Source organism: Adiantum capillus-veneris, chromosome 13, assembly GCF_014529385.1.
Source record: "Adiantum capillus-veneris isolate H3 chromosome 13, ASM1452938v2, whole genome shotgun sequence".
NCBI lineage: Eukaryota > Viridiplantae > Streptophyta > Polypodiopsida > Polypodiales > Pteridaceae > Adiantum > Adiantum capillus-veneris.
The window spans coordinates 91438657-91582835 of record NC_140943.1 but is presented as its reverse complement, the minus strand read 5'-3'; positions in this window follow the sequence as shown (position 1 = coordinate 91582835).

The following is a 144179-nucleotide window of genomic DNA, read 5'->3' as shown; positions in this document are numbered from 1 at the left end:
AACCAGAGTTAAATAGTTTTGAACTCTCTTAATGAAGCAGGCTATACTGATCACCCTAAGAAGAGGGGAGTTGTAAATTTATCAAGCTCGGCTCTAGTACCGAGAATCGCAATGACAATTAAAACACCTAGAGTCTCTAGCCAGCAGACCCCTTCAAAGCAGAAACCATTGAAAGATCGTATGGTTGTTGGAAGTTTTAAATTGACCCAGATTCCATCAGAGTCTACAGATAAATGCCTCTATGAAGATCATTAGAGACAAAAGATCTCATAGTGTTCAAATACTTACATGTGGCCAAGCTCACATATGCATATCTATATGAAAATGGTAATGAATACCAGGAAGTTCATGACCTTGTACAAACCCCTATTAATGATAGGATTGAAGTCAAAGACTATCCAAAGATGATGCAAAGCCTCAAGCTACCAGAACACGTGACAAAAAAGTCAAAATCAATGAAATCTAAAGTCCAAAAGGACACACAAAGGTCACCACCAAAGTCTCCTCCAATGAGATAGATTCTGCCAAAAAGTACAATGGATCTTCTAAGATCAAAGGTTACTCAGATGTGGGCAGATAATACTCATCAGTTGCAAACAAAAAATGCAATATTATAGCAAAACAAACCAACATCAATGAAAGTAGGTGATCAACACAAAGCCAATATAGAAAAAACTCAACCCAAGGACACTGCCACAACAGAATCAATCAATACAAAAAGAAATCCGAAGACGATCAAGTGCAACATTAGTAGTGAACATGAAGAAAAGTTGTCAAGTGAGGTAAAGCTAGATTTTCAGCTAGACAAGAACCTCATGTCTTTTCGCACTTGGAAAAAATGTGGCCAACCACAACTAGAAGATGCTCCTAAATTCATTGTCATATTTGGAAACAAATGAGACGAATGTTGGGGAATCATCTCCACCACCATTTAAGTAAGTTTACAGAACATTACAACCCAATTCCATGTGATCACAATAAAAGATGTACCTGATGGCCTCATATTGGGAAAGCCACTATCTCAGAAGTTTTTAGAGATACAGAATGCAACAAGATGCAGTCTTCAGAGACAACCAAGAATGAAGACCAACAATGGTCACCTGTAGGAGACTGCACAAAGTCCTCAAGCATAGTTAGAATGGAGATTGATACCAAAGTAAATCTTATTGGAGATGATTCATCTCCATCAAATGGAACTTCAAAAGAGCTTAAATAAAATCAAGAAATTTCAACTACAGATCAAACAATACAAAGAGCAACCACGAGAGCTATTGAGCAGAGAATGCCACCAAAGCCAGATGTTAAGAAGAACAAGATTTGAAAACAGAGTCTCAAGCCACCTTCCATAGAGACATTTAGATCAAGGTGAGACCGTGACAAAAGCAAGACATAAATCTTCAATAGAATCTCCAATGAGAATAGTTGTAGTTCTCAGCAGTACAAAAGAAGGAAGTGTCAGATGCAATGCTCTATTGGATAAACAATTAAAGTGCAATATTGTTGTAGATAGCATCCAAAGAATACTCAAGATCACTCCATGCAAACATGACACGATAACAATGCTATGCGTACAAGTCAAAAAGAAATGGTTGCTACCCTTAGCATCCAAGATCAAAGATTAGGTAAAGTTTTGAGTAAAGCCTTCAAAATACATGCATGCAGATGTCATCCTTGGACATCATTGGTTAGACAAACACAAGGCCTACAAAGAAGATACAATGCTAATACTCTCTTTTTCAAGTGGTAGCCAACAACATTTACACGTACTGTTAATGCTAGATTTAGAGTTGCAAAAGTCACAAGAACCAAAGAAAAATCTTACAGAAAAAGGTAAAGCTAAAGTGGAACTTCCACAACTAGCAAAAAGGTGTGACAGCATATGCCTCTACATCAAAGAACCCCCATGGATTAGCTTCTCAAGCAAGTCATGCTTTTAAAACTTCAAGTCAATTGCTAACCCAATTGAAACATTTAAGGATACACCCAACAAATGAAAGATATTTCAGTCAAAGTACTCAAGAAATCAAAAGATAGTCAAGCAAGTGTTTGTTTCGAGCAGCTTACTCGAGCAGTTTAGTCAAATTCAATGATTCAGTTTGGATTAAGGACGAGAAATCAACACAGAAAGACAAGCACATGGGATGGATAGCATCGTAGTGGAGCTTTAAAGAACAAGAGTACTATGAAGATAACATACATATATGGGAACCAAAACCTCAGGTAAGGGCATATGAAGTAACATCAAGTCCCTCTCAAGAAAGAAGGCCCACAAGGTATCAACCTCAACAATATCCTAGCATATCTAAGCAGTAGGTATACAACAAAACAACATCAAAAGATGCTAAAGTCTACCACAACACACAAGAGGATATAGAACAAAGATGGATCTTAAAAAATCTTTCTCTTGGACAAGGATTCTACACAGGCTATACAAAAATTTTGCTACTAGTCAACCACAAGCCAACTGCAACTACACCAGATCTGCATGAAGATATCAAGAACTCAATAAGAACTAGAGCTAAGCAATGTCCACAAAGGTACAAAAGTCGATTTTGATTCCTAAGTCTTCTAATGCTCCTAGTCAAAAGCCAAATGCCGACAGTCAACAAAGTCCTACAACAACATCAAAGACTTATTACAACACGCCCAATTGAAGAATCAAACAGATAATGGAGTCGTCACAGTCAAGAAAGGACAACCCAACCAACGCAAATGCAGATTCAAATATAATAAAACATATATGGAAGTAGAAACCTTCAATGCCAACTTGCTCCTTCACTAATCCTCTTTTTGAGGATTCAAGCTTGCTTTTATCTAAAGAAATGTTTGTAGTAAGCACAAGAATGTGAAAAGTCAAGTCGCCAGGGTGCCAAAAACACTCTTTGTCATAGTCAGAGTCGGGGGCTGCTGAGCCATAAATGAGCAAAGCATTAGGCCCAAAGCTTCAAGTTGTAATAGACTTTGTTCTAAGAGTCATAGTTATTAGGCTTACGCTCAAGTTGGAAGAGTTGAGCATATCTAAGTTGTGTCGCTCATGCTAGATGAAATGAACATAAGAGTCGAAGTATATTTAATTTATAATTGGTGGAGTGTCGTAGAGTCCAACACTCACACATAGTGCAAAGTAAGATGAGAGCACATATCCTCGACAACGCAAACCATTCTTAAAGGGGTGCCAGCTTGCAAAGCCATGTCATATGATTTATAGCTACACCATCGTTTTGAAGAACCCCTCAAAATCTTTCTTGCACATCATATTGTTTTCCATGTATTTTTGTGTATGCATATATAGGAAGTCCCACCATTGGACAATATGCATTAGACACTCTTTTTTGCTTCCACCTATGCACCTTGAGTGGACTAGAACAGGAAAACCAATGTTCCAATCGTGCTATCCTCTCATATTTGCTACCTTTCTTTTTCCATATCTATCACCAAATAATCCCTTGAGTACTTTTTTAATATTTCCCATGCTAATAAGTACTCCAATAATGCGCATATTCCAAAGGTACTTTTTTCCCACTGGGTTTTTTCCCTTTGGTCATCCAAGTATTAGACCCTAATTTAGAACCTCATCATTCTACGTCCCTTGTACATGCTTTTCATAAATAAACAACAGCTCATCATTATGCTATTACAACGGTTAAAATGCAACATCACCTCTCACATTAGATATATTCGAACCAATCACGACGCTGCAGTAAACTAAACCTCATCAAAAAATTCAACAGCAAATGAAGACGATCAGCCCATCAACAACCAATCAAAAACCTTTCATAGCCTCCACGGACACTTTTCAACAGTGCCCGAGGATGGGCACTAAAATCAGAAGGGGGCAATGTTAAATGAGACGAAGTCAATGGAGTTACACATTTTTCAAAATTTCCTAGAATAGCCATATATTGTAAATTCAAGCCGTTGTAATATTTTTCATGTGTTACGGGATCAATGGGAGTTCGAGCCTATAAAGAACAAGTCAGTTAGTGTGCCGACGCAAATTCAGTAAGTGGTGAATCCCTAAAGGCCTTGGGTGCTCGGACATTGCATATTTTACCCTAGGTATATAAGGCAGTGTGCAAAATAAATTAGGGTTCTCAAGCTCATTTTTTGGGACCACTCTTTATGAGAGATCATGAGGTGTGTGGCTATGGAGTTCTTGAGATTTTCCTTGCTCATGTGACTTGATTAACACTAATCAATGCTTTTCACTATGCCTCTCTCATACTTTTTGTGATTGCTAATGATTCTTTGATCAACTAGATCGTGACTAATTAGTAGTTAATATTTATCTAACCTTGTGTGATTGCCCTCTTTTGCTTGTATGTGCATGTAGGTTTGATTGGAGTGTGGTGATAGATCTATGTGTGTGTGCTTGTGATTAGTGTGTTGTATGATAGGATTAGTGATGTGTGTGTTCAATCATTAGTGTGTGTGGTTGGGTTGATTGAAGGTGAAGGGAAGTGGATGTGGATATTGACAATCGTTATGGTTTAGCTCCTCCATAGGCCAAGAAACTCACCTCACAGAGTCATCATCCGTGTTATCATGATTAGCTCACTAATTTTGTGTGAGTGTTTCCATGCCCTATCCAGTAGCTCATCTCTCTGGATTGATAATTTTGTTGGTCATTGGAGCTATGCTATGATGGTACCCCCAACATAATGGTGGTTCTATCTACATGGTTGATTTAAAAGACGATGATGATGGTGAACAAATCTCAGGACAACCAAGAAAAATTAAACACAAGGAAGAGATGAATGGGGAGTTATTCTACAATTCTCTAGAGAATCTTAAACAAGACCATGATGCAGATAATGAATGCTCTGACAACCCCAATGAGCAAGAGGAAATGATACCGGACGTGAGGTTTTACGATATCCCAAATCAGAAACCTAGACATCAAGCACATTGCAAGAAAAAGAAGGTGGCACACAAAGCAAGAGATAACCCAATGCCTAAAATGAGGAACACAATAGAATTTTTATCCCTAGTAAAGGTTGAAGACTCCATAAAAAAAAAAATTTCAGGCCAATTCTCTCAAGATCGAGACTCTAGGACATGAGACAGAGCTATAGACATGAGAAAACAAACTCAAAAGTTGAAAACAAAAACTAAACCAAAAAAAAAAAACAAGACTGAACCAAATAGGAGAACCAAAATGGACCAAAGTTAAGCTAAAAAAGAAGTACCAAGAGCTCAAAAAAACTCTAAGGGAAGTACGGACAATTGAATAAAAAAGCGAAAGAGATGAAAAAGACAAAAGTGACAATTATATGAGTGTACCCTTCCACTACAAAAAATTCACTATTCAAGATTGGAAGATAGTATTGACACAGCCTAGATGAGAATGATGGAAGAAGGAGTCATATGACAGACTAGAGGATGCAAGAAAGATAGACCTAGCAGGACTTGGGAAGGAAGCACAACTAGTCTATATAGCAATCGATCTGAGTCAAGAAGATGAAGAGGAGCTCATAATCCTTCTTTGATAATATAAGGACATGTTTGCATGGTCTTATAAGGACTTCAAGGGAGTGGATCCTACAATATGCCAGCATACTATCCCTTTAAAACCTGATGTGAAGCCTAGTAGACAAAGGCCATAGACATACAATGACACCTTTGCTAAGCGTATCAAGTAAGAAATCGATAAGCTAAAGGAAGCAGATTTCATCTATGAGATAGAACACACCGACTCGGTATCTGCAATCATTGTGGTACCCAAAAAGAATGGTATACTACGAGTGTGTGTCAATCTCAATAAAGTTTATGCTACCATGATAAGGGATAATTATCCCCTAGCAATCACACATCATGTCCTTGAATGAGTGGCGGGAAAGCGTGTACATTCCTTCTTGGATGGATTCTCTAGCTACAATCAACTTCCAATTGCAGCTGAGGACCAATATAAAAAAAACATTTTCCACAAAATGGGATATATTTTTATATCAAGTCATGTCATTTGGTTTGACAAATGCACCTGCAAAATTCCAAAGATTGATGGCACATGCTTTCAAAGAATACTTGAGGAACTTGTTGGAAATCTATATGGATGACCTATAAGTACACTCTCTCCTAAGAGAGGCATACAAAACACCTCAAAAAAGTATTCGAGAAGTGCAAGACGTATAAAATCTATCTTAATCCAAAAAGTGTGCTTTTATGGTCAGATAAGGACGAATCTTGGAACATATTATCTCAGAAAAATGGCATATCCATGGATTTGGATAAGAGATAAGTGATTATTGAAATTCCTACACCAATCAACGCAAATCAAGTACAACGTTTTATTAGACACTGTGGTTATTATAGGAGGTTCATACACGTGTATGTAATCATTGCCCAACCTCTGTATAGACTTATAATGATCTTTGAATGGGTAGATGAGTGTGAGGAATCATTTAAGAGATTAAAAGATGCTCTTGTATCTGCTCCAATGTTCATATTGATGCGTTTGCATTTGTTATAGGATGTATTTTGGCTCAACCAGGAGACGGAACTATGGATTTCCTAGTCTTCTATACTAGCCGACCACTCAATAGTGCTGAAAAGAACTACACCACCACCGAAAGAGAGGGGCTTGGAATGATTTATGTTGTTAAGAAATTTTGGCATTATCTTCTCGCAAATAATTTTGTGTTTTTCACATATCATCAAACCCTCTTATGCCTTGTCAACAAACCATGCAATACATGGTGAATCGTAAGATGGTTCATCGTATTGCTTGAGTTTGACTTTATTGTAGTGGTTAAAAAGGGGAAGATGCATCTTTGAGCATATCACCTTTCTAAATTGCCAAATGGAGAAGCTCTAGAGGGAGTGGATGATGATTTCCTAGGATCATATCTCTTCACTGTAGAAATGGTACCTAAGTGGTCCCAAGAGATAGTAAGCCTACTATCAGAAGGTGGAGAATTCAACAAGACTGACCAAGACCATAAACTGCAAAAAATTTAGCAAGCTAAGAACTTTTAGTTGATTGGCGGATGTTTGTATCATCTAGGCTCTGACGGTATCCTACGAGTGTGCATAAATCCAGAGGAATATGATTCCTACTTGCTGGAAGCACATAATGAGGGCTGAACATTTCATTGCTCATCCACAAAACTTTCCAATGCTTGAGACAATTGGGAGTGCATTGGCCAACTATGTGTGTTGGTGTTCATGATTATATAACTAGTTGTGTTAAAAGCAGATCAAATCCACCATTAGAACATGCGACACTGTTTCAATAACAGCTACACCAGAATGGAGTCAATACATTGTTGACTTCTTGGAAATGCAAACATTTCCTAAAAATACCACCAGAGCACAGCAGAGGGAAATAGAAATAGAAGCTCGTGCTTCTATTTGATTGAAAACTAGCTTTATAAACGAGGAAAGGATAACCATCTTAGGATGGAAAGCATGTACATTCCAATCCTTGAGCAAGCACATGAAAAAATAATTAGAGACCATTTCTCACGGGAAAAGACAACAAAAATTATCCTCACCATTAAAATATAATGGCCAACATTACATATGGATGCGAACGAATATACAAGATGATGTGACTTTTGTCAACACACCAAAGTGCCAATAAAACGGGATGAGATGCCCTTACAGCCAATGATGGGAGCTAGAGATTTTTCTAAGTGGAGAATAGACTTTGTGGGATTTCACCCCCCACTCACAAAACACATGCCTAGTACATCATTGTAGCCACCAATTATCTCACTAAATGGGTCAAAGATAAAGATACACAAAAAGTTGATGCCAGGACTACGAAACAATTTCTATATGAAAATGTCTTTGTTAGATATGGTCTGCCTATAGAAATTGTCAATGATCGGGGAACACATTTTATAAATGAAACAATTGAGAATCTTCTTGATGAGTTCATGGTAGTTCATAAAAAGTCTGCTCTGTATCACCCACATGCTAATGGACAGGTAGAGGCTACAAATAAGACTCTATGTACATCCTTAACCAAATTAGTTTCAAAATCAAGAACCGATTGGGATCAAAAGTTACATTTGACACTATGGGCTTATAGAATTGCTTATAAAACATCGATTGGAATGACATTGTATGACATGGTGTTTGTCCTTAATGCTGTATTGCCTATGGAATTCCTAATCCCAACACTAAGAGTAGCCAAACAATTAGAGTGGATAGGCCATGAAATGTCTTCACAAATAGATAACCTTTAAAGGCTAGATGAGCTTTGCTTAAAAGCAATTGCTTCCATCTATGCACAAAAACAAAGGCAAAAAGAGTTTTTTGATAGGTATGTATGATCAAAAGAATTCAAAACAGGTGATTATGTCCTGATTTACACTTTAAAAAAACATGCTAAGAAACTTAAAAAGCGAGGGATGGGACCCTTTGTGATCAAATATTTATCACCAAGCGGGGCCGTCAGGCTTGCTACATTGGATGGTGAAGAAATGCCCAACTGGATTAGTGGATGTCGGTTAAAAAAATTTCATCTACCACTAACCTCGAGTATGCTTAAAGAAACAGACCCAAAGAAACAGACCCAAGAAAAACAAAAAATTGTTGCAGAAGCACAAGTAGAGGACGAATAGCAAAACGAATGCTTCTTTGACAACAACTACATCATGGGCTTCCCCTGAAGATCACTGCCATTAAAGTAATAGACTTTGATACCAAAAACATGTAGGATCCTGCAATTGCTATCAAACTAGGATGCAATCTAGAGGAGATGAAGGCAATGCTTGATTCAGGTGCTCAAGGTAGCCTCGTATCCTACAGCCTTTACAAGCAACTCCAACTCCTTGACAATCAATTACAGCCGACACAACAAAATCTTCGTGAAGTTATTCAGAGCACTCAATGAAGGTAATGGGTTAGACAGTGCTCCTGGTATACAGGTAAAACAATATATCTATCCGCCTAAATTTTATATGGTAGAAGGTAAGCACACACAACATGCTTTATTGCTCGGGAAACCTTGGCAGAGAAGATATAATGTACAACTTGATTGGAGCTCCAATATAGTCAACATCCAATCTGCTTCAGGAAAACAACAAGTTCCTTTTTCTATTGTAGCTACGGACAAACCATCAGTGATGAATCGACGGATAAAGGTAAGCAACCCTTAAAATGACCATTGTCCAACAATGGATTCCAAAGAGACCAAAAACGCAAGAAAAGCAAGTCATTATAGAGGAGGTACTCTTTCCCAGGATGTGAGTTCTACAGGTAAGAAAAAAATCAGTGGGAATTCACGAAAGCGTACCACGACAAACCCCACCTACTCTGAACACCAAAGCTATCAAGTAGATATGGATAAGAAAGGATCAGGTCGCAAGGTTTGAACAAAGTGGATTCCAAGAAATCTCTCCACCAACCTCATAGCAACCCAAGGAACTCCTTGAAGTACACGCTTTGAAAAGGCAACCACAAGCATGTTCTAGTCCAACCATATGCAAAGTCTTAAAAAAGATGGTTTCTTAAGAATATCTGCCCAACTCCGATTTGGATACCTAAACGATGAACAACCACAACTACTCAGGTGACTCATAGCCAACTGGTTTCACCAGCTCCGTTGTCTATCAAAGACAAAGAAAACAAATTGGAGAAATTATTGTTTCACTACTCTCACCATAGTCATACTTTCACAAGAAACTTCAACATTGAATGCCAATAAGCATCGTGCTTATACCTTCCTCATGCACAACATTAATTTTTCCATGCATTGCTTGAGTATGCATATAGGGTGGCATTACATAGCCAACATTAGCATATTGTTGATTCCTATGCAGAGCACATACCCTTGGACGAAACAACATCATCGAGGAGGACTTCAACTAGAAAGGAGGGAGGCATTCTCAATGCGGGCCCGACACACTACGAGTGTAAAAAGGGACACTGTTTTCTATGACTTTGGGGTTTTCTGTGTTTGATTGTGAGAATTTGGTAATACGAGTATATTTGCCCTTATTTAATGTGTTACAACAAGAAACAGAGACAAACACCAAAGATCAACCTCTAAGTGTGTGTACATATGTAAAAATCTCAATTTTCATACTTGAAAAGTGAGAAAATGCCGCAATCCAACCAAAAATACTACAAATAGATGTATATAGTGGTTTATTATGCTATTATCAATTATCTTGATTTATGGATATTTTTCGGGTCAAGTTAGCTATTTTCCTTTAATTTTTGTTAATTTACTAGAGAAAACAAAGAAAAATAGAAAAAGCAGGTGAAATAGTGACATATTGACAAAAGAAAAATACGAGAGTGATCAGTAAATGAATGATGGGTTATGGTGAAGACGGGATGCAAGTATGAGAAAAGTTGCGAAAGCCCGATTTGGCCAGTTCTTGGACGAAATGACAAATTTTCCAAAAACAGAGAAAAATCAGTCCAAATGAAGAAATTTTTGAGCCTAAAGTGCATTTTGTGACAAGATAGGGGCACATGTCAAGTTTGGTCACAAGTGGTCTAGGAAATCCCCATATAAGTTAAGTGGGACCCACTTATTAGCTCATTTTCACTATTCACAAGTGAGAGAGAGCTTGAGAGACCTAGAGCGTGCGGACCTTCTACAACTTTGCACGACGCATATGACACACTGATTGGCACCAGTAGACATGAGAGATAATCTCATCACCATATGCTCTTCTTGTTCTATACTCGCTTTTTTGCAAAAAACTCAAAAAATGGCAATGTTGCATCGCGGAAAAGAAACCAAAACAGGGCCATAACGCTCCAACCCCACTGACCCGATAGCTACAAGACTTGATGATATGGGGTTAACCCTAGCCTAAAAGAACACCACTATGACCTCCAATGTGAGATTAGGTCAACTAGAAAAAACTAACCTCTTCGGGCACTACAAAATTTGATAGGAAATCGATTGTTGAAATGGCACAAAACTTCATGAGAAGTTATTCCTCAAGTGTGTCTACAAGCCCATGTAACCTCCTCCCCAATCTATCATCAAAAAGTGGACCAAAACTTTGAGTTAGGCTTCAGACACGCAAAGTGCCATTTGGCTCTCACGACCAAGCGAGGCGTCCGTTTGCCACCTAACTTCACAGGCATCATCGACAACCAAAATGTAGGGTCAAACATTAAAAAGAACCATCGCCGACCATCTCCTCATAAAAAGAGGTTGTTTACAAATTTCCAAAAAGGGTATCCGTGAGACCAAATGATACATCAAATCCATGGGAAGGTGCCCTTATGCATCCACAAGCTTGGGAGATGGACCTCACGAAGAATCATTGGGGGAAGTCGTCTTCAAATGAAGAAATCCCTTTTAGAGACTAAAATTTCAAACAGGGCCTTTCTAAGCTAAACATCTGACTTTTTAAGGTGAGAACTAGCTAGTAGGGCTTAGGGCACAAGCACAAAACACCCCAAGGCATCAAACTCACTTTTTATTAGGAAGACATCATATGCGTATGATGTCTCACAGTCAGATTTTGCACAAAAATCACTCACTTGACTTCACAAACACATTGTGCATACCCTAAACATGAAGCACCTAAAATTTCATAAGATTTGGAGCTAATTGGGGTACTCATCAAGGCCCAAAAAACTGCAAAGTCTCAACCTAATCCCACAATTTGGCTTTGGACTTACGAAAAGTGTTTCAAATCAAGTGAAAATTGACACAAAGCAAGCACATAACCTATACATCATGTCCCAATGCTCAAATATCAACTTTGCAAAAGTAGACATCATACACGTATGATGTCTACACCTATCAGATAGGAGTTATATCAACATTCTGAACATCTAGCATTGTCAAGCATGGTACATATAGCCTCTACACCAAATTTGGTCACCTTTGGGCATGTTTGAAGTAGCACCCTCATCATTTCCAAATTAAAGTGTCATAAACTACTTCTATGGCGTTGGGCTCATAAGCACTAGTCCAAATTCGTATTTTCACACATCAGAGCCATACACACATCATGAGCTACCTCTACAACAAGTCTGAGACAAAAATGCCAACCTAAACATTATACGTGTATGATGTCTAGACCCCTTGAATTGACATGTTATTGTGATTTTGGAAACTCTAACACTTCATACACATCATTATGAGCTCCCCATCACATTTTCATCACATTTGGATATCTTTTGATCTTCAATTACCCAAAAAAGTGGAAATCTAGATGCAAAAACCTCTTCAAGATCTTTGACACCCATTCACAAGCTCAAACTCAATTCTGATACCATGGACACCATGCACAAGCTATACACAACTTACACAAGGAGTTTCAAGTTGTTTTGAATCAATAGACATCATACATGTATAATGTCTCTTCTCTTATACAGATGAAAAACTCCACAGCTTTCACCAAGAGCATGTTCACCACATAGTATAAAGGCAATGCATTCAATTTGGACAAGTTTGAGCAAGGTTGTGACCATTTGGAGCCTGAAATTGAAAAATCCTGGCAAAAGACATATCCTATGGCCCTAAACACATGAGGCACCTCCAACTCAAAATCTGAGATGATCAAAGGATTTCTATCACCTGAGGATACTACATGTGAAATCTAGGGAAAAAATCTCAACAGAGACATCATATGCGTATGACATCTCATAAGGTCCAAATGACCAATGGGGGGATTTCTCACTTCCAATGCCTTTATCCCTTTAATCTTAGCCCACAACCCATGTCTCATAAAGTTTTGATTCTGTCTACCCATCTAAACCCAAGTTTTGGAATCCCAAGCTCTATACCTAATTTTTGGTTTCAAACACATGAGAAGAAACCCAAATCAAATTCTGACATCAGAGGAGTCTATACCATGCTAAGGCCTAGCTATATAACAAAGTTGACATCATACGCGGATGATGTCTCACTAGCATGAAAATGAACCCATAAGCTAACTTGACTCCTTCTAAGCCTTTAGCACATGATTATGAGACCATCTACCAAGTTTCACCCCATTTGAACCTCATTTGCTCAAAACTAAGCCAGAATCCAACATCAGATCTTGAAAGGAGTTCTAATGGTCACAGCTTATCCAAATGACATCAAAATTGAAATCCATGCATATATCCATGATGTACATGCTATGAGCTATGCACATATGAAACATCACTTAGTTTTGAGCACTTAGACATCATATGCGTACGATGTCTCACACCATGAATCTGCACCCAAAATGCATTTTTGACCACATGCATAGCACCCTTAGACCCTAATTAGCTTGTGTTTCAAATTTGAAATCATTTGGATAGCTAGAAACTAAGAAATGCCAAATTTTGTAAAGAATGCTAACTTTTGCACTTGGAGTGCCTGCAGGATCAATGGAAGCCAACAAATCACCAGCTAAGAAGAAGAGGATGTCCTTGAAGGGAATTATTGCAACCAATGAGCCTTACACACTAACGAAAAAGACACTGAAGCCAGCCAAGGCTTGGATACATGAAGCCACATTGGAAAGGAAAGGATTGGTAGTGCACCTAGGTACATTCGGAGACCCGCAAGGAAATACAGTGGATATACCAATGAATCCATGAGAAATATTGGAATATGAAAACAAAGAAGAAACACTCACCCAACTGGAAAGAGAAGATTTGTACAACTTCTTCACAGCACCACTAGTGGGTATAGATATGCAAAGAGTCTACGAGCTAGTCAATGCAATCCAAAAAGATAGCAAGGTAGTGATTACTGATTTGGATGGATAGAAGAGAGAGATGGTGATTACACATCAAACCATATCAGATGTAGTGGGGCTCCACAATAAGGGTAGCTCTATTAGAGAAAGAAGAGATGAAGTAAAGGTCTACTCTCAAAAGAAACCCAATCATACATTCAAAGACCTGGTAGACCCGAGAGCTGCAAACATTTGCAAACTTTACAACCAATAATTCCATGTTTGTAGCAAGTGGCCACAAAATTACACAACACCTCCCCATGCAGTGGCTACTACAATAACTTGGGCATTGAAAAGTAGCATGCCCAAAGAAGTGAACTACGCCCAATATCTGCATGAGAAAGTGGTCGACATGGGTATAGAAAAATCCAAGTACATTGGAGCTGGAGAAACACTGACAAAGATTGCATATGAAGCTATTGGTACAAGAGGACAGCGGCCCGATCCACCAACCCAGAATGAGCGGTTAAGGTTAAAGCAAGATACAAAAATGAACTAGTAATAGAAGTAGCACCACCAGTCACCACACGGCTTTGAAGAAGACAAATGACCGTAGCAGAGGAAGAGTCTGAGAAGCCCCCAAATAAGAAGGGTAAGATGACGTCGACAAAAGAATCAAGGCCCAGAGAGAGACACAACCAAAAAGCTACTGGATCGAGAGGTTGATTGAGTAGTTCAGGGTAGAACGAGCACTCAATGGAGACTTTGAGGAGTATTGGGTACCAGACCTAGAAAAAATCGGAGGAAGCTCCTCAAGATCACTGGAGAATTAATTCAATCATTACATCCGAGCCTATGAAGAAACTAAAATGGTGATTGAACAGTAGAATTAGAGCCCTTCATAATGGATGAGGTACAAGATATCAAGAGGAAGCTAAAAGAAACACAAGGGGCTCCAGCCAAGAAGGTGACCATACAAAAAATGAAAACCCACCACCTTCACCAGCAGGATCCTCTACTCCTCCTCCAATTCCAAAGCCCTCTACATCCCAACCACAACCCTCACCAAAAAAGATAGAAGAGGTAGCACCTCCACCAAAAGACAAGGAAAAAGAAGAAAGGGACACTTATGAAGACCTCCTTCAAGCATGATACACATTAGTAGAGGCTTCTACGGTGGTCTATGACACTCCAATCCCACCCTGGGCTGCCAGAAAATAGCAAGAGAGAAAGGATATCCCTAAGGAACACATGAGAGCTAATAGATTTAAAGGACCACAATTAGACCAAGAAACGTAGAGAAATGCACACAAAAGGTAATCTGTGCAGCCTCGAGCACCAGGGTTGGTCCAAATCCTACATGCACCACAATGGAGACCATTTGTCAGCCCGTGGAGAGCACCACCAGTAGGAGTCATGTTGAGTATGAGACACCAGGTCCCCTTTTTTGGCCCGATCCCCAGACCATCAACAAGAAGCCTAGTTGAAGCATATGAAGAGAATGTGAGAGCTGCATATCAAGTACTTGACAGAATCAAAATGTGGTCTCTAACATTGGGTGAAGAAAACAATATGTTGCATACCATGGAAGACAATATGCAATGGAACATGATCACCTCTGAAGCATGATCCACATTACGAACTAAAAAGATGAGGAAGCATAAAAGGAGCTTAAGACTCTGAGGTACAAAAGTAAGAGAGGCCATAAGTGAACGAGACAATTTGACACTGCAAATGGTGGAGGTTTTGTGGGAAGTAAAGAGTATCCAAGAAGAAAAGGAAAGAGGGGAGGATGAGCTGGAAGCAGCAAAAGATGAAGTGTTGGAGCTGAAAGCCAAATTAGAGCTCCAAGACTGGACAATCAAGAGACTGAGAGAAACCTCGAGGGTTTCACATGTAGTTACAGGAGCAGCTATCCAAGCTATCCAAGCTTTGGAAGCACAAATCACTGCCCTACAAAAGGAATTACGGCTAAAACAAAGACAAAGAATTCATATGGAAGAAGGGTCCCTAGCCGCAGAGGAAAGAGTGAAGGCTCAACACCAAGAACTCCACAAAGAGCACAAAGAGCTCCAACTATAGTTAGCTACTCTGCAAGAGGTGTGGTAGATCAAGAAGAAGAAGCTACAAAGAAAGACATACTTGCTCAATAACAAATAAAATAACTACAAAAAGAAATAGCCAAATCAAGGACACAAGAAACAAAGTCAGGGCCCAGTGACCTTGGTATTAAGTCCAGAGATGAGCCCTTGGAGGTTCCTAAAGATGCAAAGGATTTACAGCACCTAGAGGAACATCTAGAGACACAGGAGAAAGGAGAGAAACTGTTAACTGCAGCGGAAGAGACACGTCTCCAAAATTTGATTGAAAAATCCACAGTTGAAGACCACAAGGCAACCTTGGAGTGGGAGACATGAATGATACACTCAGTAGGAGTCCAAGGGCTTTCCAAATATGTTCTTAGGGAGGAATGGATGCAGCCTTCACTCCCATACCCTCTCCTTAAGTATGAAGTGTTGGTGATCAAGAAAAGAGTTAAAGCGGAAGCAACACAACCATTGTATGAGGGAGATGTCAAAGATTTAGACACTGCAAAGAAGATAGTGGACTCCCAACCAAAGTGGAGAAAGGCGTGGCTCCTCAAGTACCCCGGACTTCTAAAGTACTTGGTGGAAGCCCCAAAAACATCAGGGATGATACTCTATTTTGCCTAGTCCTTCTTGTGGGCACATGGGAAAACAACACCATAATCTTGAAGAAACATCCCACTTGGCTCATTTACCAATCTATGCCACAACACAAGGAGAGAGAATAAGTGTACCTTATATGGTGAAAACCCTAAAGGGTACCATTAAGATTTTCACTGGCTCCCTCGACTTGATGTGTGTGATGATCAGCAAGATATACAAAACCCTCTTGGCGTGCATTGAAGTGTTTGCACCGTCCAAAGATATGGATTCAACCCATTGGTCAACGGGCAACATTGTCACCACAATGACATTTGATTTGTCAAAGCAACCATCCTCGGAGGTGTTATATCTACTATATAAAGTTCTTACCAAGCTACCACATGCAAGTTTTTGAGGAATCCTTTTACACCGGCTTCTTTACTTATGACAACAAAATATTCAGCCCCACAATCACGTTGGGCAACATAAGGTACGAGTCATACTTGAAGTTGCTAAAGCCCCAAGGGTTCCACTGACTCAAAGGCTAAGAATTATTACCAAATAAGAAGATCAAGGCCCTTCATGTTAGGGATGACATGGACGTAGAAGGGGGGACTGTTGATGGATGAACACAGAAGAAGATTTTTCAAAATTTTTGTATCACTATTTTTCTAAAATGAAATGACATTTGTAATGGTTTAAGCAGCCAATATTCTTTTTGGGAACAAGCTTCTAAGGAGAAATTGTATATAAGCCAATTTTTGTAACCCTAAGCCAATTTTTGAATTAATCTAATCTCACATTTACAGTGCACCTTCTCTTCCCTACGCACTCTATGGAGCCTCCATTGTGAAAGTGACACCACCAATGCGTTAGCAATATCTAGGAATTCAATCCAACACTGAGCTTGCAAAATTCTGGTGTTGTTGTTGCAAAGCAAGCTCCTACAAGCTTGCTTTTGAGTTTTCTTACAAACCATGTGTCCGATTGGTGATTTCTTTATACTTGTGGGTTCATAGCAAGTAGAGCTACAGATTAGGATCATACAAATCAAAAAGTGGTGACCTGCATTTTCCTGCCTATTTTCATATGTGATTGTTTCACGGGGTGGTTCTAGGTAGGATATCAAGTCAGAGTCCATAGCGTAATCACCTCTTTATGAGGAGAGTATTCCTATCAGTTTCGTGTCTTTTTTAATGTGTTTGGTCTAGTTTTGGATATCATGAGAGCATTGTAGGTTAGTTGTATTCACATGTGCATAGGACATCTAGATTTGGTTTCCTTGAGTAGAGATTATCTTAGAAGGTCAAGTAGGTAATTGAAATCCATCTCCTTGTTTTCATGCACCTACGGGTTAAGCTTCTTCCTTGGCTGACATAGATTTGTTGGTTTTGTTCTCGCTATGCTAGTGTCCGCTCTCTCACGGCGTATCCGCCAACACTTAAGCATAGCCCTAGCTTGCCTAAGGTCAAAGGAGTTTTAACACTAAACATTGGGGTCTTTAACAAATCTAACCCTAAGGTCTTAAAGCTCCATTAGCTAGACTTGCTCTTTAACATACCATCTCTCATTTGTAACCCTTTTACCTTGGCCCCGTGTTGAGATAGATCCATAAGCACATGTCTATATTTTAACACTTATTCCCATTTATTCTCTCATATTAAATGATCATTTTAATATAGATTTGTTTTTTGGTTTGGTCAAATATTAGATTTTATGATATTACCTCTCTCTTGAAATCATAGTCGTCCTCGACTATGAGGTAAAAGAGATAAAGACTTAGTCATTACTCGATGTTTATTAGCGGGTAGAGGATCTCTTTTTACCTATAATATTATTCCAAGATGGATGACTAGTCCATTTGGGGCTTGGGAAACTTGCTTCCACAATCATGTCTGCTCTTTAGTCCATACCCAAAGTAGAGTGACAATTTCTACTTGGTGTTTGAGAGACGTAGTCAACACAAACATGATTGTAAGCATGCATACTACTTAAATTTGTGCACAAGACAAAGATAAGTAGTCTTATAAGACAAAAACATTGATCATTTAAAGGAAACATTTACATTTTCTTACTCTAGTGTAGCATTGTAAACATTGACAAGGTTCATACTGTCCTTAAGTTGTATTCCTTGCATCCATCTAGCATCTTCAAAAGAATAATTTTTGAACTTAACAAGATACTATTGGATAATCTTACCATGTCGTAGTACCTTGTCCTCATGCCAAAGGATAGCTTCAGGTTGTAGCACCTCTTCTTGGTCTTTCATTTCTGGGGGGGGGTCTTTAATAATTGGTTCACTTGGTGGCTCTCCTTTGTAGGGCTTAAGTAGGCTCACATGAAAATCATTGTGTATGAGCCAATGGTTGGGAAACTTGAGTTGATAAGCCATTTCATTGATTGGATTCAATATTTGCAAAGGACCATAGTATATTTTTGCTAGTTTAACATAATACTTTTGATGCCCCGTAGGATTTTTGACTTTCATTTTCCTTAATTGAGCCTTGAGAAACTTGAGTAAGACCCAATCATTTTCTTTGAATGTTAAGGCCCTTCTGTGCTTATCAGCAATAGCCTTTTGCCTTTGTTGAGAGATGAATATAGCCTCCTTAATCTTTTGGAAAGATTCTTGTAGGACATGGTTATACTCATCAATAGAGAAGATCTTCCCATTTACTTTAAGTATCAAGGAACTTTTAGGTCTTTCCTCTATGATCTCAAAAGGTGCTTTTTTCATAGTAGTTTGGATGGTATTATTGTACGCATAGTCTACACAAGGTAAGTACATCTCCTATTGTAAGAGTTGATCTACTTCTATAACATAAGTCTTTAGTAGATTGAGAATTGTAAGATTGGCTATCTCACTTTGGCCATCTGTTTATGGGTGATAGGCCGAAGAGAAATTCAATCTTGTACCTAGATTTTCAAGAGACCTTTCTAGAAATTACTGGTCATTCTAGGATCTCTATCTGACACATTGGATGTTGGTAACCACATTGTATCAAAATATGAGATATGAAGAGGGTTTCCATTTGGTTTTTATTGATACTCTTTTTGACAGGAATAAAGTGTGATTGCTTGCTAAACCTGTCGACTATTGTCCATATTCCCATATTCCCATGGATAGATTTTGATAATCCATGGATATACTCTCCCATGGTGAATTAGGGATTGGCAATGGCTGAAGTAACCTAGGTTGCTTCCTCATACTTGGTCTTGTTTCATGGTAGGCCAATAGAAGTACATCTCTACTCTTTGAAGAGTAGGTTGAATGCCTCTATGCTCCGGATAGGGAGGAGCATGGGATTCATACATGACTTTCTCACAAAGGGAGTGGATAACACATAGCCTATTGCCATGGGGAAGATAACCATAATTCAAGGTGCATGGTTCTTCTTTATTACCCAAGGCAAGAGCTGACATTACTTCTTTAAAGTTAGGGTTAGTAGCATACTCATCTATCATACAAGATAGATCATTGTGAGTTGCTATAGACACCGCATTGACTCTTGGTCAGTGTGAAAGTGCACCAGCCACTTGATTGTGATTACCAGCAATGTAAGCAATATGAAAATAAAATCACAAAATTAAAATTTTCCACCTTATTTGTTTGTTGGAGAGCTTGGTCTGCGTCATGAAGTACTTGAGACTTTGGTGGTTCATTTGCAAAATACATGGAGTTCCCAATAGATAGTGCTTCCATGTGTCTAGGGCATGTAAAATAGCTAAAAGCTCTTTTTTGTATATGCTCAAGACCTGCTCATTGACATTGAACCTTTGGCTCTCATATGCTATGGCATGCCCATCTTGAAGCAAGACTACTCCAAAGCAATCACCACAAGCATCACATTGGACCTCAAATGGCTTTGCGAGATCCAGAAGCATAAGAACTAATTGGAAGGTAAGATTCTCTTTGAGCTTGTCAAAAGCATTTTTCTCTTTAGCAATCCGTGAGTACTTAACATTCTTCTTTGTTAAGTCATGTAATAGTCTTGCTATTTGGGATAAATTTTCTATGAAGCATCTATAGTATGCACGCATACCAAGAAAGCTTCTTAGCTCATGTAGATTCCTTGGAATAGGCCATTCTTTTTATTACCTCCAACTTTGATGGATCCATACAGATACCATCTTGAGAGATAATATGACCTAAGTATTGAATCTCTTGACAAAAAAATCACATTTTTTTAAATTGATAAAAATCTTTTTCTCTCTCAAAGCTTGAAAAATTATCTGGAGATGTTGCTTGTGATCCTCCAAGGACTTGGAGTAGATGATGATATCTCAACAAACCTTCTAGTAAATTTGCGGTAGGGTCTAAATATTTTCTCCATTAAACGATTTAACATGGCTGGTGCATTAGTCAAGCCAAAAGGCATGACTAGATATTCATAGAGACCAAACATTGTACAAAATGTGTTCTTTAGGATATCTTCATTCACTATCCTTATGATGATAGCCAATTTTAATGTCAATCCTGCTGAAGTAGGTTGAACTTTGTAGCTTATCAAAAAGACCTTCTACCCACGATACATGAAATCTGTTTTTGATAGTGATATGGTTGATAGTCCACACACATGCGGTACGTACCATTTTTCTTTTGCACTAAAAGGACCGGAGAACAAAAGGGAGAGGAGCTAGGCCTCACCATCCCTTTGTCTACCAATCCTTGTACTTGCCTCATGATCTCCTCTTGTTGAGCTTGGAAACTTGATAAGGAGGTTTGTTAGGTGGTGAGCTTCCTAGTAGGACCTCAATTCGATGGTCATCATCTCCTCATTTTGGAGGTAAGTCCAAAGGGATATCATCAATGAAAACATATTGGAAAACATTTAGAAAATTGGACAAGTCTAACCCTTCTTGATTCCTACCAGCTTCATTTTATAGAACATTAGGACCTTTTATTGATTGTTTGACAAAAATCATGTATGCAAGAACTGAGCTTTTCATTGATTTTTCAAAGGAAGGAGAATTTAAAAGGGGTATGGCACGACCATGCTCATCAACATCTATGTACATGTTCTTTTTTCTATACTTCAAATACAACCTTCTTTCAGGGAACTTTACATTGACAGCCATACACTCAAACCATGGTGCCCCTAGGATGACTTCTTCATGCTTGAGAGGAGAGATGAATAAAAGTTCTTTGTCAACATAGCCTTGGCCATGAAGCCTCCATTTCCCAATCAAGGGAGTAACTACAACTTCTTTCCCCTTGAAGGCTCCATCGGCTACAACTACATCTCCCATCTCATGAGCTTGAACTCCTAACTTTGTGGCCAACTCTATGAATATGAAACTGTGAGTAGAGCCAAGGTCAAACATGATGTATGCATAATGCTCCCTTGCCTTTTCCCAAACATAGGAGAGAGGTGATTCTTTTCAATGAGCATCCTCTTTTGGAGCTTCAATTGTGGAAGCTCTAGGAGTCTCATTGCAGGAATTTCTTTTGGGTCCAGAACTGTCCTTCCTCCTAACACTTAAAACATTTGTGGTCCTTACAAAAATCCTCTAGCTCTTCAGCAGAGAATTTATTTTTACCGTTGTAAACTCCCTTCTCCTTGGAACGATTGTTCTTGTTGTTGTTGTAATTTCCTTGGGAAGAATTTTGGGAATTGTTCTTCCCCTTTTCATCATTTCAATCTTTGTTTTCCATGGGCTTGGCATTTTGTTTAGCCCCTTGTTGTAAATTGATGTGCGAAGCAACCATAGTGTGGTGGATTACTTTGGTGATAGAACTAGACCGTTTTTAGTTGACATACTCGGCCATTTCTTTAGGTAATCCCGCACAAAATTGTTGCTTTTCCTCAGCAAAGTCTATCTTTTGAAAGACGATAGCCTTGAGATGTAAATCCCAAAACTTGTCCACATATTTGTGGATAGACTTGTTGGAGAGTAGCTTCAAACTCTGCCATTTGGTAAGCACTTTGTTCTTTGCATCGCTTGCAATGAATTCCTTCATGATGGAAACTCGTAGAGTTTTCCATGTATTTGGGGCTTCACCATTGCCACAAAGGCTAGCCCACCATTGACAAGTATATTTTTGGAAGTGTATAGCTACATGACGTACCTTGGAGGAATCTGTGAAGCCCTCGTCTCCAAAGGCCGCATCAAATTGTTGGATGAAGGAAAATACTTTGTCGGTAGCATCAAAGGTCACATCATAGGTAAGAAAAGAGATAATATTTCCTCCCTCTTTGAATTTCTTAAGCTTTTGGGGCCTTTGCCATGTAGGGTAGGATTTTTGATGACCTCTCCTCTTGTATTCTCTAGGAGAATAGCTGTTGCTTTCATCAAAAGAGGAGGAAGGTGAAGAAGAAGGAGATGTTAACTGAGTCAATGTCAGTTAACAAGAGCTCCTAAAGACCGAAGATGTACGGATGCACATCGAGGATGAATGCAAAGAAGCAGTAAAGATTGGAGTTACACATTCTCCACGTTTTTCCCAAAATGGTCACGTATTGTAAATTCCCGATTTATTTCAAGCCATTGTAATATTTCTAATGTGTTAGGGCTCAATGGGAGTTCCAAATTGTAAGAAATAGGTCACTTACTGTGCCTAGGTTGCTGATTCAGTAAGTGGTGAGCCCTAAAGGACTTGGGCGCCCGGACATTGCATATTTTTACCCTAGGTATATAAGGCAGCGTGTAAAAGAAATTAGGTTTCTCAAGTCATTTGTGGAGAGCACTCTTTGGGGAGAGCTCTTGAGGTGTGTGGCTATGGAGTCCTTGAGCTTCTCCTTGCTCATGAGACTTGATTAACACTAATCAATGATTCATTCTCTCTCACTATGCTTCTCTCTCACCTCTTATGATTGCCTATGATGCTTAGATTAACTAGATCTTAACTAATTAGTGGTTAATCCCTCTCTAGTCTTGTGTGATTGCCCTCTTTTTCTTGTGTGTGCATGTAGGTTTGATTGGAGTGTGGTGCTCGATAGATATATGTGTGTGTGCTTGAGATTAGTGTGTTGCATGATAGGATTAGTGTTGTGTGCGTCTTGCAACACTATGATTGGGTTGATTGGAGGTGAAGAGAAGTGGATATGGATATTGCCCTTCATTGCGGCTTAGCTCCTCCATAGGCTGAGAAGCTCACCTCGTAGAGTTAACCATTTGTGTTGCTTTGATTAGCTCACTAACCATGTGAGTGTTTCCATGCCCTAGCCAGGTAGCTCATTCCTCCGGATTGATAATTTTGTTGGTCATTGGAGCTATTGCAACGATGGGACCCCCAACATTTGGCGCCATTGCCGGGAACGATGGCCTACACTAGTGTAATTGTGGCATAAACGAATGCATTCCCTCACTACTTTCACTACTAATTTCACTTGTGTGTTTATGTTTTTGAGGATTTTGAATGTGTGTGCATGAAGCATAATTCCCTAATGTGTGATCATATCTTGCCACTCTAATTTCTCACTAACCCCTTGCTAATTTGACTTATTTTTGCTAATTTGCTATGAAGGATTGGAGCATTCGACCGTCCAATTGATCTTCAACGGAAAGGTAATTAAGGTGGTATTCTCAACCTCCCTAGAATCTAAAGATGTGTAGAATTGTATAGAAATCCCACCATGATGCAATGTAATGTGATGCAATGTAATGCTATGCTATGTTGATGCAATGCAATGTTGATGTTATGGATTAAAAATTTTGCAATTTTTCGTTTTCAGGCCGTCGTAATGCCGAAATTTTTAAGAATTGGTGGCGTATGATTTGACAAGTTTCAATTGCTAATTGGTGATTTTAGGTTGTTAATTGGGTGCCTAATTGAGTTAATTGTATGCTTGGACGATCAATTTCAAGTGTGTATGCACTAAAATCAAGTGTGTATGCTAATTTTAGGTGTGTGTGCACTATTTTGCCCATGTTTGAGCACTAGAAATCAATGTGTGTGTTATGATTTTTCAATTGTGATGATTGATTTGTGTTGTGCTCATGCCTATCTATTGATTTGTGAAGTCACATTGCAAATCCGACAAATTTAACCCTTTTGTGTGCGCACCTAAAGATTGGTAAAAACTGCCAATTTTTTAGTATGTGTGTGTGTGTCTAAAAAAATGTTTAATTTGCATGGTTAATTTAATGTTTTGATTGCATGATTGATGTGTGTAATGATGAAATGCTGTGTTTTATGCGCTCAAAATAGGGATTTACACACTCTAATTGCGTCAATTTTTGACCTAATTTTGCCGGTTTAATTGCCTAGTCTTGATTTTATTGATAAAATTGTTGGCGATTGAATTGATGTGATTTCTGCGATTTTATTTGCCTGCACCATTCCCCAATTTGTGGAGAATTTGTAGAAAATTTTTGGGTATTTTTCGAATAGCTTTTGCAATGTTTTGGTAATTTTTTGCTAAGTTTTGCATTAATTTTTGGATAATTCCATAAAAATTTGATTTTACGATCTTTACGAGCCATTTTGTGTGTGCGAATTTACGGCATCATTTTGTTCGCATTTGTGCCCTCTTGGTCAAGTTTTGAGTGTTTTACTATTTTCGAAGGTCAGGTGGACAATTTTGTCAAAATTGATGTTTTCGATAAAATCTGCTATTTTCGGTGTGCTTCTACGTGTCGTAAATGCTTGATTGTGCATTACGATGATTTTCTAAAATTCCTAGAAGTTTTTGGGAAATTTTTGGACTTTTCTGACAAATTTTGGGATTTTCTGCCGATTTTTGGAGTTTTCAGCTAATTTTCGGCCCATTTTTGGCATTTCTTGGAAATTTGAAAATAAAAGATAAAAAAAAAACGGGTTTCGGGCTTCGGTACCGTGCCTCGAGGTGCATAAACTACTTCTTTTCTTCTTCTTCCTTCTAGGCGTGAACCCACCTCTCCCTCTCACTCTCTCTCTCTCTCTCTCTTCCCCTCACTCACACACACACACACACACACACACACACACACACACACACACACACACACACACACACACACACACTCGCATGCGTCCGTACTGTCGCTGATAGGCCCTGTCGGTAGTGCTCGAAAATCACAAACTTGGCAAACCTACTTATGTGAAACAACAGAGGTAAATTGACAAAATTTGAAGGTTTAGGGTAAAATTTTTCCAAAAATTTTGTAGGTTTTTTCACCTTCAAATATAAAATTTAGAGGTAAAATTCAAAATTTGTAGGTGGGATTACACTAAACCTAGGTTTTTATAGAGCCGGGCTATCAATTCTCTCTCTCTCTCTCTCTCTCTCTCTCCTCCCTCTAATTTTTTCACACTCTCTCTCTCGCCCTGCCTCTCTCCGTGAGAACACCCCCCCCTACTCCTTCTCTAACTCACACTCTCTCTCCTCCCTCCCTCTCTCTCTCTCTCTCTCTCTCTCTCTCTCTCTCTCTCTCACTAACTCACACTCTCTCTCTGTCTCTCTTGCTACACGCCAAGGCTGCCTCCAGCCTGCCGACTGCCACGTGGCCTCCCCGTACTGTTCCGTCCTCTACACTGCCAAAATCCCCACTCCCCGAGTCCCCCGCTACTGCCTGCTTCTGTGCGTGCGCGCGAGGTGCCTGCTGGCTGGCTGCCAATCCCAAATCAAGGCGCTATCTTCTTCGCGTGCACAGTCAACGCCAACGGCTCCCGCCAGGTAAAGTCTGCAAGACAAGTGCAGGTATTATTTAATTTAATTTCATTAAAAAATTTCAATTAAAAAAATCAAAAAACATAAAAAGTCTTTTAAAAATCTAAAAATAAAAACAATTAAATATTTCAAAATCCAATAAAAAGGAATAAATGATCAATTCTAAAAATAAAAAAACTCATAAAAAATTAAAAACTTCTTAGAAAATTATAAAAAACTAAAAAAAATTGACCAAAAAATTCACAAAATTATAAAAAAATTCAGAAATGGATAAAAAAAAGATTCCAATAATTCTAGAAAATTTGTAAAAATTTCAAAAATTCCACAGAAAACTCACAAACACTGTAAAAAATTCATTAAAAACAAATAAAACTCTAAAAAAAATTTTACATAGATATTCACCAAAAATGATAGAAAATTAGAAAAAGTCTTGAAAAATCATAAAAATTTCATAAGATGAATGGAAAAAATCCCAATAAATCACAAAATTCACAAAACCTTCAAAAGACTCCAAATAAATTATAAAAATTTACAAAAAATAGAAAAAGACTCAAAAAATCATTAAAATTTTAAAATTTTCACAAAAATTCATAAAAAAATTAAAACTTTTCCAAAAAATATTAAAAAAATCATAAAATTACCACAAAAATTTAGAAAATTTAAAATTTCACGAATAATTAGAAAAATAAAAAGAAAGTTGCTGAAAGTACCATAAATATTTGGAAAAAGCCAAAATGAGGCCGAAACACAAAAAACATACGCACCGCTGAAAAAAGTCACACGCCGGGCAAACCGCACAAAAGCCAACAAGTTGAAAAGGAAAGCCGAGAAGAGTACCGCACATCGAGCAGACCGTGCAAAAGAGAATTAGATCAGTCGAAAAAAGCGAAAAGGCCAACTGGAAGCCGTGGGCGGTAGACAAAATTTTAAATTTGTCAAAATCTCGCTGAAAATTGCAAATCACGAGGGATTGCAGATTAATCTGTTAAAGGCCTAGTTTTTCATCGTTTCAAAAGGTTGGAATTAATTTTGACACTGTCGAGTTAGGGTTAATCAACTCTTGCAAATCTGAAGAGCAGTCAACTGCAGAAGTGCTTTGCCACAAGCAGTTTTATCAAAACTGAGCAAGATAAATTCTGATAATCAATACCAGAATCTGCCAATTGACAGTTTTTGTGGATTAAGCCAACATGGACTTAAATCAAACCGAGAATTCAAGTACAGCAGAGCATGCTAGTAGTAGTGGCAACACATGCACAACTGCAACCAAGAAAATTTTATAGCTATATGGCTACAATGGGGATAAATTTTTGTACACAGATACAGAAGGTCATAGGTATTGTATGAGCAGTAAAAGTAGCACAGGAACCAAGATCCTATTGATCAAAGTAAAGCCAGATTCAGAGAACTCCCAGATATTCACAGACTTCAGTGGAGCCAGGTATTGCAAGCTTAAAGATGAGGTGCAGATAGAAGTTCAAAAAGTCAATCCAAGTGTTTATCCAGAGACCTGCACAAGTTCGCAAAACATACATTTAGTGCATATGCAATCAGGATCATTTTACATGGACTACAATGGTCAGATCTATAGTCGAGAGCCAAAATTGCAAGATCCAACATATCAGCCAATAGAATCCAGTCTGATTGGAGAACCAAGCCAAAGACGGTACAAAGGCCAAGATGGAGCAATCTATAGCTTGATGCTTAGTGTTCTAAAAGAAGATGCCAACAACTTGGCAAGTATAGAAGCTGAAACTTCTCAGCTAGAGCTTGACATGACAGAACCAAATGAAATACCACCAGTAATGGTGTATTGCTCAGATTGTGGGCGAAAAGGTGGACATTTTCCTGAAGATTGTCCAATAAATCTCGACAACAGGGACATATCAACCGCCAAGCAAGGCACATAGCAAATTGGAAATGGGAATCTCGATGTAAGTGCAACCGACTTGTCACTTTTATGGCAATCGGATGATTCTGCATTACCATTAGAAGCACCACTAAAAGCACTACAAGTTCAAAATCAGCATAAAGATGCACAAACACCCGAAAAGCTTAAAATTGATTCTTTGAACAAAAAATTCTTGCATGAATTTAGTCAAGGTGTCGAGATATCATCGAAGGTTGAAAAGACTGTTAAATTTGCAAATAATTTTGCATCCACTGACACAAGTGTGAAATTATTCACGAGTCTAAGGGACACATCAAGCAGAATGATGTTAGCTTTGTATGGTACACATAATACATGTGCACACTATGTAGACCAAAAAGGAAAACTATACAAAAAGGATCAACCAGTGTTTGAACAGCCCACATACTAGCTCATAGAAGTGAGTCCAGTGATAGATTAGGAAGGATGGTTCATTTCTGAGGAAAGAATCTATTATAGCCCATCCTATCTAGAGCTAAAGGATATTACCCGAGTGAATCTAGAAATCTGTTCAGAGCCAAACTCTCCTCCATTGAAAATCAAACTTCGATGTTGTGACCAAATGAACATATACTTTGATCAAAATAGTCGTAGATATAGACGAGAGTCTAGCATCTATGATGCCTTGGGTCCTGAAACCACAGAAGCTCATATCATAGGAGACCCATGGGATAGACAATATCAAGGTAAAGATGCTATCTACAGCTTGACTTGGGGAATAATTTGTCATGTTTCAAGAAGATACATAGGGAACTATGAAGAAGGCTCACAGATGCTAACCATCAACAGTGCTACCCAAAGTGTATCTTCACAATTCCAAAAGGTGAGACTAAACCAGAGCCAAAAAAAATTGAACTCTTACAATGAAGCAGGCTATAGTGATTACCCTAGGAAGGGGGGAGCTATAAATCCATCAAGCTCAGCTTATGTGCCAGGAAATGATCACCAGTTAGAAGCCCTAGAGCCTTTAACCAACAGACCCCTTCAAGGTAGAAACCATTATCATATGGTTGCTGGAAGTTTCCAATTGACCCAAGTTCCATCAGAGTCTGCAGACAAATGCTTATATGAAGATCATCAGGGACAAAAGTTTCAACTGATCTCCACAAGTCAGAGTCAAAATCCGACAAAGCCCATAGTGTTCAAACAGTTACATGTGATCAAGCTCACATATGTATATCAAGATGCACATGGTAACGAATATCAGCAAGTTCATGACCTTGTTCAAACCCCTACAGATGGCCCAACTTAAGTCAAAGACTATTTGAAGATGATGCAAAGCCTCAAGCTGCCAAAACCGGTGACACAAAAGTCAAAGTCAATAGAAGCTAAAGTCAAGAAAGCTATAGAAAGGTCACCACCAAAATCTCCTCCGAAGAGATAGATTTTGCCAGAGAGTACAATGGATCTTTTAAGATCAAAATTTACTCAGATGCAAGTAGACAATGCTCATCAGTTGCAGACAAAAAGTGCATTATCACAATCATACGAGTCAACATCAATTGAAGCAAGTGATCAAAGCAAGGAAAATATAGACAAAGCTGAACCAAAGGACACTACCACAACAAAAGCAGTCATTAGTGAACACAAAGAAAAATTGTCAAGAGAAGTAAAGCTCGATTTTTAGTTAGACAAGAACCTCATGTTTGTTCGCACTTGGAAAGGCTGTGGCCAACCACAGTTGGGAGAGGCTCATGCATTTGTGAGCATATCTGGAGACAAACGAGCAGAATGCTGGGGAATCATCTCCATCACCCTTGAAGTAAGTTCACAGATCATCATAGCTCAATTCCACATGATCACAGCAAAAGATATGCCAAAAGACATCATGATGGGAATGCCAATGGCCCAGAAGATGTTAGAGATACAGAATGTAAACAAAATGCAGTCTTTAGAGACAATCAAGAATGGAGATCAACACTGGTCACCTGCAGATGACAACACAAAGTCCTCAAGCACAGTTAAAATGGAGACCGATGCCAAAGCAAATCTTATTGAAGATGATTCATCTCCATCGATTAGAACTTCAGAAGAGATTAAAGCAAATCAAGCAATAGCAAGTGCAGATCAAACAGAGCAAAGAACAACCACGAAAGCTATTGAACAGAGAATGCCACCAAAGACAGAAGTAAAGAAGAATGAAGTTGTAGACAACCAAGAAGCTATAGGAAGTCCACAAATCCAGACATTGCCAGTCGAATCAACCGATACAAGTCAGATTGGAAAGCAGAGTCTCAAGTCCCCCTCCATAGGGACATAGTTAGATCAAGACGAGACCATGGAAAAAGCTGGACAAAGATCTTCAATAGAACAAAAACTTCCAGATTCACAGTTGTAGAAGTCACAAGGATCAAAGATAAATCTTGCAGACAAAGGTAAAGCTAAAGTGGAACCTTCACCGACTAGCAAAGAAGGTGTGACAGCATATGCCTCTACATCAAAGAACCCTCATGGATCAGCTTCTTCAAGCAAGCCAATCTTTCAAAACTTCGAGTCAACTACTGACCCAACTGAACCCTCTAAGGAGACACCCAGAAAAGCAAAGGTATATCAGCCAAAGTACTCAAGAAAGCAAAGGAAATTCAAGCAAGTGTTTGTTCTGACCAGTTTAGTTAAAGTCAATAATCTAGTTTGGATTCAGGACAGGAGATCAACACATGAAGACAAACACATGGGATGGATAGCATCACAATGGATCTTAAAAGAACAAGAGTACTATAGAGGTAACAGGCAGATATGGGTATCAAAACCGCAGGTTAGAGCATATGAAGCAATGTCAAGTCCCTCCCAAGAAAGAAGGCCCACGAGGTATCAACCTCGACAATATCCTAGGATACCTAAGAAGCAGGTATACAAAAAAACAACATCAAAAGATGCTGAAGTCTACCACAACTCACAAGAGGATACAGAACAGAGACGAATCTCAAATGATCTCCTCTTGGACAAGGATTCTACACGGGCTATACAAAGATTTGGCTACCAGTCAACCACAATCCAGGCAGCTACACCAGACCTGCATGAACACCTCAAGAAATCAACAATACCTAGAGCTAAAAAAAGTCAACAATAGAGTTACAAAGGTACTCAAGAGATTTGGATTCCTAAGTCTTCCAATGCTCCTAGTCAAAAGCCAGATGCCGATAGTAAAAAGAGGCCTACAACAACATCAAAGACTCCTTACAAGATGCCCAATTGGAGAATCAAAATCATAATGGAGTCTTCACAGTCAAAGAAGGACAACCCAACCAATGTGAATGCATATTCAAAGGTGATAAAACAGGTATGGCAAAAGAAACCTTCAATGCCAACTTGGTCCTTCACTAATCCTCTTTTTGAGGATTCAAGCTTACTTTTACCAGAAGAAATGTTTGTAGTAAGCACAAGAATGTAAACACTCAAGCCTCCAGGGTGCAAAAAACACTCTTTGGCATAGTCAGAGTCAGGCTGTTGAGCCATGAAATGAGAAAAGCATTAGTCCCAAAGCTTCAAGTCATATCAAACTCTATGCTAAGAGTCGTAGTTATTAGGCTTACGCTCAAGATGAAAAAGTTGAGAATATCTAAACTCATGTCACTCATGCTGGATGAGATAAGCATAAGAGTCGAAGTCTATTAACTTACAAATGGTGGAGTGTCGTAGAGTCCAACACTCACGCACAATGCACAATAATATGAGAGCACATATCCTCGTCAACGCAAACCATTTTTAAAGGGGTGCCAGCTTGCAAAGCCATGTCATATGCTTTTATAGCTACACCATCTTTCTGAAGATCCCTTCAAAATATTTCTTGGACAGCATATTGTTTTCCATTCATTTCTGTGTATGCATAAATAGGATGTCCCATCATTGGACATATGCATTAGACACTCTTTTTGCTTCCACCTATGCACCTTGAATGGACTACAACAGGCAAACCAATGTTCCATCATGCTACCCTCTCATATTTGCTGCGCTTTTAATTCCATGTCTATCAGCAAATAATCCCTTGAGTACTTTATTAATATATCCCATGCTAATAAGTACTCCAATAATGTGCGTATCCCAAAGGCAGTTTTTTCCCACTGGGTTTTTTTCCTTTGATCATCCAGGTTATAGACCTAATTTAGAACCTCATCATTCTATTTCCCTTGTAAATATTTTTCATAAATAAACAGAAGCCTCCTCATTATGCTATTACAACGGACAAATGCAACATCATCTCTCACATCATACATATTCATACCAATGAAGATGCTGTAACAAATTGAACCTCATCAACAAATTCAATGACAAATGAAGAAAATCAGCCCATCAACAATTAATCAAAACCTTTCCTTGCCTCCACGGACACCTTTCAACAGTGCCCGAGGACGGGCACTAAAATAGGAAGGGGAGAATGTTAACTGAGTCAATGTCAGTTAACAGAAGCAACTAAAGTTTGAAGACGTACGGATGCACATGAGGATAAATGCAAAGAAGCAGTAAAGATTGGAGTTACACATTTTCCCAAAATGGTCACGTATTGTAAATTCCCGATTTATTTCAAGCCATTGTAATATTTCTAATGTGTTACGGGCTCAATGGGAGTTCCAAATTGTAAACAATAGGTCACTTACTGTTCCTAGGTTGCAGATTCAGTAAGTGGTGAGCCCTAAAGGCCTTGGGCGCCCGGACATTGCATATTTTTACCCTAGGTATATAAGGTAGTGTGTAAAAGAAATTAGGGTTCTCAAGTCATTTGTGGAGAGCACTCTTTGGGGAGAGCTCTTGAGGTGTGTGGCTATGGAGTCCTTGAGATTGTCCTTGCTCATGAGACTTGATTAACACTAATCAATGATTCATTCTCTCTCACTATGCTTCTCTCTTACCTCTTATGATTGCCTATGATGCTTAGATTAACTAGATCTTAACTAATTAGTGGTTAATCCCTCTCTAATCTTGTGTGATTGCCCTCTTTTGCTTGTGTGTGCATGTAAGTTTGATTGGAGTGTGGTGCTCGATAGATCTATGTGTGTGTGTTTACGATTAGTGCGTTGCATGATAGGATTAGTGTTGTGTGTGTCTTGCAATTGTAGTGTGTGATTTGGTTGATTGGAGATGAAGAGAATGTTGGGGTGTAGGCCAGGTGGCCATGGGAAGCCACCCTTCTACAATTGATTTCTCTTAATCAATATAGGGAGAAAAAGAGGAAGTGTTGACTCTTCTCTTTCTTCTCCACTAACCCAAACATTGGCTGTCTGTGTATAATCCCCTTCCCCATTCTCTTCTTCTCCTCTCTTGCACACACTCCGTACACACGCACTCTACAATTGGTATCAGAGCTGCGGCGACGAACCACGCACGCGATCGCCCTCGGACGATCGACTCAGAAGCGACAGAGCTCGCGAGCTATGGTGGAGCTCGGAGCTTGTGCTTGAGCTTGGCGGTGGCAGCGGATCCGACACGGATCAGAGCACTCGAAGGAGATCAGACTATTTCTCAGATTCTTGACGCATGTTCTTGCTCAAAGATCTTCCAAGTGAGGAAGCGCCATCAGACACATTCTGATCAGCTGCCGATGCCATGGAGCAAAAATCAAAGCCCAGATTTCCCACAGAAGAAGCAAGAATCAAAGCCTGACAGCTCAAATTCAACCGAAATTTTAGATTACAAGGCCAAATTCAACCTGCATTTCAGCTTCGGTGCCTGGATTGAGCAATCTGCATCGCAATTTCACCAAATTCAGCTCCTAAGCTGCTTAGCAAATCCCAATTGAGGCTACTTGAGAACAAAATTGAGTCCGCTGCTTCATTGTTCTAGCTACAGAAGCTGAATTAGGAGGTCCACCACCTGAATTCAGAGCAAGAGAAATCACATTCCATTTAGCAGACATCTCGTTTCTTGAAAGGAAAGCTCAGTCCAACGATGGTGGTGGGACTGCCGCAATGCGGAGGTAGTACCAGGTAAAGAGGAAGGGGGAAGCAGGCGCAGACACTTCGATGTGTAGCAAGGCAAGATCATGTGCTGCGAAGAGCGGACCATGATGCAAGCTCAACAAGGAAAGCCTCGGACATAGAGGGCGCAATCGGGCAGAAGGCAAAGCCTTGGAGGTTTTGGGGCACATTCGAGTTGGGAAGGAATTGAAGCCATTGAGAGCAGCAGGCAGCAGAGCGGAGCCGAGTAGAGAGATTGCAATCGAATGCATAAGCAAATGCATGCAAGTCCGAGAGCTGCAGGAAATTGAGCAAGCCGAGATGCAGCAGAGCCCACACACACACACATAGTCATTGCAGATTCAAGCAGCGCTACACACACACTCACTGTGTGTGCTTGCTCGTCAGCGCTGGCACAGACTCAGTAATAAGCAATAAAAATCGATTTTTTTTTCCTTTGAGCCATAAACTTTTTGTGTGCAAGGGTTCATTCCCACAGAGAGCCCTCGACAAAGCCCATTTTGATGCTCCGACCCCCGACTCCTCTCCTCGAGCTCGTAAAAAGGAAGCTTCTCAAAAATTTGCAGCTTGTGGGATAGAGAGAGAGAGAGAGAGAGAGAGAGAGAGAGAGAGAGAGAGAGAGCTTGACACCGTGCTTGCGAGAGAGCACAAGCAACCGAGTCCGAAAAATTTGAAAGCAATCTTCTCAGATCGAGCAAAATCTGCGATCGATACCGATCCGACTCGGTATTGGCCGCTCGAGCATTGGCGTTTTACGGCTACTCCGCTAGCCACTTCCGCCCGACGGCGGAAGGCAACATCGACATCGACACCGCTCATGCACACTGGCTCGACACTCCTCATTGCGGCGGATTTGCGACATCCGACCCAGACACCGGGCGCTTCCCCACACGAGCGCGTTCCCGCGATCGACGACCGTGCTTGTGACATGCGCGGGTGAGGTACCTCTATCATAGAGGAGTGACACCTGGCATCGGCACCGAGAGCACCGATTGTGCAATATGACCCAGTTTACGGATACGACGCCTTTGGCGGCTATTCGACTTTCATATTTCTGCCCGACGTCAGAAATCGGCACATAGCGACACCGACACGCAGGTTACAGGCTACAGGGGGGTTTTTCAGCCCATTCACTCATAGATTCTCCAAGTTACCAGACACAGCGCTTTCACAGGTGATTTGGCAGTCATTTCGACAGCAGATTCTCTACGAACACATGCATTGACAGATGCAGTTTGTTGCAAGCACACCTAGTGCTACTGAGCTCTTTTGAGAGCAGATATTCCCGCAGGGATCACTTTCACTGCATGCAGCAGTTCTTGGCGCCTGTTTGAGCGCAATTTTACTCATGTACGCTGAGTTGCGGACACTGCCCACTGTACTACGTGTGGAGCCATTTTTGGCTATTTTGGCAGTTTTTCCCGGCCGCTTCTGAGACTCGGATCGGAAGAGCCCTTTCTGAGACCGTGGCTAGTCCATTTGTGTCTGCATTAGCCTTTGGAGGGTCGATAGCGTGAGGTTTTCTTTGAGTTGGGGTGTGCTCGAATGTTGAGACACCTTTGGTGATACAGGTAGCTGGAGTTCCCCTTTTTCGGTACCCTCGCCATAGGATATGTATCTGGACGGTTATTTATTCTTTTGACGCCGAGTTGGCACTCACATAGCAGTTGCTTTGTGCAGCAGATGCCCAGTTAGTGCAGTTGGCACATTTATATACATTTTGAGTTGAGTTTTGACTCCTCATACAAAGGAGACTCTGTCGGATTTACTTCGCGCGAGTCGTGACTTCCATAGTTGGAACTTTTAAGTCTATTTTGGTTGAAATTTTACTCCCGATACAAAGGTTACTCTACCCAAATTTCTACATCTTCTCGCCATAGTTTGGCACCTCTCAAACCCTCTTGTCAGCGATGGCTTCTTCTTCAGAAAAGGAGGAGTATTTCATTCGGAAGTTCGATGGCAGCAACTTCACCATGTGGAAAGAGCGCATGAAAGATTTGTTGATAAACAAAGGCCTCTCTGAACCGTTGAAAGAGCGCGCAGAGGATGATGATTATACACAAGCTCAATGGGAGATTTTGGATGCAAAAGCCATCGCTACGATACGTCTACATCTAGCCGAATCAGTCTTCTTCACTATCATAGGGAAGAAAACAACCAAGGAACTTTGGGATAGCTTATGTTTAGCATGGGAGAGCAAAAGTGCATCCAACAAGGTTTTTCTCATGAAAAAGCTTATGAAGCTCAACATGAAAGAAGGTAGCATAGTTTCCAGTCACTTAAATGAGTTCAATTCCTTGTTTAGTTAGCTGACATCTCAGGGCTTTAAGGAGTTTGACGATGAACTCAAGTCTATCTTCCTGTTATGCTCTCTACCCAGTTCATGGGATATCTTTTGCACAGCCATTAGCAATTCAGCTCTGAATGGAAAGTTAGTGTTCAATGCTCTCACAGATGCGTTGCTTACTGAAGAGATTCATCGTAAATCTCTCGATAATGCTAGTCATGGAGATGCATACATGGCTGGCAGTTCAACAAAGCTAAGAGGCCGTGACAGGAACAAATACAAAAGCAAAAGTAGAGAACGAAATCCTCGTAGTCCTAGCAGACACAGAAACCAAAGTAGAGACCGCAATGTCAAAAATGTCGAGTGTTACTATTGCCACAAGAAGGGTCATTACAAAAAGGATTGTCGCAGTTTCCTAAGAGAGCAGAAAAACATGCAAAAGGATAATTCTGGCAAAGGCAAAAGTACAGTAAAGATTGAGGAGATCAATATTGTTGAGTCTCCCATGAAAACCACTGCAGTAGAGGATGCTCCTCCTGCAGTGATGCTCATTATGCCCACAGAGATTCATGCCAAGGTGACAGCAGATGCCTCAGATGTTCTCATTTTCACTTCAGATCTCACTCCAGATGCTTTGGTTGCACAGGATGAATATTATGCACAGAATTGGATCCTTGATTTTGGTGCAAGTTTTCATGTCACACCGCATAGAGAGTGGTTTTCCTCTTATGCATCCATGCATGGAATAGTCAAGCTTGGTGATTCCTATGAGCTTGACATTATTGGCATTGGTGATGTGAAACTTCAAATGCATAATGGCACTAATTTTGTGCTGCAAAATGTCAGACATGTGCCCAAGCTTACGAAAAGCTTGCTTTCTATAGGGCAATTGGATGAACTTGGCTACACTACAGTTTTTGGTAATCGTTCTTGGATGATCCGTAAGAAAAACCTTATCATGATGAAAGGAAATAAAAACGGATCCCTATACTCTTTGTTTGTTTTGAGTGTCGACGAACACTCTATCTATGTTGCCGGGCTGCCGTCTCCTGAGTTGTGGCATAGCCGGCTAGGGCATATTAGCCAAAAGGGAATGAAAACACTTCAGCATTTTGGCTACTTACCTGTGTTAGATTACACGGAATTTCCATTGTGTGAGCATTGTCTGTATGGCAAACAGACTAGATTGACATCTTCGCCATTGAATAAGAAACTAGGCGAACCTCTAGACTTGGTGCACAGTGATTTGTGTGGTCCAATGCCACATAAAACTGTAGGGGGGGCAAACTACTTTCTCACATTCATAGATGATTCTTCCAGAAAGGTGTGGGTGTATCTCCTTAAGCGTAAGGAAGAAGTCTTTTCGACATTCCAAAAATTCCTCGCCATGGTTGAGAACCAATCAGGAACAAAGCTCAAAGGTTTTTGCACAGACAATGGTGGAGAATACGTCTCCACAGAATTCAAGGATTTTTGCACCAGAAGAGGCATTCGGCAGCAGTTTCCTGCTCCATGCACACCTGCACAAAACGGGATAGCTGAAAGAATGAATCGTACGATTCAAGAGCGAGTTGTCTCTATGATGTCTATGGCGAAGCTTACTCCAGAGTTTTGGGGGGAAGCTGTTCTGACAGCAGTGCACATCATCAACAGGTCACCTAGTTCTCCTTTGAATTTCAAAATTCCATAGGAATTATGGACTGGCAAAAGGCCAAGCTATGAGCATCTACGTGTATTTGGATGCGAGGCATATGCACATGTGCCCAAAGAACTTCGTCGGAAGTTAGATCCCAGATCACACAAATGCATCTTTATTGGCTATGGTGCAAACGGAGAGATGGGATATCGTCTCTGGCACCCAGAATCAAACAAAGTCATTCGTAGCTCACATGTGATTTTCAATGAATAAAAAATGCACAAGAAGCCCATCAAAGATGTTGAGTACAGACGTGTTCGTTTTGAGGATGTAGCCTCCGAACCAAATCAGTTCAGTAGTGTTGCACCCACTCCTCAAGTGCAAGATACTACTATTGCTCCAGAGAGAGCAGAGTCCAGCAGCCAGGCACTAAGACGCTCTGAGAGAGTATCACGTGCGCCTGAGCAGTTTGAGCCGGGTATACACCACATTTTGGTCACTGACAGTGGAGAGCCAACCTGCTACAAAGAAGCTATACAAATGGAGGATATCGTTAAGTGGGAGCACGCTATGCAATCAGAATACAATTCGATTGTGGCTAATGAGACATGGGATTTGGTTGAATTACCAAAAGGCAAAAATGCTTTACCTTGCAAGTGGGTATACAAGAAGAAGTATACAGCGGAAGATCCCGAGCCTAGATACAAGGCTCGTCTAGTTGCCAAGGGTTTCAAGTAGCAAAAAGGTGTGGATGTTGATGAGATTTTCTCTCCAGTAGTCAAGATGACTACACTTCGCACCATGCTTGGCTTGGTTGCTATCCAGGACATGGAACTTGTCCAAATGGATGTGAATACATCATTTCTTCATGGGGATCTAGATGAAGATGTCTACATGAAACAACCAGAGGGATTCTTATGTGAAACCCAAAAACCAACGAGGACAGAATTGGTTTGTAGACTTAAAAAGGCACTCTATGGCCTCAAGCAAGGTTCAAGGCAATGGTATGAAAAGTTCGACAAATTCATGCAGTCTCAGGGTTACATAAGAAGTCAAGAGGATCACTGCTTATACACAAAAAAGATTGAACGATGGTTCTTTAATCATCTTGATCTTGTATATAGATGATATGCTTATCGCAGGAAAATCAATTGATGAAATCAATCAGTTGAAAAAGATGCTAAGCACTCAGATTTTCATGAAAGATTTGGGAGATGCCAATCACTTTCTTGGTATGCACATCAAGAGAGACAGGCAACGTGGAATTCTTGAATTATCTCAAGAAAATTACATTCACAAAGTATTGCAACGTTTTAGTATGCAGGGGGGGAAGTCATTGAGTACCCCAATGCAAGCATACTCCAAACTTAGCAAGGAAGACTCTCCCAAGACAGTGGTGGCTGAGAAAGAGGAAATGGCAAAAGTACCATATTCTTCAGCAGTTGGCACTTTGATGTACGCTATGGTAGCCACAAGACCAGACATTGCACATGTAGTGGGAGTGGTTAGTAGGTACATGTCAAACCCTGGCAAGAAGCATTGGGAAGCAATGAAGAAAATCCTCAGATATTTGAAAGGTACAGCTAGCAAGTGTTTACGCTTCGGAAACAATGATGCAGCTGTTGTAGGTTACACGGATGCAGATTATGCGGGTTGTGTGGATCGTAGAAGATCCACATCTGGCTATGTGTTCATGTTTGCTGGAGCAGCTATCTCTTGGAGATCGTGTCTCCAAGATTGCACGTCTTCATCTACCACTGAGGCAGAATATGTTGCTGCGTCTGACGCCAGCAAGGAAGCCATATGGTTGGCTCGTCTAGTGGGAGATTTGGGCATTCACAAGGTTCCAGTACTACATTGTGATAGTCAGAGTGCCATTGCTTTGGCAAAGAATCCAGTGTTTCACTCAAAGTCGAAACACATAGAGGTCAGATACCATGTCATACGAGATGCATTGGCTGGCAAGCGTATCGAGCTTGTCAAGGTTCACACTAACGACAACCCCGCATATGCTCTCACAAAGAGCCTAGCCTCGGAGCAATTTACACATTTTATAGAACTTATGGGTGTAGGATGAAGCATCAACAATGCTTCATCAATTTTGTATAGACTAACTATACTAATGCCACTATTGGCCACCATGACCTTCAAGTGGGAGGTTGTTGGGGTGTAGGCCAGGTGGCCGTGGGAAACCACCCTTGTACAATTGATTTCTCTTAATCAATATAGGGCGAAAAAGAGGAAGTGTTGACTCTTCTCTTTCTTCTCCACTAACCCACACAGTGGCTGTCTGTGTACAATCCCCTTCCCCATTCTCTTCTTCTCCTCTCTTGCACACACTCCGTACACGCGCACTCTACAGAGAAGTGGATATGGAGATTGCCCTTCATTGCGGCTTAGCTCCTCCATAGGACGATAATCTCACCTCGTAGAGTTAACCATTTGTGTTGCTACAATTAGCTCACTAACCGTGTGAGTTTTTCCATGCCCTAGCCGGGTAGCTCATCCCTCCGGATTGATAATTTTGTTGGTCATTGGAGCTATTGCAATGATGGGACCCCCAACAGGAGAAGAGGGTGACCTCTTCCTTGCCTTTTTCTGCCTTTGTTTCCTCTCTTCCCTTTCAAAGTGATGAGGAGAAGGACTATGGGTTGGTGTTGTACTCTTGGGAGGAGTTGACGATTGTCTAGACTGCCATCTTTGTGGAGCCACATCTTTAAAGGAACTTAGTGATTCACTTCTTTCTTGTTCTTTGGATTCCTCCTCTCTTATGAGAGAGAGTCTTCTTTTGGGAGGCTCATCAAGAGGCCTCCTAAGCTCTCTCTCCTCTTGGAGAGAAAGGGAAATCCCATAAGCACAAAGCTGTTGAGTAGCTTTGTCTTGCAAATCAGGGTTGCCCATAGCTTGTTGCAACCTAGTAACAAGATAATAAAAAAACATGGGGGCATCATCATTAGCATCTTCATGTGAAAAATCAAAATTTTCAATATTCATGCTAATTAAACTTATGTATAAATTACTTTGTGCTTTGATACCCTCAAAAACCTTAGTCTCTACTCTTCTTTACCTTTGAAAATTAGTTCTCAAATAGCCACACCCGTGGTTTAGACACTGTTGATTGCAAAGACTAGTGAAAAGGGTCTAAAATTGCTCGATTGATTATGGATCCTATTGAGCATTCTAGTAGCTAAATTAATGGTTAAGCCAAAGGAAAGTCCCAAGAGGCTAGTTTGCTGATTGCAAAGACTAGTGGAGAGGGTCTAGCATTGCTCGGTTGAGCTTGCTTGTAGCTCAAGAATGGTTAAGCGAAATGCAAGCCCCGAGAGACTCCATTATGAAGAATATAGTTCCCAATGGTATACCTCAAACTAAGTCCTTCCCAACCAAGATAATAGATCCTTGTCCCAATTACCCTATTGTAATGAATAGGTCCAACCTTTCATGGAAAACTTAAGGACCTCTCTTCTTAAGTAAGAAAACAAAAACCAATAGCTCTGATACCAATGTAATGGAAATGGCCTATGAACATAGGGAATAGCTGAATTAATAGAAGTATAGTGAGTATTTTTATGAGGCTACTTTGAGAACATAGAGGGTGAACTTGAATAGTGGTAGCAACACAACCATTATACTTAATTAACTTGGAATAAACACCAATAGGATTTTGTATATAGATTCTCCCATTAAGAGAGACTTGGTAAAATACAATCTTTGTATTCCTTGTGACCTAGGTGATGCAATAAAGATGAAAAGATTCATGCATCATGAGCATAACATAAACTTTGTAAAAGAATTAACCATCCACGGCCTCAGTCCCAAGGCCTGAAACACCTTTAAAGGTGGAGAGAGCTACTGGGGAATGAGAGTAGGGAAGAGGAAGAAGAAGTAACATACGAAGAAAGACATAGTTTCTCACTTATCATTTTAGCATAGCATAGCATAATAGTATAATAATGATGATAAAGAAGATGGAAAGCTTAAGCATTGAAGCATGGATCTTGGTTGGATTTGCATTCCATAGCCAAGAGTGTTGGTTTAGGCTCTCAACTTCTCAACAAGATTAAAGAAGTAGATGTAGTTCTTGCACACCCCCCTTATAGCTCATACTAGAAGTTGATTGTACCCCTACAAGCCTAGCCAATCACATGCATAGCGTATATCAAGCAACCATGCTAGCCCTGAGACAAGTGTCCCCCTTTCCCCTTTGAGAGAGAGGACTCTATAAATGCATAAATAATAAATTTAAATAGCTCAATTATCATTAGACCCCTTTAGAGGCCAACCAATCGGCTTTAGATACCTTATGAGGGCAACATAAAGAGGAACTTGACATGTGTCCTTGTTGCTTCTCTAGACAAGGCTTGCCTTGTGTGAGGGTGTGTGTATTATCTCTCATGCCCCTACAATAAGGGTTGCCCCCCCATGAGTAGCAATCTAGTTTGATTTTTGGAATCCCTTAAGCCCCTCAAGCACTGTAGTCATAGAGCACCTTAGCACCTTAGTCATTAAGCATCTCAAGTCCCTCAAGCACCTTAGTCAACAAGCATGACAAGCACCTAAGCTTGGGCCGGGTTCGCACCTCAAGCACAGCCCTAGCTTGCCTGAGGTCAAAGGACTTTTAACACTAACCATTGGAGGTCTTTAATGAAGATAACCCTAAGGTCTTTAAGCTCCATTATCTAACCTTGATCTTTGACATACCATCTCTCATTTGGACCTTTTTAATTCCTGGCCCCTTGTTGAGGTAGATCCATAAGCACATGTTTATATTCTAACCCTTGTTCTTGTTTATTCTCCCAGATTAAATGATCAATTTAATATGAGAAAATCCTTTGGTTTGGTTAGATATTAGATTTTATGACATTTGATGTGGCCTTTGGAGACAAGGGCTTCATGGAGTCCTCCAAGCTATGCCATGTAGCTATGCACTTTCAAAAATTTGCTCGTCAGTGGTGGGCTAGCCTTCATGGCAATAGTGAAGCACTAAAGACATGGAAAACTCTATGAGTTTTCATCATGAAGCAATTCCTTGCAAGACATGCAAAGGACAAAGTGCTTAACAAATGGCGGAGTTTGAAGCTGCTCTCCAAGGAGTCTATCCATAAATACATGGACAAGTTTTGAGATTTACATCTCAAGGCTACCGTCTTTCAAAAGACATACTTTGCCAAGCAAAAGAAACAACTCTGTGTGGGATTACCTAAATAAATGGATGAGTATGTCAACTCTCAACGGCCTAGTTCTATCACCAAAGTAATCCACCACACTATGGTTGCTTCACGCATCAATTTCCAACAAGGGGCTAAAAGGAATGCCAATCCCATGGAAAGCAAAGACAAAAATGATGCAAAGGAAAAAAACAATGCCCAAAACTCTTCCCAAGGAAACTCCAACAACAACAATCGGTCCAAGGAGAAGGGAGTTTACAAATGAAAAAATACAATCTCTACTACTGAAGATCTAGAATCTTTTCGTAAGGACCACAAATGCTTCAAGTGTCGGGAGAAAGGACATAGCTATCGTTCTTGCCCCAAGATAAATGACTGCAATGAGACTCCTAGAGCTTCCACAATCAAAGGTCCAAAAGAGGACGCTCATTGCAAAGGATCACCTCTCTCCTATGCTTGGTAGAAAGTAAGGGAGCATGATGCATTCATCCTGTTTGACCCTGGTGCTACTCACAATTTCATATTCACGGAGTTGGCCACCAAGTTAGGCATTCAAGCTCATGAGATGGGAGATGTAGTTGTAGTCGATGGAGCCTTCAAGGGGCAAGAAGCCGCAGTCACTCCCTTGATTGGGAAATTGAGGCTATATGTCCAAGGCTATATTAACAAAGACTATTTATTCATCTTTCCTCTCAAGCATGAAGATGTCATCCTAGGTGCACCATGCTTTGAGTGTATGGCTGTTAATGTAAAGTTCCCTGAAAAAAGGTTGTATTTCAAGTATAGGGAAAATAACATGTACATAGATGCTAATGAGCCTGGTCGTACCATACCCCTTGTAAATTTTCTTCCTTTTGACAAATCAATGAAAAGCTCAGTTTTTGCGTACATGATTTTTGTTAAACAATCTATGAAAATCCTAATGTTTTATCAAATGAATGGTAGGAATCAATAAGAGCTAGACTTGTCTAATCTTATTAATGGATTCCAAGATGTTTTTATTGATGATATCCCTTTGGACTTACCTCCAAAAGGAGGGGATGATGACCATCGAATTGAGCTCCTACTAGGAAGCTCACCGCCTAACAAGCCTCCTTATTGAGTTTCCCAAGCTCAACAAAGGAGATCATGAGGCACGATGGCAGAGTGCGCGGTTTCTAGGGTCAATCAAAAAAGCAGCGGTGCCTCTGGCTGTAGAAAGGAGCTTAGCATACTTCAAACTCGGATAAACGAGTGAAGATAACTTAAATAGGGTTTAATACATGTAATAATGACAATGAAAGAGATTTTGAGACAGAAGAATGCAAGTAAGAACATTATCAAAAGGATACAATGATAAGATACATAGATTCGAGACTCAAGAGATCTATTCAACTAACTGGTGATACAGCTTTAATTTTTTTGATTGCCTTTTTACAATCAAATTGCATACGCTGCATCTGTATGCCTTTTAAATTGCAACCCTTCAACCAAAAAACTTCCAAAAATTAAACCACTGTCGAGTCTTTTCGTGCTCTTGATGCTCTTCTCGACATTCCCTTGTCTTCTCCAACTGCTCTCAAGAACAAGAATTGCCTTCTGTTGCAGTTGGCTCCAAAAACCCTCCCAGTAATCCCAAAAAAATGCCAAAAGAAAGAACTAAGAACCCTTTACAAGTTAAAAATACCCCTCTTATAGGAGGTGCCAACCCCAAAAAATAAAAATTGGACTCCTCTTGGCCGTCCAAGTCACCATGAGCTCAATTTCCTATGCATTTGATACACTTGGTGCATCTAATTTGGTTTTACCGTGCATGGTGGACACTTGACCGTTTTCACTCTCTCTCTCTCACACACACTTGAACTACATGTAGAGCACCCCTTAGTCTTTGTCCGGCTTTGTCCGCCTTTACTAACCCTTTAGCTCACCTTTGACCGGCTCTTAAAAACTCACTTTGATGGGCCCCTTGAATCCACTTTTGTCGGGCTTTGATTGTCCGATTGACCCTTCTCTCTCTCTCTCTCTCTCTCTCCTTTGCTCGCACCCTTCACATGAGCCCTCCCTCTGCCCCTACCACTAGTGATATCGCTTGTTGGGCGGGGGGGGGGGGGGGGGGGGGGGGGGGGGGGGAGGGGCTCAATGGCCTTCGTGGGACCAAGCCCTTGCAGGGTCCCTACCACGTAAGCACACGCGTGACATTCAACACTGGCTAGAGCCACTAGCTTCTCTAGCCAGGGATTTTAATGACGTGATCACGATCATGTGGTCACGTTAATAATGCAAGTAATTACACATAAAAAAGACATGATCACATTAATTATTATCGTGATCTTGCAAAAACCAATAGAGCCGGTAGGCCCGTCGGGCTTTTTCATTTTCTGGACGGACCCGTTGAGCTATAGGGTTTTCCTAGCGGGCCCGCCGAGAAAATGAAAAAGCCATGCGGGCCCGACAATATATAGTAAACCTCTTCTTACTTTGTCATTTTAACTAGGAAAATCCTTGGGCAGTGTATCTGAGCGCTGGGTATTGTCATCTCCTTGTGAATTGACCTAAGGTTGTAGAGTCACAAGTCCTTTTTCTGGGCCAAACGTGATTCTTAATTCTTTAACCACTCCTAAAAATATTTAAATCCTTCACCAAACATAAAGGTTTGAAACCAAAACAATTAAAAATTTGGAGAGTCAGGTCAAAATGAGGGTTGTAATTGGTTTTAGAAGATGAGTATATGCAAATGACGAGTCGATCAAGGGTTGGATGTCCTGTACTAGTGTATTGGGCATATAAAGATCCTTGAAGTCTTGCATTTTTCACCATCATAGATTTGAAGTGATTGGGTGAAATTAGCTTTTAAATATTGAATTGGATGCATAAGGGGGTTACAATCCTTGATTGGGTACAAGTAGTCCTCCATTGTGTAATTGTATTGAAGATTTCATCGCCCTATTTTATGCATTGGTTTATATAGGGAGTGCATTATGTATTATGAAAGATTGTTAGTGCATGAGATGGTCAATCATCGGCATTATTGCTTTTGTGTGTGTTTTGCAAATAATTATCATGATTTCAACGTAAATGTTGATGATTCTTTGTAGCATGTGAAAATCGTTGTGCCTTATTTTCTTTCGAATCGCAGAGGATGTATAAATAATCATTATATTTATAATTGCATTGACAATGTGTATGTTTACTCGAACATATGTGGTTGATATGTGGAATTGACTAGAGTGCATTGCAAATCTCATATTATGTAGATTTGATTGCTTTCTTAGTGATTTTTTTCTAATATATATTGAAAAGAAAAAAATTATTTTTAAAATTGAACATCTAGTTTGTATTTCTTTAGTATTAAATTGAAAGCAATGGAGCAAAATGTGGGCACAAGTGATATGAAGAAGGCAAAGAATAAAAAAGCCCCTATCTCCCAGATTTGGCCTGACAGACAGACTTAGTATTGAAGGTTTAGCCAGACAATTTTTACAAAATCCTTACAAAGTTGTCGTTGTTTCATAAGATCTAAAAGCCAATCATTTAATTCTACATATTGTAGAAGTTGTTTTTTAGAATGAGAAATACTCAAAATTGGTAGATTTATTGGAGCGAATGATGGATGGAAGTAAAGTGATCATATTTGTGGAAACAAAAAGAAATTGTGATCAAGTTACTAGAAAAATTTGAATGGATGGATGTGCAGCTTTAACTATCCATGATGATAACAGTCAAGCTAAACAAGATTGGCTTCTTTCTTAATTTAGATCTGGCAATAGCCCTATAATGACAACAATAGATGTTGTAGCTCGAGGTTTGGATGTGAAAGATATAAAGCACAAGAAAGAAAAATGACAACAAAGACCGCACTGACATTGACAATGAGGTCATGTCAGGGACGAAATGAATTCAGAGGGGGAAGTGTTGACCCATGGGTCAATAACACGACATAACTCAATTTCCATACCAAAGTCTTAATTTTTGTATAGTTATGAAATGATGCGGATTATGGTTAAAAACATCATTTATAATGAGTATTTATTCTAGTTGGAGAAGCCGGGGTGCAATGGCACTTCCACATTGTAAATACAAAGCCAATTGATTATGGTAGCCTTAGTATATAAGGTACCTAGATCATTTTGTAACGAGAACGTAATCATAGTCAAATATTTAAGCTGTCATTGACCATGTGTGAGAGAGAAAGAGAGAGAGTGTGAGCTTCATCGTGACGCTACTTGTTGCTCGCTCATCGCATTGGAGATTCAACTGCACCATCACGATTGGCTTGAAGAGAGCTACACAACAATGCCAAGCATTCCTCTCAAACCAAATCACGTGTGGTAACACATCTATGAGCTATTTGTGGTTGTAATAATATCAAATGATGTCTCTTTTTGGCATGCAAGTTGTCCTTATAATTGTGGCGACACTAGGTAGCTCCCGCAACAAAGGTAGTTGTTGCATCTATGTGTGTGTGTGTGTGTGTGTGTGTGTGTGTGTGTGTGTGTGTGTGTGTGTGTGTGTGTGGATCAACAAAAAACACCCAATGGGACTAATTAGGGCCCTCTATATATTAAGCTACATCCCACCGAGCTTTAGGGTTTCCCCAATGGGCCCACAAGGAAAATGCAAAAGCCCGGCAGACCCGTAGGGAAAACGCAAAATCTCGGTGGGCTTTTTGTGGGTTTCTCTAGGTTGCTCTAAACCGGCTTGTTTGTGATCATGTTAATTGTGAGTTATGTAAATTTATATGTCAACAAGACCTTGTGATCACACAAATTTTTTGGTAATTACGTAAATGTTAAATCGCTGCCTCCATCACGCATCCAAAACAACGCCGATCAGTGTGCATGCACTACCCAAAGGCCCACCAACAAGGCTATGCACAGAGCCGCCATGACTGACCTTGAGAGAGCATTCTCTCACTCAACTCACATCTCAAAGCAAGGTCACGCCACAGCCTAAATATCCCCAAATGGGAGCTCATTACACAAGATGTGGGATTTCCTCATGCCAAGTGGCGTCTCCAGGGTCTCCAAGCCTCCAAAGGCTCTGAAAATTTGCAAAAAACAAACGCTTTTGAGAAGCAACTTCCCCCCTCCATCTTTCAAAGCTTGCCTATTTGCGCTCAAGACTCCCCTTCCCAAGACGTAAAGCGCCGACTGACAAACAGGATTCCCACTGTTCTCGTTTCTTTTGAACCCCATCGGGGCCACCAATCGAGACCACCAAAAAAAACAAAAAATGTCGAGCACTACACTACCGCCCTCTGGCATCAACTTTAGCCTACAACAACTCTACGTCCGGGTATCTGATTGACTACCAACAACTCCAACTCCATATGAAGTGCTCTACCTCTCAAAACCTGGTCAAACCCAAAATGATGCCCGATGGCCCAATTTTTAAAGCAAGCGAATGCGCGCATAACCGGTCCCCTAGAAACCTTCTTCTGCTAATATCTTTTGCATCCTAGCTCCGATTGCCAATCTCAAAAGACCAACAAGCTCCATAAATCAAGCTTTATGCATCTATCACTTCAAATCACCTATGATCACTTGTTCCCATCTACCCTGCCCGTCTCAGATCTACAAGCACTTCCAGCTTTAAACTGCAACAACTTTCTCACCAGGGCTTCGTTTGATGAGCCGTCTAGACTAGTTTACTCAACACTTCAAGCACTACAATATTGGCCTATGAGACCGTTTTTTGGCAATCATCACTGCATCTCGATTTGCAAGAAGAAACCTCATTTGATGGCCTCAAACCACAATTAGTATACATTATAATATTCTCCCTATGTCAAGCAGAATTTGGCCTAAATCATAAGTTTGGCAAAACCTTGGAAATGCAGGCAGATCCTCGTCTTTCACCCCATGTCCACAAAGCGGCACGACAATGCACAAGAATTGATAGACAAAGTGATGGTGAGGCCTAGATCCTCTCCCTTTTGCTCTTTAGTCCTTTTAGTGCAAAAGAAAGATGGTACATATTGCCTGTGTGTGGACTATCGGCGCTAACCATATCACTCTATCAAAAAAAAAAACCTATATCATGGGTAGAAGATCTTTTTGATAAGTGGTTTCTATAGCAAGTCACAATGATCTATCTTCTATGATAGATGACTATTTTATATACCTTGACTTTAAAGATATAATGTCAACCCTTGCATTGGGGAAGAAATAAGAACCACTCCCCTTGTAGGATGGTTATCTTCTCCATGGAAATAGGCTATGTGTTACCCACTCCCTTCGTGAGAACGTCATGTATGAATCCTATGCTCCTCCCTATGCGGGTCAAAGAGGCATTCAGGATAATCTTTGAGGAGTAGAGACGTACTTCTATTGGCCTACCATGAAACTAGACATAAAAGAGTATGTTTCAAAATGTGTGGTAAGCCAAAAGACCAAGTATGATAGACGGAAGCAACCTAAGTTACTCCAGCCATTGCCAATCCCTAATTCACCATGGGAGAGTATAGCCATAAATTTTATCTTTGGATTACCCAAGTCTATCCATGGGAATACGGGAATCTGGACAATAGTCGATAGGTTTAGCAAGCAAGCACCATTTATTCCTATCAAAAATACTATTAAGGCACACCAAATGGCAACTCTCTTCATATCTCAAATTTTCAAACACCATGGATTGCCAATATCCATTGTGTCAGAAGATAGAGATCCTAAAATGACCAATTGTTTTTGAAAAGGTCTGTTTGAGAATCTAGGTACAAAATTGAATTTCTCTTCAACCTATCACCCACAAACGGATGGCCAAAATGAGGTAGCCAATCTTACAATTCTCAATCTGCTAAAGACATGTTATAGAAGCAGATCAACGCTTTCAATGGAAAAAGTACTTACCCCTTGTAGAGTATGTTACAATAATACTATCCATACTACTATGGGAAAGGCACCTTTTGCGATCATAGAGGGAAGACCTACAAGTCCCTTGCTACTTAAGGTACATTAGAAGACCTTTGTTGTTGATGAGTATAGTCGTGACCTAAAAGAATATTTCCAAAAGATTAAGGAGGCTATATCCATCTCTCAAAAAAGCCAAAATGCTACTGCTGATAAGCACAGAAGGCCCTTAATGTTCAAAGAAAACGATTAGGTCCTACTCAATTTTCCCAAGGCTCAATTAAGAAAAACGACGGGAAACAAGCCTACGGGCCATCAAAAGTATTATGATGAACAAGCAAAAGATACTATGATCCTTTTCAAATCTTGAAGCCAATAAAAGACATTTTTGATCAACTCAAGTTGCCCAACCATTGGATTACACAATGCTTTTCACTTGAGTCTGCTTAAGCCCCACAAAGGAGAGCCACCAAGTGAATTAATTATTGAAGACCCCCCAAAAATCAAAGACCAAGAAGAGGTGCTACAACCCAAAGCTATCCTTCAACATAAAGGCAAGGTACTACGACATGGTAAGATCATCCGACGGTATCTTATTAAGTTCAAAAATTAACCTTTTAAAGATGCTAGATGGATGCAAGGAATACAGATTAAGGAAGATCTCTGTTGTCGACAAGTATAGCCGTGACCTACAAGAATCTTTTCAAAAGATTAAGGAGGCTATATCCATCTCTCAACAAAGGCAAAAAGCTAATGCTGATAAGGATAGAAGGGACTTTACTGTTAAAGAATATGATGTTAAAGAATATGTCCATTGTGCTATGGGCGGCCGGACACTGACTATACTATGTTGTAAATATACTTTGGATAATAGTTAAAAGAGAAGAAGAGAGAAGAGAAGCACGTTGAATGGCTGCTGCTGCAGGGTAACGATTGTGTGTGTGTGTCTCAATGTGTGTTGGTGTGTGTGCGTAGTCTTCTTTCCTACCTTCTCCATCACCTGCGCACTCTACAAAGTGGTATCAGAGCTCAGTTTAAAGAGCTACAGTCAATACACAGATTTCCGCAGCTCTGGAAAACAACCAAAAAGAGAGGTTTTTGGCTCACACAACCAGCTCACACAAGCATAGGAGATTTCCAGTTTTGCACTCGGCAGTAGATTTACAGGTTACAGGTGAAGAATTTAGCATTTACACAGGTTTTGGAGAGCAACATAGAGCTTTTGCATCATGATATTGTGTTATCGAAGATTATTTTTGGTTGTTATGGGTCCGTTATGGATAGCTGTCTATGTAAGAAAGGTTGTGGGAAGAAGTTGAGGCGGTTATATTGCTAGATTGAGTACTTTGTGGTTATGTATGGATATGCGGTTAATGTATTTTGGAAAACTGCAGCCTTTGTGAGGGTCGAGTGAGGTTTTTTGAAGCCTTGCCTTGGGAGCTTTGGTACCTTGGCAAGGTGGATTAGGTACTAGAGCGAACCCCCGACTGGCCCCACGAAAGCTCTCATATGTCGTTTACGACTATGGGAAGAAGGTGGATGTATGGATATGTGGTACATGATAGCGTATGGATTGCATTTGCATACAGGTCCATGTGGACATTGTTTTAGAGTATTTATGCATAGTATTGAGTCAGTCTATGGCAAAGTGAGTCAGTGGATTTTCCCTTGGCAGTGAGAGATTTTTTGTCAGTGTTTATGAACACTTTGGTTAAGATTGTCACTTGAGATATTGTCCAAATACAAACGAAACTCCGCCAACATTTTGTCAAAATCCTTTGGAAGCAATTGAGAGAGTGAAGATGGTAGAAAGTTCAACTCAAGTCACACAGATTGTTGGAGAGAAGATGACCAGAGAGAACTACAACATATGGTCTTACAGGATGGAGAACTTTATCATGGACAAAGGTTTATGGGATTACATTACAGGTGAACAAGAGTGTCCCAAGGTTGGTTTGGAACCAAATAGAGAGAATGTTGAAGCACATAAAACATGGCAAGCAAGAGTAGAAGCTTACAAGAAGTGGATCCAAAATTCAAGGAAAGTGATGCATTGGATTTCACTATGCATTAGTGACTTCTTTATACCACATGTGAAGAAGGCTCAATCTCCAAAGGAAGCATGGGAGATACTAGCAAGAATGAACAACTCCAATACAGAACCACGAAAATTTCACTTGAAGCAAAGGTTACATTGTGTATGGCGAGGAAATAGATCCATATCAGATTATGTGACAGAGATAAAGCAAATACAGGAAGATCTTGCGAGCATTAATGTTGAAGTTCCAGATGATGACTTAGTTTCAATGACATTGAATGGTTTGGGACCGGAATACAAGTCATTGGATACATCTATATCTGTTCGAGGACACATGCCTGATTTTGAAGAGTTAGTAAACCTTTGTTTGCAAGAAGAGGTGAAGCCAAAGATCAAATAACAATTCCAGAGATCAGGTTTTTTACTCTAGAGGTCGTGGAAACAATAGAGGTGGAAGAGGAAACTATGGTCGTGGAAACAATGCTGGAAGAGGTCAATGGCAAAACCAACAAAGTCAAAGTTACAAGATTATAGCCAAGAGGCAAGGGGAGAGCCCGAACTCATGGACGTGGAGGTGGACGATTTGTACATCCTCAAAGAGATGGATATTGTAACAGATGTGGCATTTATGGTCACTTTGAAAGAGAATGTTACACAAGGCTAAATCAAAATCGTGATCGTGGTGGAAGAGGCCGAGGTTATGGCAGACATGGAGGAAACTTTGCTGGATACAATCCTCATTATCAAAGTATATATGACAATAGATAGAGTGGAAATGTATTTCCTATGGAGCATGTTGTTGGAAGCATGGTGGAGCCACATCATACAGATGATTGGTATTTAGATAGTGGTGCCACAAATCATATGACATATCATGGTGAATGGTTTGACAGAAAAGAGAAATTAGAAGAGGATGAGTTTGTCGCTATAGGTGATGATACTATGCATCGGATTACACATGTTGGTTCACTTCCATTGCTAGAAAAAGACGGGACATACAACACATTGGGAGATGTTCTATATGTGCCTTCAATCACAAAGAATTTAGCATCAGTTGGACAGATGACAGGTCAAGGGTTGCAAGTCCGTTTTAATCATTATAGCTGCTTCATAGAGGATTTTCACAAAGGCAGACCAGGCAAGATATTGGCACGTGGAAGAAAGAAAGTTCGTTTGTTCTCATTGGAAGCTGGAGATCCATGTTTACATAGCGGTATGTATGCAAACAAATCAGCCCCTCAAGATAATTGGGCAGAGTTATGGCATAAGAGGATTGGTCATGTCAATTGTAGAAGACTAAAGCATATGCAATCAAATCAAATTGTACGTGGATTACCAAAGTTTGGCAGATTGAATTTTGATCATGTTTGTGAAGCTTGTCGATTTGGAAAGCAATCTCGTTTACCATTTCCAAAGAGGGGGAGAATTAGCCAACGTCCTTTGGAAATTGTTCATTCAGATATTTGGGGACCTTGTGATCATGCTACGCCGAATGGTTTTGTCGATATTTTATCACATTCACGAGAAAGAATAGAGTCATAGCAGAGATTGCAAGAGCCATGATGAATGAGATGAATATGCCATTAACATATTGGACTGAAGCAGTTCATACAGCAGTACACATTATGAATCGAACACCAATAGTTACCATTCATGAAATTTCACCTTATGAGAGACTTTATGGGATCAAACCAACAGTTTCCTACATGAAAGTTTTTGGATGTGTTTGCTATGTTCATGTGCCAAATGAAGCATGAAAGAAGATGGATCCAAAGGCAGTGAAGTGTATATTCTTGGGCTACCCAGTTGAAAAGAAAGGTTACAAGTGCTATGATCCTACGACAAGACAAGTTTATGTCAGTAGAGATGTCAGATTTTGTGAGCATGAACCATGGTATAAACCAAAGCCAATGATGATAGAAGATGAGTATGAAGAGCAAGAGAATGTGCGTCATGTTGTTGATAAGCCAGGACCATCAACAAGAACTATTTCAGAACCACATATGGCAGAGGAGAGTACAGGAAGTGTCAACCTATGGAGTGGTCATTTGCGAGATAAGAAGCAAGACAAGAAAGGCAAGAAGAAAGTGGTTGAAGAGAGTTCTGGAGATGAAAGCCTCAATGAAGAGCATGGTTTACCACATTTGAGGACACCTGGCAGTAAGCATATTGAGAAATATGTACCCCCATATGCAAGAGTTGAAGAGAAGAGTACACCACAGTTGAGAAGATCAGAGAGGGTGCATTATCCGGTTGATAGATTGACATACAACAGTTACATGCGTACACATTATGCATACATGGTTTCACGTGTGCAACATAAAGAGCCTACATGTTTTCAAGAGGCAATTGGAAAATTAGAATGGGAGTCAGCTATGGATGATGAGATGGATGCTCTTGTGAAGAATGACACTTGGGATTTGGTTCTCTTGCCAAGTGGAAAGAAAGAAATTGGTTCAAAATGGGTATACAAAGTCAAGTGCAAGTCAGATGGTAGTGTGGAAAGATACAAAGCGAGGCTTGTTGCTAAAGGTTATGCACAAACAAAAGTTGTTGATTATGATGAGACATATAGTCCAGTTGCAAAGATGACAACAGTCAGATTGGTGATAGCAATGGCAAGTATGTTCGGTTGGAAGTTACGGCAAATGGATGTCGATAATGCATTCTTGAATGGTGACTTGGAAGAAGAAGTTTATATGATACATCCAGAGGGTTATCAACATCCAGAGTTTTCATATTATGTGTGTAAGTTGAAGAAAGCATTGTATGGTTTGAAGCAAGCATCTAGAGCTTGGTGTGAAAAGATAACCAGATTCTTGAAGAAGATTGGATTTAAACAATCTACTGCTGATCACTCATTGTTTTTGAAGCATGTTGATGGAGAGATCATCATTATTGTTATCTATGTTGATGACTTGATTCTCACTGGAAGTCATGATGAGAAAATTTTGCATGTCAAGAAGAGTTTGTTGAGAGAATTCAACATGAAGGACCTTGGTGAGTTGAGATATTTTTTGGGAATTAAAATTGTCGACACTTTATCAGGAATTTGGATGATACAAAGACAATACGCGTTGGATATGCTTGAGAAGTATGGAATGACAGCGTGCAAACCGGTTGATACACCTCTTGATCAAAATGTGAAGTTGTTTGATGATGGACATTACATTGAGGATGTCACTATGTACCACAAGATGGTTGGAAGCCTTATTTACTTGACAATAACAAGGCCAGATTTGAGTTATGCAGTGGGTGTTGTGAGTCAATTCATGCAAAAGCCATGTAAAAGTCATCTTGATGTAGTGAGATGGATTATGAGATATGTGAAAGCCATTGTCAGTTATGGAATGTTTTATGAAAAGAATGGGAATCTTTGTCTTTATGGTTACACACATGCAGATTGGGCAGGAGATTTTATGGATAGAAGATCTACAAGTGGTTATGAATTTTCCATTGGCAATGGTATGATTAGTTGGAGTAGTAAGAAGTAGTTAACTGTAGCATTATCAAGTACAGAAGCTGAATATCGCGGAGCAGCTTTGGCAGCATATGTGAAGAGTCATGGTTGAGAGTACTTATGGTAGACTTTGGTTTTGACTATTTTGACAGTGTCATTATATATTATGACAATATTAGCAGCATCATGTTAGCAAAGAATCCAGTTTACCATGATCGCACTAAACACATTGAGGTACATTATCACTTCATTAGAGAAAAAGTTTTGGCAAATGAGATTGATTTGGTGTATGTGAAGACAAATGATCAAGTTGCGGATATATTCACAAAAGCTCTCAGAAAGGAGAAGTTTTGCTACTTTCGTGAAGCATTGGGAATCCATCATATGCAAGATCACTCTGAGCTTGAGGGGGAGTATTAAAGAATACGTCCATTCTGCTATGGGCGGTCGGACACTGACTATACTATGTTGTAAATATACTTTGGATAATAGTTAAAAGAGAAGAAGAGAGAAGAGCAGCACATTGAATGGCTGCTGCAAGGTAACGATTGTGTGTGTGTGTGTGTGTGTGTGTGTGTGTCTCGATGTGTGTTGGTGTGTGTGCGTAGTCTTCTTTCCTACCTTCTCCATCACCTGCGCACTCTACATCTACATTCAAAGAAAATGATTGGGTATTACTTAAGTTTTCCAAGGATTGATTGAGGCAAAAGAAGGGCAAAAATCCTACGGGCCATCAAAAGTATTATGCTAAACTAGCAAAAAGATACTATGGTTCTTTTCAAATATTGAAACCAACCAATGACATGGCTTATCAACTCAAGTTGCCCATCCATTGGATCATACACAATTATTTTCATGTGAGCCTACTTAAGCCCTACAAATGAGAGCACCAAGAGAACCAATTATTGAAGATCCCCCAGAAATCAAAGAGGTGCTACAACCCGCAACTATCCTTTGGCGTGAAGATAAGGTACTATGACATGGTAAGATTATCCGACAGTATCTTAATAATTTCAAAAATTATCCAATTGAAGATGCTAGATGGATGCAAGGAATACAACTTAAGGATAGTATGAGCCTTGTCAATGCTACATAAGAGTAAGAAAATGTACATGTTGCTTTTAAAATGATCATTTTTTTTGTTTTATAAGACTAATTCTCTGTTTAGTGTGCACAAATTTAAATAGTATGCATGCTTCAAATCATGTTTGTGATGATGACGTCTCTTAAACATCGAGTATAATTTTTCATTCTACTTCGGGAGCATGAAATGGAATCAAGAGTAAACATGCTTGTGCCAGCTAAGTCTCCCAAGCCCCAAATGAATTAGTCATCCATCTTGGAATGATGTCGTAGGGTAAAAATGGATCCTCTACCCGCTAAGAAACATCGACTAATGACTAGGGATTTATCTCTTCTACCTCATAGTCAAGGACGACTATGATTTCAAGAGAGAGATAATGTCATAAAATCTAGTATCTAACAAATCCAAATGATTTTATCGTACTAAACCGATCATTTAATGTGGGAAAATAAACGAGAACAAGGGTTAGGATATAGACATGTGCTTATGGATCTATCTCAACATGGGGTCAAGGTGAAAGGGTCCAAATGAGAGATGGTGTATCAAAGAGCAATGCTAGATAATGGAGCTTAAAGACCTTAGGGTTATCTTCATTAAAGACCTCCAAAGGTTAGTGTTAAAAGTCCTTAGATGGTAGGCAAGCTATGGTTGTGCTTGAGGTGGGAACCCGGCCCAAGCTTGAGGTGCTTGTCGTGCTTGCTGACTAAGGTTCTTGAAGTGCTTGTCGTGCTTGCTAACTAAGGTGGTTGAGAGGATTAATGACTAAGGTGATAAGGTGCTCCATGACTAAGGTGCTTGAGGGGTTTAAGGTGTTCCCAAAGTCAACCACAATCCCTACTCATGGGGGGGGTGAGTCCTTATTGTAGGATCAATAGAGAGCACACACACACCCTCACACAAGGTAAGCCTAGTTTAAAGAAGCAACAAGGAGACATGCTTGAGGTGCTTAATGACTAAGGTGCTAAGGTGCTCCATGACTAAGGTGCTTTAGGGGCTAAAGGTGTTCCCAAAGTCAACCACAATCCCGACTCATGGGGGGGGGCGAGCCTTTATTGTAGGGGCAAGAGAGAGAACACAGACACCCTCACACAAGGCAAGCCTAGTATAAAGAAGAAACAGGGACACATGTCAAGTTCCTCTACATGTTGCCCTCATAAGGTTCCTAAAGCCTATTTTTTGGCCTCTCAAGGGGTCCAATGATAATTTAGCTAATTTAATTAACTGTTTATGCATTTATCAAATCATATCTCTCTAAAGGAAAATGGGGACACTTGTCCCAAGCCTAGCATAGTTTCTTGATATACACTATGCATGTGATTGTCTAGTCTTGTAGGGGTCCAATCTACTTCCAGCATGAGCTACATGGGGGGGTCAATCAAACCAAGCTGGTGGTGTGCATTGGGGGTACACTCTCTCTCACTCACACTCACAAGGTCAATCTTACTTGGAAACGTGCAAGAGCTTGATCTCCTTCTCCAAGCTTGTTGAGAAGTTGAGAGCCTAGACCAACACTCTTGGATATGGAATGAAAATCCAACCAAGAGCCATGCTTCAATGCTTAAGCTTGCCATCTTCTTCTTCATTATTATTATGCTATTATGATATGCTACACGGGGATTTTTTTTTGCGAGCTTTCAATTTCGAGCTTTTATAATTGGAACTGTTTTTTCGAGCTTTTGAACCTTGATTTTACATAAATTATATCCTTAAGTATCATTGTGTAGCAAAACAACTCAGAACTTCACAATAAATCATTCAACTACCAAACAATTTTTAGAAATATGGAAGCACAACAATGCTTATGCAAAATGAAATTTTACAAAAAGCACCATTTGTATGTGTTTTTGAGCCTGCACATAAAACTTGATTCAAAGTTTTTTTGCCAGAGTCTCCTTTGTATGGAGACCTCTTCTTTAAAAAAAATGTACACCCTTTCTTGGGCTCCCACATGGGATTTCCTTCACATAAACTCTTATTTCCACTACTTAAATGATTTTGTTATCTCACACAAATCAACACACAAGCCAATGGGGTCAGCATAATACGACTACATAAGAAAGCACAATCAAAGTCATCTTCACATCATGTGGCCATCATGTACCAAACAAACTCAAAAGAAACATCCAAATGAAAAGTATGGAGCACACCAAAATTCCATGTCAATGTCACATGGCTACCATGTACATCAAAATATAAATCAAAAAATCAATGTGTACTATTAGAATAGTGTTTCTCCAATCAAGTGTGCATCTGTAATCAACATTTCACAGGTCCACATGCAATGTCGGTAAACCATCTTTGGTAGAGCACATCATCTAGCTCTAGACACATGCAATGCCTCATATCTTTCGTAGAAGCTCGGCTTAAAACACCACACCCGGCAAACAAGTCCAAACATAGTCTTGAGGCTTGGTTAACGTTGCCAGCAACCATCTAGCCATATAAAAAGTAAATTAGAAACAGAATGTAAACACATATATACCATAACATTCATAAGTATCATAATTTAGACTAATTTTACCAAAAGAACAAAGAAGACCGCTCTGCCCCGCCTCTAAGAATGACACCATCAATCTCAATGGGGAAAACTACATCATCTATCATGTAGCTACAATCTACTGGAAACAATCTTTTGGCAATTTTCTCCCCTGCCTCTCTATCATAGTGTGGCACAGGATGACCAATATGATACCAAAGACACATGGTAAGATCGAGTACCTACATTAAAAAAAGTTCAAATAATGTCATAGCTATAAAGTTTTTAGTTAGGACAAAACTATGAAACTAAGTTTGTTATCTCACCGCCTCTCTAATGAGTGGATGCCGATATGCCTTCTTGTTACACATGAGGGTCCATGTACGTAACAACACAAGTCCTACCCTAGTAGCATCTACAATAAAGTCTCCAATATGCTCGGCCATGCACATGGTGACTAAAAACCCCTCATCTGCCAAAAAATCACGAGTCACATCCATGAACCCTGTCACTAGACCCCATGGAAAATGTGTTCCACTTGGGAACACTCATGTCCTCTACAAAAGTGAATGATGTTATGTAAGCATACAACCATAGTTAGCTGTAGGTATTACCCCAAAGAAAAGTTACTTACCCAATGGAATAGGTCCTAGACCATCCACAAGTAAACTTGTAGGAAAATCAGCAAAGAGAAGCGTAGCCACCTCACGACAAGGCACACTATCTCTGCTATATAAATTGATATTTTGTGTCTCAAAAAATTTGTTGATGCTACAAGAAAACCAAACATGAATCGTGTTCAAAATCATAGAACAATGCAAGAAGAAAATGCAAAGAAGTAAGAATCATGGAAATCCACCTATCAAGGGCAAACTTGTCAATTTGTGATATATCTACAAGCAAAACATCTACAATGGTTTGGTAATGGAACCCTACAAGCATTATCCAAATTAGATTTGAGTTAGGAAATATGAAAGACAGATTTGATAACAATTTTATTAAAATTACCAACAGATCGTGTGAGCGGCCTTATCTCTCAGGCCTCTCACCCAAGTGAGGACTCTGCAACAAACAAAGTTGTGTGTGCTAATGAGGATGTGGTGGGCACATTAGAAGAGGGTGTCATATGGGGTATAGTGGTTGCCAAAGAGGACATGCTGAGCTCAGTAGATGGCACAATAGGAGGCATCGAAGAGGGAGTAGGTAATCTTGATGTACTTGGAGGCTCAATGGTCTCTTTACCCTTCTTGAGTACATTGCTTGCTAGTGGAGTACCTTGAGAGCCACTCTCAAGGGTTTTTTGAGTAACTCCATGTGAAACGGGAAGGAGAGAATCTTCTTGTGTCTCCTCTAAGTACTCGTCACTCTCTTTTTGAAACCCTTTATTCAACAAGCATACAACAAAATATCACATAGGTTAGCACTAAAATAAGACATACAATCTCAAAAGAAAAGAGCAACAAGTGTATAGGTACTTACTCGCCCTTAATCCAAACTCTTGCTTTGTAATAACTCCCATTGGATAATCCAACCACCAAGGACAAACATTGGCTTCCCATGTTGTCAAATTCCTTTCGATCAGAAAGGGAGAGAACGTTGTATTCTCATCATGCACATTAATCCACTCTCTAGTGAATAATGAGGCTTCATTCAATTCATGCATCCCAATGCATTGTATACCCATCTACAAAATTTTAGGGAATCATCCACTTTGAAAAGCACATACACACAATACTATGACAACTGACACATAACCCCAAAAAAAAACGCCAGAGTTTCCTTTGTATGGAGTACACCTTTTCAAAATAAACCATAAACCCTGTCTTGGGCTCCCACAAGGGATTTAAGTGTTTTCAACATTGGCATTATACACGCCCGTATTGTACCATCCACCCCATATTGGGCTTCCACAGAGAATTTAAGGACTTTTTGTAAACAGAAAATGATATGTCACCAATCTCAATATGACCCACTATCACCTAACTATGGCAAACAAATGAAATGCTCTTATTTTGTAAAGAGTGCAAGTAAAAGATGCAAACCCGTAAATCACTCTCTTAGCCGCTCTCTTAGCTGACAACACAAGCTCCGGTATCTTCTCACTAGAGTCAAAAGATTTCATCACATCCATTAGAAAAATAAAAGCCAGCACACATAGTAACAATCAAAAAACACACTCATCTTGATCTTGTGTAAATTAAAACATGTCTATGTTCTATTAAAAATAATGGTGAAATATCAACCTGCAAAATATGATTTTTCATGCTAATCTTATAGAATACATCAAAAGAATTTGGAAGTGGTGGACCTTTTACTTGCAGCCTTTCAATCATAAGTGTAGCTTCCCCATGCAAGTAAGCCCAATAATTCTCCTTTTTCATGTAACTTCTAAAAAGCTTGTAACCACCAAAATGAAGATATTGTGGATCCTTAGACTTAGTGAGGTTCATTAGGTGCAAAATTATCTTCTTTCTACGAGCAAAAAAGACAACATATCACTCAATCATATAGCAAATCAAAATGGATCAAACACAATTACAAATGAGAAACTAATAGGTATAATACCTCTCAGAAGTGATTTTAGAACTTGTCAAACAATAGAGCTTATCCTTAGTGATCTTTAGCATTCCACGTTCATCCCACTTAATGCCAAAAAGCAACTTGAAGAACTCATCACCTTTAAGAAGATTAGCGATTGATAGGTACTTGTAGCCCCGATCTTTCAACCGTTCCTCTTCTACCTTTGTGGCCTTGTCAAGTATTTTTCTTCTCAACATCATTTAGTCCAAGAGCATCCAGCTTTGCTCTTTCTTTGGATATAAATGCAGTGAATTCATCCTAATACAAAACACTGTATTGAAACCACAATAAAATTTAGCAAGAATTACCCAACATGTAGAGTAGGTATCACCTTCCACACAAGTTGTGATATCAATCCACATGGAGTATTGTAACATGGTGCAGCACCATGGTAATACTGTGCCTCAACAGTCATCTCCACTCTAGCCCATTATCTCATATCAGGTGTCAATTTTTGAAGGATAGACTCTTTATTTGCCATGCCAAATCTTTGAAACATACGCTTCATGAGTGATGTTTGGCATGACATGTGCCCTAGAAATGCTGCAGCAAAATATAAAACAAATAGTTAAACACAAACATTGTTAGCAAAAATAAGAGAGCAAACATGCAACTAACAAACTTACGCATTCGAAGTGTCAAGTGCAAGAAGCAACTCTGCTTCTTTTTCTCTACACAACTCAAGGAATTGGCAATGAACACTAACATGGTATTGACCATTGTTCGAATACTCTACCACAAAAACAATAATCACAATTTATAAAAAACGAAGCTTTATAACAAAAGAGTGAAAAAGGTAAAAGGTCTCACTTTCTTTGATTCTTTTCCACCATGTTTTAAGCTTGTGGTTGCCATCCCATACCAAAAATTCCTTTCCTTTGAGCTCCTGCCACTCTCTACCAAGTGGTCTCTCAAACTCAACATTTATTTCCTGCCAAAGTGGTCTCCATTCCTCCATATCTGCCGTGGTCAGGGCAATGGTATCTCCTCTAGAATCCTGACGGAAAAAAGAAAATTCCCCATAGTTTCTAAATACCTAGACGAATCAAAAGAGGAAATCAGCCAATCTACTTCATCTCTAGCAAACCTAACAGCCTCATGCACCATGAGACGACAAAGTGGAAAAGGCGGAGGCGATGTCTTCTTCTTGACATAAAACTGACTTAGAACATCTTTCATCAAGCCAAGCCAAATTGCTTGCCCAGGTGTTTGGAATGCTTATTCTCATCATCCCCTTCATGATCACTATCTTCTTCATTGTCATGAGGTTCTTCAATGTGAACATTGGTCTCTGCATAGATAAAACACACAAACATTTAATTGTTCAAAAACATATACAAATAGGATTAGATAGTCCAAGGTATTTAATTTACAAAAAAATTGCCACAGTCTCCTTTGCAAAGAGACAACTTTACTATATACTCTATATATTATGTACTTTTTATTCTATATATTTACAATATACTATGTATTCTACATACTTTATATTATATGTATACTAATTATATTATAAACCCTATAATATATATATATATATATATATATATAATATCTAGTATATACACTATATATTATATATATTACATAATATATAATCTATTAATAATACATTATATTATGTACTTTATTTCATATACACAATATTTGCCTTAAACCGATTTGGTGTACATACATTATGGGATATACCACAACTCAAAACGTTCAAAAAATGGGGGGAGACAGAGCTCTATGGCATATCCCATAATGTATGTAAACCTACTTGATTTCAAGTCAAAATATTGATTATGTTGATTATTGCACTGATTATTGCTCATTATGTTGATGAGCATTTGCTCTCAATCCAAAAAATGCAAAAAAGGGGGCGGGGGGGGGGGGATAGAGCCCCCCCATCATCCACGTGCGCGCGGATGATGGGGGGGCTCTATCCCCTCCTTTTTTGCATTTTTTGGATTGAGAGCAGTGCTTATTAACATAATGAGTATTAATCAATATAAAATCTCAAGATTAGCAATCTTATCCGCAACAAGGGATTAGCAATCTTATCCGGAGCTTTCCGCTTGCAGCTTCTGGACAGACCACCATAGCCCGTTTTTGCGAAAAAAATAGGGGTGGATAGAGCCCCCCCATCATCCGCGTGCATGCGGATGATGAGGGGGCTCTATCCCCCCGCCCCTTTTTTTGCATTTTTTGGATTGAGAGCAAATGCTTATCAACATAATGAGCAATAATTAGCGTAAAATCTCAAGATTAGCAATCTTATCCGCAGAAAGTGAATGATAATCCATTAGGAGCTTTCCGCTTCAGCCTCTGGACAGTCCGCCACACGCCATTTTTGCGAAAAAGGGGGGGGGGGGGGGGGGGCATCATCTACGCGCGTAATCCATTAGGAGCTTGCCCCCCCCCCCCTTTTTTTCGCAAAAACGAGTTGTGGCGGACTGTCCAGAGGCTGCAAGCGGTGGCACTTGTGAGACTAGATTTGTGCTAGAGAGCATGGGAAGGTACGTGTTAAGCGCGTGTAGAAGGCCCAAGGACGTCGCAGGGAGGATGAAGAGCTCCCAACTCGAGCAGATGGACGAGAAGCTGCAATAAGAAAAAGTGGTAACCCTAAGTTAGAGCCAATTCATATTATGCTCGGACAAAAACTAAACTAACTAAACTACATATATATTAATATACTATATCTTAATATAGTAATAATACGGGTTATATATAGTATATAATATAATATATATTTATTAGTTAATATATAGTATACATACGTTAATATAAAGTAATTAATATATAAATCTTTTATACTATATAGTATAAAATATAGTATACGTATATTAGGTAAGTATATCATTATATGTCTAAGTTATAAAATTTTGGTATCTGATAATAATGTTAAATAGTATATACAATATATGATAGTATTATATAATTACATAATACATTATACGCTAGGTATAATATGATATAATAACTTATAATGTTATACGTAAGTATATACTACGAACATAGTAATATTTTATTAGTATATTGTATGTTATATTATAGATACATATAATAAGCATACAATGTACATTTATAATATATAATTATATAAAACGTATTGGTTATATCGTAATAATATAGTATATAATATTTAGAAATTAGTATATTATATATATAATAAGCATACAATATATGTTTATAATATATAATTATATAGTACGTATAGTTAAAATGTTAATAATATAATTCTGATATGCATAGTCTAATTAAGATACTATATTAAATAATTATATAATATAACTATAGCTATAGGTAATAGTGTTATAACTATAACTATATATTTATACTTATAAAGGTATCCTTATCGTTATAATATTCATACTATTACATTAAGCAATCATATCTAAAACTATAAGTATATTTTATAGGAATAAGTATATTATGTAATAGCTAATAAGGATATCATAAGATAATAATTAGTTAAAGCTAGTAAGTATATTATAACTATAACTATAGCTCTATATATAATATGTACTATTATTATATATCAAGTATGTACTATTATATATGTAATTATAACTTTATTACCTAATTGTAATATTAAGTATACTTTATATCATTATAGTTTAAATATAAACTAAACGTATAGTATGTGTAGTATATAATATACCAATATATTGTATACTTCAATAAGATATATTCTTTTAGTATAGTTCTATATACTATATACTTAAATCCCATTTTTATTAGTATATATATTTAATATGCATTTAACTATATATACTATATACTTAAATACCATATATTGTATATTTACTATGTCTATTTTGATTTTGAAGTGTTGAATTGGTGATATATAAAACTATACTTTACACAATATATATACTCTATATTCTATTCTATATATAATTTTAAAAACATCGCATATTTTATATATATTTATTTTCTATTTTTTAATGAGAAGATTTTGACAACTCTAAAGATTTACATATGGATTTGATGAAATGCTGATTCAAATGTATCTTAATGGCTATGATTGTTCAAATCTTAAAGACTGAATATTTCAAATCTACTTAGAACAATTTTCAATGAACGCATTAACTTCTTGCAGATACATGCTTTTACTCTTTTTTTGTACCTTATACACATTCTCTTCCTTCTCTATTCATCATTCTATTTACCTCAAGTATTATTCCTCCATGTTCGTCTCTAACATGACAGCTACTACTATAGCTATGCTTTCATGGACGATTAATGGTGCTCAAATGGATTAGAGAGTCTCATTATGAAATGGAGAGCTTCTGCTTAGTGAATATTTTCTTCAAAGTTTGTTGCCTCCTTCTATTAAGTTTGAAAGCTTGCAGGAAGTTGTTCAAACAAGGAGGTTAGAGCCTAGCGTCAAAGTTTTTCCAAGATGGGATCATGAAGATAAAAAACATTACCTTCTTGACCATACTCTATCCTCTGCTTACCACATTCTTCATTCAAATGACTTTGTTTATGTAGCTAACGGTTTGGAAACAAGTGAAGAAGTCAGTGATTCTTTTGTGCTTGCTACACCATGTAACAAAGGGTCGACTACATCACATTTAAATGTTGATATTGATGAGCGTACTGATGCAGTTTTTTTAGAGAGTGTAAAACTAACCAGGTCAATAGAGGCCTTTCAAGACACACAAGATGGGGTGGAGCATACAAGGCAGGATACATCCATCATTTCATGGATCAAAGAGAGAGGTAAAGCGTGCATATTGTCTAAACTTTTAGAGATTTGTGGACCTCCCAAAAGGGTTGATGAGCTCCCAAATTTTTATGATGGCAATGTCTGTTTTGAGCTTCCTCCAGTTCAAAACAATAAAAGGATGCTCGGTATGGAGCAAAAGTATGACGGCCACCTTAGGTCTCGCACAGCATCGACCAACATGGCCATAGATTGCATTGTGTGTTTGAGTTATGTCTTGGAAGCCTTCAATGTTGTAGAATGCATGCCCTTTTTACCTTGATGAAAGGAGATACAATGATGCCTTCTTTCATGGACATTTGGACAGACAAATCAGCATGGGCTATCCAGCTAGCAAAGGTAAATCTGGAATAATCTGTCACTATTGTGACAGAACGGTCACTTGTCTGAATGTTTGCAAGTGTATGATCTATTATGTGATGCCAAAGAAGAAAAAAAAACACGTTTGGTGATCCATTTGGGAGTGCATGACCACAATGTACAGTGAGGAACTAGAAAGGCAGCTCTTGAAAAGGTACGCAATCTTGTTAAGACAATTTTAAAGATTGAGAAGGGGGGTCCTAGAAAAGTACAAATGTTAGTTTCTCGTCAGATGCTATTCCAATCTTTGACTAGAGAAGATGATGTAGAAGCCACTCATGTAGAGCTTAACCATTTCCTTGAGGAAATGATGCCCCTTGTTCAGAATAGGGGGTTCAAAAGTATTTTGTCAAATGAGAAAGCTAAACAGGGTCAAGTTGTCGGTGGTGGATATGACAATATACTATTGTTACAGAAACGGTGTGTTTTTCCCTTCTTTCATGGAAGCCGTTTTCCAGGCCAGGGTGGGCATGACGATAAATGCTACTGAGGGCCGACGTTTGAAATCAACCCACCTCTCTCTATGGAAACCCCCCCTTCAATAAAAAATTAAAAAATAAAAAATAATCTCAAGCACAAGGCGTGTGAACGACCACTTGAGAATCAAGATTAAAAAAATCTCTAGTAAAAGATTTCACTGAAGCAGAAAATCTTGCATGGTAAGGAGCCTTTGTCCTCAAGTACCGGTGGAGCCACTGGTAATCATTTTTCTCCCTCTTTTATTTTCTCCTCAAAGGGCTCCACTTTCAAAATAATTGATAACTATATTAGTAAATAAGAGGGCACTCAATGGTTTGTACTACCATGGCCACCACCTTCTTACAAAAGCAAATAAAGGGGACCTCCTTCTCATTATCACCTCTTTCCACTTTGTCCTCTTCCACACACAAAGCTGAAAACAGCCAATTTTCAGCACACATAGAGTACATGCACACACACACACTCTTCTCTCTCACTCTCATGTCTTTCCCAAGCTCTCCATAGCTGAAAATTGCTGTTTTTTCAGCCATACACACACACACACAACTTACCATCTACATGCACCCCGCTCTCGTAATCATCGCCAAACACTCTCACAAATCAGCCATAGGCCCAAAATAGTCAAGCTACATCCACCATCAATTCGCACACATACACATGCTCTCGTCTATACGCGCTTCGCGCCAACGGCTTCAATGAAGTGATGACCATTGTGACAACCGCAAAGGCATTCGACTACGACCACTACAAATGACACGACGCAAGGGAGGCTTGTCCGAGCGAAGCATCAAGTTACAGAAGCCCCAATTAGGTGGGCCATGCCTACGTTCATCAATTACAAACAACAACATCAACTTTGTAATCACCTTTTACTCCACCTACGCCCTCATAATCACAATTTTGTGTGTTAACACAAAATCATTGTATATTTTGTACTCTAGATTTGAAATTTAGGGCATGAGTGAGAGAAACAAAGCCACAATAAATGAAGTCTTGGCCAAAGATAGAGCCACTACCGCTATAAGTGGCGGATGTATCTTCTCCAACTACAAAACCACCTTCGACAACCTCTTATAAAAAAAACCCTCTCTCCTCTCTCAAATAAGCTAGCTACAACTAGCATACCTTGTAAAAACCCCATTCCTCTACCCTCTTTTCCTCTCTATCTCTCTCTTCCCCTACTATTTTTTCTATGTGGACGTCTATCACAAGCATCATTGTATCAGACATGGCGACCCACGGTCACATGGTGTGGGTCACGTCCCAATAAAATATAGGAAAATTCCACCCCTCTTTTCTTATATAAGGAGGGGTCTCTATCACCAAACCAACACAACTCTCTCACCACAACACAAGCTCTACGTTATTAGAAGTTATGAGCATTTTGAGGCGTAGGCACCATACCTCCACACTTCTTATAACTAGAAGGGATAGTCAATGTAAAAGAGCATTGGGAGACACCATCACACCATATGGTAAGGAGGTTATCCACACACAAGCTACTCATCAACACATATTCCACCTCCATCATAATCAACCGCTACGCCTTGGTGCAATTTGAAGTGGAGGATTCGGCATTCAAGAAGAGTGAAGATTACCCTCACACCACTCCTTGACATCATCTCCACCAAAGGTCTCCTCCTTCCTCTCTTGTTCCTCTCTATCCATTATCTCTCCCCACAAATAATCTACTCTTTTCGTTATGTCATTCTTTCTATTGTGCTGGATTTGTGAGTATGTCACATAGTTGTTTATTTCTTTTGTGCTGTATGTAGAGGTGTGCAGGTTTCCCACCTTAGGGTTGTTTTGTTCTTGATTTGCATGTATTGGTGTGCGGGTTCACCACCTCTTGTGTGAACAGTAGTCCACGCACCTACATTCACAACCCACACTATCTATCTTCACTTCTTTCTCTACCACCTCATACCACAATTTATAACATGTTCAGCTGCGTGACATGGTGTATGGTGTGCTGTATAGTATTGTCATTGCACCCTAGCCCCATTTCAAGCTAGGTGGTGCCCCTATTGTTTGCCTTTCATGGTGAGTTCATCATGCGTTAGCCCTTGTGTTGAGGCCACTGGGTCTATCTTGCAAATCTGCCTCTCATTTGGTGCCCCCACTGAGGAGGGCTCTTGAAACCTTCAGTTTACAATACTGACATGTTTACTTCTCTTCATGGATGAGTGGCTTCTTGAATTCTCCAACTGGACCATCGAAGAGGAGGAGCTTCAAAAAAGCTTGACGCAAGTCATCAAGACACTTTTTCCAGGGTGTTTTATTGTTATCATAAAAGAGGTGGTAAGACCCTCTTTTCCTACTCAAACTGTTTACATTTCTCATCATCCCCGCAAGCGTAAAAGCAAGGCACAATCCGCATCATGCTCACATTGTTGCCAAAAACCACACCTCTGACATGAGTGCGGCCCAAAGTGAAGAAAAAGCCATCATTTTCTCCCTCGACATTTGCACGGGCGTTCTTACTTCGGTAGGCTTTCAAGTAGCACCAGGCTTCTCTACACCTACGCCCCCATCTTTGCCACCTATTCCACCTACTCCCACAACAAGCCTTTGCAACTTGAGGAATCTACTACCAATGTGTGGTCCCTCCCTCTCCCTTGCACCAAAAGATTCAAGGGTATTCCAGCGCCGAAAATCACCGCGTCTTCAAAATAAAAGGGTAAATCCTTTTTATACCTCACTCTCATCTCATGAGCCAGGAACTAGAGACAGCAGCATGGATTCTACGTCGTCTACCGCGTGAAGTGGCGGAGCTTGTCATCGACAAGGTCTTTGACACGAGGTTTGCTTGGCGAAAAGACAAGACCCTCCACCTTCAAGGAGTGTTACTTGTGGATCAAGGCTATGATGACGACTTTACAACTTGCAATGTATCAATCCAGCTTGGATTAATACAAGTGGTAAGACTCACCACCTACCTCATCACACCTATGTATGCACTGGATGGCACTCTATCTTGCAGGAAAGTGAAGTTGCTCAAAGCGAGAGATTCAAGTTTTTTCAAGAGATTTCTAGAGGGACAATCCTAGAGCTAGAAGACGAAGACAACCTTGTCCTATGGTACTACAAATTTGACCTCAACTACCAAGAGCTCTACACCTCCGACTATAACCTTCCACCACAAAGGAGGGATCCTTTCCGCATTATCATGTGATGGATCCAACGCATCAACCTTTTGCAAGGGACCAAACTTACTCACCACAATGAATTCAATCAATCAAAGTAATCCTGGACCACAAAATGTTTCATCAGTAGCTCATTACAATCATGTTTGGCATAGAACGACTGCAAGAGATAAACACCTCTTCTCTACCCTTTATCCTCCCTATGATTAACCATGAAGTATATTTTGATGTAGGTATTTTCATCGTTGTATAGTATGTTTTCCATCTACCAAGCACCCATGTATTGAATCTTTAAAGGAAAAAAAAAAAGATTTGGTCAAGTTAATTTTCTCTCTCACAATGGCAAGTGTAGCATTTCCAACCTTTACTGGTAAGGTGGGTGAGGATGCTGCAAATTTTCTAGACAACTTGGAAATAGCATGTGTCATCTCTGGGAGAGATGATGATGCTTCACGCTTGCACATCTTCCCACTTCTAATGAAGGTGGAGGCAATGTCATGGTACAATGCCTTGGCACAAGCAACCAAGGAACGGTGGGACTTATTAAGAGCATCCTTTGTCAAGCGTTTTGGAGAGGGCACAACATCAGAGAAGCTATAGCAATTGTTGACGGAGTTGAAGCAAGGTAGCATGCTAGAGTACGCATCATACGAGTCAAAGTTTGTAGATCTATGGGGGCGATGGGTTGCATTGCTAAGAGAGGATGAGGGGGCACTTGATTTCCTAAAGAAGGATCGGTTTGTGGTTGGGTTATGGCCAACTCTTAAAGAGAAGGTGAAGGGAAGGTTTCCTGCTACGTATGAGCTAGCAGTTGAAGTGGCCCGCCTTAAAAACAAGAAGTTGCTCCTACAAGCTAGGAATGCCGATGAAGAGGAAGTTGTTAGGACCCGACCACCTCTAGCACCACCTACAACAGCCACCCAGAAGATTCAACCACAAGAACCAATTGAAGATCAACAAGACCTGCTCAACCGAATCACCAACCAGCTTGAGAATCTCTCAGTCCATTGGTGCAACAAGGGCATGCACACAATCGCAACCAACATCAAGGGAGAGGACAACAAAGACAGAACCAAGAATACCACTGCTACAATTGTGGAGAAAATGTCCATGGTATGTATTACTGCCCACTCCCAAGGAGGCAGAATTTTAATAGAGGAGCAAGGCAAAACCAAGTTTCACCACCAAGAGCAAGACCACCACCACCGAGAGCACCACAACAAGCACCACGAGTGCAAATTCTACAACCACCAGTTCAACCACACCCTCCACCACAACAACCTCTCACTCCACCCTTACCTCCACAACCAGCCAACAACCAGGCGGTGAGTGTTATCAGCCTTGAAGGTAAAAGAAAGGAGAAAGTGGAGGAGGATATCAAGGGAGTGGCAAAAGGTAAGACCAAGGTTAAAGGAGTAGATGCCATGGGGGTAAAGCGTTGGGCATGGTGAATCTTCCCATAAGGAAGAAAAGATGAAATCCAAAGGGGAATCTAGCAAAAAGCCATCCAAGTCACGACGTAAAATTGGCATAAAAGATTTCTCTTTGGGTGAATGTTCTAAACCGTATGATTTGGCTCAAGATGTCTCTATGCAGGGCCCAAAGATCACTTGGCCTCAACTACTTCACCTTACACTTAGGGTGAGGAGACAATGGAAAAATATGGTTAGTAGAAGACGACCAAAGCCAAAGATAGCTGGGGCTATCTCTGGGAGGAATCTAGATGACATACTACCGGTGATGGATGCTCACATCAAAGGGCAACACATCTCTAATATCTACGTCAATGGTGGCGCACAAATATGTTTCATGAGTGAAAGAATGATGCACCGTTTAGGCTTAGAAGTGAGTAGGCCGGCACCATGCCAAGCCAAAATGGCAAATAATGTAACAGTTTAATGTGTTGGCATTGTGAATGCAGTTAGGGTAAAGGCGTTCAACACCGAGGTGGATGTGGACATCTTTTTCATGCCACATAAAGGGGAGGGCTATCCTATCATTCTTGGGAGGCCTTGGCTTATGGCCATGAAAGCTAAACAAGATTGGGACACTGGCATAATCCAGATAAAGGATGCAAAAGGGAGGCCAATACTTTACGACATGAAGATAGGTCAATAACGCGACATGGATCTAGAAACCTCCGAGGATGAGTTTTCTAGTGACTCTTCAACCACTTCAGAGGAGGAGTCGACAATGACCGAAGAAAGCGACAGTAGCATTGAGGTGATGGGGATCGTTCTCAAGGACCCTAAGAAGATGGAGCAACCTAATGCATCATCATCAAACCAAGGGGAGCCACCAGGTATACAACCTCTAGTAGAAGCAAGTAAGCTACATCGAATGCTCTCTAGTGAGTTGTGTGGGAAGGAGCGTGAAGATTATGTTTTGATGCTAAGTAATTTTACCACATTGTTCATTGATGACTATGATAAAATCACTGGCATCACAGTAGTTCAACATCAAATCAAGCTCAAGGAGGGAAGTAAACCTGTAGTGCAGAAGCTCAGACGGCTAGGAGTAATTCAACAAGAGGCCTTTCTCAAGGAGGTGAGAAAATTGTTAGAATTAGGTTTCATCTATCCTGTTGAAGACTCGGAGTGGGTTTCTCCAGTGGTAGTCACACCAAAGAAGAATGGTAAGTGGAGGTTTTTTGTTGATTACAAGCCCCTCAATGCAGCCACAAAGAGGGACCATTTTCCTCTCCCTTTTAAAGATGAAATTCTCAATGAAGTAGCAGGACATGAGTGCTACATAGTATGTGATGGCTACTCAGGATACTTCCAAATTAGCATCACTGAAGAAGATCAAAAGAAGACAACTTTCATCACACCGTGGGGATGTTTTGCTTACAGAGTTATGCCTTTTGGTCTCACCAATGCTCCAGCCACTTTTCAATGCTATGTAACATTTGTTTTTCAGCCATTCTTTGGCAAATCAATTCGTGTTTTTATTGATGACTTTTGTATCTATAACTCTCGTTCTCTTCATTTGGAGAAAGTCTATGAAGGTCTAGCTAGGTTACAAGCTTTGGGTGGCCAAATCAACATGGAGAAATGCCACATTGGTGAAAGCTAGGTTACTCTTCTTGGCCATGTAATCTCTGGCAAAGGTATTGAAGCTGACCCAAGCAAAGTTCAAGCTTGGTGTCTTTACCATCACCCACTACGACCAAGAAGTTGGTCTCATTCCTTCAAAAGGTAAGGTATTTGAGCAGGTTCATTCACTTGCTCTCCCAAGTGGTTCTTCCTCTACAGCAAGTTACCCATCAAGAGATCTTCACTTGGAGTGAAGAAAATGAACAAGAGTTCAATGAGGTAAAACAAATCTTAGCCTCACTACCCACCATTGCACCTCCAAAGTGGGATGAGCCATTTTATGTTAATCCTAGTGTAGGAAATGACACACTTGGGGCAGTATTGATGCAAAAGGATCCTCAAACTTCTTTCATGCGTCCTATCTACTTCTCTAGTTGCACGATGACTCCATCAGAGAAGGGATACACAGCAGTGGAGCACATGGTACTTGCATTAATGTTTGCTACCACCAAGTTTCACTCTTATTTATTGTCTAGACCATTCATAATCTTAACAATGGAAGAAGTAATTCCTTATGTAATGCAGCACATGGATGTTTCTTCTAGGATTTCCAAATGGCTCACAAGGCTGCAAGAGTTTGACTACACAATGCAAGTGGAGAACTCCACAAGGGCCAGTCTAGGAGGTATTCTCACTCATCGCCACTATGAAAAGAAGCTAAAGATAAAGCCAAATGATCAAGAGACTACACCTGTGTTTGAGGTAACAAAGCTAGAGGAGGATCACTCTCTTTACTTTGATGGAGCCTACAAGAGGACAGTGGACAAAGATGCAGTTGGCATTGTCATCTTCAACGAGCAAGGGGATAAGGTTTTCTCCATTGGGCATCTCTTGTATTCTCACTCCAACAATGAAGAATATACAGTCTTAACTCTTGGGTTAGAGTGGTGTGTGACACAAGGTATTCAAAGATTAAATGTTTTTGGTGATGCCATGCTTTTAATAAAACAAATACAAGGAACTTGGGCTTGTAAAAATCGTAGCTTGCTAGGCCATTTGCGCAAGGTTAAGGAACTTTTGGGGAAGTTTCAAATTGTACAATTACATCATGTCCCTCAAACAGAAAATCAAGAAGCAGATGCTCTAGCTAGAGAGAAGCTACAAGATGTTACTGTGGTGGGTGCTATCAAGTTGAAGCTGCCTCTCTTCCAAGGTAGTGATACTATGCCTGACATCATGAGTTTCTTGGACACAGGAGAGTGTCCTAGATATCTTACCAAGGGCCAGAAGCAGTGGCTTGTGTGCAAGGCAACAAAATACCGCCTTATCAATGATGACCTCTATTGCAAGGGTAAGGATCAAATTCTTAGGCATGTACCTCTCTCTAGAGAGATCACTGAAATCATTTCAAGTTGCCATGATGGTTTTTACGAAGAACACTTTTGCACTTGAAATCACTAGTAGAAAGATTCTACAAGCCGGGTTTGTATGGCCTAGTCTACAGAGGGATGTGTACCATTGGTGTAAAACATGCAAGGAATGTCAAAAAGCAGGGGATAGGAGGCTGACCTATGAGCCACAGACTCCTATAATCTCTTATGGACCATTCGAGAAATGGGGAATTGATGCTATTGGGCCTTTGCCAAGGTCCCCATCAGGTAAACTGTATATCATCATGGGTGTAGACTACATGACCAGGTGGGAAGCAGTAGCTACCACTTGGATTACAGCTAAGGAAGTAGCAAAGTTTGTATTTGAAAATATTTTTTGCCGTTTTGAAAATTCTCTTGAGATAATTTCCGATAGAGGACCAAGTTTTAGAGGAGGCCTAGTAGGAGATCTGATGGAAAAGCTGGGCATTTCACGACCCACTCAACTCCCTACTACCCACAATGCAACGGTTTGGTGGAAAAGATAAATGGTATGATTTGCAAGATTATCCCTAAACATGTAAACAATCACAAAACTGATTGGGATAACCACCTTATGGCTGCACTTTGGGCTTATCGCACTTCATTTCGCACATCCCTTGGATTCACACCATATCACTTGGTGTATGGTAAGAAGGCCATTTTACCCATCGAAGTTCAATTGGCTAGCCTCAGAGTGCTAGCTAGGCACATAGAACGCCCTAATGCTCATCTCCACAACCACATTTTGGATCTAGAGAGGCTCCAACTAGACAGAGAAGAGGCTATCAACTACTATGCAACTCAAGCAGAGCAACGATGCCTCACCTTCAACAAAGGGCTCAAGGAGAAATGTCTCAAGAAAGGCATGTTGATCCTAAGGTATGATAACAGGTTTGACACTAGGAAAGATAAAAAGTTTTCACCCAGATAGGACGGGCCATTCGTCATTAGAAAGCGCTACAACAATGGCAGTTATAGACTGATGGATGCAGACGATAGGCTCCACAAAACACATGTCAATGGATGGAGATTAAAGAAGTACTTTTTATGGTTTGATCAAGTACCTATGATGGATATTCCTGAGGAGGGAGACTCCTCCACTTTAGATGAAGATGGATCAAGCACGAAGCTAGAGGCATAAATGTCTCTAGCTTAAAGCGGACGGCTAATGAGGAGAGGCGTTTGAAATCAACCCACCTCTCTCTATGGAAACCCCCCCTTCAAAAAAAAATAAAAAATCTCAAGCATAGGGCGTGTGAACGACCACTTGAGAATCAAGATAAACAAAATCTCTAGTAAAAGATTTCACCGAAGCAGAAAATCTTGCATGGTAAGGAGCCTTGTCTTCAAGTACCAGCGGAGCCACTATTAATCATTTTTCTCTCTCTTTTATTTTCTCCTCAAAGGGCTCCACTTTCAAAATAATTGATAACTATATTAGTAAATAAGAGGGCACTCAATGGTTTGTACAACCATGGCCACCGCCTTCTTTTACAAAAGCAAATAAAGGGGGGCTCCTTCTCATTATCCCCTCTTTCCACCTTGTCCTCTTCCATCCATGGAGCCCTCCCTCTCCTTGTCTTCTCTCTCCCTCTCACTCTCTCTCTTGGCTGAAATTTTCACTCTTTTGTCCCTTTTCTCTCTCTCTCTCTCTCTCTCTCTCTCTCTCTCTCTCTCTCTCTCTCTCTCTCTCTCTCTCTCTCTCTCTCTCTCGCTCGCTCTCTCTCTCTTTGACCAACAAAAAAAACTTTATTTCCCTCCACACACACACACAAAGCTGAACACAGCCATTTTTCAGCACACATAGAGTACATGCACACACACACACTCTTCTCTCTCACTCTCATGTCTTTCCCAAGCTCTCCATAGCTGAAAATTTCTATTTTTTCAGCCATACACACACACACACACACACACACACACACATACACACACACAACTTACCATCAACATGCACCCCACTCTCGTAATCACCGCCAAACACTCTCACAAATCATCCATAGGCCCAAAATAGTCAAGCTACATCCACCATCAATTCGTACACATACACATGCTCTCGTCTATACGCGCTTCGCGCCAACGGCTTCAATGAAGTGATGACCATTGTGACAACCGCAAAGGCATTCGACTACGACCACTACAAATGACACGACACAAGGGAGCCTTGTCCGAGCGAAGCATCAAGTTACGGAAGTGCCAATTAGGTGGGCCATGCCTACGTTCATCAATTACAAACGACAACATCAAATTTGTAATCACCTTTTACTCCACGTATGCCCTCATAATCACTCTTTTGTGTGTTAACACAAAATCATTGTATATTTTGTACTCTAGATTTGAAATCTAGGGCATGAGTGAGAGAAACAAAGCCACAATAAATGAAGTCTTGGCCAAAGATAGAGCCACTACCGCTATAAGTGGTGGATGTATCTTCTCCAATGACAAAACCACCTTCGACAACCTCTTGTAAAAAAACACCTCTCTCCTCTCTCAAATAAGCTAGATACGACTAGCTTACCTTGTAAAAACCCCATTCCTCTACCCTCTTTTCCCCTCTATCTCTCTCTTTCCCTACTATTTTCTCTATGTGGACGTCTATCACAAGCATCATTACATCAGACATGGCGACCCACGGTCACATGGTGTGGGTCACGTCCCAATAAAATATAGGAAAATTCCACCCTCTTTTCCTATATAAGGAGGGGTCTCTATCACCAAACCAACACAACGCTCTCACCACAACACAAGCTCTACGTTATTAGAAGTTATGAGCATTTTGAGGCGTAGGCACCATGCCCTCCACACTTCTACTATAGCTAGAAGGGTTAGTCCATGTAAAAGAGCATTGGGAGACACCATCAAACCATAATGGTAAGGAGGTTATCCACACACAAGCTACTCATCAACACATATTCCACCTCCATCATCATCAACCGCTACGCCTTGGTGCAATTTGAAGTGGAGGATTCGGCATTAAACAAGAGTGAAGGTTACCCTCACACCACTCCTTGACATCATCTCCACCGAAGGTCTCCTCCTTCCTCTCTTGTTCCTCTCTATCCATTATCTCTCCCCACAAATAATCTACTCTTTTCGTCATTATTTCTATTGTGCTGGATTTGTGAGTATGTCACATAGTTGTTTATTTATTTTGTGTTGTATGTAGAGGTGTGCGGGTCGCCACCTTAGGGTTGTTTTGTTCTTGATTTGCATGTATTGGTGTGCGGGTTCGCCACCTCTTGTGTGAGTTAGTAGTCCACGCACCTACATTCACAACTCACACTATCTATCTCCACTTCTTTCTCTACCACCTCATACCACAAATTATGTTCAGCTACATGACATGGTGTATGGTGTGTTGTATAGTATTGTCATTGCGTCCTAGCCGCATTTCAAGCTAGGTAGTGCCCCTATTTTTTGTCTTTCATGGTGAGGCCATCATGCGTTATCCCTTGTGTTGAGGGCACCAGGTCTATCTTGCAAATCCCCCTCTCACTACGTATTCAAAATGTCCACAAAAGGACCATCTTCTGGAGTTGAGCTAGTCAATAGAATGAGGCAAGGAGGGACAAGAGATTTGAGTAGTGCTTGGGTGCACTTCGACCATACTCATCGGATTGAAGGATGGGCAACTATGTCCTGTTCGGTTTATGATCCTGGGTAAGGGCATTTATAAAAATATGATAGATAGAATGTTTTGTTATAAAATAACTTTTTTTACTTATTTGTTCTATGTGTACAGCATGAGAGCATTGCAGGTGATAGAAATATGTGAATGTAAAGAAGAAGATGAAGATACACAAATCTTGTTTTGGAGAAATTTAAACTCAGTTATGGAGAGGTGTGGGCATGAACCAGCTGACTTTGCTGGGTTTATTTCTAATGAAGCCGGGGCTAATTGGTTGGCAATACGAGTTGTATACAATGGAGGACGGCATAATGTAATGGAGGGGAGGGAGCACTTGTGTCTTTTCCATTGGGAATAGAGTCTACACAAACACACAAAAAAACATGTCGCTACGGATAGACAAATGCATCACATTGAAATGTGTGAAGCATGGTGCCTAGCAAAGACTACAACTAAGGCCTCCCGTATAGCTTCCACAATACAAGAATGGTGGGTGAGAAATGTGACAGGGGATAATAAAAATGCTTTAGTGAGATGGTTTAATTGGTGGGAGCAACGCATTGCTCATTGGGGAAGCTCTGAGACAATGCTATATCAGTGCTCTTTTTGGTTCTTATTAAATACATGAAAACAGAGATTTACATGTTTATGGTTTTACTTGTTTTGTATTTATAGGTCTTCTTAGAAGTATATATGGATGATCTATGCGTACATTCATCAATCCGGGCTGATCATTTTGAACACCTCAAAAAGGTATTCAAAATATGTAGACTTTATAGGATTTGCTTAAATCCTAAAAAGTGCACATTCATGGGAAGACAAGGAAAGATTCTTGGACATATAGTGTCTAAAAATGGCATAGCTACTGATATTGAGAAGATTCTTGTCATTGCTGATTTTCCTAGACCAACAACAATAAAGGGGGTACAAGCCTTCATCTACATGTACATTGTAATTGAAAAACCTATGTATAGCTTGATTATGCACTTTGAATGGACCGAGGCATGTGAAGAATCCTTCATGAAGCTTAAGCAAGCTCTCACCTCAGCTCCAATATTGAAAGCACCAGATTGGAATAAGGTATTCCACGTACATGTAGATGCTTCCAATTTTTCTATCGATACTAGCTCAACCAGGAGATAGGAAAACTGACTTTCCTATTTCTTATGCTAGGAAAACCGACTTTCCTATTTCTTATGCTAGCCGATAATTAAACATGGCGGAAAATAATTACACCACCACCGAAATAGAAGGATTAGGAATGATCTATGCTGTTAAAAAGTATAGACATTACCTATTAGCCAACAAGTTTGTGTTCTTTGTGGACCACCAAGCTTTGTTGTATTTGGTCAACAAGCCATGCAGCACAGGGAGAATAGTGAGATGGTTCATCATTCTTCTGGAATTTGATTTCACTGTGGTTGTAAAAAAAGGCACTACACATCAAAGACCAGATCATTTGTCAAGGATTATTTTAGGAAAATCACCTCAAGGGGTAGACGATGATCTACTAGATGCCTATTTTTTCTCCGTGAAAATGATACCTTGATGGCCGGAAAACATTGTGTCATTGATGACAATTGCTCAAGTGGATTCACAAATACCACTTCCTATCACGATCAAATTAATCGAGAAATCGGCTATGTATCAATTACTAGCTGGAAGGCTATACAAAAGAAATTGGGATGGGGTATTGCACTTTTGCATTACTCCTGAAGAAAAAGAACAGTACCTAAGTCAAGCATATGTTACCATAGTAGGACTTCACTTTGTGGAAGACCAAACTATGCAACAAATCTTGAGACTTGGAATATTTTGGCCGACTATGAGGAGAGGTGTTCGATCTTTTGTAAAGGATTGCCCTCAATGTCAAAAACAAACACCCATACCTCATGTAACATTATTTCAAATGTCACATGTTTCTAAGTGGAGTAATTATCTGGTTACTTACTTATCAAGCCGAACATTTTCGGAGGATATGAGTAAATGCCGTCAAAGAGCAATTGCAATTGAAGCAAGAGACTATGCTCTTATTGGGAACCAATTGTATTGGAGAGGTAAAGATCAACATTTGTGTCTTTGTGCAAATGAAAACGAGTATATTTTGATTATAGAACAAGCACATGGTGGATTAGCTGGAGGTCACTTTTTTAGTGAGACCACCGCAAGAGCAATCTTGATGGCAGGCATATGGTGGCCAACACTTTTTACAGATGCCAAAGAATATGTTCGAAGGTATAATGCTTGTCAACGAGAAAAAATGGCAACACGAGTAGATAGCACGCGCTTAAGACCAATGATGGGGGCTAGAGCTTTCACAAAATGGGGTATAGATTTTGTTGGACCAATATAGCCACCTGCTTATAGAACCCAAGCTCAATATATCATTGTAGCTACGGACTATTTGACCAAGTGGGCCAAGGATAAAGCAATTGTCAGTGATCAGGGAGCTCATTTTCTCAATGAGGTAATCGAGTATTTTCTTAATGAGTTTATGTTCATCCATAACAAATCAGCTCCCTATCACCCACAAGCAAACAGACAAGCTAAGTATAGACTGCCGATAGAAATTGTCAATGGTCAGGGAGCTCATTTCTCAATGAGGTAATCGAGTATTTTCTTAATGAGTTTATGGTCATCCATAACAATCATCTCCCTATCACCCACAAGCAAACGGACAAGCTGAGCATACAAATAAAATTCTTAGCTCGGTGCTGACTAAGGTGGTTAGTTCAGGAAGGACGGATTAGGAAATGAATCTCCATGCTGCTCTATGGGCTTATCGAGATTTATTCAAAACATCTTTCAATGCTACACCCTTTAACCTTGTTTATGGTCTTGATACCATACTACCAATAGAATTTCTATTGCCGACATTAAGGGTAGCACAGAATCTTGAGTGGACTGGACATGAATTGTCAGAAAGACTTGAAGATTTGGAAATATAGATGAGCAAAGGCTAACTGTTGTAGCTCACATCTATGCACAAAAGCGAAAACAAAAATAGTTTTTTGATTCCCACTTAATCACAAAAGTCTTCAAGAAAGGGGACTTAGTTTTAGTCTATTCCCTTAAGCAACACATTCCCAAGTTTAAAAAAAGGAAAACGGACCGTTTATCATTGAAGATGTATCTCCAAGTGGAGCAGTAAAATTGTCCATCCTAGATGGTGAACCAATGGCTAATTGGATTAGTGGATGTCGTTTGAAGAAATACAATTTGCCACTAACCAATGAATTGCTAGAAAGAATACATGCAGCCAAGAAAAGAAAGATCAAACAACAACAGGTAATTGATGAAGCCCAAGAGGAAGCTAGGCTTTGGGTACTCAAGCGGAAAGCTTCTCTCAAGAATCAACAGATACCGATTCCCATCAACACTCTAGAAATAGATAATCGACAATGGGAATTACCTAATGACGCAGTTTCAACGGATGATGATTGGTTAGATGGAATGGACCTTCGCATCAAAGTACAACTCAACAATCATAGCACCAATGCTTTGGTTGACACAAGAGCTAGAGTAAATGCAGTCAATTATTCCACGTACAAAAGGGCAACAAGTCAAGCATTGACAATAGGAATAGCGACAATCAAAGGATGCAACAAGAACTCAACTCCAACATTAGGAGTACTCAACTTGAACGTAATAGTACATGGATGTTCATGTCCTCATCAGTTTTTATGCTTAACAGATGAACACATGAATGAAACGATGATTCTTGGAATTTCCTAGATGCGAACATACAAAGCAGTATCAGATTGGGATACAAATCAGCTAAAGCTATCACCTTAAGGCAGGAAACTCATTGTTCCAGTTGCACCAAGCAAGGAGGAATGTAAAAGAAGCAATCAACAGACCAAACCACGAAGTATACAATCTTCTCCATCCCCTCGACAAAATCAAATGCTATAAGTAGCATGCAAGGAGTCAGGCAAATTTGGGTACTAAAAGCACAGCTTAAGGATAAACCAATTCAGATCTGGGTGCCTAAGACTTCACCCCCAACAAAACTAAAGAAGGTTCCAAGGGTTAAAAAATAGGAGCACTTATCTTCTCCACAAACCACAAAACCAATCAAGCAATGGCAAGTTAAGTCTCAAAAGACTCCACCACACCATGCAGCACCAAGATGACCAAGCTACCAATGGCGAGAAAAAGCTTGGCAATAGTCAAAAGTGCTACCAACAGCTCAAGCAATCAGTGTGTTGAAGCATCCGGATGGTACAATCAAATAGAGAGCACACAAGCTACAAGATTTTCTCTTTGGAAGACATCAGCAGCAGCAGCAAACGTTGACATCGGAAACCCTTGAGTTAATTACTCAAGACCCATCTCTTGCACAGCATATTGGTTTCAATTTCATTGATCTTCATAGCATGGTAGAGCCAACCATGGCTATGCATAGACACAATTGTTCAACCCATGCACACAGTCGTCTGGAGTACGCCATCTAGGAAGGGCACAGCACTAAGTACTAAGTAATTAAGGGCAATGTTTGAAGAGGGAGGAAAAAGTTTGATATTAACGTGTGATATTTTAAAAAATTACCTAATAATGTCCTTATAATTCATCATCAAGGGAAAATTCACCGATAATATCTCCTGATGAGTGTAAATATTGTGTATACTATCAAAAAATCATCAAAAATAGTCCTTTTTGGGTGTTTTTCATCATTTTTATTGATAATGAGGCTTAAAATTAGAAAAATCCAACAAGAAACAATAAAGCTATGTTTTTCAATGGATTTTCTTAATTATTGGATTTTTACTTTACTTTTTTAGAGCATTTTGCTATTTTCTTTGATTTTTTCAAATAAACACGTCAAAAATTAATAATAAATAGCAGGGAACCTCACATGGGAAAATAGAAGACACGATGGTGATCGGAAAGACAATGCGGACAAGCACAAAAATTTTCAATGAAATCAGAAGATGGAAGCGGGAAGCCTAAATTAGGCGGCCAGGCCTACTTTTGCAAAATTCTTGCAGAATGAGCTACAGGAATCCGATCAGGGAAATTTTTAAGTCTAACATAGATTTCATGGCCTAGTAGGACTAAAGAAGTCTGGGGAAAATTGGTTCGGGAAGTCCGCATATAGAGTTCCAAGGTAAGCTAAAACCACCTCATTTCCACTTGGAGCCTTTGCAGAGAGAGATTTCAGCCTCTTTTGCGCGACTTTTCTGGAGCCCACAATTGACCATTTTCAGCGCCGTCTCATACAAGACATAAGTGGTAAGTTCTTTACTCGTCAATGATCCATTTTGTACGACCGGTAGCTAGTCTAAAGCCCTAGAAAAAACCCTAGAAACCGAGCAGTGCACGAAGACCTATGACCAAAAACTGACCATAGCGGCCTGCCAGCTCGACCAAATCAGATGGGATTTGAACCATAGCATGCCCTAACATAATAGAACCTTTCTATATCATCAGTTGACTAGTCGGCAGGGGTTGAGGATTTCTACCACTCTTGATGGCCTCACGTATGAGGTAAACACCAATTGTGCACTGAGACATTAGGTGGGTGTGCACTAAATGCTGGGGTCCACCCAGGATTGTGCATCAGACCTTCCCACTACTGCTTCTTGAGAGGAGGCTATAGAAAAGAAGATGCTTCTAGCCTTGTGTTTATTGACATCTTGCACATCAATATTACACGATATTTTATATTTTGATCTCTTTGCATGCCATACATTAGTCCCGTGTCGTAGCTTTGCTAGATCTACATTTGTCTGTGCATCGGCACCCAAGTTTCTTAAGGATTGTGTCTTATTGCCCGCTACACTATCCATTAGCATCATATTGCCCACTACACTATCCATTAGCAAACGGTCAACCTTCACATGTAAGAAGAGAAGTGTTTTGGAATTGCTTCAATTATGTTCTCAAAGAGCCATTCTGTGTGTGTCTCAGTCTCCAATGTAGAGGTGATCTCCTCTGTGGTGGCCAGGGCACAGATCTTTGTTTTTAACTCCTTTATTTAACTAAATCCTTTATTCATGCGGATTTAGTTCGGGTAACTTTGATCCTTTTATTTTCTAAAATCCACAAATAGTTACTTCCCTTGGATGTCTATCCGCTTGGAAACAGGTTTGGGTAGGGAAAATCCTCATAGAGGGTTTAGGTGGTGCAAGTTCCTGGGGCTCATTTCTATAGCTAGAATGGAGCACTCCTCATGAATGCAAGGCATACTATTTGTTACATTTAACTACCTCCCCTGTGTGTCTACCCCAACTAGAAACAAGTTTGGATAGGGAGAATCCTCGTGGAGGTTTTAGGAGGTGTAAGTGCTTGGGGCTCATTTCTATAGCTAGAATGGAGTGCTCTTCATCAATACACCGGAGAACTAGCTTGATACGTTCAGTTACATCCCCTGGGTGTCTATATATCTGGAAAAAAATTTGGATAGGGAGCATCTTGGTTAAGGGCTTAGTTGGTGCAAGTGCTTGGGGCTCATTCCTTTTGTTGGAATGGAACACTCCTCATCACTACACTAGTGTACTTGTCTACTATGTTTAACTACCTCACTTGGGTGTCTATTTGCCTACATATAGGTTGGATAGGGAGCATTCTTGTGGAGGGTTTAGGTGGTGCAAGTGTTCTAGGCTCATTTCTATTGTTGGAATGGAGCACTCCTCATCACTTCAACGGTGTCATTGTCTATCACATTTAGTTACCTCGTTAAGGGGTCTATCTGCATGGAAATAGGTTGGATAGAGCATTCTCATAGAGGGTTTAGGCGGTGCAAGTGCCTGGGGCTCATTTCTATTGTTGTAATGGATTCCTCCTCATCACTTCATTGGTGTACTTGGTCTCTTACATTTAGTTACCTCCCTTGGGTGTCTATGCACTTACAAATAAGTTTGAATAGAGAGTATCCTTATGGAGGATTTAGGTGGTGCAAGTGCATGGGGATCATTTCTATTGTTGGAATGGAGTCCCCTCATCACTACACCAATTTCATTTTGTCTTTTGTTTTATTTTATATGTATATTATTATACTTTATTATCCAAATATTCAATTAAATTCAAACCTTTTAAGGCTTAATATTTTTGTGCTTGTATGCATGCATAGGCAGCTTGTGAACTTATCATGGATGCTAATACTTGCTTCCAGAACATCAATGCAGCTACTTCTAGTCGTCTATCAGTTGGTGGTGAAGGATCAAACAATGGAGCTTCCAATAAAGGAAAGTGCAAATCTGGAATGTTAGATCACTTATAGATTGGCGTTGTAAATTATGTGCCAAATAAAAACCAAGAGGTGCACCTTGTATTAGGGAGCAATTCCTTGGATCAAGGAATGGACCATCTAATAGGAAAAACGGAGGTAGATTGTAATGGGGTATGATATGAGAATGCCACAAAAGGATTGAGAGAGTTATTTGGAGGTGTAGCCAATGCGAAGCAACCCAAAATATCAACTCCAAGCCGGTTGATCTTAGAGGTTTAATGCAATGTTGCTTCAACACAAGGTCCACAAAATAATGGTGCACCCTCCATGTGGGACGCTACAAACACACAAAGATCTAGTACTCAAGGTGGGTCACTTGAGTACAACCAGCTTGGAATGCGAATGAGGCAAGTAACTCTCGAGTAGAGCTTTTGCGTCCTTGAAGAGGCACAAACTGCTCTTGCACAAGCTATCTATTTTACATGTGGTTCTACATTGATAATTGCACAATATCCATGGAAGCATGCATGGAAGAAGATCGGTGAGTATGGTGTTGGTTTTAACCCTCCATGATATCATTAGATGCACACAACATTCTTAAATAAATCCTTTGTAGATATCCAAAAGGAATTTGATAGATTGATGTTGAAAGTAACCGATTAAAAAGGATGCACTATACACAGTGATAAATGGTCAAATGTACAGTGTAGGACATTAATTAATGTGATGCTATTTAGTCCGTGAGGGGAGTGTTTCATTGAAGTAGTAGACAGCTCGTGTGAGATTAAGTCAAGGAGCTATATAGCTAATATCATAACATAGAAAATTTATCAAATAGGTTTCCACAATGTAGCACAAATGATCATGGACAATGCAAAAAATTGCAGAGTAGCTGGTCATCTCTTGGAGCAGCTCTTTCCTAGCTTTCACACATTTGGTTGCAATGCACATAGGTTGAATTATATGTTGCACAATTGGTATAATAAAGATGACACTAATTGGTTCAAAAACATTATAGACAAATAAAGAAGGTGGTGAAGGTTATTTTGAAGAGACAACATGTCCTTGACATGTATCAGTAATGTATGTCCACAATGTTGAAGCTACCATGTGAAACAAGATTTTGCACTAACTTCTACATTGTGGAAATTTGTCAATGCTAGTTTCCTATGAGTGGGAAGCTGAGAAACCAAAACAAGTAAATCAAACATCAGGTCCTTGAAAGTGCTTATTGATGATAGACACTTTGTTCTAATGTTGGTGACACATACTTGGCGATGAGGCCTATGATGATATCTTTGCAACAAATTGATATCTTTGCAAACCCAATATAGGGAAGGTGTACATGGGCTGGTATAATGTTCAAGAGAGTTTGAACTCTCCTTCAAAGCATGATAATTGGTTGATTAATCCTTGGAAATTAATCTAAAAGGGATATCTTAAATAAGTATGTGTATGATCGATGGGTTAGTGCACATAGTCCACTTCATAGTGTTACTTTTTTGCTTGATCCAGAGTATTAAAACATGGAATGGGATGAATTGGATAAAGAGGTGATTGAAGACTTCCACGACATGCTCAATAATTTCTAAAGCAATCCAAATGATCAAGGTCAAGCCGTCTCTTACCTAAAAAAGTATAGGTTAAAGGATAGCCTTTTTAGTTTTGATCTTGTTCAAAACCTTGCATTGGAACATCCATCATGGAGATGGTGGCTCATGAATGGTGCTTCAACACCTACACTATGTAGATTGATTTTTAGGGTGCTTGCACATTGTGTTTCCAACTCAAGTTCGGAGCAAAATTGGAGTACCTACCGCTATGTGCACTTCACCATTCATAATTGGCTTCTAAGAGATCGATTCAAAAAATTGGTATATTTGTACTGCAATCATAGGCTCCTCAGCAATATTCAATCATAAAGGTACGAAGAAGACATACCACAATGGACTGTGAATAGAAATAAAGATGACCAAGGGCAAGGGGAAAAGGTGATGGCCAAAGAACTACAATTTTGTGAGCTTGGTGATATGCGCTTTGCTTGAATTGAACATGGATCTTGAGGTGGATGAATCTCCTCCTACTTGACAAAGAAGGCTATTGTGGAACAATGATTTAAACATAGATAGCATTGTTGCTTGACAATTTGGTGGGGTGCAAAACAAGCTCAAGTCCTTTTACAAGGACAATTGACAAGCTATGTAAACTCTTTATTTGTAAGTTGTGGACCGTATTAACTACTTCAATTTCTACTTTATCAATAGTGGAGTTCAACTAGAAATATTTATGACTTTAAGAAATTGCCTTCTTGAATTAGTTAATGAATTCATTCACTTTGCATTTGAAAGGTTAAGTCACGAGTCATTTTTCCACCATTGTCTATTAACATTGTTAAATACTTCTTTTATGTCTATAGTAAGCGGACTTAAGTACATCAAGAATGCTAATATTAGAACTACCATGTTACATATACACCAAGTAGGACTATCAAAACATCCACCACTCTTTTTATTTACTTGCTCAGTTTTTGCAAGACACATTATGCACAATGACGAGAGTAATATATTCATAGAATGCAAAAAAATCACTGCAAGTTTTACAAGGTGTTAAATTTCATTACAAGGGTAGAATATACAATGATTCAAAACATCACTGTAATTCACTCTGGATTAGGATGTTTATAACATAAATTTAGGTTGTCCAAAATAGAGCCTCTCTCTCTTTTAATGGATACAACTAAGTGTTGATAGTCTTTCTTCATTTTGAACATAGAATAAATAAGCTTGTCAATGAGAGCCTTGCATATATGGCACTCTTTTTTATTCACCATGTTTTGCATGAGATATGGAAAATGATACATATGGCCACATTGTATTTTGTAGTGACCACTCTAGTTGTGGAAGAGGTACTCCCAAATTGGGCAAGGACCCACAATGTGCTCTGTGTAAACCGGAGGTGGCTGCAATGTGTTGGGATTTTTTATCATGCTCATGATTGATTGTTGTTATCCCCACTCCTCCATTTCTTGAAGCTCATGTCTAAGGATCTCGATGTCTCTCTGTAACTTTGTGGAGCTACTTGTATCATCGGACCTTGGAGTTTGTGTGGATATAGGAGTCTGTGTTTGCAACTCCTCCATAGCATCATGATTTTGCATAGCTATGCCAACCAATGCATGTCTCAACGCCCCTCGTGATATTGTAACCATCTCATTACAAATATCCACTATGGTCTTATTAGGGGACCCTCCTATTGAAGTCCACTGGCTATTAGCACATATACCATCTTTGCAAACCATAGGGGACAATCTGTGTGGTTTAGTATACTCCATGTGCATTCAAGGTATATGGCCTCCATGTGTATGAGAATTTATAGCACAATACATTCGTCCAACTTTAATCTTCCCTTGTGTATGGAGAACTCAGACACAATTGGTTATGCTTCCTTGACCATCTGTGTGGTGACATCTCTATTGATGTCTTTCCATTGCTTGCCATTGCCTGCTAGTCTGCGTAGCAACTGTGGCTTGGTCTTTTGGGCTAGTTGCATCTGCAAGTGCACGTAAGTGGTCGTATGATTTTTTGGTCTTCTCTCATTCATCCATATTTGGTAGACACACATTTATGATGTCTTCAATGAGAGATAAAAACTTAAGTTTCAACAACAAAAACTACAGGTCCATTTGTGAATCTCGTGTCTTTAAATCAATTTAAATTCTCACAACACACCACATACTATGTTGAATCACTTTGCACCATGGACCATCCTCGGGGGTTCACCTCTTAGACATGTAAGTTACCATGTGAGTTCAAATGAACGGGTTTCTTAATTTTCAAACTTTTAACATTTTAACAAGATCATATTAATAGAAGGGGTTTTTTAATTGATTTTAGAGAAAAACCAGTAAGATTTGAAGAAAAAAGGGTCATTTTATTACCTTAAGTATGTACGTAAAGGGGGTTGTTGATACCCTTTAAACGAACATTATATGAATACTTGAAGGTGTACCCCCCAAGGGACCATCACTATACAAAAAAGTTCCATATGAGATTCTGTGTGTAGAAACTGATTTAAACTTTTGCAACACCAGACCACATATTCTATTGAATTACTTTGCACCATGGTATTTTTATATAAATCTTATACAACAAACCACATAGTGTATTGCTTGCACTTTCCACCATGGTCCATCACTACAAAAAAAAAAATCCATTTGTAAATATCGTGTCTATAAATCAACTTTAAATTTGGTACAACAAACCACATACTATATTGAAACACTTTGCATCATGGTCCATAAGTAATGAGAGAGAGAGTGCAAGTGGGAGAGAAACAATTTAAACTATGGATTGTACTATACAAAAGATTCATTTACAAGCCCGATGTTTACAATTTACGATTGGATAATTTCCATGAGTAAAAAGTACAAGATTTTTGTCTACTAGGCATCATCTCACTAAAAAGAAGCCGCATACACATTTTTGAGTTAAGCTCAAACATATCCAAATGGTCACTCATATTTTGAAAAAAATTTCTTTGCCTGGGTGGTTTCTTCAAATATTTTTTGTGCATTATATTGACAGTCATGCGACAATCAATTTGCTTCCACTTTTTCCATGGCACGTTGTAGTGCTCTGCAAAATCTTTGCACCAACACATAGTTTCTCGATGCAAAAATCAACTACATAGGTGTCAGTGGATTTAGGGTGCGGGCATGCATATTTTGGATTACAAATCTCGAGGACCCTCCATGGGCTTAGGGCATGATCCGTTGAGTCTACAATGTTGGTTGCTTGCTTTTCAATGTCCACTTGCAGCGCTAATCCCCAATCAATGACACCAACATGGGTGCAGGTCACAATGTATTAAATTTCTTTTTTGTCTACATGTGCCATGGTCTTCACTAGGGCATCCATAAAACAAGGCACCCAATCAAGCATATTCTTGCAAATATCCATTTCTTTCTCTATGGTAGGGAATATATGATCTTCCTTTTGAGCTGTCAATATGTTGGGTGGAAAATTTCTATTAGGTGGTAGAATGCACTCTAACATGTCACCCAGATCCATTCCATTAAAGCAAGGAAAGATGAGGGACCCTGTCTCTTTGTGTGTTTAATCTATGCACCTTACAATACCCCTGTGAAACAATTTCACACTTGACTCTAGAGCAAAAGATTGACACCTCTTTGCTTCATCTCCTTTGAAGTCCTTCATCACATATTGCACTTTGGGTGGAAACCGAGTGACTCCTTCAATAGTGCACTCTGTCACAACTCCATAGCTTCCTTTTCCAATCTTTCTAGCACTCTAGATGGCCTCATGTATGAGGTAAACACCAATGGTACACTGAGACATAAAGTGGGTGTGCACTAAATGCTTGCGGTCTGCCTTGGCATGTGCATCTGACCTTACAATATTGCATCTTGAGAGGAGGCTATAGAAAAGAAGATTCTTCTAGCTTTGTGTTTGTCAATATCTTGCATATCAACATTGCACGATCTTTCAAATTTTGATCTCTCTGCATTCCATACATTAGTCTGGTGTTGTAGCTTTGCTAGATCCGTATATGTTGGTGCATCAGTACTCAAGTCTCTTAAGCATTGTATCATATTGCCCGCTAAACTATCCACTAGCGTACAAAAAACCTTCACATTGTAAGCAAAGAAGTGTGTTTGAATTGCTTCAATTATGTTCTCAAAGAACCGCTCTCTCCGTGTCTCACTCTCCAATGTAGAGGTGATCTCCTCCGTGTCCCCAGGGCACAAATCTTTGTTTTTAACTCCTCTATTTCCACAAACCATGAGAGTTCTCATATTTGTATTTAACTCCTTTGTTTCCACAAGTTCCATCTATGCTACAATGATAACATGTTTTGTGATTTTTTCTAAGACTGCAAGGACTCAGTGATGCAACTCTCCACCCAACCTCACCATATATAGGCTCCTAGCCCACCAAATATGGCTCCCCTTAACCGCATGTGAGTCTTGGCCCTTGGCCTTCCCGGTTTTATCCTAGGCCTAACATTATTCCTATCTTGGAGAAGCATTGTCATCCTCAAAAATAAAAGTGGTTGTATCTTCATAAGAACACTAATGTTTTCTACAATGTCATCCTTCTAGATTCAGCTATCCATTTGACCGGAGCATGATTCAATAGGAGGTTCTATGAAATCAAGAAGAGTAGCTTGATTTCTTGTATTGTTTTCCCTTTCCAACCATCTTGTATAACCAACCCATATCTAACATAGTGTGTAGAATCCATTTAGAACTCACATGAGCATGCTAAACAAGTTTTTACAACAAAGATGTAGCCAAAAGATATGTCCTTTTACTTTTCATGAAAGTAACTGGTTGATGTAAATCATCAACAAAGTATAACTTTGTGACATGGTATCATTCTTTATCAGTAGACAACCCCACCATAACTATTGATTGAGTTTGAGAACTTGATTTAAACATGAAGATACTAAAATTAGTCTCAAACATGCTTTTCCTTATGGTAAGCAAACTCCAACTGGAGCAATACATGCTTTCTAATTGGATTTCTTGGTGGTAACATATGCACTTTGCATATCCTTTAGCACAAGTTTACACTTATAAGGTGCTAATGTACACGCTTTGCATATCCTTTAGCACAAGATTACACTTATAATCTACCTATCCTCTTTGGATAAATGACAGTATTGAGGTGTGTTTCCCCACAATTTAGAAATAGTCTTCCAAAATGACCGGTAAAGAGGGATCGTAGTGCCATACAGCATAGTCGAGGAATCAAAAATGTTATAAATAACCATCTTGGTGAACTTGAAATATCCAAAATCACTCAAACCAAGCCATAACCTCTATGGTTATTGTTAGATCTATGACATGAATGTGCATGCTGCTCCAAATGAGCCTTTGCTAGACACTAGGGCCCATAATACCTAGTGTGTATGCATTTAGAAAAAACAAATTTGAACCTCCATATTCGTGACCTTACTTGCCGATACTTATGGAAAGTATGATTCTCATAGCTTCAAAAAAAAACTAAATACTTTCTACAACAATCATTTGCAAGCTTTGATGAAACATTTGAACCATAATAGAATGTGCAACATAAATCACTTCTAGGTACAAACAATAATACATTTTCATTAATAACACATAGCCTTGCTATATGCATAAACAACCATTTGTTAATGTTGTTTAGCAGCACTTGTAACCTTAACAAGTCATTCTAAGTATCCGACAATTTTTTACCACTAAAAATGTTCTTGATATAGTGTGCTCAAATGGTCTAGCAAATTGATTTGACCAGCACCTGGGGACTTTGTCCCAACACATAATTTATATAACATGCACCAATATCATCCCCAAAGACTCATAGTCTCCACATGTGGAATATGTCTCAAAAAAGGATTTCTGAAAATAGAACATCCTTCAAGTACGATATGTAATTGTGTGTGGAGGTAATTGTAAACACTTTGCAACCTGAGTGAGAGGGACCCTCATATACTTTGCTCCACATTGGCTTAAACAAACACCTTGAGTTCCTAGACCATGTTGTATCCCATGTGACAACATGTGCCAAATGAAAACCGTACCATATAGGCCTATTACTACAACATGAGTGAGAGGGACCCTCATATACTTTTCTCCACATTGGCTAAACCAAACTCCTTGAGTTCCTAGACCATGTTGTATCCCATGTGACAACATGTGCCAAATTAAAGCCGTACCATATAGGCCTATCAATGCAAACTCTAGAAATTGCATGGTACAATACTTTCGCATAGTTGTTTTCTCCAACATAACCTTGTCATGTGTCTAGCAATCAAAATCGAAGCAACATATACATTCCATTCTGGGAACACTTAATCAAAGCATATACAAGCAGGAAAAACAACCAAAGTACATACTGAGATTAATTTACAAACATACCTTGCAGTACCCAAAACTGAGCTTCAAGGGGGTCAAGACTGATACAACGTGTCAACTAAACACTAAAGAGAAATTAGCTAATAGATAGAGATAATTGCTTGATTATTATTTACCTACATCTTAGCATCTAAAACCCTTGGCAGATTTTAAATGATACAACAATTACCTCATGGTGGTAAATGAGAAGATCTTTGCTTGAAAGTACAAGTGTGAAGGTTCCAAGAATTGAACATCAACAAAATTAGTAAGTGATTTAATAATTGCAAGTTGGGTCTTACCCCAAAAATGCGCTTCTATAGACACTCTCAGTGCTATAGATAAAACAAGAGATCCATTGAAGTTGGAATCGTATTCACAACTATATCTTTTGTAAACTTGAAAGTCCATAAGCTTGATTTTTATGGACAATGTTGTCTAAAATGTTTTCTTCATCTATACCCTTGGTAGAGATGAGCCTTTACTTGTTTAAGATGTTCAAAAACTCAACGTGATCTGCACACTAAAAGCAATGCAGTGAAAAAAATCACTAATGGAAACACTCTTGCTTGAACAAATGGCTCTTAGCCATTCCAAATTATATGGCTTGTAGCCCTTTGAAAATAGAGGGATCTTAGCACTTCCTATTACCATATCGACATAGAAAGATTCTAGTAAAATCATGCCTAATTTCATTATCCCCATAGAGGATTAGACGAGAGAGAGAGAGAGAGAGAGAGAGAGAGAGAGAGAGAGAGAGAGAGAGAGAGAGAGAGAGAGAGGGAGGGAGAGAGAGAGAGAGAGAGAGAGATAGAGAGAGAGAGAATGTTGGGCAATGGAAAATCCCTTATTCTTTTGTCTTGTATGCCTCCTGTCTATGCCAAAAATGTTTGTGCCGTAGCTTATCTTATAAGCGTACAAGAGTGTGCTTGTACAATGCTCTCTCATGGAGATGCAAAAAAAAACATAACTCACAGCTTGACAGATCTTGGCCCACCTACACTTGGCAGTGATCATGATTGTATTAGATTGAATTACTTCCACCGCTTTGCTCTTGAATGAGATTTGTTTGATTAAATGTTTTTTTTTAACATTCAATATTTGATTGTGTCCTTGTTTTTGACAGAGTGGTAGATGTTATACCAAAAGCGTAAGAAATGATGAGGTGTAATTGGCTCCACTATACTGGTATGCCATGCATGCAAAGCAAAGAAATAAAGCGGTAATCCCTTGGCTAGGATGACGGTCTCAACATTACCCTATGTAAAATGTGAACTTATATCCTGATTACCAAAATCCCAAACCTATGTGCCATTGCCCTTGATCTCAAATGAATGGGCAATACCTGGGCATGGGTTGGAATCCTTGCTTCTTGTGAATTCTATCAAAGCACTTTGCTGTGCACATCAAGAAATATTCTACAAAGTAAAGGTTAAAATATTGAAAAACAAGAAGAAATTAAAAGTTGTAACCTGGTCACCCATTATGGCCAGGTGTCTAGCTCACTCAAATCTAGCTCATAGCCATATGTACTGCTCGAGAGAGTTAGCGTATGTATCATATATGCCCTCTTGTGACGTAATAATATTAATGCACCTTGACAAGTTCCCCCAAGTTTGTATGCCAATATCATATTCCAAACGTTGAAAACCATGATGCCAAATGCCGAAATGGAATCCTTTCTTCACATAAGTATTCATAGAGTTATGGTGCTTATAGCTAACAGATACTCTTGGCCATTTACAAATGTCATAGCAAAAGAAATTCAACCTTGTTGAGCATTCATAGATAATTGAACTTTTCGAACATGTACAGATAATGGACCTGTTCTACTTTATATCATAAAATCTGATATCTGACCAACCCAAATGATTTTCTCATATTAAAGTAATCATTAATTGTGGGAAAATAAATGGGAACAAGGTTTAGGATATAGACATGTGCTTATGGATCTATCTCAACACGCAGCCAAGGTTAAAGGGTCCAAATGAGATATGGTATGCCAAAGAGCATTCGTAGCTAATGGAGCTTACAGACCTTAGGGTTAGCTTCATTAGTCATGCTTGCTTACTAAGGTTCTTCAGGTCCTTGTCATGCTTGCTGACTAAGGTTATTGAGGTGCTTAATGACTACAGTGCTAAGGTGCTCCATGACTAACGTGCTTGAGGGGCTTAAGGTGTTGCCCAAGTCAACCACACTCCCTACTCGTTGGGGGCGGCGTGGGGGGGGGGGGGGTTGGTTATTGTAGGGGCAAGAGAGAGAACACACACACCCTCACACAAGGCAAGCCTAGTCTAAAGAAGCAACAAGAACATATGTCAAATTCCTCTCCATGTTTCCCTCATAAGGTGCCTAAAGCCTCTCAAGGGGTCCAATGATAATTTAGCTAATTTAATTAATTGTTTATGCATTTATCAAGTCCTACCTCTCAAAAGGAAAAGGGGGACACTTGTCTCAAGGCTAGCATGGTCTCTTGATATACACTATGCATGTGATTGGCTAGGCTTGTAGGGGTCCAATCAACTTCTAGCATGACCTACAATGGGGGGTTGGCCAAATAAATATGGGGGTGTGCTTGGGGGATATACTCTCTCTCGCAGAAACACACTCACAAGGTTATTCTTGCTTGGCAAAGTGCAAGAGCTCCATCTCCTTCTCCAAGCTTGTTGAGAAGTTGAGAGCCTACACCAACACTGTTGGCTACATAATGCAAATACAACCAAGATCCATGCTTCAATGCTTAAGCTTGTCATACTCTTCATCAACATTATAATGCTATTATGCTATGCTATGCAAGAAGAGTGATGATAAGTGAGGAACTATCTCTTTCTTGTATGTTACTTCTTCTTCCTCTTCTACCCTGCTTCCCCGTCACCTAGGTCACAAGCTCAGGGGGGTTCACCTCTTAGACATGTAAGTTACCATGTGAGTTCAAATGAATGGGTTTTTTAATTTCCAAAATTATAAACTTTTAATGGGAAGATATTAACAGGAGGGGTCTTTTAATTGTATTTAAAGAAAAACCTGTAAGCTTTTGAAGAAAAAGAGGTCATTTATTGCCTTAAGAATGTAAGTAAATGGGTTTTTTTAATAACCTTGGAACGCATGCTACATGAATAATTTCTTAAAGGTGCCCCCCTTGAGGTCACAAGGAACATAAAGATTGTAATGTACCAAGTCTATCTTGATGGGAGAATCTATAATGTAAAAGTGTATTGGAGGGGGGACTAGCTCCACATAAATCCGGTCCTCAATTGTTGTCAAGTTCTCTAACTCTCTCTCTTGCAAAAGTATTGTTCATGCCAAGTTAATTAAGTCTAATGTCTATGTTGGTACAGCTAAGTAGGTTCACCCTATATGTTCTCAAAATAGTCTCATCATAATTCTTTTATATTCTACTATTCTCAATGCTCATAAGCCATTTCCATTACATTGGTATTGAATGCATTTGGTATAGTTTCAAATAGCATGAGCATTGTAGGTTGGTTTGTATTCACAAGTGCATAGGACATCTAGATTTGGTTTCCTTGAGTAGAGATTGTTCTAGAAGGTTGAGTAGGTGATTGACATCCATCTACTTGTTTCCATGCACCTACGGGTTAAGATTCAGAGTTGTTGGTTTTGTTCTCACTATGCTAACGTCCGCTCGTGGTGTATTCGCCGACATTGGCACCACTGTCGCGGGACAAGAGCCCTAGATAGGTGACCTTAGACCAATCCTACGAGGTAAAAGTATCTTTGGTTTGCCAAAGAGACTGATCTACCGGGGACAAGAGCCCTAGATAGGTGACCTTAGACCAATCGTATGAGGTAAAAGTCTCTTTGGTTTGCCAAAATCTTATTACTTTACTTTAGATAGAATTCAACGGTAGGACTTTTGAGATTGTGGAGAGGTGTGAGTGGGCATATGGCTTGCCTAGGTCATCGGCATTTTGACAATTTTGTGTAGCTACACTAACTACAATTTTGTTGTAGTTAGTGTAGCTAGGGAGTGGGTGAATTGTGAGGTTTTAAAAGTGTAAACTAGTTTGTGTGTGGTAGTAAAGCATTTTTCTACTCATGAATACAAAAACCCCATAGGATGTGTAGGAGTGGGTAAGTAGAACTTGTGATTGAGATCTAGAACTGACTATCATAGAATAAATTTTATTGCTTGCTTGTTTGCATTTGGCAATCCAAAGAAGTGAATTTAGGAATAGAATTGCAATAAACAAGCATTAGTGGTTGATTGAACATGGTTGGGTGTTTTTGGGCATAAAAGAATACATCTGCAAGAGATCTCTGTGATAAAACTGCTTCAACAACAGACATTATATGCGTATAATGTCTTAGGGCATGACAAGAGACAAAACTTGCAAACAGACTACACCAAAGTGTTGTAGAGGGTATTTTACCCTAAAAGCAAATTGAGACCAAGGATTTGACCAACCCTTGATAATCAAAAGAAGACAAAAAATAAAAAATGCAAAACTAGAGAACTGGTGATTCTGAGCACTTTTGTTTGCATAGAAATTGATGAAAGTGTTGAAAATCATTGCTAAGAACTTGTGGAAGCCTATGAGTAAAGTTTGTACAAAAACCCATTAGTAGACATCATACATGTATGATGTCTCAAGGAGTGATCTCGCAGTCAAATTGAACCTTTGACTTCATACTCACATTCTGCATATTGTGTGTGGCACATTCACCAAGTTTCATCTCATTTGGGCAACTAAGTTAAGAATTGAGTGCATTTTACCCTTTTCGAGAAGTTCCTGGGTAAAAACATAGTGAAATGGCACAGCTCTGATATCCAAAGGAAGCTATGGTAGAAACAAACTCCATTCAAGGCAAAAAGACATCATACGCGTATAATGTCTTTTTGGTCAGGATTGAGTCAATTTTCTCATATGAGTATACCCTTGTGATCTATAACAGATAATGAGCACATAGAACCAATTTCATCAAGTGGGAAGCACTAATGGAGCTAAAAAGTGACAAAATACGGTTTGAGGCAAGTGTTTGACTACATTACTCATATCTAGCACAAAGAAACTCAGTTTGGAAAGCTTCTGAGAGTTGCTTGCATGGTAGAGATATCTGGAGAAAAAATCTTTACTCATTTATAGACATTGTAATGGAAATGGCCGATGAACTTTGAGAATAGCACAATTAAGAAAATTAGAGAGAACAATTTTGTGAGACTACTTTGAGAACATGAAGGGTGAACTTGCTTGGCAGTAGCAAATCAACCATAATACTTAATTAACTTGGCATGAACAATACTTTTGCAAGAGAGAGACTTTACAGAACTTGAAAACATTTGAGGAATGGATTTATGTGGAGTCGATCCCCCCTCCAATAGGATTTTGTATTATAGATTCTCTCATCAAGAGAGACTTGGTACAATACAATCTTTGTGTTCCTTGTGACCTAGGTGATGCAATGAAAATGAAAAGCTTCATGCATCACGAGCATAGCATAGAATTTGTAAATACAAATAACCACCCCAAACCTCAGTCCCAAGGCCTTAAACACATTCAAAGGTGGAGAGAGCTAGCAAGGAATGAGGGTAGGGAAAAGGAAGAAGAAACATTCATAGGAGAAAGAAATAGTTTCTCACTTATCATCACTCTTCTTTCTATCATACATAATAGCATAGTAATGAATATGGAGAAGATGGAAAGCTTAAGCATAGAAGCACGACTTTTGGTTGGATTTGCATTACATAGCCAAGAGTGTTGGTGTAGGCTCTCAACTTCTCTACTAGCTTGGAGGAGGAGATGGAGCTCTTGCAATTTGCACTTCACACAATGAGTGTGTGTGTGTGTGTGTGTGTGTGTGTGTGTGGGAGAGTATACCCCCCAAGCTAGTCCCCTCCTTCCTTGGTCGACCCCCTCTTCCAGCATTAGCTTGCATTTGATTGAACCTCCTCAAACTTGGACAATCACATGCTTAGTGAGTATCAAGAAACAATGGTATCCTTGGGACAAGTTTCCCCCTTTCCCCTATGAGAGAGAGGACTTGATAAATGCATAGACAATTAATTAAAATAACTAAATGATCATTGGACCCCTTGGTAGGCCAACCAATAGGCTTTAGGCACACCATGAGGACAACATGAAGAGGAGATTGACAAGTGTCCTCTTTGCTTTCTTGGTACCAAGCTTGCCTTGTGTGAGGGTGTGTATGTTCTCTCTCTAGCCCCTACAAAGAGGGCTCACCCCCTCATCAGTAGGTATTATGTTGACTTTGTGGAACACCTTACCCTCAAGCACCTTAGTCATTAAGAACCTCAAGCACCTTAGTTAGCAACCACGACAAGCACCTCAAGCTGAGTCCTAGCTTACCTAAGGTCAAAGGACTTTTAACACTAACCATTGGAAGACTTTAATGAATCTAACCCTAAGGTCTTTAAAATCCATTAACTAGCCTTGCTCTTTGACACATCATCTCACCCCTTTACCATTGCCCCGTGTTGAGATAGACTCGTAAGCACATGTCTATATTCTAACCCTTGTTCCCATCTATCCTCCCACATTAAATGATCAATTTCATATGAGAAAATCATTTGGGCTGGTTAGAGATTATATTTTATGACTATCTCTCTCTTGAAATCATAGTCGTCCTCGACTATGAGGGAGAAGAGATAAAGCCTTAGTCATTAGTCAATGTTTCTTAGTAGGTAGAGGATCCCTTTTTACCCTACGACATCATTCAAAGATGGATGACTAATCCATTTGGTGCTTGGGAGACATATCTACCGCAAGCATGTATGCTCTTTCCATTGGATTGCATTCTCCCAAAGTAGAGTGACAAAGTCCTACTTGGTGTTTGAGAGGCATCGTCATCACAAACATGATTCTAAGCATGCATGCTACTTAAATTTGTGCACAATAAAAAGATAATTAGTCTTATAAGACAAAAACATTGATCATTTAAAAGAAACATGTACATTTGCTTACTCTAATGTAGCATTGTAAGAATTGACAAGGTTCTTACTATCCTTAAGTTGTATTCCTTGCATCCATCTAACATCTTCAAAAGGATAATTTTTGAACTTAATAAGATACCTTTGGATAATATACCATGTCGTAGTACTTTGTCTTCGTACCGATGGATAGCTTCAGGTTGTTGCACCTCTTCTTGGTCTTTGATTTTGGGAGTGTCTTCAATAATTGGCTCACTTGGTGGCTCTTCTTTGTAGGGATTAAGTAGGCTCACATGAAAAGCATTGTGTAGGAGCCAATTGTTGGGAAGCTTGTGTTGATAATACATCTCATTGATTGGCTTGAAGATTTGAAAAGTAACATACTTATGATGGCCCGTAGGATTTTTTTCCGTTGTTTGCCTTGGGAATCTTAAGTAAGACCCAATCATTTTCTTTAAACGTTAAGGCCCTTCTGTGACTTTTAGCAGCAGCTTTTTACCTTTGCTGAGAGACGGATATAGCCTCCTAAATCTTTTGGAAAGATTCTTGTAGGTAATGGCTATACTCATTGGCAGAGCGAAGATCTTCCCATGTACTTTAAGTAGCAAGGGACTTTGAGATCTTCCCTCTATGATTTCAAAAGGTGCATTTCCCATAGAAGTATGGATAGTAATACAGTGTGCATGCTCTACAAGAGGTAAGTACTTTTCTCATTGTGAGCGTTGATCTACTTCTGTAACATAAGTCTTTAGTAGATCGATTATCATAAGAGTGGCTATCTCACTTTGGCCATACGTTTGTGGGTGATAGGCCAAAGAGAAATTCAATCTTGTACCTAGATTTTTCAAAGAGACCTTTCCAAAAACTATTGGTCATTCTAGGATCTCTATCTGACACGTTCTATGTTGGCAATCCATGGTGTTTGAAAATCTAAGATATGAAGAGATTTGCCATTTGTGGTGTTCCTTAATAGTCTTTTTGACAAGAATAAAGTGTGCTTACTTTCTAAACCTGTCGACTATTGTCCATATTTTCATATTCCCATGGATAGACTTGGGTGATCCAAAGATACAATCCATGGATATACTCTCCCATGGTGAATTAGGGATTGTCAATGGCTGGAGTATTCCGGGTTACTTCCCTCTATCATAGTCTTTTGGCATACCACACATTTTCAAACATACTCTTGTATGTACACTTTCATGGTAGGCCAATAGAAGTATCTCTCTTCTTCTCAAAGAATAGGTTGAATGCCTCTATGCCCCGCATACGGAGAATCATGGGATTCATACATAAATTTCTCACGAAGGGAGCGGGTAACACATAGCCTATTTCCATGGAGAAGATAACCATCCTGCAAGGTGAATGGTTCTTCTTTCTTCACCAAATCAAGGGCTGACAATATGTCTTTAAAGTCAGGGTCAACAGTGTACTCATCTATCATAGAAGATAGATCATTGTGAGTTTCTATAGACACCGCATTAACTTTTGGTTGTCCGTGAAAGTGCATCGGTCACTTGATTGTGCTTACCAGAAGCAATGTGAGCAATATGAAAATAAAAATGCGAAGCCCACCTCATTTGTTTGTCTAAAATCTTGGTTTGCGTCATGAAGTACTTGAGACTTTGGTGGTCTGTTTGTAAAATAAATGGAGTCCCCAATAGATAGTGCTTCCATGTGTCCAGGGCATGTAAACCAGCTAAAATCTCTTTCTCAAAAATACCCAAGACCCGTTCATCCATGTTGATCCTTTGGCTCTCATATGCTATGGCATGCCCTTCTTGAAGCAAGACTGCTTCAAGGAAATCACCATAATCATCACATTGGACCTCAAATGGCTTTGAGAGACCTGGAAGCATAAAGTATCGGTTGGGAGGTAAGCTTCTCTTTGAGCTTGTCAAAAGCATTTTTCTCCTTAGCAGTCCATGAATACTTAATGTTCTTCTTTGTTAAGTCATGTAATGGTCCTACTATTTGAGAGAATTTTTCTATGAAGCGTCTATAATATGCACACATACCAATAAAGATTCTTAGCTCATGTAGATTCCTTGGATTAGGCCATGCTTTTATTACCTCCAACTTTGATGGATCCATATGGATACCATCTTGAGAGATAATATGAGCTAAGTATTGAATCTCTTGAAGGAAAATTTTTCTTTTCAATTGTTTGTTCTCCCTCAATGCTTGAAAAATCACTTGGAGATGTTTCTTGTGTTCCTCCAAGGACTTCGAGTAGATGATGATCCCCTGTAGGTGAAGTAGATTCTCCTTTTAGGGAACTTCATATTGGCAGCCATGCACTCAAACCATGGTGCCCCTAGGATAGCATCCTCATGTTGGAGAGGAGAGATGAAAAATTATTCTTTGTCGACATAGCTTTGGACATGAAGTCTCAACTTCCCAATCAAGCGTGTAATGGAACCTTGGTGTCCCTTGAAAGCTACGTCAGTAGTTACACTATCTCCCATCTTGAAAGCCTGAATGCCCAACTTGGTGTCCCACTCCGTTGATATGAAGTTGTGAGTAGCACCAGAGTCAAACAAGATGAAGGCAGCATGCTCCCTTACCTTTCCCGAAGCATAGGAGAGAGGTGATCCTTTGCAATGAGCATCCTCTTTTGGAGCTTCGATAATGGAATCTCTAGGAGTCTCATTGCAGGCATTTGTCTTGGGGCAAGAACTATAGCCATGTCCTTGCTCCCCACACTTAGAACATTTGTGGTCCTTGCAAAAAGCTTTAAGCTCTTTAGGAGAGAGTTTATTTTTACCTTTGTAAACTCGCTTCTCCTTTCAGTGACTGTTGGTGTTGTTGTTGTTGTTGTTGGAATTGCCTTAGGAAGAATTTTGCCCATTGATTTTCCCCTTTGAATAACTTTTGTCTTTGTTTTCCATGGGCTTGACATTCCTTGTAGCCCCTTATTGGAAATTGATGCATGAAGCAACCATAGTGTGGTGGATTACTTTGGTGATAGAACCAAGCCATTGGGAGTTGACGTACTCGGCCATCTCTTCAGGTAATCCTGCACATAAGTGTTTCTTTTGATAGGTGAATTCTATCTTTTGAAAGAAAATAGCCTTGAGATGTAAATCCCAAAACTTTTCTACATATTCGTGGATAGACTCATGAGAGAGAAGCTTCAAACTGATCCGTTTGGTAAGCTCTTTGTCCTTTGCATCGCTTGCAAGGAATTGCTTCATGATGGAAACTCGTAGAGTTTTCCATGTCTTTGGGGCTTCACCATTTCCATGAAGGCTAGCCCACCATTGACAAGCAGATTTTTCGAAGTGCATAGCTACATGGCGTAGCTTGGAGGACTCCGTGAACTTACCTCATCTCCAAAGGCCGCATAAAATTGTTGGGGATGAAGGCCAATAATTTGTCGATAGCACCAAAGGTGCCATCATAGGTGAGAAAAGAGATACTCTTTTCTCCTTCTTTTAACTTTTTGAGATTTTGGGACCTTCACCATGCATGGTAAGATTTGTGATGTCCTCCCCTCTTGTATTCTAAAGGATAATAGCCATAGACCGCCTAGACTGCCGTCTTCATGGAGCCACATCTTCAGAGGAACTTAGGGATTCATTAATTTCTTGTTCTTTGGATTCCTCCTCTCATATGGGAGAGAGTCTTCTTTTGCGGGTCTCATCAAGAGGCCTCCTAAGCTCTCTCTCCTCTTGGAATGGAAGGGAGATCCCATAAGAACGAAGTTGTTGAGTAACTTCGGCTTGCAAAGCCGCGGTTACCCATAGCTTGCTGCAACCTAGTAACAAGATAATTGACAAACATGGGGGCATCATCATTAGCATCTTCATGTGCAAAATCAAAAGTTATCAATGTTCATTCTACTCTCTTGGTTATTGTCAGCCATGTTAATTAAACTTATGTATAGATTACTTTGTGCTTTGGTACCCTCAAAAACTTTAGACGCTACTCTTCTTTACCTTTGAAAATTAGTTCTCAAGCAACCACACCCATGGTTTAGACATTGTTGATTGCAAAGACTAGTGGAGAGGGTCTAACATTGCTCTGTTGATTATGGTTCCTATTGAGCTTGCTTGTAGCTCAATATTGGTTAATCCAAAGGCAAGCCCCAAGAGACTCCATTATTAACACTATAGTTTCCAACGATGTACCTCAAACTAAGTCCTTCTCAGCATAGATAATAGGTCTAACATTGCTCGGTTGATTATGGTTCATGTTGAGCTTGCTCGTAGCTCAATATTGGTTAATCCAATGGAAAGCCCCAAGAGACTCCATTATTAACACTATAGTTTCCAATGATGTACCTCAAACAAAATCCTTCTCGACCAAGATAATACATCATTGTCCCACTAGCCCTATTGAAATAAACATGCCCAACCTTTCATGCAAAACTTAAGGACCTATCTTCTTAAGCAAGAAAAGAGAAACCAATAGCTCTGATACCACTGCAATGGAAATTACCTATGAACTTTGAGAATAGTGGAATTAAGAGAATTAGAGAGAACATTTTTGTGAGACTACTTTGAGAACATAGAGGGTGAACTTATTTAGCGGTAACAACCTAACCATAATACTTAATTAACTTCGCATGGCCAGCACTTTTGCAAGAGAGAGAGTTTAAATAACTTGACAACAGCTGAGGAATGGATTTATGTGGAGCCAATCCCCCCTCCAATAGGATTTTGTATTATAGATTCTCCCATTAAGAGAGACTTGGTACAATTAAATCTTTGTGTTCCTTGTGACCTAGGTGATGCAATGAAGATGGAAAGCTTCATGCATCATAGAGCATAACATAGATTTTTTAAAAAGCATTAACCATCCCCAACGTCAGTCCCAAGGCCTCAAACACCTTCAAAGGTGGAGAGAGCTAGCAAGGAATGAGGGTAGGGAAGAGGAAGAAGAAACATTCATAGGAGAAAGAAATAGTTTCTCACTTATCATCACTCTTCTTGCTAGCATACATAATAGCATAGTAATGAATATGGATAAGATGGAAAGCTTAAGCATTGAAGCACGACTCTTGGTTGGATTTGCATTACATAGCCAAGAGTGTTGGTGTAGGCTCTCAACTTCTCTACTAGCTTGGAAAAGGAGATGGAGCTCTTGAACTTTGCACTTCACACAATGAAAGAGAGAGAGAGAGTGTGTGTGTGTGTGTGTGTGTGTGTGTGGGGGGGGGGGGGGGGGGGGGGGGGGAGTATACCCCCCAATCTAGACCCCTCCTTCCTTGGTTGACCCCCTCTTCTAGCACTAGCTTGCATTTGATTGCACCTCCTCAAGCTTGGCCAATCACATGCTTAATGAGTATCAAGAAACAACGGTAGCCTTGGGACAAGTGTCCCCCTTTTCCCTATGAGAGAGAGGACTTGATAAATGCATAGACAATTAATAAAAATAACTAAATGATCATTGGACCCCTAGGGAGGACAACCAATAGGCTTTAGGCACACCATGAGTGCAACATGAAGAGGATCTTGACAAATGTCCTCTTTGCTTTCTTGGTACCAAGCTTGCCTTGTGTGAGGGTGTGTGTGTTCTCTCTCTAGCCCCTACAAAGAGGGCTTGCCCCCTCATGAGTAGGGATTATGTTGACTTTGTGGAACACCTTACCCTCAAGCACCTTAGTCATTAAGCACCTCAAGCACCTTAGTCAGCAAGCACGACAATCACCTCAAGCACCTTTGTTAGCAAGCGCGACAAGCAAATCAAGCACCTTATTTAGCAAGCACGACAAGCACCTCAAGCTCAGTCCTAGCTTACCTAAGGTCAAATGACTTTTAACACTAACTATTGGAGGTTTTTAATGAAGAAAACCCTAAGGTATTTAAGCTACATTAGCTATCCTTGCGCTTTGATAATCATCTCTCATCTAGAACCCTTTACCATTGGCCCCATGTTGAGATAGAACCGTAAGCACATGTCTATATTCTAACCCTTGTTCCCATCCATTCTCCCACATTAAATGATTAGTTCAATACGAGAAAATCATTTGGATTGGCTAGATATTAGTGTTTATGATAGACATCATACGTGTGTGATGTCTCAAGGCTTATTTAGAGACCAAAGTTGACTTTAGGGTTAACCTAGGGTCAAGCACCCCCTCAAGGACCAAGTTTCACCTAAGTTGAGTCATATGGTGGTTTAGAAAACCGCTTGAGGAGTTGAGAAATCTTCTAACAATTTCAGAAGGATTTATCCAGATTCCAGGTCTTAAGACCATAGAAGAAGGTTGGATTTGGGTTTTATATATAAGGGAGAACCTACTGTTAGAATTTGACCTGAATTTGGCACAATAGACATCATACGTGTATAATGTCTAAGGGCTAGATTTAGGACTTATTTGGTTAAATTGAGCCTGCCAAATTTATTCAACTAAATCTAACATCTCCTTTATCAATTCAAATCAGTGTAAAGAACATATATAGGGAGACAATCCTCCACAAAACAAGATTTGGAAAAAAATTACCCGCAAGGTCATACTAATCGACAATGAATAGTAGTACTAAAGTGAGAATCACTGTTTGACAAAGATTTTCAAAGTCTAATGTTTTGTACAAATAGCCATCAACAAGGTTTAGCAAGTTGAGACAAATCTGAAGTACAAACAGCCACCAACAAATTGAAGAGCTAAAATACTAGCTTGAATAAGGAACGATCGAGCAAACTTTTGAGGTAAAAGGTTTGGATTGATAGTTGTGTGTTAACGAAATTAATGTATTTAAGATCAGGAAGAAATCTCCAAAGAGACCGAAGATCACAAGGAGACCAGGCCAGCTTAGTGTTTACTCAGGAGAGTGTGACCTAAGCAAGAATAGATCCACTAGCACCAATTATAGAGGACAATAGTGGGACTGACACCTCTACATAGCAATCTATTTACCTCAAGCTGATCAAAACATTATTATTAACCAACAAAACCAAGTGGGATGTGGTAGCACCTCTAACAACCCCCTTTGGAAAATGAGGTATACAACCCTTTACTGAGAAGGACCAACTTCCTATGGGGCTCTGGTATATACTGATGAAAGGGGACATAAAAGCATATGTATTGAGGAAAAACCAGCCAAAGGAGTGGAAGCCCTTCTAGTGTATGATGATTGGGATAGATTCCATGATGATGAGGGAATACATTACCTCATTGTTAAGGACCCAGAGAACTATAACAAATACAGGGACAATGTTACAAAAGGGAAGAAGGTTTTTGAAATCACAGAAATACCTTCTTCGATAGATCTTCCTAAGGCCACCCTGGTGTTTGACAAGAAGGTGACTACAGTAGTGATCAACCACGGAGTGGTAGGAATCTATGAGTACATGAATGGTAGGGCCAAAACATATTTTTGGTGTCTAGCACCTTATACCTTTGAGTTAAGCACGGAAAAAACTTTATACTTGTTCTCGTATGAATCAGGTGAAGGGATTCTTGTAATATATGTTGACAAATACGAATGGGAGTATGCACCAAAAGATAAAGAGGAAGTAGCAAGATTGATAGGCATTGGAGTAATTCCAATAGATCCAATTGCAACCGAGGGCCCAGACACTACCCCTAGCAAGTCTACAAATCTCTTTGAAAAAGAAACTTGGGAGGATACGGCCAGATTTCCAACTAGAGAAGCTAGAGTGGTTGAAACGCCAATTTTTTGTTCATATTTGAACCTAAATCCTAAAACGTTGCAATCCTGGTTGCACCCCACAATAATGAGGGATGAATTATTAAGAGGAGAAGTCCCTATTACAATCAAATCATATGTGACACCGATAGTGTTACAAGGGCCACTTATTCTTACTCTTATCCCAAGGAGAGCAAGGGACCAACAATGATGCCGACCATAGTAGGATTCTCCTATATGAAGAGAATCAAGATGGAAAGAAGATTTGCAGTGGAACCAGCTATTGATAGAACCTATAGAGGATATGGGTTGTAAGAATCATTTGAGGCTATATCAAGACATTAATGAGAACCTGTAAGAGGAGAGGGACGAGGAGATTCCACAGTTAGGCTGGTAGACCACAGACGTGCTAAACCTTCTCAAATTTAAAAATGGGTTAACTCAAAATATTTAGAGGAAAGAGACCCTAGAGACCACATGGAAACATTCTTGAGAGTGATCCAAGTAGAAGAGGTCAGAGACTTTGATACACAGTTTACCGGATTTGGACTCCCCTTAGAGGAAGACACTGCCACCTGGTTTGATTCTATTGAAAGACGGGATTTTGAGACCATCCAAGAAGTGAAAAATTTGTGGAGGAATTTAAAGAGGGATAGCTTACAATACTGTCTTACAAATCCATAAGTTCAAGCAGAAAGAGGGAGAATTTGTAAAGAAAGCAGTCCTACAGTTGAAACAATACGTAAAATTTTACCTGATGGAAGAATTACCTACTCAATCCAGACTCATGTTGATATTCATCCAAGGATTTAGAAATGCAAACCTTCAAAAGGATCTGCATATGAAGAAAATCCCAACTCTGAATGAGTTAACTAAAGAGGCTTTACTCCTAGTAGACAATAGGGTGATCTACAAGTATGGAGATTAAAGAGATAGAGATGATGATTCATCATCTCAACAAAGTGGAACTAAGTCCATGAAATCAGCCCAAAGAAGCGAGCCAGCGGTAAATCAAGAGCAACTCATAGAGGAGGTACTGAAGAGGATTAGTCACTTTGCTAAGCCGCAGGCTAAGCCACCAAAGTGGTGCACCCTCAAAAAGAAATGGACAAATCACACTACTAAAGAGTTCTACTACAATTAGGGTTATGTGCGAGAACGAGAGTATGTTCCCCAGGCACAAGTAGCACCTCCCCAAATACCACCACTACCTAGATATACAGCAAAAAGGAATTTTCCACGACTAATTAGGGTTGAAAGACCACGTCTAGTTTTGGAGAAACAACCACCACTCCCAGGAGCAAGATCGATAGGTGTGAGGTATACACCCACTGTAGAAGAATCAGAGGAACAAGACTTAGTGCCTATACCTGTATATTATGAAGAGCCAAGTAGACATATGGCATATCCTTCATATTACCCACCAGAAGAGCTGAGAGCGGCAGAACCATGGAGCATGATTGGCCATGTTGGACCACCAACAGCAGCACATGCTGCAGGAGAAACTAGATATAGTTTGGACAAGAGAACACTTTTGTTCATATCCCATGGAGTCTTAATGGACCAAGGCCTACTTACCAACAGAGGGGAGTTCCACGAGCGCCATGACAACTGTTGGGACCATGCTATAAGTGTGGGGGCAACCACCTCATGAAAGAGTGTCCTCATATGGAAATTGTTCGAGTCAATGCGTATTGTCCAGACTGTGGCATCAATTGTTTGATCATCATTGTCCAAAAGATCCAAACAAAGCGTTTAAAAAAACTTTTAACATCTTGGAGGCAATTCCTTCAAGTAGTGGTTCAAAAAACGAAACAGTAATACCTATACATAGTATCACATGTACACAAGCTCAAAAAGAGAAAGAGGAACCTACAACCATAAAATATGCCACATAAACTTCCAAGAGATAGAGTTTCTCAAGACTTGCCCGTAGCTAATACTTTAGATTTTATGCTTCCTGATGTATGAGCACCACCAACACCTAAAGTTGTCCCTGCATATGTCACTTGTTGTAGCACTCATAGAGGATTTCAAACATGAGAAGGATTTGAAGGCCGTGCTCAAATCTGTGCAACCACGTCAATTTTTAGGCACAGACAATGATGTATCTACTCAATTAGAAGAAAGAGATGCTAGATATTTCTCCAACATCAATCTTAGATTTGGCTACTACAAGTTGGTGCTAAGAGATAGACCGAGCGCCCACCTGGCCAGACACGTAGCCGAACACCACATTTGTACTCTATTAGTTTCCAACCTAGTGTAGTGATACTCTGTGTAATCTTGATTCCAGAGTACCAAGTCAATTACCTGAGTTGTAATGTTGTCATGACATTTGTAAAAGTCCATGTGAATTGGCCACTGGCCATTTAAAGTACCCTAGGTATAAAAGTCAATAACCTTAATGTGAAAGGGGGCTTATCTTTAGAGAAGAAGGGAGCTTTGTTGTACGTACACTGGAGCTACTAAGCTGCTCCAACATGTAATCATCACAGCTAATGATTGCCTAATCTATTTTCAATTCCAAAATGTGCATTGTGTTCCTCTCTCTTTGCTCTTTCATTCAAGTGTAAGCATTGTCAATTTTGTTAAGGTTTGCGACTACACATTAGTGAGCCTAATCATCAAATTTGACTACCTAAATCACTGTTTATAGTTGTTTTGACCATAGAAGAAAGTTTCTAGACCATAGGGTGACCTTTTTGGACTGATTTGTTGCAGTTTTTAGGACCTTTTTCATGATGGATTTTGATTTTGATACCTTGTTGGATTGCAACCAAACTTGGTAGGATAGTGCCCCTAAGTGCCCTAGACCTCCTCCTAATGTTTTGTTGCATTTTGAGTCCGTTTGAGTACCGAAATGGCATGATGACCTAGAGCTATGAGAAAAGACACAGGCAGATTTCCCTGATCATTGAGTGTTGGTTTGCTTGTTGAGTTGGTGCGTTTTCTTGTTAAGGTTCACTTCTTAAGATTGACGATCTCAAAGAGTCTCCGTACCCCATCCGATTCTTTTTCCTAAGTATTGACATTATGTTAATACCAAAAGGCTCTGTTGCAGACGTCCATCGTGGTGACCAGGTAACATGGGCACCGTTGTCGGGGATATGATCCTTAGATGGTGAGTGATGTAGTACGTATTTAGAGCATTCTTTTCTAAGATTTGTCTCTCCATTTCATTTACACCTTAGTAGTGAAGCAGCTAGACATGGGGTTTAGTGCTTGTTAGAGTCTAGAAGTGAAGGACTTGCTAGATCTATTCTTGAGAGGTAAAGAGGGTTGTGAGTGAGATAGGAAAAATCATTTCATTCTCCGATTTTCTCTATGCTTTCAAAGTTTTGTATTGTTTTCCGTTTTAACTTCATTTTGTACCATTCTGTTTGTTTTTGTTTTATGTTTCATTCCAGTACTTAGGAGTAGTGTAAGTAGAAACTACCACCATCAAATTTGGGCTAAAAGATTGAGGGAAAAAAGGATGAAAACCATATTTTGGTCAAAATGACCATAACTTTAAAATTCTAAAAATTTGACGGTAGAGACCTCAAAAGTGAATTAAATTCAAAAAATTGTGGATCAAGGGCATCAACAGACTATCTAGAAGCAATTTGGAAAGTTTGGCAAGATTCTGTGGAGTAACATGGATCGCGATCCATGTACCCCAGAGACCATTTTTGGTGAAAAGTGATCAATAACATTAAGCATCAGTGGAACACTAATCTCATCAAGTTTTCTTGAACGAAAAACTCAAAAATCACATCAGAATTGGCTGTTAGGGCAATAACAGCAAAGCAGGCATTGCAAACAAAAGACTTGGGATTTTTCAACTTTTTGGGATCCAAATTCAAAAAGGGGGTGAGATTTGTCTTCTACAGGGAATAGAGACCTACATAACAAAATTCATGAAAAAATATTGCCAAACATGGATCGTGATCCATTTATCATTGGGGTTGATTTTTGACAATTACATCCCTGATAACTAGTGGAACAACTTTGCCAAATGGGACCATGTCAAAAAATTGAAAAAAGTTGGTCGAACTTGCCAAATACAGAAACTAGTCAAAAACCGCAAGACAGATAGAAGAACTTTCTTTTGAATGACAAAAACTAGTCCAAATCCAAAAATTTTAATGCCATAGCATCTAGTAAACATGATGATCCTAATGGTACCAAGAAAAGTCAATTTGGATTCAAAACATGGATCGCAATCCATGTACTTGTTCTAAAATTTTGCACAAGAACTAGACCAGTACATAGGGGGTACCATTTGAAACAACTTTCCCAAAAGAAACATAAGGGAAAAAGTTGTAAAAAGTGGTCAAAAGAGCCAAAAATAGAACATTGTGAAAACTGCCACAACAGACTATAGAAGTCAGTTTTGGTTGGGCAAAATTGATCCAAATTCAAAAAAAATTAATGGAGCAAGCTACAAACATCACAAGCTATCAACACACCAAGGATCAGATCCAAAAGTGGTGGAACATGGATCGTGATCCATGTACCCCTGAGAAATTTTTGGACATAAACTTTTTCAACCTGTAGTAGAGACCATTGTGAACAAAAGTCACCAAAGATTTTTTTTTTTTAAGTTCAAAAAGTGGGTCAAAAGTGGGTCAAAAGAGCAAAAAACTGTTCAAAGAGGAATACCCTAAAATAGAGCTAGGGATTGACTTTTGCCAAACCTAACCAAGTCCAAATCACACAAAACCATATAGCAGGGATCAGTGGACCAAGGGGAAGCTATGTGCCAAGTTTCAGTGCAATCTGACCCATAGGTACATGGATCGCAATCCATGTTCCTTTGTCACAGACTGACACCAAAATTGCACCATAGCTAGAGGACATCACAAGGAGTGTAGTGGTCCTTTCAAAACTGAATTTGGATATCAAAAAACAAACCAAAAGCCCAGAACTGCCAAGTACTCTAACAAAGTGCCAGAATTGACCTAACTTTCAATCCAAAGGTCCATTTTCAAAAACATTGATACCATAGGACCTCCTAATCATGTTGAATATGATGGTACCAAGAGAAGTCAATTTGGACTTTAAACATGGATCACGATCCATGTACCCATAGTGATAGCTTAACTTGAAACTTTCCAGATCAATAGTGCATACACAAGGAAACATATCCCGAAGCCTAGTTGTCAAAAAATTTGAGCAAAATTGGGTCAAAAGAAAGAAAAAAAGGTGATAGACAGAAAACCACAGTGCAAACCTAGTAATGGCCATTTGACCTATCAAACCAAGTCCAAATCCAAAAAGATTTGAGATATAGCTTGTGGACATAGAGTGCAATAAGTTGCCAAGAGATCAAGTCCAGATATGGTTGAACATGGATCACGATCCATGTATCTCAACCTTAGAATTTGATAAAATTTGTTATATAGCCTGCATATGACCTTGTCTACACACTGTAAAAATTTGGGAAAATTTGGAGAAAAATATTTGACAGAGAAACATGGATCACGATCCATGTACCTCAGCATAGTGGGGACATTTGACTTGGTGATCTTGTAGACATACTTGAGGACATCCAAAATCTCAAGTTTGAGCTAAAAATACCTTCACGAGACCAAGATACAAGCCAAAGTTCTCGTGTTCTGGTCCTGAGACTGTTTTGAGTGTTGTTTCAAGTGCATTTCACTAAAATTGCTCTAACTTTTGAAACACAACTCCAAATTGAGTCATGTATAGCCAGGAAGAAAGCTTGCAGGCAATAGCACCAAGACCAGGTTTTAGAGCTTCTAGGTTTCCTAGATCCAAACTTTTAGGGTACCCCAAGACCAGTTTCTAGAGACCAAAAATACTCAAAGACTTAAACTTTGAGAGACCTGATCAGGGACAAAAAGGGGATAAGTTGCATTAAGCCAAAGTTGGCTTATCAAGGACTATCTTGAGAGTTTTGAGTGAGCCTCAAACATGACAAATCACCCACCACCAGGGTTCTCTACTCCACTCATAGACATGAAAAACTCAAGAAACACTGCAATGCCAACAACAGGGGGATTGGGAGAGTACCTAGAGGAGATCATCCTCTGATCAACAAACCAAATGTGAGATTCACTAGAACCAATGAAGCCATGCGAGTTCTTATGGATTATGCTCATGAGAGCTTGTATAGGTTTACAAATGGAGATCCATATATCTTCCACAAGTGTGTAGAACCCAATGCTAGAGAGTTGACCTCCCATAAGAACCTCTATGCATTCACGTATACGGATGCCCACGGAGTGCAAGTCTTGATGATGGTAGATAAGTATGGAAGAGAGTACAAACTTGTCAATCCAATTGACTTAGAAAGATACGCATACAAGGGTACTCCAATTTCTACTTACTTCCAGCCAAATACAATGAAAGAGTACACATCAAAGATGATTCCACCAAAATTCTTTCCAAAATGAGAGGAGAGCACGAGAGACATCTTTCCAAGAGACCACAAATGGTTAGATTAGTGACTGAACCACAACGATTATGACCATATCAAGTGGCTCAATGTGTCAAGACAAAGTACAATGGGTCGGCGGAGGATCCATATGCTCATGTCTCACTCTTCAAACAAGTTTTGAGAGCTGAACAAATTGCAAATTTTCATACTCAGTATGAGGGATTTGGATTGACATTAGAAGGACTAGCTTTGACTTGGCTCCAACCATTGAATAGGGATTATTTTCTCAGCATAGCACAAGTCTTACAAGAATTTGAAGAGGAGTTCTAAAACAGGGGAATCAAGCACAACACATTGTCACAATCTATGCATTCAAACAAAAAAAGGACAAAAAGGTGAAGGAAGATCTCCTTCGCTTCAAACAATACATAGAGAGATGTCCTGTGAGAGAGTTACCACAAGATGAGAGGCTATCATTTCTCTTCTTAGAGGTCTTGATGAATGAAACTCTCAAAAATAACCTACATTTGAAAGGATGCTTGATGTTTGAGCAAGTCACTAGAGAAGCTCTATATCTAGTTGAGAATTGCAAGGCCTATGGAGAGGTGACTGAAGATACAAACAATGTGACTAGTACTACCTCTTCTCCAAAGAATCAACCCACCACAAAGCAAGATGTTCAAACTCCTTGGGAATCAATCATTGATCAAGTGGTCAAAGGGGTGATTAGAATAATAAACCAAGGCTACAAAAAATACCTAGATGTACGACAACCTCAATTGAGGAGATGTAATACTTGTGATCACCCCACTCCATGGTGTAGAAGTCAACCAAAGATGAAAAAAATGCTAGGGCAGCAATCGCATCTTTTGAATGATGGTAGAGTAGTAGTCAACTACGCTCAACCAATGTATGTTCCACATCCATGAAAAACCAGTACTAGCCAATCATGAGTATGGTTTAAAGAAGATCCTCACAAATCAAGAACAAACATTGGTTGGATGAAACAAGAAGGTCCATGCTATGAGTGTGGAGGTGATCATTGGGCACAAAGTTGTCCAAACAATGGTCCACAAATAGAAATAATTATATTCTGTGAACTTTGTGGCAGAAACCATCTACATCAACACTGTGCTAAAATCCCAGACTATAAAGGGAAAGCAACAATGAATGTTGTAGCATGATGCCTTCTTCAAGCAGATCCAAGGTAGAAACCGCCATTCCTTTGAACGTGATGACTCAACTCAAGCTCAAGAAGCTGCTAAAAATGCAATCGTTGAGGAGGAAGCCACATTGCCTATTCAAATAGAAATCGAGAACATATTGATGAGAACAGGAAGTAAAATGTGGAAAGCCGAAAGGAAAAAAACAAAAGCAAAAAGGCTACAAGAGAAAGCTGCTTTGGAAACTAGATTGACTAAACAAAAGAATAGCTTAGACGAGAGAAAGAAAGAAAGAAAGAAAAATGCAAAGGGACCTAAAGAGTCAAAGACTAATTTAGGAGGTTCAGTGTGGTCCAAAAAGTCTTTGAACCTTTAGATGCAATTTTGAAGGCTTATGAAGTTAGGCTAAAACCCAATCAAACCCAAGAGGATAGATGGCTAATATATCCTCAGGGTATGAAAAAGAGAGGTTGCAAATGTGCAAGGAGCTTATCCAAAAGGCTCGAGCTCTTATGGAACCACATATTCTAGATGCTCCAAAAATGGAGGTGCTAATCCATGAAAAAATCCAAGAAATGGAGAGCCATGGTATTGTAAATAGAGACCAAGAAGAGACAAAAGTTAAGCTTTTCCTGAAGAAATGTTTGAACCCTTTGGATGGGATCAAATACTGACGAGTCTTAATGTCTGCGTAAATGAGATGACCAACACCAAATTTTGCAATGAAGATGGTTATGATATAACTCCCTTGTTTACGATAAAGGTGTTGAAGGAAGCTAATGAGGTTTGTGAGTGTGAAAGAAAAAACGGTGAGATAGATCGTTATATCATGGAGCATGATGCCAAAATGCAAAGAAAGGAAGCAGAGCAACCACAAGAATATGTCATCTTTGACATACCAGAAGAATCTACAAAATTTATTTCAAAGAACTCGACTACAAAAAAGTGAAAATGAAAGCATATGAAGGAGAAAAATTTCCAAGTTCAACGTCAAATGCAAGATCAAAGGAAGAACATGGACAAGGAAGCAGATCGACTGTCTCTTATGATGATCAAATTCAGCATATGTGGAGAAATCGGACTCAAAATCACATGTTTAGCCGTGATAGATACAAAAACACCAAAGAATCTAATGACTTATGGAACGTGGATCATGATGGAAAGCCTCCAATCACCAAGCTAGATTAGATCATGTACACAAGTTCAAAAATGCCAATTCCTAGCTTTGGCATGGCCGAGGCCATACTCAAGTTGAGTACCGGGGAGTATAAGGATACTTTCCATGTCATAATAATCAATATCTAATTCTCCTAAATGATTTTCTCATATTAAACTGATCATTTAATGTGGGGAGGTACCACGGGAGAAAAAGCTAGAATATTGGTTAAGCTAGCAGACCGGCCACAGTAGGGATCCAAAGGAGGGAAAATAGGGATCCAAAGGGGGGGCCATCTGCAAAAGAGCCATGTGCAACAATGGGCTAAAAAGACCCTAAGGTTCATCCCATTAAGACTTCCAAAATGCTAAGGTTCCAAAATTCAAAGGTTGTGTCCAAAGGTCAACCCTAGGAAAAATTGGATGCTTTGTGTGTGCCCTAAAAGTCTTTGCACATCCCTACATGGGAGGGGGCGAGCCCTAAAGGTAGGGGATGAGAGAGAAAGCCACACACACACACACACAGGCTCCCTTTACACAAAGGGAATGAGGGACACATGTCAGCTCCCTAGCCCAGATGCCACAAGGTGTGCCCAATTCTTATTGGATGACCCTTGAAGTGGACCAATGAGAATTAAGCTAGAGAAAATCTAGTTTAATTAATTTAAAAACATTTAATAAAAGAAACCAATGAGAATTAAGTCTCCTAGAAGACTATTGGGCAGTCTCCCAAGGGGTCCAATGAGCATTCAGGAGCCCCATGGCTTGCCTGATTCCTATTGGCCAGGAGGCAAAGGGGTCCAATGAGAGTTTAGTTTAATTATTTAATTACCTAAAGCTCTCACAAAAGGGGAAAGGGGGACACATGTCAGAAGGCTATCACTTATGCTGCTTAATACCCATTGGCTTGACTTGGGGAGGTCCAATGATGCAAAAGCCAGACCAAATTAGCAACAAGGGCTCGCCCAAGAGAGAGAGGGGGCTGATTTTTGCTTGGAATTATCACACACACACACACACACACACACAAGCTCATGTGTGAAGAAAGAATACTCTATCTCCTCCCAAGCTTTAATGGAGAGCTCATCACCTACTCCAAGCTTGTGAGATAGAAGCCTACATCAACACTCTCTTGGCATGTGGATGCAAATCCAACCAAGAGCCAAGCTTCAATGCATGCTCATCTTCTCTACCAAGCTACTTACTAAGCTAAGTTATGCTAATATGAGTGATTATGTGAGGAGATGTACATCTTTCTTGTAAGATACTCCTTCTTCCTCTCAATCTACTCTCATACCCTGCTAGCTCTCACCATCTTCGAAGGTGTGTGAGGTCTTGGGTCTGAGAACGGGGATAATTCAAGTTGTGTTTGATTAAGTGTTTTGCTTAGTGCATGAAGCTTCCATCTTCATTGCACTAGCTAGTCTTGAAGGAACACAAAGAATTGTATTGTACAATGTCTCTCTTGATGGGAGAAACCATAATACAAAGCCTTTTGGAGGGGGGACCGGCTCCATGCAAATCCGGTCCTCAACTGTTGTCAATAGCTTAATTTCTCTCTCTTTTGAAAGTATTTTTGATGCTATCTAACTAGGTGTTATGCTTTTTGTTGCTCTCTCCACCCAAGCACTCTTGTAATTCTCATTAGAAATCTATTCTAATGAAATGCCCACTATGTTCATGCTAATTTCCGCTACACATAAGTTATTAGGCCATTAAATGTTACATTCCATATAATCGACTCCCATCATATCTGAAGAAGTACGAGCGGAAGTGCGACGCGAGAGAGAGTGCGAGAAGAAGAGCAAAACGATATGGTGAACTCGCTCTACTGTAATGTGTAGAGCATAGTGAGTTCTTATTAGGTTTTAACAAAAGAATATGTGTACATACTGGCGGCCCGCCCACTTACCTGGGCGACCACATTGGGCTTTATACCCCAACAACCTCCCACTTAAAGTCTAATGTGGTACTTTAAGTGTGAGAGAAGCTACTATACAAGCTAATATACAAGAGATGTAGAGAAGTGATGTACTACCCTACACCTAACTTCTTGCGAAAATGCGCAAAGCTCTCTGAGGGAAGTCCTTTTGTAAGTAGATCAGCAGGATTTTCTGTGGTGTGATAAACTAGATTGCGAGCCAATTGTATAGCACTTTGACTATCACAATATAACACAGGCATCTCTTCTTTGATTCCCAAATCTGTTACTAGTCGATTAAGCCAAATTGATTCTTTGCATGCCTCTGATGCTGCAACATATTCAGCCTCTGTAGTAGACTGAGTAACACAATCTTGTAATCTAGAACGCCATGATACTGGTCCACCAGCCAATGTAAAGACATACCCTGACGTAGACCTTCGGTAGTCTAAGTCACCTGCATAGTCTAAGTCTGTAAAACCCTTTACACTTAGCTCCTGACTCCCATAGCATATACGCATACTCTTTGTAGCTTTCAGGTATCTCAATATTCCTTTCACTGCCTCCCAATGTTTCTTGCATGGGTTTGACATGTATCGACTTACTACTCCCACTGCAAATGCAATGTCTAGGCGAGTAGCAATCATTGCATACATCAAACTACCCACTGTAGATGCATATGGAATCTTATCCATTTAAGCGTGTTCTTCCTCAGACACAGGACATTCTTGTTTGCTAAGTTTCACATATGGTGGCAATGGAACACTCAATGCCTTTCCCTTCTCCATATTGAAACGTTGCAAAACCTTGTCAATATACTCTGTTTGAGATAACCAAATCAACTTCTTTGATCTGTCTCTCTCAATGCGCATACCAAGTATATGACTTGCCTCACCCATGTCTTTCATGTCAAACGATTTTGCCATCTTTGACTTCAAAGCTGAAATTTCTTCCAAGTGCTTGCCAGCAATCAACATGTCATCCACATACAAAATAAGGATCAGCCAACTGCCATCCTTAGCCTTCTTTGTATATAGACAGTGACCGAACTCACTACGTTTGTAGCCTTGAGAAATCATAAACTTGTGGAATTTATGGTACCATGCACACGGTGATTGTTTTAAGCCATAAAGACTCTTTAACAACTGGCATACCCAATCTTCCTTGCCTTTCTCAACAAACCCTTCTGGCTGCTGCATGTAAATTTCCACATCTAAATCACCATGCAAGAACGCTGTCTTGACATCCATTTGGTGCAACACCAAATCTAATATGGCAACCAATGCAAAAAAGCATCTCAATGTAGTCATCTTAACCACCGGAGAGAAGACTTCATGAAATTCAATGCCTTGTTCTTGCTTAAAGCCCTTGGCAACAAGCCTTGCTTTGTACTTTGGTTGACTATCATGAGCGGTGATCTTATACCTGTAAACCCATTTACAAGGCAGAGCCTTTTTGCCCTATGGTAATTTAACTAGCTTCCATGTCTGGTTTTTATGCAGAGTTGTCATCTCTGACTGCATGGCCAATTGCCAATTCCCGGAGTCCTTCATTTGCACTGCTTCCTTGTAAAATGAAGGCTCATTGCAATCAGTCAACATGACATAGTTCATAGATGGAACAAACCGGTCAGGAGGTCGTGAGATCCGTCTTGATTTATGCAAAATAGGTGACTGAGGCTCAACCACAATCTGTGGTTCCACTCTATCCTGTCCTTGCTCCTCTTGAGCCCTGACATTTTTTCTTGCACGTGCAGGTCCATCTTCTTGGAAGACAACTCTTCTAATCTCCTCAACCCTCGCTGGTTTAGAATGATATTTGGCTTCATTAAAGTGAACATCATTTCTGCGGATAACCTTTCTGGATTCGGGATCCCAAAGTCTGTACCCCATCTCACCAGAATTACCATAGCCTAGAAAGATGCACTTTCTACTCTTTGGCTCAAGTTTGTTCCTAAATTCCTTTGGAACATGAGTATATGCCTCACAGCCAAAGACTCTGAGATGCTTGTATGAGGGCATTTTGCCTGACCATACCATCTCTGCCACTGAATCCTTCTGCAAAACCTTGCTAGGAGATCTATTTATAAGATGAAAGTTGTTGATACAGCTTCAACCCAAAACCCATTTGGCAGTTGTGCATTAGACAACATACTTCTGACCTTCTCTTGTATGGTCCTATTCATCCTCTCAGCAACACCATTTTGAGGAGGATTGTAAGGAGTAGTAAGTTCACGTTTTATAACTTTTGACTCACAAAAGTCCTGAAAGGCCTTTGAAACATACTCTCCACCATTGTCAGTGCGTAAGCATTTAAGCTTCTTGCCACTCTGATTCTCCACAAGTGTCACAAACGTTTTGAAAACACTAAACGCTTCATCCTTGTGCTTGAGAAAGTAAACCCATACTTCCCTCGAGTAATCATCTATAAATGTCATGAAGTAAGAAGCTCCCCCTAGAGATAGGTTAGGCATAGGTCCACACAAATCACTATGAACAAGTGCCAACTGTGTATCTCTTCTAATGCTTCTATGATTATGTGGCTGTTGTGTTTGCTTACCATACAAACAATGTTCACAGAATTCAAAATCATTAAATGAAAAGCCAAAAAAATAACCAGAACGAGACAAGATTTCCATTCCCTTCTTGGACATATGTCCTAACCGGCTATGCCACAAAGAAACGTTCGGCTGCTCGGTTAAATTGATTACATTTTTAGAGACATTTGATACATAAATCATGTAAAGTCCTCCAGACTTTACTCCATGTGCTACAGTCATAGAACCCTTGGATATCTTCCACATGTTCTGTCCAAAAGTGGTGACGTAGCCAGCATCATCAAGTAAACTTGTGTTGATCAAGCTCTTTGTAATTGCAGGAACATGTCTCACATTCTTCAGCGTGAAAGAAGAGCCATTCTGAAACTTCAATTGAACATCTCCAACACCTAAGATCTCACATGTCTACCCATTGCCTAGCCGAACATGATCTTTAGTGGTCACATAAGAGGTAAACCACTCCTTGTTTGGAGACACATGAAGTGATGCCCCTGAGTCTATAATCCAGTCACTCAGTGCATTTCCATCAGATGTTGTAAGAAGAGCTGAGTCCATTGTATTCTTCAAGAAGTAGATGTCTCCTGACACTAGACTGTCATCCTCTACAACAGTGTTTGTCACATTTATTTCTTGAATCTTCACTAAGGACTTGTTCTTCTCACCATGGTCTTCAGCTTTCTCTTTGACTTTTTCTGCTTTCCATTCTCTGCGGTCTCTTTCCATGTGACCCTTCTTGCCACAATGGTAGCATTCTATGTCACTCTTGCCTTTAGCACTGTGGGATCTGCTATGAGACTGATTCCTCTTTCCACCTTTGTACTTTTCTTTGGTCCTTCCCCTGACAACTAAGGTTGTTCCTTTGCCTTTGTCCATTGTCTTTCTGTTGGTTTCTTCAGTAAGCAGACTGCCTTCTACACCTGCTATGGTCAAACCATCTAAAGGTGCAGAATTACTCAAAGCTGTGCGAAAAGTGTCCCAACTTTTCGGTAATGTGATCAACAGGAACATAGCTCTAACAGGTTCATCAAACTTGACACCTTGAGCTGACAACTGACTGTAGATGGTGTTGAATTCATTCAGATGATTGGACATAGGTGTCCCTTCTTTCATCTTCAAGTCAACAAGCTTCTTAAGCCAGTATACATGTGAAGCCGCACTCTGCTTCTCATAAAGATCACTCAGCTTTGTCCATGCTTCATAAGCCGACATCTCCTCTGCTACATTGAAGTAAACGCTTTCTTCCAAAGTCAGCATAATGGTAGAAAGTGCCAATTCATCCATTTCGCTCCATTCATCTTCGTCCATATCTTCTGGTTTTATCCCCTTGAGCTTTATAGGTTTTATCTGCTTCTTTTGTACCAACACGTGCCAAATCTGCTTCTTCCACAATGGGAAATCGGTTCCATCCAGCTTCTTGATATTGTAAAGAGCAGTGTCTTGTGATCCAGCCATAGCTACGCTTCACAGTAGTTTACTTTCCTGGGAAAAATTCGGCAGAGTTTCCCCTGTAAACTAACCTCTGAACCAATATCAACCTGTCAAATGAACCAAGAAAGCTTCAGAATCTGCAGAAATTTCGGCATAGTTTCCTTTGTAAAATGGCTCTGGTGTACTCAAAAGCAGACCAAAAAAAGCTCAAAAAAAACCACTATCTCTCTAACACTGTAAGCTGTGGGTGAACCTGTCCTGCACCTGTACTGGCTCTCACTGTCCTGTCACTGTCTTGTAAGCATAGACTGTGACAATGCCTCAATGGCAGTAAAGCAAAGATGCAATCCCAACTGTCTAACTCACAGTCAATACATCCTAGCTGCCTATCTAAGGGTGCTCGAGGGATCGCTCCAAGACCTGTATCACCGAAAGGATCTCAACATTCGAGAATCCCCCAGCTCAATAAAACCTCACTCGACCCTCAACAAAGGCTGTAGTAAATCTGATAATACATAGACTTCCCACAAAGTCATACATCCACAAATTTCCCACTGTATGATGTAACCGCCGCGGCGGTTGTTTGCTGCGTGACTCACAGCCAGCAAACCCTCAACAGACATACATCATCTCTGACAATACATCCCATGTGGAAGTACCTGCAATGTCAGGATGAAATCTGGAATACCAAGCAGCAAACACAAGCTACCTGATGAACTAGTGGATGTCGCCTATAGTTTGAGTGTAGGTGCGCCCGTGTCGTATGTGACACGCCTCCAAGAACTGTGAGCCGTCCTTCGTTGTGTAGACAGCCACAAATCAGCACTCTGGAAGTGCAGATATCCTCAGTACTTGCAGTCGTAGGCCGAAACCCCAAATTTGCAGAGTCGGATCTGCACCCGCTGAGACCACGTAGTCAAAAATGGCCTGCGCAGAACTTTGTCGAAGCCGAACGGTGGCCAAGATGACCTGAGGATTTGGAGCCGTGTCTTCGCCTGTCGAATATCACTCCAATATGAGCAGGTGACTCTAGCTACCTGCAAATGCTGCCCCGAGCCTCGATCTAAGCTCTGATACCAGTTGAAGGAGTACGAGCGGAAGTGCAACGCAAGAGAGAGTGCAAGAAGAAGAGCACGACGATATGGTGAACTCGCTCTACTGTAATGTGTAGAGCATAGTGAGTTCTTATTAGGTTTTAACAAAAGAATATGTGTACATACCTAGCGGCCCGCCCACTTACCTGGGCGACCACATTGGGCTTTATACCCCAACAATATCCAAGTGATTCTAATCCTGAAAAAAAGCTGGAGGAACATCTTCTTTTAGCAACAATCAAAAGCTTCAACAATGGCAACGGTAAGACTTCATGAAGCTTCTCAAATCCATGCGGAGAAAGAATCACCAACCATCACAAAAAAGGTAAAGCTAAAGTAAATGATGAAGGAGATCAAACTCACAAGACAAATTTACCTTCAATCAGCCTCCATCAAACTTCTCGCGAAGCCTCTACATCAAGAGCCAAACCATCAACAATGCAATGGAAACCATAACAAAAAGTCTATTAACCAAAGTTTCCATCACAAAAAATCATCAAGAAGAAGCCAAAGGGAATAAACCAAGTGTTAGTATCGAAAGAACACATCCAAGTCAAAGACCCAGTTTGGATACATGAAGCACAAGTTCAACCACAGCAAGAAAACGTGATAGGGTAGGTAGCATCAAATGAGTCAATCACTGCTCAAAATTACTTCCAAGGAAACACTAATGTTTGGGTCAAAAAGCCTAAACTAACAACCTAGATCTACTCACCTCAAGGAAGAAATTCTACAAAGAGCAAACCAAGCTATCAATGGTGGACAAGCAACCCAAGCAAGAGAAATAACGGCAACAAAAGCCAAAAGAAAAGACCTTTCGAACAAGCAACACAACAAGTTTGGGTACAAAAGTCAATCGCTAGTCAAATTTCCCATGAAAGACAGGTGAAACAGCAGACGATTCTAGTGAAGCTACTCAAAGCACAAGGATTCTATGAGGGTAACACCCAATTATGGTTACCAAAAGTTGTAGCTCAATCCGGAACAACCAAAAGAAATCATCCAACACAAGTTTCTATCCAAAGGCAAGCAATGACAACAAAAACAACCAACAGAAGCCAATTGCAACCAAGGCTGCAACAATCTCTAGATGGATACTTCATCACATCAACTCCTAAATCAAGGCTTCTACAAAGGAAATAATCAGTTATGGCTACAGAAGCCTAGTGTTCATCAAATTATGGAAGAAGATAAAATGCCAAAGACGGTCACACAAGGATCAAAAACAAGATGGGTTCCAAAATCTCTTGTGGAAACTCAATCACAAAGAACCCACACACAGATTCAACTGCTTCTCATGGAAAGTAAAGCAAAGGCTACATTAGTTCCTCATCAACAAGCAAGTAAAGAGGAGCCAAAATATTCCAACCTTCTCACAAAATGATGGCATCCAACGACCAAAACAATGGAAGAGGCCTAAATTTTTAGAACTTATGGAATTGGGTTTCTGGCATTGAACAGGTAAGTCCAAGTCGCCATTGTTGGAATTAGGGTTGCAGAGAAACACACACAGCTTGGAGAAGACGAAGGAATCTCAAGGCACCCAATAGAGAGTGTATTACTTAGTGTGCAATGGAAAGATAGATAGCCCTAGAGTGATGGGCGTATATACAATGCTCGGGGGAAAAAACCTCCTAAAGAGGGAAAAAATGCCCCGGCGGTCCTAGTGTGTTCACACACATCACTACCACATGTATATGGTAACAAATCCCCCCTGGAGTGATGCGGTGAACGAGAGCTGGAACATGAGTAAAGGGAAGTGCCATGCCCTGAGGACATGATCAATCCACAAAGGGGAGTAAGCCCAAAGCTTTGCGGAAAGCTTCAAGCTTCTCATGAGACAATGCCTTTGTGAAAAGATCTGCAAGGTTGTCCTGTGTTGGCACATAAGCCAAGCTGATCTCTCCTGCTGAGAGCCTCTCCCTGACATAGTGGTAATGCACCTCAATGTGCTTTGTGCGAGCATGAAAAACTGGGTTCCTCGCAACTGCCAATGCGCTCTGACTGTCAGTGTAGATAGTGTTGGCAGTGTCCTGTCCAACACCCAAATCAGCCATAAGGCGTCTGAGCCATACACACTCAACCGTAGCTGTGAAGACTGCCCTGTACTCAACCTCACAACTCGAAGTGGCCGCAGTAGGTTGCTTCTTGCTCAACCATGATATACATGAACTGCCAAGCATGAAAAAAAAACCACTTGTGGACACTCGTGTGTCAAAACAACCAGCCCAATCTGAGTCCGAAAAAGCATGTAAGTCTGGCGGCAATGATCCCCCCTTGGGATAAAACAGGCCAAGATGTAAAGTGCCACTAAGGTAGCGGAAAATTCTCTTGACAGCCTGTCAATGCTTAGACCATGGGCTATGCATAAATCTGCTGACTTGTGAGACTGTAAACTGAATATCCGGCCTCGTGTTGCATACATAAATGAGGCAGCCAACAGCAGTTTGGTAAAGAGTGACATCAGTAGGATCGCCAGCATCATGTAGACTCAACTTCAAACCTGTTTCCCTGGGAGTGGCAATAGGTTTGCAATCCTCAAGTCCAAACTTACATAGCAATGTCTCTATGTAACTTTTCTGACACAAGGCAATACCACCATCACACTGCTTAAACTGTATACCCAAATAATGATGCAACAGCCCCAAAATCTTTCATCTTGAAAGTAGCATTCAAATCAGCCTTAAATTCAGCAATATGTCTCTCATTTGGTCCAGTGATCATCAAATCATCAACATAAAGAACCACGATGAGAAATACATCACCCTCACGCTTTACATACAATGTGCTTTCTATTGGGCTGTTACGAAAGACTTGTTTGACCAAATGAGTGTCAGCTTTCTCATACCAAGCACCAGGAGATTGCTTCAACCCATACAAAGCCTTGTTACATTTGCACACTTTGTCCTCTTGTCCTTTTATGACAAAACCGCGAGGCTGCGTTACATAAACTTCCTCAAATATGTCACCATTCAAGAAAGCAGTAACAATGTCTGATTGATGTACATCCCAACCAAAATGAGTTGCCAATGCACATAGAAAACGTACAGTAGTCATACGACAAGTGGGAGCAAAAGTCTCTTCATAATCTATGCCTTTTGCTGTGCATAACCCTTTGCAACAAGTCAAGCCTTATGGCAATCAATCTCACCATCCGGCTTGCGTTTCAACTTGTAAACCCACTTCGTACCAATGGCCTTTTTGCCAGGAGGCAAATCACATAAAGTCCATGTGTCATTCTCTATAAGTGCATCATATTCTCATTGCATGGCAGCCATCCAATTTTTTGAATTCTGTGCTTCATCAAAAGTCAGAGGCTCTTCAACATCATGTAAACTAGACACAGCCAAAGCATAACAAACTGATGCATCAGATGCATGGAGAGAGCCTGAACGAGTACGACTAGACAAAGGTGCATCCAATTTACTGTCACACAAAGTGTGCACCAGCCATTTTGGCATACCTCTAGCCTGCTCATTTTCAGCCCTTTCCTCATCAAGTACATCATGTACATATGCATCAGTAATAGGCTGATCTAAAACATTTTCAGAAACCCCCATAGGCTGCACATTTGCCTCATTGGAACTTACATTCGTATTTCCACCACTGAAAAGAGGCAACAAAGTGTCACAAATGTCCTGTGAGCTTACATTACTGTCTCTAGTACATGACAGCAAGGGCTGAACAGAATCTTCCACAAACACTACATCCCGAGAAACCAGAATACGTTTTGTTTGCGGATGATACAACCTGTAACCTTTGCTTTCAGCACTATAACCAGCAAAAATACATTTGACAGCCTTATCATCCAATTTTCTGCGCTGCACTTGTGGCACCAAAGCATATGCCAAACATCCAAAAACACGCATGTGCTCAATAGAAGGTTTTCTATCATGCCATGCTTCATATGGAGTAATAGAGTGCAAAGCTTTCGTAGGACACCTGTTAAGTACATAAGTGGCACACATGATGGCCTCAAGCCAAAAAGAATGCGGTAAAGCTTGACTTTTGACCATACATCGTGCCATTTTTGTCAGTGACCTATTTTTCCTCTCAGCAACACCATTTTGTTGAGGTGTATAAGGCACTGTACATTGGTGTTTTATCCCACGACTAGCCAGAAATGCATTAAATTCATGAGACATGTACTCCCCGCCTCGATCGGAACGGAGGGTGCCCATAGTACATTTCGAGACATTTTCAGCCATAGCCAGAAATTGTTTGAAGCACATAAAAACTTCGGACTTCTCTTTAAGCGGAAATACCCATGCATGCCTGGAGTAATCATCAATGAAAGTCACGAAGTACAGGTAATTTCCCAAGGACGGAGTTTGCATGGGCCCACAAACATCACTATGCACAAGCTGCAACCTGCATGTGTCCCAAACTGAACCATCCTTTGGAAATTTAGAACGCTGCATCTTACCCAGAATATAGCCTTCACAAAGATGTTTGACAGGTGCTTCAAGAGGTGGCAAAGAAGCAACCATATCAGATATTTGCAAACGCAGCAAACTAGCAAATTCAGATGACCAAAACCTGCATGCCAAAGTTTTGCATCTGAAATAGCCCTTGAATCTGCAATAGCATTTGCAAAGTTTTGTCCACACTTGTCATACAAAGTGAGCTTATACAACCCACGGCACAAAAGCCCAGATGCAATAATTTCATCACCAAAACTGAGATCATGAACTGTACATCTGTCATCCACAAATTTGACTACAAGTCCAAGTCTAGCAAGTGCGGATACATACAAGAGATTCTTCTTGATCCCAGGTACATAGAGTGCATCAACAAGTGTGAAGGAACTGCCATTAGCAGCAGTGAGCACAATCTTTCCAAATCCGTGAACTGGATAAGAGGCGTTGTTGGCACAAGTGACTGAATTCCCATGAGGGACAGACTCAAGAGAGGTAAACAATTCATGATGTGAGGTAATGTGCTTTGTAGCACCACTATCGAAATACCACACATGTGAATCTGCAGCAACTGACAAGCATGCATCATGCAACAGGATTGTAAGTGCACTCTGCGCTAAAAGCCCATTCTGCATCAACATCAGCAACAGAGTCTCCTTTCACAGAAGACTCAACAATGGCTGCATTGTAGTAGAACCAGCATTTGTAGTGGAACCACCCTCTTTCTTCTTAGTCTCTTTGGCCTTCAACTTAGGACACGACTTGATCAAGTGATCATTGGCTTTACAATAATGGCAACGCATCTTCTTTTTGCCCTTATCACTAGAATTGCCAGATGAAGTGCTGCCAGCAGAAGCATTAGGAACAAAGTTTTGCCACTCGCAGCAGAACCATAAGAAGTGGCTACATTACTGTTACCACCCTTTCTTTGAGAAGCAATAAAAGCCTGTTCAATTGCACGCTGCCTAGTCCTGTTTTTTCTAGAAAGCGACTCTTGCAACAGCAATGTGGATAATGCATCAAACTTGACAACTTCAGGATTTCCTTGGGTCATAAGTCTCAAGTACTAGCAAAAGTCTGGTAGGAATCTGGTAAGGCATCAAGAACAGTCTGCACAAGGGAACTGTCTGAAATGACTTCACCTGCAGAAATAAGCTACTCATTGATATCCTTGACACTAGCAAGGAAAGTGTCCATATCATCTTCCTCATGCATAATCTTCGACTCGAGCTCTTTACGCAGCAAAGCAATTTTAGCCTCATTGCGGCTTGCATAAAGACCTGCTAAAATATCCCAAGCCTGTTTTGCTGATTTTGCTGAATGGATGTGAGGAACAATGGTGCGCTTCACAGACAACGCAATCAATGCATGAGCCTGCGCATCCTTAACATCCCAACGAGCTTGTTCTGCCGTAGGCAAAACAACTCTAACAGCTGCAATCCTTGCAGCAAGACCTGCAACATCCTCAACATCGCCTACATCCTCAGAACCAGGACGTACATCAATGCCCTGCACAATGTTCCAGACACCCTTTGACACAAGAACATGTTGCATCATATAAGCCCACATAGGGTAGTTGTCCCCATCAAACCTGTCCTCAGCAGCAAACATCTTGAATACATCTGTGTTGTTGTTGTCAGCCATGGTAAATGATGCACCTGATGTAAAAACTACCCGAAAATAGGAGAAATGGAGCGGGAACAACCTGTGCTATATAGCACAAACCGTAGAAGACTATAAGGCACTTGTTATGCAGAAAACGGCACTGACAGAAATTCTGCACAAAATGACGAAATAGCCTGTGCAGTACTGCCTGTAGTGGAAACGGAGGCCGAAATGAGCCCAAATCAAAATTTTGAGCAGACCAAGCTCTTCGAGCTTGCCCAAAATATTTGTCGACCTGCGAACGCTCGCCAAAGCTCACTGAAATCGGAGAAAGTGAGCAAGCGTGTGCTGGAGCAGATGGCGACTAAGCCCGGGAGGACGTGACCTGCTCTGATACCAATTGTTGGAATTAGGGTTGCAGAGAAACACACACAGCTTGGAGAAGACGAAGGAAGCTCAAGGCACACAATAGAGAGTGTATTACTTAGTGTGCAATGGAAAGATAGATAGCCCTAGAGTGATGGGCGTATATACAATGCTTGGGGGAAAAAACCTCCTAAAGAGGGAAAAAATGCCCCGGGAGTCCTAGTGTGTTCACACACATCACTACCACATGTATATGGTAACAGCCATTACAAGTACATGGCATAAAATTTAGAGTTGGGCATCTAAGCCACTAATTGAGCATGTCATTAGTCCCAAACCTTCATGTAATATTCACTGTGGTCTACGAATCTTAGCTATTCTAGGTACTACTCAAGCTCGGAGAGTTGAGCATAATTATGTTGTCTCGTTCTTTCTGGTATAGGTGAGCATAAGAGTCGAAGTCATTGTAGTATAGTGGTAACTGAAAGAGGAATTCCAAAAGACACTCATGCACTCAGCACAGTGAGGTATGAGTGAAGAAGCTTTTACATCAAAAACCCTTCTTGGAAACATGAAAGCTATTGAGATGTCCTTTGATGTCACATGTGCTACATTTGTTCCTTGAAGCACCCATCAACTCCACCTTCCGCACTACATACTTTTGTTTGAAAAATTATCATAAACATATAGAGTGTCCCATAATTGGCTCTTGCATTAGGCACTCTTCCTTTGTTTCTTCCAAGCACTCACCTTGCATGGTAATACTTCACGTGCAAATGCTCATAAACATATAGAGTGTCCCATAATTGGCTCTTGGATTAGGCACTCTTCCTTTGTTTCTTCCAAGCACTCACCTTGCATGGTAATACTTCACGTCCAAATGCTCAACTCCAATAAGAGCATATACCAAAAGCAATTTTTTCCCACCGAGTTTTTTCCCTTTGGTCATCCAGGTTTTAGACCCTAATTTAGAAACCCTCATCATCAACTTCTTGTGTATATTCCTTCTACATCAACAATAAGGAAATGGCTACTCAAATCAATCAACAACAATTTGGAGAAAAAATTGCATGTCTCCATATGCTTATCAAGAGAATCTTTTATCTCCAAGGGCAACAACAAAGCTCCATCAAACATTGGCAAGTCAAAGAATGGTCTACAATGACAAGCAATGAAAAAATCAACAAGCAAGCTATCCACAACAAAGATACATAGCTCACACAGTGTTTCAACATTGGCTACCTGTTGTGGAAAACTCAAATTACAGTGGATCTTGAAAGCGAAGCCATCATAAAGTCCACACCACAAAGAGGGTCAGTTCTACAAACTCAAACACATCAAAATACATCTTCACGGCAGCTAAGACTGGCAACAAAGAGAAGAATGCAAAACAAGAAGAAAAGTTGCGTCGACAATCAAAGCTCAAATCACGGATCAACAACATGACAGCTATGCACGACTCAAGGAAGGGAGGAGTGTATCAATGCCAACGCACTTCCCAATCTAAAGACCATCCTTGAAGACAAAGCTAAAGACAACCCTATGAAAAGACTGCACAAGGTCGTGTCAAGGGACGACACGAATTAGGAAGGGGGAAATGTTAAGAGATAGACCAAACAGGCGTCCACCTGGTCGAACACGTAGTTGGACACCACATTTGTACTCTATTAGTTTTTTGAGCTAGTGTAGTGATACTCTGTGTAATCTTGATTCCAGAGTAGCAAGTCAATTACCTGAGTTGTAATGTTGTCATGACCCTTTTAAAAGTCCATGTGAATTGGCCACTAGCCATTTAGAATGCCCTAGGTATAAAGGTCAATAACCTTAATGTCAAAAGGGGGCTTATCTTAAGAGAAGAAGGGAGCTCTATTGTATGTATGCTCGAGCTACTAAGCTGCTCCAACTTGTAATCGTTGCAACTAATGATTGGGTAATCTATTTTCAATTCCAAAATGGACATTGTGTTCCTCTCTCGTTTCTCTTTCATTCAAGTGTAATTATTGTCAGTTTTGTTGAGGTTTGCGACTACACGTTAGTGAGCCTAATCATCATATTTGAGTGCCTAAATCACTGTTTATAGTCATTTTGACCATAGGAGAGTGACAGTTTTGTTGAGGTTTGCGACTACACGTTAGTGAGCCTAATCATCAGATTTGAGTGCCTAAATCACTGTTTATAGTCTTTTTGACCATAGGAGAGTGTTCCTAGACCATAGGGCGACCTTTCTGGACTGATTTGTTGCAGGTTTTAGGACCTTTTTCATGATGGATTGTGATTTTGGTACCTTGTCGGATTGCGACCAAACTTGGTACAATAGTGTCCCTAGGTGTCCTAGACCTCCTCCTAAAGTTTTGTTGCATTTCAAGTCCGTTTGAGTGCCAAAATGGCGTGATGACCTAGAGCTGTGAGGAAGGACATAGGAAAATTTCCTTGATCATTGAGTGTTGGTTTTCTTGTTGAGTTGGTTTTTTTGCTTGTTAAGGTTCATGTCTTGAGATTGAGGATCTCAAAGAGTATATGTGTCCCATTCGAGTCATTTCCCTGAGTATTGACATTATGTTAGTACCAAAAGGCTATGCTGCAGATGTTCGTCGCGGCGACCCGCTAACTCTTGGGATAAAAAAAGAAGATACCCCTAAAATATCTTTCGATACAAGGTTTGGATATTACGATTTCACAATCATGCCTTTTGGCTTGTGTAATTCCCCTACTACCTTTAACCGTCTCATGAGTGACCTTTCAAAAAAGAGTTAGATTATTTTTTTTGTAGATTTCTTTGATGAAAATCTCATATTTTCAAACACCTGAGGGGACCAAGAACAACATGTACGCCATCTTTTGATAATTCTTAGAAAAAGTCTAACTATATGCTAAGCAAGGGAAGAGCTCTTCTTTGTAGAAAAGGTGTATATTCCTGTTGAAGATTCTTCCTAGAAAATTTGGGAGAACCTTACTTCTCAATGTTCTCACCTTTTGTGATGTGCTTTTAGCTTTTTGTGATGCTATTAATCTTGCCTAGTCGATGAAATCAATGAGTACAAGCTTCATCTTGTTACCTTTTGTATTACTCAAGTAATGTAGCCTAAATTTTTTTAGTAAATAATAGCAAAATTAGTGTTATCCTTTAAAACTTGTAGCTCAAGTTAATATATAAAATTGTAGCTCAAGTTAATTGCATTTTACTTTTACACTATTATGCATTAAATGGTTCTATTCTTACACATTCAATCATTGACTCTAGCATAATCACTCAAAAGAAGTTTACGATTTCAATTCGGACACTAAAGTTCTATGTTTTCAATTCATGGCCTAGACTAAAGCAAGATCATAATAAAGATATTTGTTTTGTAATTGTAATATGGGAGGATTAAGGGGATAGATTTAAGGAAGTGAGGACCATGTTTGTTGAACATAAAACTCCCATAGCTTCCATTAAGATGCCCCATGGATAGCAAAAGATGCAAAGAAGACAAATGGGATTCTTCCAAGACAGGGTCAACTTGAAACTTGCATCGAGACAAAACCTTAACTTCCAAGGGACTTGTTGTTTTCTTAAGGTTTTATTTGAGTAGAAAAAAATAAAATAGAAACTAAGGGATTATAGCTCAAATGAACCTAATCTAAATTTCAACTAGGTTTAAGAACTTTAACTAGAAGATATGAGGTGGATAGCCCTAGCATAACATAGAAGTTTAAGTGTTACATGTGAGGAAAAGATCGGTGTATGTGTTTTATTTCTCTTTCTCATTCTCACACGCTCTCTCAAGTTCTCATTGTGAAAAGGCATGTGCTCTCTCTCTCTCTCTCTCTCTCTCTCTCTCTCTCTCTCTCTCTCTCTCAAATCAGCACAATTGTTTTCTTTCTCTTTCTCATTCTCACACACTCTCTCAAGTTCTCATTGTGAAAAGGCATGTGCTCTCTCTCTCTCTCTCTCTCTCTCTCTCTCTCTCTCTCTCTCTCTCTCTCTCTCTCTCTCTCTTTTGGACAAGATAAAGAGAACCCATCCTTTGCAGTGTCTATCTTTTAAAGAATTTTAAAGCTATCCTTGCATAATTATAAGATTTATTGTCATAAAATCTAATATCTAACCAACCCAAATGATTTTCTCATATTAAATTTATCATTTAATGTGGGAGAATAAACAGGAAAAAGGGATAGAATATAGATATGTGATTACAGATCTATCTCAACACGGGGCCAATGGTAAAGGGGTTCAAATGAGAGATGGTATGTCAAAGAGGATGCTAGCCAATGGAGCTTAAAGACCTTAGGGTTAGCTTCATTAAAGACCTCCAAAGGTTAGTGTTAAAAGTCCTTTAACCTTAGTTAAGCTAGGCTTGTGCTTGAGGTGGGGGCCTAAGCTTGAGGTTCTTGTTTGGATCTCTCAAAGCCATTTGAGGTCCAATGTGATGCTTCTGGTGATTGCCTTGGAGTAGTCTTTCTTCAAGAAGGGCATGCCATAGCATATGAGAGCTGAAAGCTCAATACGGATGAATGAGTCTTGGACATTTATAAGAAAGAACTTTTAGCTATTCTACATGCCCTACTAGACACATGGAAGCGCTATCTACTGGGGACTCTATTTATTTTACAAATAGACCATCAAAGTCTCAAATACTTCATGACACAAACCAAGCTTTTCAAAAAACAAATGAGGTGGAAAAAATTTCTTTTGCAGTTTTATTTTCATATTGCTCACATTGCTAGTAGGCACAATCAAGTGGCCGATGCACTTTCACGATGACCAAAAGTTAATGCGGTGTCTATAGCAACTCACAATGATCTATCTTCTATGATAAATGAGTATACTACTGACCCTGATTTTAAAGACATAATGTTAGTCCTTGTTCTAGGGAAGAAAGAGGAACCATTCACCTTGCTGGATGGTTATCTTCTCCACGGCAATAGGCTATGTGTTACCCACTCCTTTCATGATAAAGTTATGTATGAATCCCATTCTCCTCCCTATGTAGGTCATAGAGGCATTCAACCTACTCTTGGAGGAGTAGAGACATACTTCTATTGGCCTACCATGAAAGTGGACATACAAGAGTATGTTTCAAAATGTGTGGTATGCCAAAAGACAAAGTATGATAGAGGGAAGCAACCTGGGCTACTCCAGTTTCTTCCCTTTAGTATGATAGAGGGAAGAAACCTGGGTTGCTTGATCCATTGCCAATCCCCAATTCACCATCGGAGAGTATATCCATGGAGTTTATCCTTGGATTACCCAAGTCTATCCATGGGAATACCGGGAATATGAACAATAGTCGACAAGTTTAGCAAGCAAGCACACTTTATTCCTGTCAAAAAGACTATTAAGGCACGCCAAATGGCAACCCTCTGTGTATCTTAGATTTTCAAACACCATGGATTACCAGCATCCATCATGATATAGAGATCCTAGAATGACCAGTAATTTTTGGAAAGGTCTCTTTGAAAATGTAGGTACAAGATTCAATTTCTCTTTGTACTATCACCCACAAATGGATAGCCAAAGTGAGATAGCCAGTCTTATAATACTCGATGTACTAAAGACTTATGTTATATAAGTAGATTAACACTCACATTGGGACAAGTACTTACCTCCTGTAGAGTATGCGAACAATAATACTGTCCATACTTCTACAGGGAAAGCACCTTTTGAAATCATTGAGGGAAGACCTAAAAATCCCTTGCTACTAAAAGTACATGGGAAGATCTTCGTTGCCAATGAGTATAGCCGTGACCTACAAGAACCTTTTCAAAAGATTAAGGAGGCTATATCCATCTCTCAACAAAGGCAAAAGGTTGTTGTTGACAAGCACATAAGGGCTTTAACGTTCAAAGAAAAGGATTGGGTCTTACTTAAGTTTCCCAAGGCTCGATTGAGGCAAACTACGTGCAAAAATCCTATGGGCCATCAAAAATATTATGCTAAACTAGTTAAAAAATACTATGGTCCTTTTCAAATCTTGAACCCAATCATTGAGATGGCTTATCAACTCAAGTTGCCCAACCATTGGATCATATACAATGCTTTTCATGTGAGCCTACTTAAGCCCTACAAAGGAGAGCCACCAAGTAGCCCATTATTGAAGACCCTTCCAAAATCGAAGACGTGCTACAACCTGAAGCTATCCTTCAGCATGAAGACAAGGTACTACGACATTGTAAGATTATCTGATGGTATCTTATTAAGTTTAAAAATTATCCTTTTGAAGATGCTATATGGATGCAAGGAATACAGCTTAAGGATAGTATGAACCTTCTCAATGCTTACAATGCAACATTAGAGTAAGAAAATTGTTAGCAGGTCGCCGTGATGGACGTCTACAGCATAGCTTTTTGTACTAACATAATGTCAATATGCAAGGAAGCAACTCGGGATGGGACACGGAGACTTAATGAGAGTGTCAATCTCACCAAAGTGAACTCAGAGGACTACTCATTTTACGACAAAATCAAATCAAACACTTCCTAGTCAAAAAATTAGTATGCGTCCAATCTCACCGCTCTAGGTCATCACGCCTTTTTGGCATCCAAACAAATTTGGAATGCAATGAAACTTAACGAGAAGTATTACACCACCTAGGGGTACAATCCTACCAGGTTCTGCAACCATCTGAGAAGGTACATAAATCACAATCCATCACAAACAATGTGCAAAAAAATTGAAATAGAACTACTCGAAAAGGTCCCCCTTAAGCATAGAAACATTTATCCATGGTCAAAACATTAAAAAACAACCATTTTAACCTTCAAACCAATGCATTTAGCTCACAATCAACGCGTCACAACCCACATCAAAATTGAAAATGGCTATACCTAGATTGTAGAGCAAGAGTCAAGGAACGCAATGTGCTAATGAAAATGAATTCTGATTACTAGTCCAGGAGAAACGGGGATTACAATTTGTAGCAGCAAAAAGCTCTCACAGTAGTGAACATTCAAAAAACTCCTTCAAGTTAATGATGTCTCATTTTTTTAAAACAAAGGGTTTTGACTTAAAGGCTAAGGAAGCTTTCCCACGGCCCTTCGGCCAATTACAAGGTGTAGACTAAGAGAGGCTGAGAGGATTGTATATTACAATTATAAATCATCATTAGCTAAATTACACGGCTTCTTTCAAAAAATTGAGTGAGTGTTACAGGGTTTGGTGTACATGTGCCTGTCATGTGCCAGATCGCTGGATCCATCAAACATTCCCCCCTTCCTATTCATTGCACGTCCTCGTGCAATCTGTTTCTGAGTGTAGTCTACTATCTTGTCTCGAGCGTTGTAGTGAGGTGCCTGAACTTTTGCGCTCTTGCCTCAATCTCTACTTTTGTGTCTAGCCCTCTGAAAGGGTTGTTTCTAAGAGTACTTTGATATGCTATATGGCATGCTGGTAGATCTTTTGTCATGGGATTGAATATGGAGGAGTCCACTTCGAAGAAGCCCGTCATGAACGCCTTCTCAAAGGTCTGCATGTAGTGGGAGGGCAGGAACATGACTCTTGCATACAATCCCATGATGACATTCTTGCTTGGGATTTCTATCTCCATATTCCAGCAAATCCCTCTTGTGCCTTCCACAAAAATCTGGCAGGGATGCTCTGCTACCTCTATATCATTGAAAGCTATTATGCAGGTAATTAACATCTTGGAAATTATCACGAGCATCTGGCATGTGATATCCGAAATCTCCTTCATCATGTTAATCACCCCTTTGAGAGTCTGAACCACATACGTCTTGGAAGGTGGGTTGTTATTGATTGTCTTTGTGATAACTAGGTAGTTCAGCACCACCGACCTTTTGCTTTGCCAAGAGTAAAAGTTGTCCCAGGATCGTCGTCTGTTGATGGGACAGTAAGTTGGGTTGATCTTGAGATGTTGTGGAGTGCTCTTGAGTAGGTTTTGTCTCTGGGTCTTTGCTCAAACCACTTCTTTTGCCAGAGGGGTTGATTGTCAATGATGGTCTAAATCTGAATTGCACTGATAAGAACATCCCTGTAATCCCCTCGATTGTTTGGTTCAAGTTCTTGTATCATTTTGTGCTGCCATAATCTAGCCTCCTGCCACATCAGTGGGTGGCAGGGTGATCATCTCATGCCCAAGGTTTTTTACCACCTCATTTGGAGTGAGCATAAGGAGGGCAGCCAATTCCAACACTTTTAATTCATATTGGAGATATGCTTTGTGCAAGGGATCCTTGACTTCTAAGTTCCAATGCTAAACTTTAGCCTTGGTCGAATCCAAAGTGGATGTCATGACTGGATCTGCAGATTCTTATGTTGCTTTTCTAGTGCTTGTGGTTGACACCTCTATTTGGTGAACCTCGAATGAGGAGTGTTCTAACCACTCTGCTTGCTCAAAGTCTAATGGGGCTGTTTGATGAGGCTTTGCTTGACTTGCTCTCAGAGTCTCCAAATCCCCCCAAGCCTCAGTCAATTACTTCATCAATTCTTCAATTTCTTTGTCTTTGGCTCTTTGCAGGGCCCTATGTCTTGCTGTCATGATTTGTCTATCATACTTTTTCGGAGTCAGGGCTTCTTTCAGATCTTTAACCTCTTGGTTCAAGGAGGTTGATCTTGCAGTCATGGTTGAGGAGGTGGGAGTCTCTTGTATGGCTAAGAGCTGAGTTAGAGTCCTGCTAGCCACAATGTATGATCCTTGCAGCTTCTCATTCTATTCCCTTCTTTGGTTAGTTCCTCCTTGAGGCATTGCTGCTCAACTTGCAATGTAGAGTTGGCCTTATTAAATTGTTGCACCTCCTTGTAATAGTAGGCTGCATTTTCCTGTTCACTTTGCAACTCATATAGGACTTGTAGATCTGTGCCTTCTCCAATTCTTCTACTCTTTGTTTTAGCTGAGAAGGTGTTTTCAGCTGCCTTAGACGCCTCTCTTTTAGTATCTTCCAGTTCCACCCCGTGCAGGTTGTAAAGAGCCCTTTGACATTGAAACTCGAGCTTGATATGCTCTAAGTGAGCATCAATGTCAAATGACTTGACCATTTTTTCTCCTTCCTCCATTACAGCTTGCACTCGTGGTTTTTACTAGCTTTGTTGACCTTGATCTAATGTCTCAGCCTCATCAATCGTTTTTCTTTCAGTTTCAGTTCTTCTAAAGTTGTTGAATTTATGGTATGCTTGGGTTGTGTTGATTCCGTTTCCTGATCTGTCTTTTGTTCCAACTGCATCTTTTCTGCTCCTTGCTCTGGTAGGTCTTCAACTTTGTTTTTCTCTTTTATTGCAGTCTCTGAAGGTATTTTAGTGTCCTTGGGAGACTCAAACTTCTGACCCTACTGGTCAAGCATGTCTTGCTCTGCCTTCCCTTGGGAGTGATCTTCCTCTTCTTTATTTTGAGTAGATTTGTCAGATGATTTGAGATCATTGACACATGGTTTCTTTGCTTCTTCTTTCTCCCTTAGCTCCATTTTTTGCTTGAGCTTGTTATGGATTTGTTGTCGCATGGTGCTGGCAATCGCTTGTTTTTCCTCGGCTTCCTGTCTTTTCTACTGCTTGATCCGTTCTAGAGCCACTATCTACTTGCATAGCAATGGAATGTTTTCTTCTTCTTCCTCCTCATTTTCATCTCATCTTTTGTTCCTTGGGTTCTTTTTTCTTCGTGCTTCTGTTGGGGGATCCTTTCCCTCAACACCTCTGCTTCTTCCATTTTCCTCCTAGAATGAGTAATTGGGATGGCTTCTGCCATGCGGGCAGTTTTCTTCCTCAATCTTGTATATCCCAACGAGTGCTGGCTATCATGCTCCTCTTCTGAAGACTGGTACTCCGAAGGAGTATCTCTTTGTTGGGACCCAGCTTCCTGGCTACTCCAAGCATTCGAATCTATCTTTTTGCCATCACAATCCCTTATGGTTGCACTTTACCTTGTTTGCTTAGCTTCTGGTTTTGGTAGGGTGGAAGGTACGGCCACAGGTCCTACTGCTCTTTTAAACTTGTGAATTAGATCTATCTGCGCTTCTACGGGTGGTAGATCATCAATGATCCCTATGCTTGGTAGGCGATTCGCGTCAACATTGGTCCCGCATTCATGTAGGCCTTGCTTTTTTAGCTCCCCTTTAGGTTTGCTTTGACAATGTTGTCGAGGAGGTAATTTTTGAAGTCGCAATTGACCACTCTTCTCTCTGCACAGCCCATTGCCATTACTACTACCATGTGCAATAGTCGTTTTGTATATCTTGGTGGCTTTTGCACTTTGAAGTGTTGCGATATGAGGCGCAACGGCAATTCAGTTTTTGCGTAGATCAAATCCTGATCTGTCAACTTCTGGCCTCTTTGCTTCAGGAAAGCTTTGTCGTTGTCTATTGCCTTTGTCTTTTGCAATAGATTGTGCGTCCCTTGTTGCAAGTGGAGGGCTTCATTGATTATTTTTGTTGCGATCTTAAACTTGAGTACTGCCCCATCTCTGTCAGTCATAGTGGCTTCCACATTGTACCGAATCGAAATTATGAGCTCATGAGCTCGTTTGAAGTCTGTTCCCTAAGGAAGTAATCGTAGGAAGCTGTCGAACTGTAGGCATATGCCCCCTGCTTACACTCTTGGCTCTTGGTATAGTGTGCACATTTCTTGTGGGAAGATAGTGGCCTTCACTATTTCTCCGTCTGCGGCTTGAAATCTTCTCATGAAGATGTTAGCCGGTATTGCTTTGAGTACCTGTTTTGTGATATGAGACTTCTCTTTTGAGGAGATATCTGTTATCTCATAAGGTGCAGCATTCCACTCCCTTTGTGCTTTCCTTCAAGGCATCCTGCAGTCTTTTTTAGCATTGAAAATAGTTTTTAGCCATTGATCAGAACTATCGAAAAGTTGCAAACTTGACCATAAAATGAAAAATGATCATAACTTTATCAAAACTATCCCAAATTTGACCAAATTTCACCAGTGCATCTACAATTACTACAGGCACAAGGATATAGCGTAACAGATGAATTCCCGCAAAAAGGAACATGGATCACGATCCATGTTGGGAGGAATTTTGAAATTCCAACTAGGGGAAGTTGTTTCGAGGCATATGGAAATGCTACTGTGCAATTTTCTTTGAATTTAGGGTTTGAGGTACATGGATTGCGATCCATGTTGGCAACATTTTGAAATTTTGATGATACCATCTCGTAGGGTTTATCTAGATAGTACCTTGATCCAAATTTTTTGATATTTGGATCAATGGTTTGACACTTGGGCTAATTTTTTAAAATCTTTTGCAGACTTAGAGAATTTTGGCATTTTGAAGTGGATTTTGGAAGTCAAATGGCTTGAAACTTCATGGCTCGGCTTTCTTCATCATACCGTCATATGGCCCATATGGGTTTATCTTTGATTGGGCAAAAAGGTACAAGGATCGTGATCCCTATTTAGATGAATTTTGACACAGTTTCTTTGCACATATGTTCCTATAGGTCTTCCTAGTACACTAATGAAATTTTTTCAGATTTGGACATGTTTTTTTCTTAATTTGCCCCATTTTCTAGCTTATGGCCATGTTTTTTCCATTTTGACCATATCTATTTCTTCAAACCATTTTTGGGTACATGCTTTGACTGATATCTATCATCGCCTCAATTCCACATGATTTGGGCATGTAGTTCACAGCTTTGCCTGGCTCCCTATCAATTCCATCAGAATTTGAATCCATTTGAGGAGACAAATTGATTCCAAAAAAATTCACTATTTTGCAAGTAATCTTTTGCTTGGTTTTGATCCTTCAAACATCCTTAAGTTACATTTCCTTGTTGATAGGCTTCAAGGAGAGTGTGAAGTCTCCCAGATGGCTTAAGCAGCAATTGAAAACTTCTCAAGAACTCTGCTTTTAGCCCTACTTTATAAGGTTTGTTGCCATCCTACCATTTGTCCTCTCCTTGAGTTTTTGCTAGAATCCTACCCTTTTCCCTCTGAAAATGGCCAAAAGACCATTTGCAGACTGAAGGTAGCAAACCAAGAGGATTTGATGATCTTAATAGCAATATTTGTGATTATTTTTGTAGCACCAGTCATATTTTTGCATTCCCCAGCTAGTGAGCCACTCCTGACCTGATTTTGGCAAAAAAGAACATGGATCGCGATCCATGTTGGGATGCATTTTAAAATTCTAGCTATAAGAGTTTCTTCCTAGCCACCTGTAAATGCTCTTGTATAAATTTCTCTAATTTCAGGGTTTGAGGAACATGGATCGTGATCCATGTTCCACCACCTTTTGCTGCTGTTTTTGTCCTGCCTGATTTTGCCAGCTACTTGGGGTCTACTGTGATGAAAGTTTTTCTGTTTTTGATGAGTTTTGGAATTCCCATCAGCCCTGTTAGTTTGCAAATTTTGTGACTTTGTACTGCTTTGATCTATTGTTTTGGCAATGTTGATGTAGTATGGGACATACACACATGTTTTAGTAAGGTTAATGATCATACCTATCGAATCCGGTGTATTTCTATTGGTTCTTTTATTAAGTGTTTTAAAATGAATTAAAATAAATGTACTCTAGCCTAATTCTCATTGGTCCACCTCTATGGCCATCCAATAGGATTTGAATGCATCTTGGGGGCAACTGGGCTAGGGAGCTGACATGTGTCCCCTATTCCCTTTGTTTAAAGGGAGCCTGCTAGAGTGTGTGTGTTTCTCTCTCCTCCCCTACAATTTGGGCTCGCCCCCTCCTATCTAGGGATATGTGAAGACTTTATGGTCTTAAAATAAGCATTCAATTTTATCTCGAGTTTGACCATTGCACATAACCTTTGAATTTTTGAAGTCTAATGGGTTGTACCTTAGGGTCTTTGAAGCCCGTTGTTGCACATTGCTCTTTTGCAGATGGCCCCCCCTTTGGATACCTATTGTGACCTGTCTGCTAGCTTAACCAATATTAAATGATCAGTTTAACATGAGAAAATCATTTAGGAGAATCAGATATTAGGTATTATGACACTTGATATACACTATGCATGTGATTGGTTAGTCTTGTAGGGGTCCAATCAACTTCGAGCATGAGCTACAAGGGTGGGTCCACCAAAGCAAGATGATGGTGTAGTTGGGGGTATACTCTCTCACACACACCCACACCCACAAGTTCATTCTTGCTTGGCACTTTGCTTTGCAAAGTGCAAGAGCTCCATCTCCTTCTCCAAGCTTGTTGAGAAGTTGAGAGCCTACACCAACACTCTTGGCTATGGAATGCAAATCCAACCAAGAGCCATGCTTCAATGCTTAAGTTTACCATCTTCTTCATCACCATTATTATGGTATTATGCTATGCTATGCAAGAAGAGTGATGATAAGTGAGGAACTCTCTTTCTCATATGTTACTTCTTCTTCCTCTTCCCTACCCTCATTCCCTGCTAGCTCTCTCCACCTTCGAAGGTGTTTGAGGCCTTGGGACTGAGGCCGGAAATGGTCAATGCTTTTACAAAGTTTATTTTATGCTCATGATGCATGAAGCTCTCCATCTTCATTGCATCACCTAGGTCACAAGGAACACAAAGATTGAATTGTACCAAGTCTCTCTTGATGGGAGAATCTATAATACAAAATCCTATTGGAGGGGTGACTGGCTCCACATAAATCCTGTCCTCAACTGTTGTCAAGTTATCTAACTCTCTCTCTTGCAAAAGTATTTTTCATGCCAAGTTCATTAAGTTTAATGTTTACGTTGCTATTGCTAATTAAGTTCATCCTCTATGTTTTCAAAGTAGTCTCATTAAAATGCTCATTATAATTCTCTTAATTCCATTATTCTCAATGTTCATAAGGCATTTCTATTACACTTTATATATCTTTTTGAAAAGCAAAAAAATAGTCTCAGTAAATGTGGCTTTTACGTCCTAGATTTATTGTCATTTTCCTTGACATGCACCACCCTTAGCACTACTATTTGTATCACCACATGGTGTGGTTTAAGGGTGTATAGGTATAGAAGCCATGCATCTCCCTTTAGAATTGTCTTGATCAACAGTCTTCCTAAAATGTAACAAACAATCGACCATGCCAACCATCAATCTGGCCATGCTGAACAACTTTGCACCCGTGAGGCAAACTAGAAACATGCCTTGCTATTGCATTAAAATCAACATGCAAACATCTATCTGTAGGAATCTGCACAAAAATAAATTCACATAGGGATTAAGAAAACCCTCATCATTATGAAATAGAAAACCTGATGAACATGTCGTTGGTGGTGTACTTGGCCAAATTTCTTGCATACCACTATGGAAAAGGCCTTAGTAAGTTGACTACCTTGCATTCGAGGAACCTCGTGCGGAGATCGATTGCTTTCTTTCATTTCCAACATACAAACGATGTCAGCTTTGGGAATTTATGGAGCCTTGCTCCCCAAAAACTGAGAATTTGTTGTAGCATTATGGTTGGGCTTCACTCTTGCTCCAAACCAATTTCAAGTGATAATCCTCCTTGAATTCTCTTGAGTGGCCCTTAATTATAATTTATTGATGGGAATTGGCTGCAGCAAATTACGAGTAGAAAGCCGTACCTTGGTTTGCGTGTTCACGCCTTGAGGGCCATGATTGTGG